The 122452-nt window shown below is 38.8% G+C and overlaps 2 protein-coding genes across 2 annotated transcripts; both read left to right on the top strand.

Annotated features, from left to right (window-relative positions):
- Nucleotides 1–16313: 16313 nt before the first annotated feature.
- Nucleotides 16314–111215, top strand: TMEFF1 (transmembrane protein with EGF like and two follistatin like domains 1). The gene is made up of 10 exons (XM_063298734.1): nt 16314–16690; nt 59882–59991; nt 61782–61911; nt 77844–77870; nt 84753–84849; nt 92813–92961; nt 98675–98740; nt 103323–103446; nt 105731–105889; nt 109799–111215. The coding sequence occupies exons 1-10, from the start codon at nt 16519–16521 to the stop codon at nt 109881–109883; spliced, it is 1119 nt and encodes a 372-aa protein (XP_063154804.1). The 5' UTR covers nt 16314–16518; the 3' UTR covers nt 109884–111215.
- Nucleotides 111216–111544: 329 nt separating this feature from the next.
- CAVIN4 (caveolae associated protein 4) lies at nt 111545–120533 on the top strand. Its single transcript, XM_063300197.1, has 2 exons — nt 111545–112177; nt 118928–120533. The coding sequence occupies exons 1-2, from the start codon at nt 111770–111772 to the stop codon at nt 119573–119575; spliced, it is 1056 nt and encodes a 351-aa protein (XP_063156267.1). The 5' UTR covers nt 111545–111769; the 3' UTR covers nt 119576–120533.
- Nucleotides 120534–122452: the final 1919 nt, after the last annotated feature.

Genomic DNA, 122452 nt, shown 5'->3' with positions numbered 1-122452 from the left:
CCCAGCTGGCTTTGTGCCTAAGGTAGAGCTGGAACTCACAGTTTCCCGGTTTCTAGCCCAATGCCCTAATCACTACACCAAACTGGCTCTCATGCATTGCCTACCCTGTTTAAATAACTGGGACGTTCTCATAAAGTCTATCAACTTAATCAAACCAGAATTGACAGAGATTTCTTTTTCCTTTTGTCTGCAAGATTCAGCACTGAACTGAACATTCCTTTCATCTTTCTACTGCTTACAAGATCTGCCTGTTCAAGTGTAATCATGATGAAGTCCACTTATCATCACAACCAGTCAGTAGCATATCATTTTATATTTGTTCCAAATAATGCCTACTGAACATTAATAAAAGACGTTGCTACCATTCTCCATTTTGCAACTGCTACTGCTACTTCTTTTATCCAGGTCAAATATGGATACTGTCCCTATGTCCACAACTTGCTCACAGGCACAGACACATATGAAAAATCACAATTTTTACAATTTTTAAAGAACCACAGTTTAGAAAGATTGATTTTTTTAAAATAGTATTTTCTTTTCTTGTATTCCTGCCACCATGACTAATTTAGCAGATAAAATAACCATGGCCTGGATTTCACATGGGGAAATTCAGAGGAGGTGACTGGTAGTGTCTTTCAAGGTTATCTGGAATGAATTTTGGCTTGGGGACACCAAGGAAGTAGTAAGGTGATCTGTGGGCTTGACCCATGTCCCAGCTGGGAAGCTTGGATGGGTATGGGAGCCTAGATCTGGGAGGCTAACAAAGCCTTCCTTAGAAAGGGGGTTATGCCCACTGCCTTGCAAAGGTCCTCCTGCATTCAGCAAATATTGACAACTATTTCTTGATATCTAAACTTCCCTTTTAAGGGGAGGTTGTGGGAGAATGATGGGGCTCCAACTACAGATCTCCTTAGAGGAAGTGCTTTAATTAGACCTCTTTCAATAAGAATTCAGACCTGGGCATAGCATAATAACTGACTCGTCACCCTAATGGATAGCTCCGTTAGGACATCAGTGGGGGGAATGCATCTCTCCCAGTCCTTTTAAACCTCTTGGTGGCCTTAGAGACCATTGATGTCATGAGTAAGGATGGTGAGCAGGGGGCTCCCATCCAGGCTGTAAAGCGCATGCGTAGTACTGAGGAATTAGGTGGCCATTCAAAGAGACACAGATCGGGCCCGCCTTAGCCTTTGGGGTTTATATGTCTGGGTTTTTCCCACGTTTCTTCAGTTTGTTAGGATTTTCTGTCATGTAGCAGTAATAAAACACTAGAGACCTATTCTTGTCTCAGCATGGTTCCTGGCTGTTAGGACAATCAATCATGGTATCTTTCTAGAAACTCTGTGAGAGTTGAAAGGTGGGAAAACTGTTTTGCAGTCGTCCGCTCTTTCCTGAGTGGGCAGTACTAGTCAGTAATGGAGAAGGACTTACGGGGTGCTGCAGTGTTCCTCCCTCCCTGCATGAAACCATTAGGAGACATCATCCATAGATTCAGGGTTCAGTACATCAGTATATAGGTGATACTAAAAGCATATCACTGCCCCAGGCTGAGCTGTGAAGGCAGTGGAAGTCCAGACCCAGTGACTGGAGGTTGTTAGAGTCTGGATGGATAGAAGCAAACTGAATCCCTGCAAGACAGAGGTGCTGTTTGTTAAGCAACCACTTGGTACTTTGCCTGTTGCAGTGATAATTCTGGGTGGGAAGGCAGTTCCTCTGAAGGAGAAAGCTTATGACTTGGGGATCCTCCTATATGCATGGCTACTGCTAGATAGGAAGGTAGAAGCTCTGGCTCGGGAGACTTTTGTCCAGTTTTGGGTGGTATGCCAGTTATGGCTCTGGAGCCTGATGCTCTGGCAATGGTTACCTCTGTCCTCAGCACCTTGCATTGCATTGACTGCTGCAGGGTCATTATAGGGGACTGCCTCTGAAAAATTATCTAGACGTTGCAGTTGGTAGGTTCTGGGAGCCAACTTAACTAGCAGGTGAGAGCCACCAATATCATATAACACCAGTGCTGTGGGCACTGCATTGTCTGCCAATTGGCTTCTGAATTTAAAATGCTGGCTTTAACTTATAAATTTATGGTTCTGCCATCTAGGCTTCTGGGTAACCAGGCACTGTCTGGTTCAGTGTGTTCAACCAATAGGGGGCATGTTGAGAGTCTTCCCCCTGAGAGCACGTTTCTTTTTGAGTTATGTCCCTCTTCTATGGAACACCTTACCTCCAGAGATCCAGACAACGCTCTCCCTAATTGTCTTCTAGGGGAGGGCCATTCAAGACAGAGATCTTTTGATGTTTGAAGAATGTGGGAATAACTCAGACACCAGTGCTTGTGTAGTTTGGGGGGGAGGGATGTTTTATGTTTTTATGGATTTTGTATGACTATAAACCATCAGGACTCTATATGAGGGCAATCTCTAAGTACTGAGATTTTCTGGGAGCAGAACTCTGGAGAAGCTGGGGAAAAGGCTGGGTAAGGAATGGAGGCTTCCTTCTTTATCTGTAGATATTGTATTTAGGATACAATTATTATATTATTCCCAGACAGTAATGTTTAAAAAGATTGAGCAAACTCATTTATTATCCAGAAGACACGGTCTTCTACATACCAAAAACTCCATAAATCTATTATTTGTGATTTTTGGTATGGTCCATTGGAATAAACTCATTATTAACTTAATGGGAAAGTGCATGATTTGCACAAAAAATGATTACTTTCTGCATTTGTATGAAGAAAACAGATAATGACAAAATATAATGAGATATCATTCGTAATCCTTAATTTATCATTAATCATAATTTAGTTGATGCTTAACCTCTACAATATGCAAGCTGCAGTTATTGGATGGCAGATCTATCTATCTATCTATCTATCTATCTATCTATCTATCTATCTATCCATCCCTCCATCCATCCATCCATCCATCCATCCATCCATCCTCCTAGTCAAATATAGTTTTATTTATTAGATCTGCAGTTGTTTCTGTAGATGTAATTACTATGCAGTTGTTTCAGCATAGTGAAGCCATTAATAGTAATTGTTGAGGCCAAGGACTTAGCAATTACTGCTTGTTCTGGGGTTCAAGTGGAGTCAGCAGAAATGATAATTATCTGAGATTGGGCTAACATTGGATCCAGGGCAGGGTACCCAATTCTCTTTTGCCACAGTGCAAATGTGGGTGGGGAAAAGCTAATTTATCAGTTTAAACATGGGACCTCCATTCATTAATTACTATTCCTATACTCCTTATTTATGTAAGGCAGTTTTAGACATTACTATCCTTGAGCAACAGAAGGAGTACCTGGAAAGCTGCTGATTGATCCCAGCCCTCAGCCCCAGAGTTCTCAAGGTCCACCTCAGAACTGTAATTATAGAATGGGTGGGACATCCAAACGTGGAACCAAACCAGAATATACAGTTCCTACTTGGCAGCTGCTTCTCTGATTTCTCCTTGGGTGGAGAAAGCCAGGACAAGCCAGATCTGAATGATGGTGTACCTGATGACACTTTAGAAAGGAGTAGACAGCAAGAGCAGCTGTCCAATTTAAGTTCCGCAACTGATGCTTTGCCATGGCAGATACAGCTCCTCAGCTCAGCTTCCTGTGTCTAAAATCGGACAGCTCCCTTCCTCTTCAGGAAATCTTCCTCTCGGACCTATTGGACAGCTCCTCAGCCTAAGTAGGAAGAGAACTGAAGTCACACAGAAAAATGGAGAGACAGTTCACTCAACCAAGACTTAGAACTGACCTCATAATGACTGATAACTCCCTGTCATATTTTATTCCTGTCAGGTGATAAAACCGGCACTGTGGTTAATGCCTGCAACTCATAAATAACGAAGATGATTAGAGGTTATGGAGGAATTCATTGTGTTTTTTAAGTCAGTAAGCAGCCTCGTGTGGCGCAGAGTGGTAGGTGGCAGTACTGCAGCCGAAACTCTCCCCACGACCCGGGTTCGATCCCAGCAGAAGCTGGATTCTCTCTCAGGTAGCTGGCTCAGGTCGACTCAGCCTTCCATCCTCCCAAGGTCGGTAAAATGAGTACCCAGCTTGCTGGGGAAGGTGACGACTGGGGGAGGCAATGGCAAACCACCCCGCTATAGTCTGCCAAGAAAATGTCATGAAAGTGGCGTCCCCCCAAAGGGTCAGACATGACTCAGTGCTTGCCCAGGGGACCTTTCATGTCATCATCACAAAAGTCAGTAAACTTTTGTAATAGGAAGTTGATGTGATTAATATTAGATATTTACATGACTTCTAAATAGCGAGTGCCCTACCCTGATAAACCGAAAGATGGTCACTTTAAATAACATTAAATTAATTTCCTGTATTCTTAAAATGAGGTTATTGCAATGAAAAAAATTGCTTTCTTTATTTTGGATGCCTGAAATCATGTTTAATAAAAGTCAATTATAGTCAACTTGCTGCTGGAGATACAATTCATGAGTTAGAACATTAACTCATAAGGCTTGGTCCCATCCTACTGTCACATTCTCAAGGGAATTATTAATATAACTTGCATCAACTCAAGTATATTCTTCTTAGCTATATCGCTAGCATTCGGAATTTAACAAGACATTGAGAATTTTGGATTTTTCAGGCACGGGGGCTGGTTCAAACAATTATTACATGACTCTAGAAGGAGAAATCTATACCTTATTTACAGCAATGGATTCTTGATGTGTTGCTTGTCAACATTTGAATTACTTCAGTTAGTTAATTTTGACAAATGGGGACTTTTGGTCAATTTGTGGGGGGAGTAGTTTTGTTTATAACATTGTTTTCCACCCACCTTTCAATTTATTATTATTAACTTTGAAGTATACACTATTTTGTTAATGCAAAGTAATGTATTTATAATTTTCTTTTATTAATTGGTGCAGCATTTTTTAAAAAATGATGGCTGCTACAAGCTGATGGTTTTCTAAGTGCACAATTGCATCTTTAGATGATTATGTTCTCAGTACATGCAGGAATGTAGGAAGAATGTGTTATTAAGTTCTTATCAACCATTTCTATGAAGATAGCCCAAAATGCATTTATGGGAGTTACAGGATTTGAACAAAATAGGAAAGACAATATTGTAAGATTTAGGGTCAGGAAAATTTTTCATGAGACTATAAAATCAGAAGGAATCTGGTGATTTTTTGCTACCATAGACTAATATTCTCTCCTCCTACAATGAGACCATAAAGAATCCCATCCCATAATGCTACAAAATATTATATACTGAGTTCTGAATTAAATATATATTTCAAAGCATTTATGTAACATACAAATAGCATTTATCAGTACTGAGATAGATAGATAGATAGATAGATAGATAGATAGATAGATAGATAGATAGGAGTTACAGAAAAATCAGAATATATCTTTTTCTGTAACTCCTCTTCTATATAATTTGTACTTTAATAGTCATCCTATTGAAGAATGGCATTAACATAATTTCCCTTTTCTTTGGATTATCTTGGCATGGAAATTTGAATAATATCAAATTCTGATTCTTTCTCCCAATCAGCTTTGTCCTATTCTCCATTCTTGGTTGTAAAACATTAGCTTCAGTTACATGCACATCATAATTTTCTTTGTTCTTACAGGCCACAATCCCATTTACAGTTACTGTTACTTAAAAAATAAATAAATAAACAGGTGCATTTGCCAGAAATATTAAAGGATACATTTCTCAGATTTTAAAACTTGCCTTTTAAAATGCTAGGATATCCTGAAGTCTTACTGGGCTAACTTGTTAGAGGTAGGATGCCAATATGATGAAAACAAGTTGTTGGTATGGTTAGGTAGGAAGGAATAAAGTTTAATGGTAGAACCAAAGAACCAAAATAAATGAGGAGGCTGTACTGAATATGGTTTCCATTTGGATAGTGTTTTTTTAATGATTGGATAGGGGTTTTTTTAATGAGAAAATTTTAAAATTTGCTCTACCTAATGTGTAGAAATTAAACATCAGGTGTGAAATTAAACATAGGCAACTTAATAATATTTTAAATGCAGATCAACCAACTACATGTTACTAAGGTGTCAAATGTATACAACTTGTCATCTTTAAAGCAAGACACTGGATTCTACAGTTTCTCAAGTCTTTATAAAATGATGGCTAACATTGATGGTAACACTGTGGTGATAAATTTAAGAATATAATTTGCATGTTTCTAACATATCAGCAAATAATAGGTTGGTTGATTGTATAAGCAAATGCTTTTGCAGCCTCCACAATGGTTGTGGGGTCATCAATGCCCATATTACTCAAGGTATTCATGAAGTTTGTAATTTATGGCTGTTCATTATTGTAATTTATAATTGTCTATTACTTTCTTTTTACTATGATTTCTAATATCTGTAAACCTCATAGGGTTCCTCTACATTGTTGTGGGCTAAATCAAATAGATAGATAAATACCAACCCCTGCAGGAGCTTAGATGTGCATATAACTGAAAAGTTTTAAAGAATTAAATAAAATTAATGGAAAATAAGTTTAACAAAACAGATTAGCTAAGCCAAATAAAACCTCCATGTATATATGCAGTGGCATCATGGTAGCTGGATTCTGAGGAAAGGAAAAAAAGAGAATGGCTGTTCTTACTTCTGGCCATGCTTTTGACTTGAAAACCAAAGTCATTTGGCTGCTTATGCTGGAAACAGATTGCTGTACAGCATTAGATTCAACCTAGGTGCTGATCCAGCAAGTCATTTCTTGAGATCTTATGTTCCTGATGCTTTTTGTAAACGCTTTACTGACAGTCCTGGAGAAAAGTACTTGTAACAGTTGAACTGTTAGCATCAGAATCTTACTATACGCATTCAGGATAATTACAATCCATATAGATCAGCTGTAGCATAGGCTTTAGAGTGCATAAGGGAATAGTTTAAAGCCATGTTAACTATGCCTGTGCAATTACTGAACTGGGCTAAAAAGAGCATAAGTGGAATGGAACCTACACTACCCCCCTTCAGCGTGAAAATGAGGGGTGTGGATTGCATTTCCAAACACTTAAAGTGCTAAAAGTGGAGATATCTCTAGCAATTGATATATAATGTTTCTAAAAATATTCAACCATGGTAACAGATATTTGGGGCTTTAATTTTTACTCTTTTCCATTGTCTAACTTGAAGATTTTATGTAGCTGGTGGATGGCTGCCAGAGTATGCATTTACAGGCATGAATTCTTCAGAAACCGCTACAAGAGGAAATGGCATGCTACTGGTACCCTAGTAAGAGGTTTGACACTGTTTCAAAGACTTTATTTAGATACTATATCCAGTTGGCTCAAAATAAGAATGATCGTCAAGGCAGGTACTAATTGCTTTCAAACCCACAGTTTTCAAACTTGGTCGTCCAACTTTTCCACAGCTTAGTAGAAAAGGAGATTCTCCTCGTCTTGGCAAATAGGTGCTCCCTCCAGCCCAAAAAAACAGTCATCTTTGCTTTCCATCCAAAGTATATTAAAAATATCCCCATCTATTTTCATTTCCATTGATTTTTATCTCTCATTTTGCTTGGTGTGCCAAAATAGTAGAATATGTCTATATATCCATTGTATACAAATATTGTAAGAAGAATTATATTAGAACTAATGATTGATTTAGTGTTGCATTCTATTGCCATGTTGGGCAACCCAAAAGCAGAACCTGACTGTAATGGTTTGTTCCTGTCCATGTTCTCAAGAACTTGATATTGAGAGGTTACATTTCTCCATATTGGAGTTAATATATAGCCATCTCAGTATCCTCCATGTCTAACTCCATTTTTAAACCTTCTCAGTTAGCAGCCATTATTACACTTTGTAATGCAGATTCCATAGGAATTCTGCACTATGGAAATAAATTTTGGTCAGAGTCTCTGTTTAGTTTCATTGCATGACTCCAGATTACAGAGAGAAAGGAAAATATCAACACCATGCATTATTTTATACAGCTCCACTATCTGGTTCTTCCTATTTTTTTAAAAAGCTAAATATGTATATACAATAGATTTGTATAAAAGTATTATGATATGACATTTTTATTTTTGATACCTTTTCTAATAATCATCACCATAGAATTTATAAAATTTGCCTTTTTTTCAATAGCTGCACCAGCATTCCCTGAGCAACCCATCATTAATGGGAGGACAATATAGTGAGTGATCTTCTTGCTTATTCATGGTCAGCTCAGATGTCATCAAAATACATGTGAGTTTAGGATTTTTTATTCCAGTGACCTCACTAAACAGTTGCTTGCTTTGAACTGCATTTTCCTCCCTACTGTCTACTCCCAAGTTTGGAGATTTCTTTGGGAGCTGCTTCTTTTTTTTTTTGGTAGCATTTCAATGTGTCATTAATTTGGTGTCATCAGAAAACTTGAGCATCTCAGTTTTTACAGTTTTTATTCTTCTAATGCAGCCTTTCTCAACCTTTTGACCTTGGAGGAACCCTTGAAATAGGCCTCAGGGAACCCCTGCACATTCTGGCTCAAATATAGGCCAGAAGTTACAAAATTATTATATTCGTTTCATGGGTAGGCCTGTAAATATACATTAACAGTATTCTTAAACTACAAATGAAACGAAATGAAATAAAAATGAAACTTACCTCTTTAATGTGAAGTTGCCTGAATTTGAAATAATTTTTTTAAATAAATTGTGATCTCCCAGGGAACCCCTAGTGACCTCTCGTGGAACCCTAGGGTTCCACAGAGCCCTGGTTGAGAAACCCTGCTCTAATGTGAGAATAGCCTGTTTTTCCTATTTGTTCCTTTTTGTACTTAAACCAGAAGAGGATATTTCTTTTTATCCCATGACTCCTAAATTTGTTTAAAAGATTGTGGTTACAAACTTTGTTGAATGCCTTTTAAAAAACTGATTTTGCTAAATCATACAGGTTATCCCTATCCCCACCCTTAAAGAACTCCAGTGGCTTAATGAGCCAGGGCTTAAATATGCCATTTTTATCGGTATCTCTTTTTTCTCTTTAAAAAACTTAGAATGACTTGCATAGTACTGTCAGTGGTTTCCCATTTCAAATACAGTCAGGAACACACCCATTTCAGCTCATAGTGCAGTTATGGATTGAATACAGGAGTTAGATAAAAATGGGATAACATCTCCAGAGCACTAACTTCAAACTATTTTCATGCCACATTCTATTTGTAGCTATCTAGGGAATTCCAAATGTCTAATATGTCTTGTCTGTTTCCAGTTCCTTATGGGAATCTCATATAACATCAGTAATAAGGAAGAGAAAGAAGACTTGCCAGAAACGTAGAATATATTTCTTTTGTATGCTAATGTGCAGGCTAGCTGTTATTGTAATTACATTACTGCATCTCTCCCTGGATTCCCAAGAACATGATGGAGTTGGTGCCAGCTTTTATAGTCTGCAAAGCCAGCTAGCCAGTCAGCCTGGCCATGCTGCAAAATCCGTTTGCATTTGATATGTACTCAAAATGGGGAACCCTGGGCAAATGAACATCTTGTCTGTTTGGGTAATAGGGGAGTGGAGAAAGAGAAAAAGAGTAAGGGGAATCAAATCTCTAGAGGAGGAAAGAAAGAAAGAGTGTGTGATTTAAAATAAGAGATGTTCAAAGAAAAGGAAGGAGAGAAAAGAGAAAGGAGTGGGAGCCAGGAGGGTCAGTGGGGATGCAAAATTAAAAGACAGCTCATGCTGGGGAGTGCTTGAGAAAAAGGGGGTGGGTTGACAAGGTTTTTTAAAAGCACTGACTTAAAACATATTACCAGAATGCATTTCTGCATGGAAGGTGGAATTATAATCTTCCTGAGTTAATACAATGGTAAATGAAGTTCTCAGGGTAATAGAGGTTGTATGGGTCCTGAGGTAGAACATCACTACTAAAGAAGCTCCTTTAAATAAGACAGTGGACGCTAACAGTGAGAAATTGTGTGGCTGACAATTCCAAAGGCTTTTTTATTAAGTCCAAAACCTAGCTGAACTGGACTCGAGTTGCTCAATTGGTAGAAGAGATTTAGTGAAGAATGCAAGATATATGAAGTAGTTGGTGTAGTGGTTAAGGCACAGGGCTAGAAACCACTAGTCCTGCCTTAGGCACGAAGCCAGCTGGGTGACCTTGGGCCAGTCACTCTCTCTCAGCCCTAGGAAGGAGGCAATGGCAAACCACTTCTGAAAAACCTGCCAAGAAAACTGCTGGGACTTGTTCAGGCAGTCCCCGAGAATTGGACACAACTGAATGGTTTTTTTAAAAAATGAAGTAGTTCGTGGTTGTTTTGGAAATACATTTGCTTTGTTTCTCTCAACTCTATATTCTTTCTCTTATATTAAGGCCAATTGTAAGTATGTTTCTCTTACAGCAAAAATGCATCTCTGCTAAACAATCAGTCAAATACCAGTGCTCAAAGATCTTGCAGGTAGACCATACTTTTTTTTCCCAAGGAATTAAACATGATTTGAAAGAAGGAGTGACACAGTGGTTGGGCACCCTTATCCCAATTTTTGCCTCTGGTAAACACGTTTTGTGAACTTGACTTTTGTTTTTAAAACCTGTTTGATTGGAAGCAACCATATAAGAAAAGAAATGTGTATGTACAGTACATCATGGAAAATTAAGCCTTTTCCCCTTTTCTTCCTTTCCCAATGTATGAACAATTACTGGGTTCAGGCACTGTGAATTAAATAAACCTCAACTGGCTAGGTCTGCACAATATGCTAAACCAAAATGAAATCAACCACATTATGACTTAGTGTGTTAATTGAATCCATATAGTATTTAAAAGAAAAAGAAAAAAAAGGAGACACCCAATTATAAAGCAATCACATACATACTCAAACAAACACTTGCTTAAATAAAGAAGACATGGTTTCTATATTAGTAAGTGGGATTGGCTTAGGATATTTCTAGGACCAGTCCAAAATGTAGCTGCCCAAAGATGGAAGTCATCTTTAGAGTCCTCTTTTATTACCTCCACCGAATAAACATAGGTGGTTGGCTACAAGAAAAAGAGCCTTCCCAGCTGTGTAGCCTCACTTATGGAAGGTCCTTTTCAAAGAGATTCAGTTGACACCCAATATCTTATAGGACCATTTGAAAACATTCCATTCCGTTTCTCACAAGAATTTTAGAGGTTAACAAGTTAGCTTTGAAATGTTATGCATCTATACTAGGCATTTCTGTACTAGCCTCTTGTACTTCTGAGTAGGTGATGAATGTAGGCATTATATCACTACCACAGTAGCTGGCTGGTGCTACGAAGCACTACTGAGGAAATGGTCTAAGTTCAGGTGGTTGCTTTTAAATACTGTATATCTATATTCTGTATTCTTCTGTGGCCTTGTTTTTGAGCTACACAACATGGCACATACTTTCTCCACTTTCAGTTTTTCAAGCATCTAATAAAAAGCGAGGAGGAACAAAGCAGGGTAGTACTGAATCCCTTAAACACCACTACAAAATCACTCCTTCTATTTAACATCTTGTAATCCTCCTTTTTTCCCTGTTAGTTAAAGGGTCTGATACGGGGCATTTTCTCTAAGACTTAGAACAATTGGCTTGGAGCCAGCCCTAGTTGATTAATCATATATTTCTGGTAAGTTTTGGAGGATATTTCCATTTCTGAGAACATGCAGCTGAAGTGTCTCAAGGAACTGCTGCTCTCTGAGAAGTCTCGGCACATGTTTTCTGTGTGCTTTTGGAAATAAAGGTAGATACCAGCAATTGTCTTCTGCTCTAACATGTCTACTTAGATTTTAGATTAAGAAACAAACATAAATTGTTGCTTTTTGATAAAGTTGCACACAGCATGCGATAGACTTTGGGGGAAAGTCAATGATCTAATCTATATAGGAGCCTGCTAGTAATTACAAATCACAGAAACGTATAAACACAATCAAAGAAAATAGAGTCTGAGAATAGCAACAAACATGGCTAGTGAGCAAGTAAAAAAGATTAAAGCACATGTAACAACTAAGATGATGGCGGTGGTGGTAGTGGTGGTGGTGGTGGTGGAGGAGGAGGTGGAGGAGTTAATTCTATGGGACTTCTAAATCACAGATGCCAAATATTTTGGGGCGCTGGACATACTTGGAATATTGAGATCATGTTTGGGCACTCATGCAAATGAGGAGGCTTTCCCATTCACAAAATATCTGTCATGGGATACAAGCTAATTATAAAGCACCAAATTGCTATCTGAACCCCCTTCAGCCTTCTCCTCCTGCAAGATACTTTTATCAGCCTTAGCCAGTATTGCTAATGGTGTGGAAGGATGGGAACTGCACCTTAACATCCCCACACCTCTGTTTTATCACATAGTCTGGATCCAAGAATGAGAACAAAGGGGAGCTAGTCTTGGGATAGAAAATGTATCCAGGACTAGGGTGCAGAACAATACTTTGTTCACTAGTCCTGGTGACAAGAGAAGGACATAGTTGCATTGATTGGTTGCTGTTATGAGAGAGGTGATCATGATCAGTCAAATAGGTTACCATCTTCAAAATCATGATAATCTTTCTCAGCAACCAATCACTGTAATTGTGTTCTCTTTGTTGCATAACTGGTGAGGAAAGCCTTCACTAATGCATTTGCTGCTATTTTGGAATATCTCCCTTCATTCTTTTCAACAGTTAAAAGTTGGGAAATATATTTTATTCTTTCTAAGTTGCCTTATTTGTGCTCTCATTAAAGTATATCCGTTTTCTTCCTATCATATTTATAAATTCTAATTCTAATTCTTTAGAGCTTCATTCTATCCCATGTTGATTATTACATTCTGTTAATCCATCTTCCTGTCTCCTCAAACCTATCATCTGTATTATTATTTCTATTGGCTTCAAACATTTTTTGTATGAAATTTAAAGTTTTTGTTTTTATCTTTTTACTGGCTGGCCAAGGCTGTAGGTGGAAAATACAGTATTCCAGGCAGACCACAAGATGCTACAAATGAATGTTTTTTTACTAGATCTCAGAAGAGAGACTGCAAAACTTCCAAATCATATTACAGGTCATAAGAATAGTCTAAAGACAACATTATATCTTAATACCCAGTCTAAATAATGAATAAATAGTGAGAGTGCACACAGTTCTGTAACTTGTAATGTATGGGAAAAAAAGAAAGAAAATTAGAGGGAGCCCCAAATCAAGCATAGCATGATACTCCTGGCAAGGCATTTTACCTATTTCTATAGAGACAGAAGACTTCTTGAAGCAAAACGATCCTCTGCTTCAATGTTCCTGGATTGCCCCAGGTTCTTGGAGATCCCAAGCTTTTCACAGAGGCTTTTGGGAAGAATGAAGCCTATGTTCCTCACCCAGTCCCTTTCCCCTGCTTCTCTACAGTTATGACCCTTGTCTATTTTTTCTGTATCCGGCAGAGAGAGAGAGACAGGGGACGACTGCCTTCGTGTACTTGACAGGGAACATCCCTTTCATGAAAATGTATGTTCTGTGTCTAGTAAGCAGCCTGCAGTTTTGTGAATGCCTGGCAAGTAGGCACAGTCACAACAGTCTTCAGGCTGTTTTTGTTTTATTCTGCTGAACCTCAGCTTCCTTAGCTAAATCCTTCCAATTCTTGAAATTGAAGGGAATTGTGTTGCAGCTTTATAGTTTCCATTTACGTACATGCTGAACTAGATACATGGTGGATGCTATTGCTATTGGTTTTGATATCACATCTCACGCCAGATCTTGGATGCTATTCAGGATTAAGTCCATGACTACCTCTCATCTGTTGGTCCCACAATCATTTTAATATTTGGGTTACCTGATACTACGAGGTTCTCATGGCTAATCATGAAAATACTTTTTAGGATGGATTAAGGCTATTATTTTTCTAATGAACATTCTGAAGAATGTTGTATCACTACTTAATTGCATCAGCTTTAATACATTTGCCTTTTGGTTAGTTGTAGTTATTATCACTTACCTTTTATGAAATATTTAACAGTCTAATTCAGTAAGACTATATATTTTAAAATAACAAAATATCCATAAAAAGTTATTTTTCAGATAAGGAAGTTTTAGCATTTAACTTGGGAACTAAAATCACTAATAGAAAAAACATATTGCAAATAAAATAAACTCTATCCTCCCACAGGCTGCAATCCTGTTTTATTATAGTTGCTAGGCATTTTTAAACAATAAACACTGTTAAAATTATAATTCAGATCAACAGTGATTCTACTGAAAAACACAAATACAACCTGACTGAAAACAGTTCAGACCACAGGATCTAAAAACAAATAGCCAATGCAAATGTCAGTCGTTTGAGGTAGGCCAGGTCAGGAAACAGACACCACAAGAAATACCAGTAGATCTAGGGATATTTGGAGGAGGACGTCGATTGATTGATATCATGGTTAGCTCACTTTTCATTAAAAGTCATCACAAAGGAGTCTACATTTGCTTGAGTTGAAGTCTAATATGACTTCCAGGAAGCTAAAAATAAGAGTTGGAGGCATATCTGCTACTGTACTGCTTCCATGTTAACTGTTCATTTAACAATTATCTAATAAAAAGATTATTCCTCTCCAAGTGAAGAACAAAGGTTATTTGGTCATCAGTCTGCACACTCTTTTCATCCTTACAGCTTGGTTATTGGAAAGCAGCAGGCTCTTCATTTGCTTCAAGAAACTTAAAGCTGAGACCTTTACAAAAAAGGAACTGCCATATTTATCTTCCATAACATTCTTTTCTACATGACAAATGGAAGACACTCAGTCACTTATGGTCTACTGATTGGGATAATGGGAAAAGAGAGGTTGCATGTTTTATCACTTGGCTGCATCAAAACAGATTGGTATCTATTTTGTGTCTTCCCTAATAACCACTCACCATTGTGGTGAAGAGAATAGAATTGAACTTGGGTCAGGGAAGGCCTTAGATCAAATCTCAGCTCAACCACAAATGATACACAGCAGCCTGCCATACAGTTACTGCAGAGGTCTGTGCCTGCTGCATCTGAACAGAGTGCTTCCATATTCTATCAACCTCAGTCTTATTCTACTGTAGAGGAGAATCAATTTTACAGGCCACAAAACAGCACAAAGTTAAACAGGCTTAAACCTTCAGTAACTCTTACCAAGTCTGTAGTTCTGTGTTGAATTGCGACCAGCACCCTAAGCGTATGGATTTGGTTGTAGCACTAATGACGATTCTGCAAGTAATTGTCCTTTTTCTTGCTACTAGTTCCAAATAAAAACATCACACAGTGAATGTAGTGAGAGCTGCTGGCAAAGCAGGACCTAAACAATACCTTGTTTGATTGTAATAATAAATTTGATTTGATTTGATATCTTGTTTACAAAAAGCCATGTGCTCTTACCGGTCTTTCCCACTTGGACCTAACCATCACACAAACATGCCACAGCAACATCTTTTTTCTGCCATGTCACCTCATCCATGGCTTGAGGGAGACAGCTTTAAATCATTCTAAGTTGTATCTGCATGATGCTAGAGTTTTCTCCTTTATTCCAACACTGTCCATGGGCAGCCACAATCTGTTACGCTTCTACACCCATTGCCTTGAGTGACTGGCAGTGATTGAGAACAGAAGCAAAAGAGGCAGGAAAGGAATCAGCAATGGGAACAGCACATTTCTTGTCATTATTGTGTTCTGGCAACCCAAGGCCTGGTGGATAGCACTACCTCAGCAGTGAGGAAAGCCCCCCCCCCCCAATGTGAGGTACTGCCTAATCCTGAACGTGCTTTTTGGGAAAGCAACCCAACTATAGAACTCACTGGGGTTTACAGTTTGCCATCACACAATTCAGTTCTATGCCTGCTTGATCAATTCACGGGGCTTTCCTAGTTCCAAGGAGTTAACAGAAGCTTACTCCTGAGACAAAACTGTGACTAGTCAATGCGTTTTTTATTTCCTCCTAAGTTCCCTCCTCTGGAAGTGTTAAAACGGTCCAAATCTTGCTCTCTCTTGCGGTTTAGGGGAGGGAGAAGATTTCGAGGGAGCAGAGAAGCCCCCCTTCAGGTAGGCTTCACGTGCGGGAAAGAGCGGCCCCGAATGTTTGTCCTCGGTCCTCTTTCTTTGCGAAACAATCCCAGGACCGGCGCGCGGCTGAACGAGGTGCCCAGGCGCTGCTGAATGTGCCGCCACCGCCGCCGCGCACGGACAAGTGGTGGCAGTCGGGAAAGAGGGGGCGTGGCGACCCGGAGTCGGACCCCCCTTCTGTCCCGGTCCCGGGGGAGGAGGCTGGCGGCATCGGCATCACGTGGACCCCACTCCCATCTTCTCCCCCTCCTATTGACTCCATCTCCCCCTCCCTTCCCTTTGTTGTAGCCCGAGCGGCGGCGGCGGCGGCGGCAGCAGCAGCAGCAGCAGCATCGACGACAACAGCAGGAGCAGGAGCAGCGCACAAAGGGGCGCTGGGAGGCAAGGCGCTCCCTGCCGGAGTCCCGGAAAAAAGAACGCCAGAAGCGAATTCGGAAAAGAGCGAGGTGGCCCGGGATGCGGAGCGCTGGCTGGAAGCAAGGCCGGTGCGCTCCTCCCGGCGGCGCCCATTGAGACCCAGAAGGGCCTGCAGCCCCCTTTTGCAAGTCCTCGCCATGGCGGCCACCGCCCGGCCCCGGACCTCGCCCGGCTGCAACAGCGCTGTGTTCCTGGTGCTGGGGGTGGCTCTCTGCGCCCTTGTTCCCGTCCGGACGTCCAACCCTCTCTCCCCCGCCGCGCCCGCCACTGATTGCGCCGGCAAAGGGAAGGCGGGCAGCAACTGCTCAGGTAAGCTGCAGGACCAGCGGGCTGGGCGCTGGGCGGGGAGTGGAGGGTTGGACGGCCCACACGCGCTCCTGCTGCCCACGCCGAGCATCCTTCCTCGTTGCCGGCCCCGTCTTTCGCGCCCTTATCCGCTGGGTTTTTTTCCGCCACAGACGCCCATCTCAGCACACCACATGGGCTCATTCCTCCCTCGTTCTCGTCCATCCGCCCCTTCCCTTCCATACTTAATAGCTCCGTCACTAGCCAGCCCCATCTTTGTCTTGCTGTCAGTCACACTTTTGAAAACCATCACGCCACGTTCCTGTCTTCCTTCTCTCCTCCCTCCCGCGAATTCCCCGCGCCACGTTCCAGTTCCGAAGGGCAAGATCCGCTGCAATTCGGAGGCACTTTTCCCCACATGAGTATACACAGGATTTCAAGCGCTGGGGGACGATTCCTGACTCTCTTGCCATGAACACAACCTCCGCACCGGCTCTGCCTCCTTCCCGCTGGTTTCATTTTATAGATCCGGTTCTGTGTCTCTCCACACAATCCTAAAGAAGAGGAGCAGATTGCAGCGTAGTACCAACTCTCCAGGAATCAGCTTGCCCAAGGCCACCATCAGCTTGTGCAAATGAACATGGATGGATGCAGTCAAGAGCTTAATTTTAGCCAGTCTGCATTTGGACCTAAGGTTCAGCCCTGAGCTATAGCATATGATTTTCACAGTAACAGAGCGCCTTCAGATGCAATTCTATACTTACTTACCTAAGAACAAGCTGTTTACTCAATAAGCCGTTCTTTCTGAGTAGATATGCATAGATTGCCGTTAATCTTTGAAATGTTTTTCACTACTTCATAGCCCAATACTATGTGTGTATATCCCAAAGTAAGCAAAATTGAGCTTACTTTCAAGTATGTGTGTACAGTCCTTTCCACTAGCAACACCTTCTTAAATTTGCTTACTCAGAAGTCCCACTGAGTTTAGTGGCACTCAAACCTTCTCCACAAGCCTGGGTTCAAGAAGATTTTCTTCTTTTTTAGTTCAAATGTGTTCACTTTTTCTTATAGAAACTGAACACTGGGTCCAAAGCAGCCTATAATATCACACATTTTCCATCACCATCCATCTCTTTCCTGTACAAAGACAGCCTCTCAACACACACTCCATCTTCTTTCCCTCTGTTCCTTTTACATGCAAACATTTCAGAGCCCCGTGTTCCCTTGTGTATGACTTGAGGCCATGAAAATGGGGAGGTAAATCAGGGAATGTGAACATTGACCTTGTGTGGGCAGTGAAGTGTCAACAGTTCATGCACCTGGAACCACTGGCCAGGTGATGTGAGTTCATTTCCTGCTGCTGGAACAAAGACAGTGCAGCTCTGATTTCAAAATGTGTTTTTCTTTTAGTTGTGGCACAAGAAGTGAAAATAATTTCTCATCAAAAGGCAGCAAAAGAAAAAAGCAAACAGGAGGTGGCATCTCTTTTGTTTCTCTCTGCTGAATGTATTATCAGGCCCATCACCACAGCTGTTGCATGCATACCCACCACCTTTAGTTCCCCACTCTTTTCTCACCTTTGTTTCTTAAAAAAATTGCCTGTGAAACTGCAAATGCAGAAATGTTATTTCTGTAACCTGTTTAGGTAATTGGCCTGTTTCTTGTCAGGTTTGCTGCATTAATAAATGTAATAGAAACCCTAAGATCAGCCTCTATTATCAAGAAAGGCATTTTGTGAAATGTTTTGTGATCAGAGTAAATGATACTTTATTCTATTTTTCAATACTTTGCAGAAATAAATGGTGTTCTTTTAGTTCACATTTATTTTTAAAAAGTTATTTTTCCAGATTAGTAGGAACGTAAATGGAAAGATCTGGGAAATTAAGCTTACAACTGGGATTGAGTTTCTAAAAATAATATTTTTCTTAAGCATATTTCTAGTTAGTTGTTACTTTTGACTAGGTATTTTACCTTCCTTGAAGCATTCAAACTGTCATTTTTGTGCACACACACCCCCATTTGAAAAGCATGGATGATTGCTCTGAAAGGATTGCCAGTAGAAATTACATGCAACTGCTAGTGCCAGATTCATGAGAGATTCAGAAGTGGTACATGGTGTCCTCCAATCTCATTGTCTTCTCTGAGAGATGAAGACAGCTGCCACTTTTTAAACAGCTTTGAGCACTTCATATAATGCTCCCTTTTGGTAGTGTAAGTTACCAACAGCACAATTCCCTGCCTATTCAGAAATAAGTTCCAATGCAGCTTTTTTAAAAAGTAAGTTTGTATAGGATTGCAATCTAAGATTGCAGCCCTTTTGATACTTGCTAAAGAGTAAATTATGTGGGAAGTAGCAGGACTAATCTTAAAGTAAACATATACTGTATAGGATTGGGACGAGTTGACTATTGATGGAGTTGGCAATTAAGGCCCTAAACAATCTGTTATTTGTAACAATGGTCTGTCTCTTAGAATATTGAAACATAATGAGGAAGGCCAGTGAAAGGAAGGAACAGAATGTTGAACTCTTCCTTTCCTGCAGATTTCCTCCAAAGTTCTATGCACACTCGCACTTTTCTGAATCTGGCTTTTTTTCCAGACTTAAATTACAGTCAGAAGAAATTAGTGAGTAGGGAGGGAGCAATTGGAATGGTTACAAGCCTGGTAGCATTCAGCATACTTCTAGGGTTCTAGTAAGTGGCTTACTTCCATGTAGTCAGGCATAGGGTTATAACTGGAAGTACTATTATACTGGATTTTTAACTCTAAAAATATTTATGCTGTACTATGCCTTTGTGGTCTTTGTTTTAGATGACTCTGACAATAGTGGTTAGTAATTTCTCACAGAAGCAAACCTTCAAAAGTCATTCCACAATGTAAATTTTACCTTTGTTTGTTCTCTTGATCCTTGCTTGTTGAGTTTCTCATACTATGATTATAGACATGTTGATGGTGTATTTGAGCAAAATGTTGCTCTTGCATGCTTGACTTGGATTTCTTTTGCATCCACATAATGACTGATCGTGTTTTGTACAAAGAAAGATTAGTAGGTTAATTTGCTATTACCAAGTGCCAGTTCATCTAACAGGCATATAGATCCTGCATGCTGCATGGGAAAGTCAATGAGATTCATTTTTAAAAGCTGGCAAACAGATTTTCAGAGCTAAGTACAAACTGATGTTTCTCTATAATAAATATAGCAGTATTGTTTTAAAGGGAAGTGAAATCTCATGCATTCAGCTTAAAGAATGAGAAAACAAATTGAACAAGGATAACATAAAAGACAAGACTGCAAAGTTTTTGGTTTATTTGTACAGTTGGAGAACATATTCTGCAAATTATAATACTTAGTATGGAAATATCTCCCACGGGTCTCCTTTATGCTCAGAGCTGCTTAATTTGGATGCAACACAGACTTTCAAATCTAATTAATTTATCTGGTGTATACTAGGATGCTGTGGCTGATACTCTTCTCAAAGTTTAGGTCCTGTCTTTTTCACTATGCAGTTTCTGTGTCCAGTGATGACAAATTACCTTTTAGGGCAGGGTTCCTCAACCTTGGCAACTCTAAGCTGTGCAGACTTCAACTCCCAAAATTCCCCAACCAGCTTTACTGGGAGTTGAAGTCCGCACGGTTTAGAGTTGCCAAGGTTGAGGAACCCTGTTTTAGGGAGCCATGTGTCCCATTTTCTTTATGTTTTGCTTATGCAGATATCTGATAACAAGTCATACGGACGCCATATGACTGCACCTAGAATTCTTTCTCTTTTCTTTCCAGTCATCCGAATAATCCATTATTCCTTATACAGTATACACTCTCCCCTTCCTTGTGACTTGGTCTCTCATTGTATTGGTAGTATCTAAATGACAGAATTACAAGACAGCACCAGGATTATATTTGCATAATCCATGCTAACCTTCTTCTTCCATGAGAATCTCTTGTCCTGGCATGAGCAATTCTAGTGGATTCCTCACTGTATCATGTCGTTCTATTATTCAGACATCTTCATAGGGTGATAAGGCATAATAGTAACACATTAATTAAGATATTAATGAAAAAACCCTTTCAAATGTTAAGTTTGATAGTTTCAAACTGTTTTCCTAGGTAGTTTGGTTGAATTAGGCTTAGATGATAAAATATCTTATGGAAGTTAAGAAGCAAAATTCCCCATCTTCCTCAGTCCCCAGCCATCTTCTGCCTCACAACCAACATTGCTGGAGGGAGCAAGAAGGAGATGGGTTATTTTCCTTCTGTGAATCTTGTTAACCTACTTTAGGATTGAAGCTAATAATTTCAGATTGTTGCTTAGTCACACATCAGGAGTGTCTCTGCCTTGCCTAAAATTTGAGCTGTTAGTAAATCTAATTTCAAAGTTAACTCCATCCATTGGTGCAGATAGTTTTGTTTTGGCTATTCCTGTAGCAGTTATATAGTTTTCTTCTGTATCATTTATACAGATTTCTTCTCCCACTGAAGATAAAAGTCATGTAGAGTTGACAGGTTTTCATTAGTGTTTATTCTCTGTGAAATGCAGAATGTGGGTTTTCCCCATTACTCATGTTAAAAACTTAGGGATAGGACACTAAACAAAAGTAAGTGGCAGCCTGATGGGGACAGAGTTCCCAGTACAATGCTCCTTGCATTTTTCTTTGTCAGAACAAACCCTTTTGTTTTCTGAAAGCAAGAGGATAACATATTTAAGTGATTGGTCAGTAGGTATGATGCAGTTTCAAAGACAGTGGAGAGCAGTGGTACACTGAAATTATATTAATTTAAAGAAATGCTTCCCTTCTGCTGATAAAACTGCTAGCAGCAGCAAGAGAAGGTAATTTCCCTTGCCAGTTGCAGGCTTTGAGGAAACATGGTTTCCTCAAAGGCTGAACTTCTGAACTGCAGTTATAGGACTATTGAGAGATGGAGCAGACCCTATAGCTCCTTCTCCTATAGGGCCTGGCTGGGGCCAGGCTATACTTCCTTTGGATGCTATAGTGTTCTTAAGAGGGAGGAGGTATGAATTGGGGGAGGGGGCAGTGTGACCTTCTCTTTGATTTGGAACAGTCCTGCTTTTCAAAAAGAAGTTTTTAAAAGAAGTAGGATGACAGTGATGATGTAGCTTCATGACACTTCGTATCTCTCAGTCAGGCAGCTCCTTTTCAAGCAATGCTAGAATTGAAGTGAGGGTATTTGGTGATTGCGTAGAGCACCCAGTGAGAGCAACCATCAATGCTGCATGCAGGAGGAGGAAAGTCAGCTATGAGATCTCAGAAAATTAGAAATCCCAGATCTGGTTCAGGCATAACATCAAGTGTTTTGTTTGTTTTTTATTAAACCTGGTGGGTGACCTCATCCTTTAAAGCTTATCCAAATGAGTTACAGGCAATCCTGTATATGTACATTTAGCATTGTTGTTTTCATTGGGTATTGTTGTCCAGAAGTGATTACCAAGTTGCAGTCTCAGTTGTTTTTTCCAGGGTTCAGAGGGAAGGTGATTCAGTGGGCTGTATAATTTCTTAATCCTCCCTATGCCTAATAGAAACAATAAATAAAAGTAGTCATGATCATCTTAAAATGTATGTACTTTTTGCTGATTGCTAAATTTAGTTCAGATTGTCAAGTAGTGGGTTTACTTGGGAAAATTAAAAAAAAATTAGTATATTATAGCAACAACATTATTGTTGTTGTTGCTGTTGGTGGTGGCATGTTTGAACAAAAGAACGTAAGGAAGGCTTGCTGGATCAGATCAAAATCAGTAAGAGCAGTGCTTTGGGGAAGGAGAGGATGGGAGGGCAAAATCCCCTTCCTGCTTATGTACCCCAAAAGCTAATACTGAGAAATGTACTGCCAGTATACTGTATATAACTATCATATCTAGCAATGACTGATACCCAACCTTCTATCTATTTGCCTAATCACTTTTAAAGTTGTCCAAGTTGTTAGCCTCCACTGTATCTTGCCATAGCCAATGTCATAGCTTGACTATATTTGGTAAAAGGAAGTATTTCATTTTATCTGCCATCTTTGGAGACAGATTAGGGACCATTAAGCCCAGAATGGTCTACTCTTCTGGTACTATCCTGGTAATCACATAAATGGGCATACTTTCCAACATGCAAAATCTGTACCTACCAGCTATGGCCTTTCTACATATTTTCTTAAAATCCTTTTGCTCTCTGTCTTTTATTTTTTCCTGGGTCTTCTGGTAGTTTCCCATTCAAAGGGCTGATCATTTCCACCTCTGCTTATCTATAACCTTGCTGCAACATCAAATATTTCTAAACTATTCATTAATCTGTATTCTTTACCCCATATGGGCCGCCCATTGTGCGAATAGTTCTCTGCCTGATCTGATGAGCAATTTTAAGGAACTTGCCTACATGTAGAACAACAAAGTACATTCTTTGCTTGTAAAACATTTGTCTTGCAGTTGATAAATATTCCAGTATGAAATAATCATAAAATCTATTTCAACTCTTCGAATACTTTTCCCTCCAAGTGCAATGAAGAGGAACAACAACAAAAAACCATTCTATAACAATGTATCAATAATGGCATATGGGAAATAAAAGTAATGAAGTAGGTCATAGAATAATTAAATGTTACAGAAGATGAGAAATAAGGGAATCATGAGCTTTTCTGACAGATGATGCCAATAATTGAAAAATACCTTCAATCATTTCGATGGACAAGTAGCCACAAGTAACCACTGTAGAATGTGCTACTTGGCTGCCTCCAGCCTTTTCAAGGTCTTAGCCGTCTTAGTATTTATAGAAGTTCAGATGAAATTGCAATTGGTTTTTTATTTTCACTTTGGATTTAAAGGGATGAATGAGATGTTCAGCTCCAGACAGATGTTGTAGAATCATGGACTCTTTCACATAGTTCTTCCTGTAAGTAACAAGAGAAGGAGACCTTTTTTAGAGGGACCATTTGTAGAAGGATGAATGAGGATGCTTAATTGTTCCCTGATGACTGCTTTTTTCAACAGTGCCTTCCTCCAGTACTTTGCCTAGAGATGCAGTAAATACTTGCTTGGGGAACCCAAGTAAGGGGTGAAAAGTGAAGGGGAAGGGGAAAGTAAGGGAAAGGGGGATATGCCCTGCTTTTTCTGCCACCTGTCTTGTCAATTGTCCCATTCCTTGACATTTGGACAATTTTAGCAGCCTGTGGAATTTCCAGGCCCTTGAAAATAGAAACATTAGCTACCTACAGTTTATTCTAAGAAGGAATAACAGAAATAGCATGAAAAATTCTCTAAATTGGAAAGCTGATTTGAAATAATACTAAAGTCAGTTTCAAGTAAAATCTTTTTCACTGATATTAGTAAATTGGCGTATGGTTAGCACTACCTCCTGCATTTCTTTAGATAAGATAATAGCTCCTCAGTGATATTCAGTACAGGTATTCAATATGTACTGAAAGTGTTTTGCATTGCACAATCTGAAATGGTAGACAGCAATTGATGACACTCTTGGAATCTATAGAACTTCTACCTGATTCTGGAGAGTAAAAACATTTGCAGCTGTGACTTGGACTGAATGGAAATCCCACAAGGAATTCTTCAGTAGTTAAAGTTAGAAAGATTATGTTTGATCTTTTTCAGTGAAGACATTTATAATTATAGCTGCTGAAATATCCAAATTCATATCCCAAACATCCATATCCAAATCCAAACCCAAATCTGTAGTAGTAAACTAGGGTTTACTAGAATTTGTAAGTCAGGGTTGGAAAGATCTTGCTGCTGTGTTGATAAGTATGGCATGAAAATACCTTGTGCTGTGTCTAACTCAGCTGAGTCCAAATGACTTTAATCAGTTCTTCACTGCAGTACAATATAATACATAAAATGGATGTTTCTACATAGCAAAGTCTTATTAACTATAGATTTATGGTACACCTTAGTAAATAAACAATAGACCCTGTGTTCAAATGGTATCTTGGAAACTTGACAATATAATATTAGTTGGATACAAAGAGGGTTATTATATATTTTAACTCTACGTTTAGGTAGGAATACAGTTTAATAGCCTATATTTGGGGATCTAGTTTGTTGCTCTAGCCCATTGTTATCTGCTGCTACTTCTAAGTGAACATGGAATACCCCTTGGATTGTTTTAAAACTGCAGGAGTTTTCAACTGTTCAACTGCTAACAGTTGTTCAACTGCTAACAGCTCTTTTTCAACAAATATGGAACAAGACTCTGTGGTCTAGAGATCAAAGAAGACGGGTATACATGTAACTATATTAAAAGGGGAGAAGCAAGTGAATGCTCAATTGCAGCAGTACCTTGCTTAAGATCTCAGAAAAAAGAATAAAGCCATACAGCATGCGAAAAGAGGAATGTCAGGTGAATAGTCAGTTTTCAGAAAAGTTAGAGGGACATAACATCAGATAGCTGACACAAGATGGAGAATGGGAAATAGCAAGGGAATACAAAACGGAGGTTTGCCTTTGCTTTGTTGATTACAGCAGAGTTTTTAACTCGGTAGATAGTGCCAGAATTCAGAACATATTAAGGCTAATGGATATATTAGAATGCTTGATTATTCTTTGGAAAAATCTTTACAGTGAATGAAAAGCTACTATTGTAAAGCTGAATTTGGAGAAACAGTAGTTCAAAATAAGGAAGGGGACAAGACACTGATGTATATTTTTCTTACATTCATTTAACTTATAAAATTAATACCTTTCAAGACTGGCAAGATTGGAAGAGATGACAGCTGAAGTAAACACTAATTATATGAGATATGCAGACAACACTGGTTTGTAGTGTGAAAGTAAAGAAGACTTAGAAGTTATTATTACAGTGATGAAGAAGAAGAAGAAGAAGAAGAAAGTAAAACTAGAAAATGAAAACATGGGCTAATGATAAATATTAGGGAGACAATGATAATTTGCATACTTATTGAAGTTACAGTTGATTGTGAAAGAGTGAGGGTGTTACATCATTTTGTTTTCTTGGGAACAAGAATAGATAAGATGTATTGTTCTGGAGAAATAAAGAAGAGGGAGGAAGCAATGACAAACAAGACCATGAAGGATTACAGGCTAAAAGAGTGGTTATGTACAGCTGTGAACTGACAATGTGAGAAAGGTAGATGCTTTCCAGTTACGGTTTTGAAGATGGTTACTAAGAGTACCATGGACTGCAAGAAGAATCAATGAATCAGGCCTAGCCCACATAAAAGTCTGACTGTGACCTTGAGATGATGATCACTAAGCAGAAACTCACATAATTTGGACAAGTGATGTTAATAAATGATGAACTAGAAAAAATGACTAAGCTTGGCAAGGTTAAAGTAAGTAGAAGGGAAAGATAATAGATAAGATGGATGGATGAGATGAAAAAAATTACAAAAATGTTCTTGGAAGAGCTATTATTAAAGAAAGTCAGAATGGTAAGCACTTGTCATAATGTCACCAAGAGTTGAATCTGACTTAATGACATTTAACTAACCTAGAGAGCTGAGTAGATGGAGGATTTGTTTCCAAAAGAAGAGATTTAAATACATGTTAACACTATTGTTAAAACCATGGGGAGGGGTGTTAAATTCCTAGTTTTGGCTTGCTAGTCCTATTATTTACAATTTAGTGAATATCCAACTTTTATTCAACTTTTATCTCAATTCAGATTGACGTAAATCATGCAGCTCAAAGGAGGGAGTTAGATTAAGAGGGACAGAGAAAAGGAGATACATGACAGAGAATTTTCCAAGGCTGAGGAGAAGTTTGAACTTGGTATTTCCATATATTCTAACCATGTGCACCAACCTGAGTAGTGTTTGCATAATTGTTGTCTTTATGTAGTTCAGTTTGGATTCAAACATTATTTATTTTATAAATAGGAAGTGACATTATGAGACCAAGACAAGCAGTGAGTCTGTGCAAATGTCAGAGTGCACATATAGCCAACATGATGCTATGTTTACTATATTTCTTAGTCAATTCCTATGTATCACTGACTATCAAATAAGTAATAGACAGAAACCATATGTGGTATTATGTATCTAAGAAGATAAAAGGAATATATTAATACTTTAATATTTTACTACCTTTTAAAAATTTTTGAGTATTTTCTAAAATGACTGGCATATATTTGGTTACCAAGAAGCATTCCTTCTTTACAATTTAACTGTTAAACATTTTAAGATTTTTTAAATATGAGAAGTGGTATATAAATGTCTTAAAATTAATTTTGTCAAATGATCTATTGGAGGTTATTTCTATAAATGTTAATAAAGATGTATATAGATTTTTGTACATAAAATAATATACAGTATTCCATTAAAGCTGAATGTCATACACCTTGCATTTTTGTCATGTGAATTTAACATGCTTCATTTAATAATAAGCTTTTAATCTTAAATTCGTTTAAATACCTAGTCAAATGCTGGCATTATGAAGTGGTTTGTGTATATGTATAAGAAAGAGAGATAAAGCATTATTCCCAGGGAGTGGGCAGTGCGTTGGCAGTCTGCAGACAGGCACAGTCCCACAAATTGCTTCCTGTAGATGCTTGGCCATCTGCTTGCATGCGTATTAGATGGATTTAGCCCCTATTTTAACACTATATCCAATTATCCACTATGTCTCTGTAGCAGCACCTGCCCTCTGGAACGAGGTTCCCCCCAAGATCTGGATGGCCCCATTCTGCTGTTATTGTCATGAGTACTGATGGCGAGCAGGAGGGGGCCTCTATCCAGGGGGGAAAACGCATGCGTAGTACTGAGGAATTAAGCAGCCATTCAAAGAGACACAGATCAGACTGCCTTAACTTTTGGGGTTTATCTGTCTGGGTTTTCCCACGCTTCTTCAGTTTGTTAGGATTCTGTTTTATGTAGCAGTAATAAACACTAGAGACCTACTCCTCGTCTCAGCGTGATTTCTGATTGTTAGGACAGTTATTCAGAAGAGCCATGAAGACCTGGCTGTTCACCCAGGCCTTTGGCAAGGGAGAGTGGGACCCCTCACTTCATCGCACTTGCAATCTTTTATCTTTATCTTTTATTGATTTTATTGTAATTTCTTTGTTGATTGAGAGTCGGGTGGCATACAAGTTTAATAAACTATTATTTATTGCTTCATTTTTGCTATATGAATGAATGACATCATTTGTTTAATGGATGAGAGTTCATGGGAATTCAAGCTGGACACATTGGGTAGGTTCCAGCCTTACTCATATTTAGAATAGACCAATGATTATGTTTCCTTGATTCTGATGGGTCTCTACTACTACATCTTGTTCTACCTCACTTCACTTTTTTGCCTTCTTAAACCTCAGCAGTGTACTTCATAAGGAAATATATTACCAAAGATTCCAGTTGGATAGTCATCTTTCATTTTTCTTTCAGTAGAGAAACAAAAAGCATTATTATACCTTAACTTTTTTTTCTAGCATAGCTTGACTGCAGTTTTTTTTTAAAATCAGATGTGTAAAGTGTTGTTCTGAATTAGGCAGTTAACCTATACAAGTATAGAAAGAACAGGCCAGGATATGCAAAATGTTCAGTTTCTGTGCAACCTGAAAAAAACATTCAGCGTAGGAAGATAATGCTTTATTCAAAAGAGCATAAATTATACAGTCTTACAAACTGAAATGTAAGAGAAAACCATGGTCCTGAGCAGAACTTAAGTGTATAGAATAAGAGCTTTTGATATTTTGTGATTATTGTGGAGTCCTATTGAAGACATATTTTTTCTCTGAAATAAGCAACAGAATATTTTGGGCAACTGAAATATTCTTAGGAGAGATTCTGAATGTTGCCATTCTAGCATTCTACAACACATTAATACCATTTGTCAACAAAGTCTTTGGAATAATTATATAGGCTTCAGTATAATACAAACTCAAATTCATAACAACTTCAAATTTAACAAAATTAGCACTGAAATAAAAAATACTAGCATAAAATCAATACAAACTAAGATAAAATTAGGTTTAAAATCAAGCCTTTTAGGGGAAAATATTTTAAAAATGAACAAAGCATGTAAAAGCTTATAGAAATAGAGAGGCATGAGGCAAGCCCTCCCCACTCCCAAGCATCCCTTTTGGGACACATCTTCCACCATTGGGTGCCCCAGTCTTTAATCCTAGAACAGTAGAAAGGCACTGGCAACTGAGCTGTTAAATGAGCCCCTGAGAATTGGTCTCACTGGGTTGATTCTTTGCTTTTGTTTGGTAGACCAAGTCGCAGGCTTTGGTCTTTTGCTATATGCTCCTTCTTTGCTGATGAGCTGATTTGGGGCCTTTCTTTATGGATAGGTAGGCATACCAGAGAAGTCCCATGTGAGAGAAATCGCAAAGTTTAGGATGGTCTTTTAGACTGATTGTTCTCTGAGGACTTTTATTGTCAGGGAATAATCAGTCCCAAATAAATGGACAAAACAGTTTTACACAACTTGGAGAGGCCATGCTCAGCTGGCTGCTGTGGGAGTTTCAGTGGCAACACATCTGGAGACCAATGGGAGGTTAGGAAAGGTTGGGCTACTTCCTTAAAATGCTTTTGGCTGTGCACCGTGTAGGCACAAGGAAGATAAAAATTGAAATAACCCTTGGCATATAAAGGGTAGTAATAGGTCAACATAAACAGGTATAATAAAAACCCAGTTAAAAGCATACAGAAAAGCACCTCAATATGTAGAGAAAAACCATCCATTAAATTCAAACAGCGTACAGATCAAATGTCTGCTTGGATCAGATGGTACTTCACTGAAGGCAGAAGTATTTTAGAGAGGGACTAGCATCACCTCTCTTGTTAGAGAATTCCTAAGTCCAGAGCCAGCCGTTGAAAAGGTCCTCTCTCACATTCCTACAAGTTTCTCTAATGATGCTGGAACTGAGAGAAGAACTCAATGGGAGATTTGATATTTTCAGCTTAGTTTCAAACAGTTTGTTTGTTTGTTTATTTAATACTTCTTTAAAAAATGTTTGTGATATAGCATCTAGCACATGAATAATGTACACTGATTAAATAATGACCAGTGTTTTGCATCATGCCAAAAAAAAATAAGATGATGAGCCAGTGAAGGTGTTATAATAAAGAAATCACATATTTCCTATAACTGTCCCCAGTCAGTGGTATGGCTACACATTCAGCACTAGCTAAAATTTCTGAATTCTTTGTAATGGAGTCCTGGACTGAGTGCATTGCAGTAGTGTGAACAGAATGCAACTAAACCATCTACCATTGTGGCCAGATCTGACCTTAACAGGAACCGATATAGGTGTGCTCTCCTGGCCACTGTTGAAAAAAGGACAAAAGTTCAAGGCTGAATCTAGGAGGACACACAAACTACAGACTTGAGTCTCATTCAGCATAGGTTGAAGGAACCCTTTTCTTGATCTGCCTTCAGATGACCAGAAGCGCTTTGTCTTGTGTCTCGATTAAACTCTAGATTGTATCCTCATTCAGTCGATGCTGACTTCAGATGCCAATTTTGCGGAGGTTAATGGAATGGAAATATAAAATTGGGTGATGACCTCCTAATTCAGAGTTATGGGCAACCTCCACTAATGTTTCAGATATATGTTAATTGCATAGGGGGCAGACATTATAGTTCGGTAGCATGGGTGTCTAGGGGGAGGTCAACAGAATTGAAATGGCAGGTGCAACCAGGGCAATCAAAGCGCCACCCCTTTTGACTTGATGCAATGAATGCAACACATGCAACACATGCTAAAAGGAGGCAGTGCTTCAGTCACTCTGTCATACATGTTGCTGATTCCCTGGGGATGCCACTGTTCAGCAGCTGCAGCACTAAATAGGACTTTCTGAGCACAATGGCAATAAACTATTGCCTTCAAATCCAATTCTAGCCAGGTAATTTCAAAGCATAATATGGTAATGGAAAGTCAACAAGGGTTCCCGCAAAACTAATAGGAACACATTTCCTTTAATCTGATTCTAGCATAGATTATTCATCAAGGTGGCCAGGGCAGACTCTGGCTCTTAATGAGACCCAAGATAAGGGGAAAGAAATATTGATATCCCCTCAACTTAAATGGAGCTGCACTCCAGTATCTTGTCCAAGTACAGAATATTGGAGAGGTGTTACAATAAGGAAATCACACATTCCCTATAACTGTCCCCAGTCACTGGTAAGGTTATAGCATTTGGCACTAGCTGAAATTTCTGAATATTGGAGAAGAGCAGGAAAATATTCAGAGTGCCACAGTTGAAGGATTTTTTTTAAAGTTCTCACTGCATCTTTTAGGTACAAAAGAATTACATCTTATTATAAAGAGGTATTTAGTGTCCCTACAAACTGTGTCACTTTCCTCACCTTGGCCTGGCCAGCATAGACTTGCTCCCACATCTCCATGACTCTTGTCTAATCTTTGGAGAGTCCCAGTTGTCCATAACCAAGCAACTCCAAGCTGACCTTTTTAAAGCATAAACAGGAGTTGGCTTTACGGGTACAGTGCAAACAAAAACTCTTAAATGTGCAAACAGAAAGAATTTACTGTGCCTAATTAAGTGCTAGAGATGTTGCTGTACAGTAACATCATCTATCTCTTTGTTCTGGATTCCTGTCAGCATTTCTGGGAAGATTGGAAGTCAGCATTTACTGAAGGAAAGAATGTAAAAAGAGAGGCCCAAATGACTTTGAAGACAACTAAGAACCAGTTCATGAAAGCCAGTTTGGTGTAGTGGTTAAGGCACCAGGCTAGAAACCAGGAGACACAGAGTTCTAGTCCTGCCTTAGGCACAAAGCCAGCTGGGTGACCTTGGGCCAGGCACTCTCTCTCAGCCCTAGGAAGGAGGCAATGGCAAACCACTTCTGAAAAACCATGCCCAGAAAACTGCAGGGACTCCTCCAGGCAGTCTCTGAGAATTGGACATGATTGAATGGATTTAAAAAAAAAACTAGTTCACACATACAGTTTGTATTTTGTGGCTAATGGGATGCATTGAAAAAACAATCTGAGACATGAAGTGGCAACATCTTGTATCCAAAATCATTCCCACATGCAGAATACTATTCAGTAGCTGTGGTCATCATGGGACAAGCATGGATTTATGAATTAATTCTAACTTTGATAATGGAATCATCCTATGAAAATATGAAAGAGGATCTTTTATATGAATTGCTCAATTAGGTGATGGTACCTGGCTGGCACTGGTGAGTCTTGAAAAGGTAAACAGGGCTGGATCTACTTAGTACTTAAATGGGAAATCACCAGAAATACCAGGACTATGACCTAGACTGGGAATTTTAAAACTATGTAGATGTCTCCATGACGTCAAGCAGGATGAATATATAAATAAAAATAATATTGCACATATTTGGGAGTTAGCCTGGCTACAAAATCTGCAAAATCTGATGCCTGCTAGAGTAAAAATTACTGGATTGGGGTACATGCACCGCAGTTCATCTTTAATTCTCCAAGAATAACAGGTAGAATAGGCCACATAACCTGTGGCCCAAGGGCCACATGCGGCTCCACCTGCTGCCAAACAGCACATTGGCAGGCCAAGCATTCCTTTGCAGCCCACAATGATTTTTAATTTATCAATGTGGCCCATTCCCCTAAGTTGTGCAGGCCTGAGCTAGAACGACTTTAGTTGTTAGCTTAAAATTATTTGAACAGTTGAGCTTTATGCAAGAAAAATAAAAGCAGTATTCTTATTGATGAATATTCAGTTTGACATAATAAAATGTTATAAAAAATTGCTTGGGTGGAGAATTAATTACCCATTGCTTTCACCAGATACAGTAAAATCCATTCATCATGCCTACTGGTTTTATGTGTGGAACTCACAGATAAATATATAGGAATGTATATCAGCAATTGATAAAACTTAAATTACAATTAATATGTATTTCAAAATAAAAGAAAGTGAGGGATGATACAAGACACTAAACTAAATGAATCAGGTTATGGGTGGCTATTGTTTATAAACCATGGCTTATGGCTTAGTGCTATGTGTGAAATCAGACATAATGGGCCTGTCCCAAGTAACTGAGGGCCTGATGCATACTGGGTGTTGCACATTAGATCTGGTTTTCATCGCAAGAGCAGTTCTGACATGATCTGTTTTTGGAGGATATTGCCATCTGATTGCCCTCTGGCTCACTAGTGCCACCCACCCTTGAGATGGGGCCTATTTAATCAGCTCATCCGAGGTGACTGATGGACCCTGTTAGATTACAGATGGAGCTTGGGGTTTCCCTGAGGATCTGGTGGGCAGTTTGGCTGAGGATTTGGTTCAGCCTGGAATAGCAGGTGACCATGGCTTTGTACTGGATTGCTCCTATATGGCCTCTCTCTGTGTGCCAGTCTTGGCTTTCTGAGGAGTTCTTGGAGATGAAGCACCAGAAGGGACACCTAGAACACCATTGGAGGAAGAAAAAGAGTGACCCAAACCAAACAAGACAAAGAGCACATATTTGGGCATATATCCTGGTGATAAGGGTGGTGAAACACCAGTATTTCTCTGCCCTTATTGTGTCTACTGATAGCTATCTTGCAGCTTAGGGTGACTCATTCCCTGCTGGAGAGAGATGTGCCCCAGAAGCATCTATAGGGCTGCTATGAGGAGTATTCATGCTATCTGGCAGATAAAGTGGCTCAGATTCATTTGCAGTGAGACTCTGTGGATAGGACCAAATGGGTTACCTGTGGCTCAGTCTAGTGGTGTTATCTAGACTGAGTTTGACTATGTGCCACCTAATGAAGTAGGCAAGATTCTTGGAACTGTAAGTTCAGACACCTGTTAGATCTAGGACCCTACTGTGTTAAGGCAGCATGAGAGGTGACCTTTGGGTGGATCAGGTATTGGCCTCTTTGAATGAGGGGTTGGTCCCCCAGCCTTGAAAGAGGGCGGTGGTGTGCCCTCTTCTCAAAAAGCCATCAATGGACCTCTCCATTCTGGACAACTATTGTCCAGTTTCCAACCTAGGTTTGGTGAGGAAAGTTGTCAACAAAGTGGTTGTATAGCAGTTGCACAGGGACTTGCAAGATTATTCAGGCCAGGGTACAGTATGGAGATAGCATGGTTGCTCATGTTGCTGACCATTGGTGGAGCTGGGGTGGTGGTGGTGCATCCATCCTTGTGCTTCTTGATCTCTCAGTAGCTTTTGATATTATTACCCACAGAATCCTTCTGGACTGGCTGTTGGGTTTGGGAGTGGGGGCACTGTGCTGCAGTGGTTTACCTCCTCCTTCAATGGTCAGTCCCAGTTGGTGTTGACAGGAAGGGAGAGGTCATGCCTGTGTCCCCTCATTTGCAGGCTGCCCTAGGGCTCATCACTTTCACCCCTTCTGTTTAACATCTGCATTAAATAGCTGGGTGGGGTCATCTGTCAGTTTTTACATTGTATATCTCAACCAGGGCAGCACAGGAAAAGTTGTCACTGTACTCATCCAGTGTCTACTGTTCAAGTCTGGATAGGGAGGAATAGACTTTAGCTCAATCCTGACAAGACTGAGTGGCTGTGGCTGTCTGGGTTCCCTGTTTCTGGGACTTTTCACCTCTGATCTTGGGTCGGGTTTCATTTCCTCATTCAAGAGTACTGCACAACTTGGGGGTCCTCAAAGAGCCGTGACAGCTGTGGGCCTTTGCACAGGTTCACCGTGTGTACCAGATGTGCCCTTCTCTTGACCAGGAGACCTTGTTGACAGTCATTCATGCTCTAGTCATCTCACAGTTGGACTGCTGAAATACACCCTACATGAGGCTGCCTTTGAAGATCATGTGGTAAATATAGCTGGCCAAAATGCAGGCAGTAACAGTACTCCTCATTATGTTTATGTACAATAACAGCTTTGCAACCTGCATTGGCTACCTTCTGGATGTTATTCAAGGTGCTGGTCATCACCTATAAAGCCCTTCATGGCATGGAGCCAGGTTATTTGACAGACTGGCTGTTTCCATTTATTTCTGTCTGTCTGGTATGTTTAGGCTGAAGAGATGCACCCTGGGACCCTTCAAATAAATGTTATCTCATGATACCGAGGTGTGCCTTCTTTGTCAGGTCTCTTGCAAAATCCTTCTGGAGGTATGGCTCCCAATCTTCAAGTGTTCCAGAAGTCTCTTAAGACCTGAGTCTGTTCACAGGCTTGGGGTTAGGCAGTTTGTGGAGCCCCTGTTGAATGGTTTGGATGTTGTTTATGTAGTTTTGTCCAGGCAGTCATATTACTTTAAATTAGGTATTTTTAAATACAGTACTGTATTGTAAGCCATTCAGAATCTTTTGGAGTTAGGCGGTCTCAAAATTCAATGAAGAAATATTAACATTTCCAAGAGAAAATTGTTAATCCCAAGCCCAGATGATAATGTAAAGTCAAGTCTTTAAGGTGAGCTCAGCTTCTGGTGATTTCATGTCCATGTCCATGTAGATTTCTTGGCAACAGTTCAGAAACAGTTTGCTCCTGACTTTTTCTGGGATGTTTTTTTTTTATTTCCTAGTCTAGCCTATAGCTCTGGGATTTTCTGCTAGTCTTTCATGCAGAGGGTAAGCAGGTCTGACCCTTTTTAGCTTCTTGAGATGAGCCAAAGTTAGATAGAAGCTGCCATCCGGTTGGGTGAAGTTAATGTAGGGAGAAGCTAAAATACATACCTACCTACCTAACCTACCTTCCCTGTTGATCAAAATTGTTATCCCGCAGTTCAATTGAATTTTTAGGCACTTCATATATATAGCAACTGCTTAGCACCTAATGATTCAAGTTGTTTGATTTCTGTCTGTAAGCATTCATTGTACATTTACAAATCAGCAAATGTTTTTGTACCTATTATTTCATGTATCCATGCAGGTACAACTCACTGATCACTTTGGACTACAAGGAATCTGTGGTGTTTCTCAGAACAGAGGCTTTCATCCTGTAGTAGATCGATGGAGGCTGATAACTTACTTCCTTCCTTCCTTCCTTCCTTCCTTCCTTCCTTCCTTCCTTCCTTCCTTCCTTCCTTCCTTCCTTCCTTCCTTCCTTCCTTCCCCAAAAATAATCACATTAATTTATCCTCTGAGAAAACAGATCTCTGGAATGAATGAATGAATGAATGAATATTTCTCAACCTGCACTGGACTAGCATTGCAGATTGTGGTTCATAATCTTCAGTGGAGGCCTCCATGCTGTAGTTGAGTAATTGACTGAAGCTGATAATAATTATAGATAGATAATTATATCTATTTATCTATTTATCTATCTATCTTGACGAAAAATAGTCACATTAGCTTATCCTGCATTATCATTCTTCTAATGCCAGGGCGTTGGGGGAATACTCCAGATAGATTGGGTCCTCTAGCCCTCTCTTTAAGAAAAGCAGGACAGTCTTTTTCCATGTAGACTTTTTCCATATTGAAAGAGTCAGGGAACCCCACGAAAGAAAATTCCATTCAAGCTGCTGTCAAGGCTTTGAAGGAACATTTCCCAAAGAACTAGCTCTGCTTCTCCTTGAGTGTCTTGAGAGACAATTCTGGGGAAACGCTGCTTCCAATGGCTGGGATTGGTAGCCTGGATCTCTATCTCTAAATTAATCTCTGTCTCTTGAAATTTTCCTCTTGAGCTATAACCCCATTTCCACATGTAAAGAAAGTCCAAGAAAAAGATAACCCAATTAAGGTAATAATACCATAGGTACTAAAAGTTCAATCTAGTCATATTTACTTCAAACTCAATAACTTAAGTTCTCTTGGTTTCTATGGGTTACCTGAAGCAGGACTAGATTTCATTCCAATGTCTGGTGTGTCATGAAATAAGCCAAAAGAAAGGCTTTAGGAAGCAGCTGCTTGTTATGGTTTTTAATCACTAATTTGTTGATCAGAATAAATTCTGAGTCATCCAGATAAAATATTCTAGTTTAACTAATACCATCTGCATCTATTAGAAATAATACATATTACTGACTGTTGTGATGTCAGCCTGTATTCACAAGAATATCCAGTGGCTTCTTATACAAGGAGTACATGGAATGCACATTCTTTCATCTCAAACAGAATCCTGGGGAGAGGCATGACTTCCCTCCCATAGAGCAAAGGGGGAGGCCCCAGCCCTTCCCTCTCCTGGGTAGGAAAAAGCTTTATTCTTTTAAAAACAGAGGCAGAAGTCTGGAGAAACAGAGAAAGAAGTTGCTGTGCCTGAGATTGAGGAAGGAGTTAAGTATAACATCTCCCCAACAGTTCTGATATCTGATAGTTGGAATTACCCTCAGTTACTAGACAGGGCAGGTCCAGGGAAAAGAAGCAGAAAGGACTTTGCTTTGGGATTCAGATCATCTCTAAGAAATAGGTCAATGGGTTAGGCAGATGTTGTGTTAGGTTTTAGGCTGTTGTTTCTGTATATCCTTAAGTCCAGTATTATTTATAACTCTGAACAAGCTCAGTGATCGTATAAACCTGAGTCTTTTATACATATATTAGATTGTACATGAAGATATTCCTCTTTTCCAAATATTTTGAGTTTTTCTTTTTCCCTGAGAAATTCTTTCTGCTCTGTTAAAATTGCTGCCTAGGGGAGTTGTAACATATCAGTGCCATCTTATGGTTTTTTTGTACTTGAAGCTTAACCAACTTGCCAGCTGCTGCTTACTGTACATTGGGCAGCTCTATATCCTGGATCTTGCAGCACTGCAAAATTACAATTTTATGATTTTAAAGTTCAGAATGATTTTATATACTTCTCTTTTCATTTTTAAAATAAAATCTTATTTTATCTCTTGTGAAATTGTTTTATTTTCCAAGACTGGGGTGTGTGTAGAGGGAGCGGAAGAAGGGCTGATGATGCTAGTCACATATTTCAGTGTTGTGCACCCAGGAAATGGCACTATAGCAAGCGCAGCAGTTATTTCATTATTACTTTTTTATTCACCAAAAAGTCAGCAAAGTGTGGGGGTTCTGTCTTTCTCATGCACTGGAGGTTTGCAGGAGCAGATGCCCAGTAAGGAACCCCCTTGGAAGATAGGTGGTGGCAACAGAAACTACCAAGCTGCTACATTAGGGCAGAATGTAGGAAAAGGATGCAAAGACTCAGAGGATCTGTAGGAAGGGAGGTTTGAGACATCTACCGATGGGCTCAGGCCTCCTAACTACATAGTCTTTATTTAGATACTATAGAGGAATAACTCTTTTAATTACACATCCCTCCCATGTATGCAGAAGTGATAATTTAGTACTCATGAGCATTTGGAATACTGTAGAATGTATATTGTGAGTTCCAATTACCATTTTAATATTCTCTTTAAAGACTGATCGCTATTGTTCAAAGCTGCTATTCTCTTTATTTCTCTATTCACCCTGATCTGAAATGATTATGTGTTAGAGAAATGGGAGGGAATCAGGTTAACTACTCGTGGTAAAAAGCTTTTTCCTGTTTCAGTCAGAACATCCCTTGTTCTAGAATATGTAACAGAGATAGTTGGCAACATTTTAATTTTATACTAATTCTGCTGAGAGAAATGGGTGTCAAGAATGATTAATAAGCAGTTCTTTTAATAGCTAGCAAGAGAGAGCAAGAGAGTTTTTACAAGGCTTGAACAAAATTGGCTCTTCCCTTTGACTTCCATTCATATTCTGACATTTTTACTCATTTGAATGTAAATCTGTTGATTTGTCTATTTATGTGGTACTGTACATTGAAAGGGTACTTAAAGTTTGAAGATGACCCTGCCAGTAGTTGACTTTGGACCTTGTTTATTCAACCCAGAAATCTGGACTCGGGGATCAGGTGACATCGGAGAGCCTTCCTTGGGTCTTTGCCTGCTGTAAATTTCCCAGATCTCTGACTGCTCTCTGCTTGGGCAACTTATTGAAGGAGACAAGATTAACCAAGCATTTTCTATTCTTCTTAATTCCAAAGTATGCAATAATAATATGTAACATTTGATTAATATGTCTGAGCATTTCCACATGTTATCACCTTTGCAATAAGCCAGTAAGATGAGACAGTTGTCTTAGCTACTACATAGAGGTTGTGAAAGAAGTGTCAGTGACCCCCTAAAGAGTTTATGTCAAATGTAAGATTGGATGCCTACCTCAGTGTTTGTACTTTTCCATCTCTTAGGTGAAACATCTGCATAATGAGAGTCCATAGAGTACCACAAATTCATTGTCAGAGAAAGCAGTACTCATAGCCTCCCTGGCGCAGGAAAAGGCACATTAAGCTGTAGAAGCAGCTTTATACATGCCAGCTTGCCCACCTGCAGGTTTATCTTCTTCTGTCTGAGTTGATTGCTTCGGCTTTTCCACTGTCGGTTGTGTCAGTGATCAATTTCACTATAGGGTTCCCCCCTCCATTCCAGGATGTAAAGTCAGTGCCAGTCAATGAGAATATGCCACTTAGCTAATGCTCTTGAAGGGTTACACGTGGGAGACAGTTGAGCAAGTAATAATGGCAATGCATCAGACCAGAAGAGAGAGCAAGACTGACGAACAGGAAGAAAGTGAGACAGATAATAAGAAAAGGCAGGGAGCTGCTACATGCAGTAAGGGGGTGGGGGGGTGCAGAGAGTAGGGAAGGAAAAGCTGCCTCTGGAAAGCTACTTGTTTTCTTAAGTTTTAAGGTTTTTTTAATGGCTTTAATTAAGAAAGTTCAAAAGAACATACAGTTCCTTGCCTTGCAACGTAAGCTCCTTCAGGGAAGAGGAAGTATTCCCTTTCGATTAATGCTGGAACTGGGAAACCGCTCAATGAAACTGGTTGAGCAGCAGATTCAGTGCCAGCAAGAGAAATTAGTTCTCCGGATAAAGCACAAGTTACCCCTGGTTTTCACAATCAGAGACTGTGGTGATGGCCGGTAGTTGTGACCTTCAGATGTACAGTGTACTACACCCCCAGTACTGATTTTAGATAGGTAAAAAAAAGAAAGATCTTTAAGTGTTTAAGGTAAGAAACTAGAGTTGGGAAATTTTGGTTTACCCTTTCCCTTCCAGCAGTTTCCTCCTTGCACATTACTGATGAAAAACTAAAGAAATTGTTTTTCTTTTGAAATAGACACCATCTCTGTTTAACCTGACGTTTTCACGCCCCCACCCCGTTTCTTTGCTATAAATCCCTGCCTCCTGAAGTTGCATTTAAAAAAAAGTTCCATGGGTGCTGAGCTATTCATGCTTATGCATCTTGTGTTGTTAGCATTTTCTTAGGGCTTCTTTCAGAAATCGTTCTGGATGCTGGCTAGTGGCTAAGCTAGTTCAATTATCTGCCTACCTTAAGGTCAGCGTGCATTTGAGCAGTGCGTGATAGGAAAACACAGCAATATAGGGGGATGGTTGGCTTTTGATCCTTTTGAAGTTCCAAAGGCATCTAATTGACTACTGTTAGGAACAAAATGTTTGACTAGATGGATTTCTGTTTTGATCTCTTAGCTTCCCTTCAGTTAGCCAGACTGATGAACTGCCAGCAGTTCTCTGGGTTGCTGCAAAAAGCCCCAGATTACTTTGAAGATCTATTGTACCAAAGTAATTATTTTCAAATAAGATGAGAAAAATTAAGTTTTTCCTGCCTTAGAGATGGTGATTTTATGTAGATCCTCATTCAAAATAGGCACATTTTAATTAGCGAATTTGTTTTTTTTTTCCAGAAGATTCAGCATGTGTTATGATAAACAGTGAGGATTGATCAAACTAAGGCATAGCAATTGATTGATTGAAATACTTTCCAGGATCCTGCTGGTCACTGCAAGAAAGGAATTCGCAAAAAGAAGAGTCTAATTTCTTCTTTTTAGAACAGCCCTCCAAATTACTATCCTACTGTTGAACTCAAAACTATGTGCCCTGCCTGCCCTTTGCATAAAACAGTAAAATCCCAAACCCAAATAAAACAATTCTTATTTTATGAAACAAAATCCACACACAGTTACCTAAATTACAACATTATATGACTAAGACCACACAGATAATGCTTATGCTTAAGTTTATGGACAACAATAAACTTATGGGCAACAATATCACAGAAACCAGATTTAGTGGAAAACAAAACAAGGCCATGGATGAATTTCTTGCTTCAAATAAGACTTCCCAGGAGCCCATGCCTCACAGATTGCACAATATCTTTCATGCCCTGCATAATGTTGCCTGAGTATAAAATTGTAATTTCATGCTCAGTCCTGTGCTCTCCATTTATTTATAATTCATGACCTTGTTACATTATTTTTCGTATTTGTTGCTGTCTCTCACTCCTAGCTTTCTAGGTGACCTGTTCACTCTAATTTTCAGTAAAATCAACATAGTCTACTTCTGTAGCTGGTCTGGCCTAAGTTCCACTTTAAGACTAGTCTAGATAAACTGGGATGCAGGACAATGTGATTTATAATCCAAACATATACTAGAATGTATCCTTTAGCAAAACCTTTCTCTATAACTTCAGCTATAGTTGCTAAAGTCTGCTTTAGCATGGCTTGAGAAGCCTGGCTTCCTATAGTCCCAGTGTTTTTCAAACTTGGCAACTTTAAGTTGTGTGGACTTCAACTCCCAGAATTCCCCAACCAGCATGCTGGCTGGGGAATTCTGGGAGTTGAAGTCCACACATCTTAAAGTTGCCAAGTTTGAAAAACACTGATCTAACTCATGTGATTATTTATATATAAAACGAGCTTTCCTTGTGTTTATTCCTGTCTTCAGAGTTCTGCAGAATTGCTGTCATGGCAGAAGCACCACCCTGTGTGAAGTTGCTTCCTCTCTCCAGTGCTGTGTTCCTCCCACTCCTTCCCTGATTCTCTGGAATGTGCTCAGTATGGCGACTTCTCTGGCTTTGCAATGGATGCCCCAGCCAGCCTGTTGAGATTGCAAGCATGCATCATTTAAAAATGTACATTATTTTCTTACCATAGAGGCAAATTAGCTAAATTATTAGCTGCCTTTGGGATAGTGAGCCAGTGCAGAACTGGCTCCCTAATGCTCCAGTGCCTTCATGGGTCAGGTACCAACAGGTAGTATCTAATTGGGTTAGCTTGCTTTTTAGGCTGGTGCATAGTGGAATGGTAGGTGCAGCATTTTCTGAAAGTGGAAATGGAAGTTGCAGCACACCATGCAGATAACAACACATATAGTGTGCTGTTTCTGGGAGTTGTTAGCTGCCCACTTTGACCATGGATCATCCCAAGTGGTGCTTCGTTGGAAACCGTACAAGAGAAGCCTGTTCTGTTTAAATACTCCTGCAATAGTTGCCATCTGCCCCAGGCACTAACTGAAAAAGACATCTTGAAATATAGTATCTGTGCTTTCCTTGCTAGTGTAACAGGTGCTGGTTATATGTGTGTTTTCTTGAGAGCCTCCAGTGGCTGTAAAAATTAGTGGCTAAGGCAGTGCAGATGGATGAAATAGTCCAAACTCCCATCAATTGCTAGAGGACAGCAGTGCATCGCGATTGCCCCAGGCTTTGACGTCAGATGAGCAGAGTTCCCAATTTGATGAGTTATTGGAGATTTCAGTTCCGATTGCCATTTTATTCTTTTATTGTTTAAGTAAGTCTGAAGGAGATATGTTGTTTCATATTGCTTGTTCATAGTTTTTCTTTCTTTTTGCCTTTTGTATGCTTCCCAGAGTCACATCTGAGTTGGCCAGCCATATTAATGCTTAAATTAAATGTATGTATTATAATAAATATGATGATAATAAATCCCATTATTCCATAAAGGTGGAGTGTTGCAGACTGGTTTGGAGACTGCAGTAGAAGTCAGGGTAGTTTTTGAATTCTTTGGTTAGTGGTTTGCATCTTTCCTCTTAAACACTGCTTTGCTCCAAGAAATCCTAAGAATTTTCCTATAAAATGTGATTGAACATGATTATTTCCCTTTCTGTATTAGAGGAAAAGGAAATAGCAGCACCAAAGAAGCACTTCAGTACATAGACTTTTTAATATTTCTGTTGAAAATATACAGCTTTGAACAATAAAACTGGGAACTGAATTAAGATATTGGATGTATTCGCTTATGTAAACAGAATTGACACAATAGGAGCTCAGAAGAATTATTATTGTTGGTATTTTAAACGTATTTCACTATTTCCTTTAAAACTGAGATTTTCCATGTATTAGTACCAAAATTGCTTTTTACAAGAAAATTGAATTCTTTGAATGAAACCTGAAATGGGCAATTGGATTTTAGCCTAAGGAAAGCTAGATATTAAAGATAATATACCTTTCTTTACATCCTTGCATTAATGTGATGTTAGGATGTTGAGTTCATTGAAAGCTCAAGGATTTTTTATGTGCTCTACTGGGTACTTTCTAAGAGACATTTTGATTCCTATAACAGAAAATGAAATCCTAGTTTAAGGTTGTAATGTGCATACAGGTAGTCCTGTTGACTTGCCTGTGGGAAGCGAGCAGTGAAGGTCACAATTGGTGATCATGTGACCACGAGATGCTGCAACGTTGTAATTGCGACCCAAGTTGCCAAGCGCCCAAGTTGCAATCACAGGACTGTGGGGACGCTGCAATGGCTGCAACTATGAAGGCCCTTATTCAGCATTGTTGTAACTTGGAACCCTTGCTGAACAAGTAGATGTTAAGTAAGGACTACCTGTACATCAGACATATATTACACACATATGTGAGAGTCATGTTCCAGCATTCTGATATATTTGGTTCGTGCAACCAAAAAGGAGAACTCAAGATAGGGCTGAAGAACTTATACAGTCCCTGACCTAAGAGGGTTTTGGAATGAACCTTTTACATGGCATAGGGCCTGGTTACTTGAGAGACTGCCTGCCTCCCATAACATCTGCCTGGCCAGTTTGATCCTTCGGAACTGGCATGCAGGGTTGGCATGCTTTGATTGAAGAATGTCATCTTTCGGGACCCCGGAAGCATGCCTTCTCCATAGCAGTTTATGCCCTCTGGAATGAGGTTCCCCCCCGAGAGCAGGATGGCCCCATTCTGCTGTCGTTTACAAGAGCTGTGAAGACCTGGCTCTTCACCTTTGGCGAGGGAGAGTGAGACCCTTCATTGTGCTTGCCATTTTTCTTCTTCCTTCCTTCCTTCCTTCCTTCCTTCCTTCCTTCCTTCCTTCCTTCCTTCCCTCCCTTCTTTCCTATTTATTTATTTATTTATTTATTTATTTATTTATTTATTTATTTATTTTATTGTGATTTCTTTGTCTGATCGTTGTGAGCTGCCCAGAGTCATTGAGAGCTGGGTGGCATACAAGTGTCCTAAATAATAATAATAATAATAATTCTTGTTTATTTGATTTACAGTCAAATAAATCAAATTTACAGTCCAAGATCAAAAAGAAGGTATGCTGTGTACACAATCTCCCTTATTTTGAATTGCTGCCAAAGAGACCACACAAGGTCGATGAAGCATCTTCCTGGGAGTCTTGATAGCGGATAGGTGGGTTGTCATCCAGATAATCCTACCTCAGGGTTTGGTCTCAAGATTTTCCCTGCACAGCTAACTTGGCCGGCGTCTGATTAGCATTTATTCATAACTGGGGAGGCAATCTTATTTTTATTGGTTCATTTCTGATTTACCCTTTGTTCGTGCTTCAGAGCTAGTATACATTAGCCTCTCAGGCTGGATTTAAGTGGCATCATTTCAGGCAGGAACAGAAAGGAAATCTGTTCAAATATAAATGTCTTTGCTTTATTAATTCCACTGGGTGTTCTGGTAAGAAATCATACAAACGGTGGAGGAGCTAACTGGAAGCTGACAGGAAAAAATTATTAGAAGCATGAGAAGATACTAGGTCTTTGGGAAAGAAAAGTGTTACGTGGGATTTTGTTGTTGTTAGGGTACACAGGGAAGTGTGTTCCTAAGTATCCCAGAAATAGCATGGGTAGAATGGATTCTGCTAGCAAGCTAGGGCCTTGGCTCATCTATGGCCAGGGCTTGAAGAATCTTTGTAACTTAGGATAAAGTTACCTGTTCATGTAACAAAAAATAAGCTTTCAGATACAGCAAAAGTTGAATTCTAAGAACCAATTTAATTTGAGCCTTTATTTACTGTATATAAAATAGAAAAAAAAAATTGTTATCTTTTGGGGGTAGCTTTCTTATTCTTTCTATAGTATGCGGTGTAGCTTCTGATGCTGTTCTATGATGTAGGAAGGGAGAAAAATATTTTTTGCTTTTTTTTTTAATGGCAGTCATGAAGGTTTACTGGAGCTGCTTATGTTAAAACTGGTAAAGATATGCCCCAAGACTAATCTTGGGGTAATGAAGAAAATCTAAATTTATAAGGGGAAAGTCCAATAACTAGGATGTTTATCTTAGAAGATCTCTATTCTTCCTTTGGTGAAAATAGCAGCAGTGCTAAATAGTTATTTCATCCTGAAGTGAAAGAATAAGAAAGGGGTAGAGAAATTCATCTTGTTGAGAATTACTAACTTCAGGTTTCTATCTGGAATTTTTCTCATTATGCAAAGGTGAATGTGTGCAACCTCTTTTCTTATAGGCTTTTAGAACATTATTGTAGCAAGGGCTTATCCACTTTGAGAATGGGTATGTGCGGTGGTGATGAGTGGAGAAAATATTAGAAACCAATAGTCTGTCTGTCAAACCTGATAGGAATTTATTATAATTTCCTGCCTTCTTATAACCCCCAAATCTCCTGCTAAAATAGAGCAGCTGATTATGCTTCATGATTATCCTGACCAAATCCATGCTCAGTGGGAACTAACATTGTGTGGAATCTGTCCAGGTACCTCCACGCATTCACCATAATATTGGGAAGGTGCATGCAGGGCTGCAACTGGGGTGGGGGGCAAGTGGGGCATGTGCCACAGGTGCCGCGCTGTGGGTGCACCAAAATGAGCATTGGGGGGCACCAAAATGGGCACAGAATCCATGTTTGCCCTGGGTGACACAGAGTAGTTGCGGGCCTGGGTGCATGTCATGTTAGAGTTCAGTGCAATGGCTCACGTTAACACTAGGCATAGAATTGCCATAAACTGACTTTATCCAGTTTGTTGGGCATGTTCCCAGGGCACTAGACAGTGATACTTATTAAAACTGGGGAGCATCAAGCAGTGATCTTACCACCTGCTGTGGATTTAGCTAGAGGTATGCTTCATTCTTGCTCCACATGATCAGAGCCATAGTTGTACAGTATACTAATGAAGAGATAAGGAAAGGTACCCCCCTCCCCCCAGCTTCTCATTCTGCCATACTGATTTGTGGCCAGATAGTGGGCTGCTCCCCCCCCCCCCCAACTCATGTTGAATGCACCAAATGGTCTAGTAAGGGGACTGGTCACAGTATTCCTCTGATGCAGGGACAGGGCATTCTTCATTCCTATGGGGATCAAAGGAAGTACTTTGGTACAGCTAATTTCAGTAAGACTTAAGGATGCTCAACTTTCTCTAGATTTTATCTGCAATTTTTTTCCTACTATCCTACTGCTTTGGTGGCTGATTCATTTCTATAAAGAAGATTAGGATTAATAAGAGCACATGAACGCCATTTCTCCGAAACAGGGGACAAAAGTGATATGACATCATGTTCCAAGGTTTGCTTTAACAAGGATGATATTATTGGCCCATAGCCAAAATGCTTTCCTAGGATAAAAGTCTTCTTGACTTCAGAGGGAGTCATGAACATGTATTTAAGAATACAAATTGAGACGGTGAAGGCTGACATTTATGCCTTCTATTTTCAGAGAAACATCAGACCAAATCAAGCCAAATTATTCCCTCTTTTCAAGAGTGATGGTAATCAAATTGCCTTCCCAGTCTAAATTGGCAAATAAAGCAAAACTCAAAAAGGCACTATTTTTATGAACCTGCCAGGAGAAATAAGGCTTTTGTTCCATAAGAATAGATGATCAGAACTGGGATTTCCATGCAAGCTATTGTCTGTCAGAAGCAATGAAAAGCTAATTGGTACCGTTTTCATGAACTTTGCACATTGGTCTTCATGTACTTTACTCATACGTATGGTACAGAAGTGTGTTGCAATGCACATCAGAGCAACTCTCCCCTCATTTTCATATAATCCTTGGTGCTGATACTAACTAGCATAGAAATGGAACTGTAACTGATGGAAAATGTCAGTTTATGACTACTGTGAAAAAAATTTCAGGTCAGGTACCTTCAGAAACTCCTGCCAACCTAGCAGTTCGAAAACATGCAAATGTGAGTAGATTAATAGGTACCGCTTCAGCGGACAGGTAATGGCGTTCCGCTTAGTCATGCCGGCCACGTGACCACGGAAGTGTCTACGGACCAATGCCGGCTCTTCGGTTTTGAAACGGAGATGAGCACCGCCCCCTAGAGTCGGACACGACTGGACTTAATGTCAGGGGAAAATAATATTGCCAATATTGTTTTACCATTGTATAAATCAAGGCTGTTATTACACTTGCAATGCTGTGTACAGTTTGGTGCATCTTAAAAATGACAATAAATACATAAATAAATAAATAAAGTAGAGGTATAACGGAGCAACCAAAACAAGCGTCCTCAGAAAACCTTTTTATTTAATTTGTATAAAAGTTAACAGCGTGAGGGTATGATCAGGATGAATAAACCTATGCATGGTGGGTAAATGTTTTTCTTCTTTCTTTATAATGGTAAATCCTGGGAAGTTGATTGTCCTGAGTTTTCCACCAAAGGAAGTACTTGTTTAACATGGGATTTTTTTGTGGCAGCAAATTCCATGAGAAGCACTGATGATCTCCATCTTAGGTGGCTTTAAAAGGATTGGACAGTTTTGGATTTGTAGCTCTTGAGCATCTTTCTGAAACGATCTTTTTCCTGGTGGTTTATTTGTACTGGTGAAAAGAATGTATTATCATAATTGTCATCTGCATAAAACAGAACTGTTCAAATTAACAATGGAACAGTGACTATCTTTGTAGCTTGATAGTACAAGAGCTCAACATTTTCTCACTGCTTCCAGTCTATGCTACTTTTTCCTAAGAGGCGGTATACATTTTAATCTGATGAGAAAGCTCTGCATGTGCAAAATTGAGTCTCTGGTCCCACTGCAGATGGAATAGTGTACCTATTATCAGGATTGGATTGTCTGGTGGCAAACAGATGTGCACACATTAGGCCTAAGTTACTCACAGATGTACTGTATAAAACCAAAGACACACTTGGTTTGCAAATGTACTCAGCTAAAGCAGGAGTCAAGCCTAAGAAGCACAGGCTTGAAGAGAAATAAGTTTTGTGATTCACTGAAGAACACAAAGTTATAATTTAAGAGTCTGAAAACTGTTGTGCAAAATATTATGTAAATGACACTTTTATTTTCTACAAAAGTCTTTGGAGGTTTCCTTCTTTTAAATAGCCTACTCATAACGCAACAGTTCTTTCAAGGGTTATTGTCATCATGTATACAATGCTGATTTCAGTCGTTCTGCATCATGATTAGATAATCTGACTTAGACAATTCCATGATTTGCAAACTCCAAATAATGTGTTAAAAAAAAAACCATAAAGGGCACTTCCCACCCCAAAAGAATGCCATAATAGCTTAATATCAGGAAATGTTGAATAGGTAAGAGCTAATAAAATGAACAATGGGTTGGGGACAAGGAATTGTAAAGCTTAATGTGTGTGATACTAATGTTAATTGTCTCCAGCTCCAGTTTAAATTCTACAGTGGAAAGTTGAAAACAAAACATCCTGGGAGAAGACAATGCAAACCACTCTGTAACATGCCAAGAAAACTTCATGAATGCAACCAACAGGAATAGAGCTCAACTTTACCCCTTTATCCAATCACTAGTTGAATAATGAGGCATTTCTCGCTGTGCTCTAGGGGTGTGTGCACTCCTAACATTGGATTTAAAGAACTCCCTTATGGCACTGCTGTCCTACCTTAACCATGTTTAAAAGTATATTGGCACTCTTATTGTAACTGTAAGTTGAAGTTAACTGGGTAGGGTTGCCATCTACTCACTGTTTCTAACTGCAATTTGAAGCTGATTTACAATCTGTGCTACCTGTGGAAACCTAGATAATTTTGGTCATAGTTAAAGAGGACATGGAGAATTTGTTCTACACAGATGGTATCCCACAGTGATTAAAATAGCATTGCCACTGCATTTAATCCAGCTTCCAATTGCTACTATGCAGCTGAATAAAATAATAAGGTTTTTAACTAGCATATATGCTAATTTCTAGATCCTCCCAATACAAGTAAGTTAATATGTGACATGATTCCAGCAAGTGTGGGTTGTACTTTCTTAAGCACACAAAGAGGATTGTTTTCATGTAGAGTGTATGAATCAGACTTTTAGAGCGGTTAATACTCTTGAAAGCTTTGCATTAGGGAGCCAACCTTGCCAGTTTTGCATGTTTTATGCAATACTTTTCACTACAGAAAGTAGGAGTACTGTTTTGTTATTGTGATGTAAAACTTAGTCATGATTTCCACAGACCAGCATTATTATTTTTAATGTAATATCATTTTCTAAAGATGGGATGGATGGATGGATGGATTGATGGATGGATGAATCGATGGTCTTCATACTGTACCTGCTTTTTCTGTGGTTGACCTGCTTTTCTACTGATTGGAACATTTCTGAGAACATACTTTGTAGATTTTTGCTAAAGAATGATCAAACTTTTCATGCCTTTATTATGGCCATAAGGCCAGTAGTGATCAAGCTTCTCCTCTGATGTGGAAATTGGCTTCATGTGTGAATAAGATGCTGAATTATTCCTCTGACATCTTGTGAATAACTAGCTTTTTCATGATTATCAATTTTTAGTTTAAAAAAGGAAAGATAAACAGATGGTTTATCTGTTCGTGAATACAAACTTGAGATATTTTCTGTCTGGTTATTGCACTGAAGAAAATTAATGTGAACCATAATAGGGGGGAGAAAACATGGAATGAACAAAAGGCAAGCTAATCTGAGATGTTTTGGCTTGCGATGGTTTTAAAATCCAAAGACAGATAATTGGAAAAGAGTTGAAATGGTAGAATCAAGATGAAGTAATACATAAATATATTTCATATAGATTGTTAAAATCAGAAAATAAAGGCACCAAGTCTACTTTATACAATACACAATACAGTTATAATTTATATTCTGTGTCAATAACAACACTGCTTTGAGAATAATAAGTATGTTAATATGAATATGGGCGTACTGGAAATATCCTGCTGAACCAAGATAACTAGGAAGCAGGTCCCATTGATTTAGATTTGCCTCTGCTGGTTTATCATTTGTCTTCACTGATTAATCAATTAAAGGTTTAGTTCATTAATCCACTGATTCAAGTGTACAGGCCTAGGTTAAAACTAAGGGTTCCTGCTGGATTTCATCCAGTGGTGGTGTTTCATTTAAGAAATTTGCTGATTGCATGGTCCCTGCCAACCCTTTTCTGTTCTTTGTGGCCTTCACTGACTGCCACAAAGTACTTTAGTTGCACTACAGGGGAATGAAAATGCAACAATACTTTACTGACTACAGTAAAGTAGTCAGTAAACAAATTTTATTTGTTTGTTTGTTTAGATTGTTATATAGTTTGGTAGTTTCCCATCCAGGCAGTCCCATCCAGATTTGAACCAGCTTAGCTTCAACAAGATGGCAGCCCCCTGTTCCTTTAGATCATAATCCTTGAACAGACGTCTTTCCAAAAAAGTCTAATGAACAAAGAGACGGTTTTTCTTTGCTTGGCCATAGAATGCCCGTGTGATGGAACTGGAGATCCTACTTACAGTTGTAGTGGTCTGTTCAGCACTTTGCTACCTTTCACTGCAGTGTGGCCTGCAGTGAAGTGATTATTAATATATTTGTACTCTGAACAGTAATATAACCTACTGTACCTTGCTGTACATGAAAACAAACATAATCATGTTAAAGTGTTTCTTAGGTTTCTTTCCTTAATTTACATAGTCTGGCCAAAGAATAACAGGTAGATGATACCAGTCAGTTTCTGACAAGGGTTGGAAAAAGCCAAGATCTATTGCACATCATGTACTCCATCACACCTTGCTGTGTTTTGCACCTTTGTTTCCATACCTGTATTAATACTTTAAATTACGAAAAAAGCATTAAAATGCTTAGCTCTACTTGTAGGCATATCTTCTCATAGACAAGGTAAGTTGTGTTTGCAAGACACGCTAAAACAAAAACTCTGATTTATGACTTTGCATGGAGAGCAATTTTAGCCCCCTTCACTGTGTGTTGAGCATTATCTAAAGACTTAGGCTTTTCAGGCCCAATCCTGGAGCTGCATCCATTTTGGATTTGCAGAAACTGGGAATTATAGCCAAGGGTCAAGCTGTACTACAGAGTAAGCTGTTTGTCATGGCCAACTGAGTGGATTGAATCTCTGAACAATAGAATGTCAATATTGGAAGGTGCCAGCCTAGCTAATGGGCTTCACAGATACTTATGGTACAGGGACATAAAAGAGGATAAAAGCTTAAAAGGACACATTATAAGACGAAGTTTGATAAAAGTATGGAACTCCATGAGGAAAATGATAAGCCAAACAATTTCACCATTAGCATCTCCCCTAAATGCTTTTCATAATTGAAACAATTACAATAAGAAAAGTATAATTATATATGCAAACGTGGTCCACCCAGACCCCATGAATAAAGTCACAGCAAGAATACTCATTGAAGGCCAGAATATACCATGGCTGATGTATTTACGGATTGCTGGAAGAATAAAATCTGACCTCAGAAATGAGGGAGGGACATTAAGAAAAATGACAGAATTTGAAATGCTTATACAGAATGCAGACCACTATTAGGCGTTACACACACGCACACAAACACACACACTCCTACTTAGATATGTGGGTGATCTGGCTGCGACATCTGTTACCCCATTGATCGTCAGGGTTGATTCGGCTGATCCGGCTGGCTAGGTGGGTGTCCCCTTCCTCCCTCACTGCTCCATGTGCATCCCTCCCAGAGCCACACGCTTGGTGGAAGAGGATGACTATCCCAGATGGGAGGTGTGTACTGATCTTCAGTCAAGGGTACGCAATAACTGCACTCCCCTGCTAGAACCTCCAAACAAGGTATGACACAGAGACAGAACAAATAAACACATGTATAATAAATTGGATGCGAAACTTCAAAGAAATCCTCTCAATAACACAATGTGGAACAAATCTATAAAATTCACTTCAAGCTACAGTATGGTTTGGGAGAGAACTGGTATAAAATGTTTTACAGATGGTATACAGCCTCATCAATAATTGCCAAAATAGACAAATCATACAGCAATAAATGTAGGAAATGCCACGAAACAGAAGGAACATTGTACTGTATGTTGTAGACATGCAAAAAGCCCCAAAAGTATTGAAAAAATATACACAGCACTATCCAGAGAATTTTGGGGATCAATTTTGAAATGAAACCACAATTTATTTCATTAGGTATAATTATAATATTTAGATACATATTCACAGTTGCAAGGATAAACTTTGCACAGTCCTGGAGAAAAGATATAATACCAATGATATCTGATTGGGAACTTAAGGTTGGAGAATAGATAGCAGTGGTGAAATTAACATTATATCAATATCAATCACAGAACTTTAAATTTAAGCAAGAATGGCTCCCATATATATTACATATTACGCAGCAAGGTAAATACAAACATTTACGTCAAGTCAGTTGAAGTACAATGGAGGAGTAAGTCAGAAATTAAATATTTACCTATATTATTTTTAGTTTTTTTCTTTTTAAAAAAGCATTTACAAACAATATAGTGAAGATTTTGGCATTAAACTCAAAAGTGTATATTTCTTTTTGATATCATAAAAATAGCTTAATATACTCTGCTTGGAAGTTTTACTAATGTCACATTGAATACTAATGTCACATTGAGCACAACCTCAGTAATTATCTCTTTATTCATAGACAATATCTTTTTTGAGAGTATAGCTTTGTTTTAAATAAAATGAAAGGATTGTAACAAGACTAAATAATAATAAAATATGCACAGTAGAGTACTGTTGATGTACTTCTTAACAGAGGGAAATGAATATATACATATATCTGTATTTGTGTATCTGTATACACTGTATCATTGTTAAATAAAGTTTTTAAAAACAAACAAACAAGGGTCATCATATATTTAAATTCTACTTTCCTAAACCCCAAAAGTCAGCTGTGTCAGACTGCACAACATGGTAAGTCTAAGACTTTCGTTAAAGAATTCTCAATGAAACAGGGGAAGTTGGAGGTATATATGCACCTGTTAACAGCCCATTGGTGTGTTGTGTGAACACAGCTGCTAAAGGAAAAAGGAAAATAGCCTGACAATAAGAAAATCAAGGCATTCTGTTTTTATCAAGTGACAGAACATTCAATGCCCAGTTAGAACAGCAACTCAGGTGACAGTTATAAGAAGGGATAAGGTGATGGCAATTGATCCTAGCTGAGCCAAAGTGGTTTGCATTTTTTGGGGAAGGCCCTGCCTCTTTCTCTCTTGCTGATACCAGATGACAATTATGAGGTATTGTTATTTCATAATTTTTGCTGTTGCTGCTAAGCGAACTGACAGGAGGGCAGACAATCCCAGCCAGGTGGATGGAACGTGCCATGCTGGCTTCACTCTCCTCTGCTGCTCTCAAAAGAAAAAGAGATTTTTTTTGCACTGCACCAAACTGCAGTAGCCAGTAGCTTGGAAGAGTTGCTGTAAAAGTTCAACCAGCTTGATGAAGATCAAAGTTTTCTTTCCCATGCATTCAAACAGAGGTCAGGTAGCCATTTCCCTACTAGGCACAGCCTAGAGTAGGTTTCTGCCCAAGAGCGATTCAGCCATGAAACTACTGCCCCACTGCATATGTGAAACCGCTGAGGCGCAGCACTTTATGAATCTCAGAGGAAGATTTTGCCAAGCCTGCTTTATATCATTTCAAAGGGATTGTGGAGTTGCTTTTGAAGATTAGTCGCTTACATTTTTCCTCCCCACCTTTTCCCTGTATCGGGAGATTTTCTGTGGGGAAAGGTAGATCACAGCGATGTATTTCTACATTTACCTACTAGGCACATCACTATGTTGGAGAGCTTTCTTCATTCCCTTCCCTCTTCTGCCACCTTCTACAACTCCTTTCTCCCTGGAACTCATTGGTAACAGTGCAAAGACATCTTTCTGTGGCAGCAACCTCCCCCCCCCCACTTCAATCTATTCACAGTGAAATGTAGCAATGAGGTATACAACTCTTGCTGATAAAAGTTCCTACTGTTAAAGCATCATAATGGGAATCTAGCCTGATCCAGTATGAGAGACTGAGAGATGCACACACATTTCCAGATATCTGTATGTATGTATGTGTGGGGTGAGTGTGTGTGTTTTCAATCTGCAATGGACTAGCATTGTAGATTATGGTCTGTAACCTTCAGTGGAGGCCTTCATGCCATTGTTGATTGATTGAGGCTGATAATTATAATTTCATACCTACCTACCTACCTAGACCAAAAATAGTTGTGTTATCTTACCCAGAATTATTATTCTTCTAGTGCAGAGGATTGGGGGAATGCTTTGGAGAGGTTGGGTCCTCTGCTCCTCTCTGCAAGGAAAGCAGGACAGTCTTTTTCCATGTAGACTTTTTCCATATAGAAAGAGTCAGAAAATCCCATGGGAAAAAAGCCATTCAAGCTGCTGTCAGGGCTTTAAGGAGCACTTCCCAAAGAACTAGCTCTGCTTCTCTTTGATAGTTCTGGGAAAATGCTACTTCCAGTGGCTGGGTTGATAAGCTGGTTCTCTGTCTCTAAGATAACTCTTGAAACTTTCCTCTTGAGCTGTAACCCCATTTCCACAATGATACTGTACATGGCAAACTGTCTTTGAAGTTGGTGTGATTTCAGAAGCAGGTGTTGACGTTACATGAGAGGGATTTCTGTTGGTCAAAGGAATATTTAAAAATTCAAGTCTCTTGCATGACCCTAAGCTGTTCTACAGATGATAGCCTAGACTCTTCAACATTATTTATGATGTGTTACTGAATAATAAAAAATACAGAGCTAGTATTACCCATTGTATGAGGCACACATATGTTTAATTCTTCCCTCACCCAACATTTTCTTCTGAAACTCCTCCCTAGCAATTTTCTCTTACCTGGATTTACAGAGAAGTGATCATCATATTGGAAGAGAAGGGAGAAAATAAAGTGCCTCCTTCTGCCTTTTGGTTCTCTCCTGCAAATCTCCCTCTCCAACCACAAAATTAGAGATTTTTCCACTGAAATTATTCTTTTTTCCCCTTCAATGTTTTCTTTGAAAAACAATCCTTACCGCTAACAGTCATTATCTGTACTACTAGCAGTCACACATACATGACAATTGATTATTGGATGCAATAATAAAAAGAGCAATAGATGCCTGAAGTAAGATATTCTTTATCTTCTTGGCCTTTATCAATTTGTCTTTTAGTTCTCAGTTAGCAAGAATTAGTTTCATGGGCCAGATATATAGGAAACCAGACTGGATTATCTGACAAGGTGATTCAGGCAATGGAAATCCTGTGTTGATGTGCAGCGAAAAATAAGAATGGGTGGCTTTGGTAGCAAAAGTGATGATATATAAGGGGGTGGACTGATGAGGTACTGTATTGGCATACCCATTTATTCCTTCTCTGAGAAATGCTATAATTTGGGAATTATATTGAACATTCTTAAATCTAAGTTAAGAAACTATTGAAAACTTTATGTTCATTATTAGCTTAAGTACTTTTGTTGTTGTGGTTTCATCCAAAGAATTCTGAGGGGTATAGTTTTTGAGATGTCATTTTCACCTGAGAGAATAATAATTCCAAGTTTAGAAGGGAATGAGGAAAATCTGAATTAGTTTATGTCTGTTGGGCGGATACTATATGTCCTAAGACATAGGTGGGAACTGGCAGCTTGTGAGTCAAATACAGCCAGCAGAATATTTCAGCTCAGCTTGCTGTCAGGGCTCAGGAGTAAATCATAGATCTCCTGACAGATAACAGCTTAGCTCAGTTCCACTGATGAAAATTCTCAGACACAGCTTGTCTAGGTTGCAATCTTTATTTCAGATACTGCTAATGCAAAGATATAAAATACTGTTTTTCTCCTGAAGGGTTTAAAGTTAAAGCTGCTTCTTCCTGCTCTTCTGAATTAATGGATACTTCACACCTCATTTGGTGGCCCTGAAGCCAAGCAGTTACATATTTACATCAGGGCTGTCTCTGTCCTGGGAACTGCTAGCTCCTACCTTGCCTGTCTTAACCCTATACCTATTGACTCCTCTCCCAGGTCCCACTCATCTGCTTAAGCCTGGGCACACAACGCTGGTCTGATCCAACTTGAGAATGCCTTATTTCTTGTGGAGAATTGGGAATTTAGCTTGAATTAATTATATCTTAACATTTATTTATATACAAATAAAATATTGCGTATATATTAGTTTTTGGTATTATTTGCTATCAGGTGAATGTTGTCTCTTAGGGGACCACACAGATAGACCTTCTCCAGGATGCTCTGTCTACAACCTAGCCCTTCAGGTCTTCCAACGATGCAACCATTGTTGCTGTAGTCAAGTCCATCCACCTTGCTGCTTGTCATCTTCTTCTCTTTCCTTTCACCTTTCCCAGCATTATGGACTTCTCAAGGGAGCTGTGTCTTTACATAATATGTCCAGAATATGGTAATTTGAGCCTGGTATTGGCTCAAGAGTTGACATTGTAACAAGAATTCCCTACTAAAGGTGCCCTTCAAAGATCAGAATATGCAGGCAATAGTTTTCCCTATGACACTGTATGGAAATGAACTTTGGACTTTGAAAAAACAGAATAGAATGAGTATTGACACTTCTGAAGGCTGGTGTTGGAGAAGACTCCTAAGAATACCATGGATAGGCAGGAAAACAAATAGATCATAGAACAAATCAATCCAGATTTCTCCAACCAGATTTGTTGCTGGTGATTAAATATCTATAGAATTTCTGCCTTGAGTAGAAACTTTTAAGGATGTGTAATGCTGCTTTTTTAACTCTCACAATCCTTCCACAGTGAAGTACAGGGTCAGCTTGTTAGAATAACAATTATAGCCTTGACACTTGTAGTATATGAGAGCTGCTACCTTGCATTTAAAAGACTATGTTTATAATATTTTATAAACCATGAAGGATGCCTGAGTTTTCTTCCTTCCTTTTCAGTTGTAATGTCAGATCCTCCGATCAAAGGTTTCACAGAAACCCTTATCGGAGCATCTCCCATCATTTCCTTCTCCCAGGTTGCCAGATGGGGAGGGGGGTGAAGTTGGAGGGTAAAGTGGCTTATTATGGCTATGGAGCACATCAAGGATGCGAGGTTGAGATATGCCAGGAATACCATCTGGATGGGAGGGGGAGTGACATGTTTCATGGGAAAGGGGACTAACTAAGGGGATGTAGTTTTAAGTTAGGTTTGAGCGGGAAATCTTTATTCGCAGCTTGCCTTCTATACCGTTCATTACGCTTCATTAAAACAGTTAAAGGAATCCCAGCCTCTTGACTGTGATTGTGTGAATGCTCGAATGATCAGGTGCTGACATGTAATGCAGTTCTCTCTATTGGGGTCTCCTATTAATGTATATTCATGCTCAAATTGTCTTTGATCAACATATAAGACCTATGTAACTTTGGGGTGCTTGTTCTTGGCTTGTCTGGATGCAAGAGATCAGTGACTCATTGTAACCTGCCAGCTTTTTAAAAAATGTACAATCATTTTTGTTTATTTCCAGTTGTTGGCTCTTATTGGGTGAGTTTTCCACCACATATCTCCTTCCACATTTTCAAGTGTGTTGTCTGTGAATATGCAAAAGGGCATCCTCACAGATGCTTAGACTCCCATTATAAGCAGTTATTCAGTTCTGGCTTTAAGTGAGGCAATAACTATGCAGTCTTATCTTTGTTGGTTGAGGTGAGCTATACATTAATGGAGGATTGAGAGGAGCAGGTGATTGGAACAGATGAAAATAGGAGGTGAAAGGAAAGTGGAGTATGATGGATAGTGGGTATAACTAGAGAGCACATTAGAGAGCAAAATCAGAGGACAACTAGGGAAGGAAAAATCAGAAGGCTAGATAGAAAAGGCAGGAGATGAATTTCAGGATGTGTAGCTGGATGAAATAGTACACAAGAAAGAAAAAAGATGAAATTGTGAGATGCTGATGTGTATAAACGGGAAAATGTATAAATCTACAAGAATGGCAGGATGTGTGTAGATCAAAAGATCATCTATCACACTGGTCCCAACCTAACCTTAACTCACAAGGTCAATTTGGTTTTCCATTGGGGCCAGGATATGATCATCCCTTCCTTCTGCCCCAGCTGCAATCCAACTAGAGGAGATACTGTATAAACTAGACATTAGAAGGGCTATCATGATCTACCTGAGAAGAACAGGGGAGTTGACAGTCTCCTAGTAGCTTTTTGAAAATCCCACCTTGGCCACAAAACCTCACTGGCCATGATCTCTAGGTGGATTGAAGCTTATTTCAAACTAGCCTAGAAGACTCAGGATAAGCCTGTTCCACAGCCACGTCACTAGAAGTACAGCCACTCTGGCTGTCTCCAACAATAATGCTTCAATGGGAGGTATCTATATGCTGCCACTTGGTTCTCTGTGTCTTCCTTTAGGATTAGGAAGACCCAGAGGACCATAGGGAACACAATCAGAATCTTGCAATTATACTTCAAGAACAAGTAGAAGATAGTGCTCTGAGCAGTCTGGTGAAGTGGGTGGCATACGGATGGTGTAAAATACATACACGTATAAGTACATTTTCAGTTGCATTCATCCTCACAATTGAGTGACTTAAAATATAATTCTATGAGCTGCTAACTTTAACGATACCAAAATAAATGCATATACATTGCAAATAAAAGCCTTTGCAATTTTAAAGACCACAGTTTTGAACTGTCTCCCTTCAGGGAACATTTTCAATATCCATTGCAGGATGTTTGAAGATGCACACAGTGATCTAGATATCGCTGAGGTATTAAACCCATGTATGGATACTACCGTTCAGATATGTGAGAAAAGGTTTGTATCACAGAATGCTCTTTTATCCCACATTTTTAAGAATCCCACAGAAAAATAGATGCCAGTTCTTGACTAACGTTTGTCCAAATGTCTGGTTTTTCCACACACAAGGCATTGTCTTGTATGGAACAACATTCATCATGTGTGCCTCCAGCTCAGCGTGAAATACATTTGAGTTCCCATAGGGTATCTGCCAAGTATGTTATCAGTGGAACTCTCTATTGCAATTGAATTGGGGGCAGGGGGAAGCTGGGCAGTGACAAACAGACTAGCCTTCAACAAGGCTCCTTCACTGGTACTGATCTTTCTTTGAGGAAACCCTTGAGGAATTGCAGAGTTTCCTGGTTCATGGTTTAAACGGGGAAAGGGAAGTATGTTGGCAACTGCTAGTCATCTTTAAATGTCTTATTATACATATTTTGTGCATAAATCACAGTTCTTAACAGACAATGTCAAGCTGATGTAAGCTGATGCAAGAAACATCTCTGGTTCTCATTTACTGCAGTACTTAGCAGCTTGTTGACTTTCACTGAAAGTTTCCGCCCAACCCCTCCTTGAAATGGAAAGACTGTTACAGTATCTTGCTTGTAGAGGCATGGAAATATATGGCAGCCAATATTGGTAGCTTTTTCTCTTCCTGCAGCCCTGCTATTTGAACAGGGCCGCAACTGGGAGGGGAGGGCAAGCGGGGCATGTGCCCCGGGCGCCGCGCTGGGGGGGCACCAAAATGAGCACTGGGGGTGGTGGTGCCAAAATGGGCGCGGAATCCATGTTTGCCCCGGTCTATATTTGATCAGCCATCTAGTTCATCTTGTTACTTCACACTCTGGTATTCCATGAACAGTACCAACTGAGACATCTTTCTGAGGACTGGCAGTATGGGGAGGGGCAGAGTACACATGACCAGAGATTATGTTCTACAGGGAAAACAAGCAAGGCGGCTAGGATTTTGAGCAAGAAAATGGGAAGAGATAGTTAATAACTTTCCTAGCACCTTTTACCTTTTTTTCCTGCCCAGAATTAAATCTTCTCTAAACTGCCAACTCCACCCCAAGGTTCAGTTTCACAAGGTAGCTTCACCTCTGGTATTCCTGACAAAAGGCAAGTTATGATCTACTGATTATGAACAGCAAAATGGAAAGCAGGGAAATAGTTTAGCACCACAGCTACTCAATATGCTCCATTGATCAAAGTTGCAACTTTCTGGATGCTTTTTATTAAAGCTTTTTTAAAAAAAACTTTCAGGGCTTCCTTATGCATATTTCTGTTATGGGAATTTCTCCTTAATCAGTATAGCAAAATTAGTTCTTATTTCTTAAAACACACAACACACCATATTTTTAATCTTTTATTTTTCAGAGTTAAATGTTAAGGAATTGGATGTGAAAGTATGTGATGAATCATCATGTAAATATGGGGGTGTTTGCAAGGAAGAAGGAGAGAGTTGGAAATGTATATGCCAATTACAGGTAAGGATTTTTCATATTTATGGTTGGACATAAGCTGAACTATTGAGATAATGTATAAATATGTCACTCTGAGAATATGGTTCATGGAAGCACATACTCGTGTATAGTATATTCTTTAGAACTGAATTGTGGCCCATTTGTTTTTTGACAAAGGGACAAGGAAGAATTTCAAGCGATATGGTCAAAGTTTTTGGAGTTACTTTCTTTTGCAACTGAATTTGCCAGATCTTTTTTCCTTTTCTTTATTATTATGATTATTAACTTTAAAGTTATCATTTAATATGGAATGTATAAGTACTTTTATTGTGTTGATTAATTCTGCACAATAAAAATTAAAAATAGTGTATTCTTTGGAAACCTAATATAAAAATAAAGTGAAGAAAGACAATATTCTTTCTTATTGTGATGACAGTAATTGTGATCTGTTGTGGGAACATTGCTGCCTTGTATTTTGAATCCTGGATCAGCTGTAAGTATTGACTTACATTTTGATTTCTAGATTGATCCTTTACCCTTTCTTTTTCTTTAGACTAGTACATACAGTATACATTGATTTATTTACATATCCATCCTTTACGCTGCAGATAGCTCCTGATCCTAACTCTTTAAAATGGGTCAAATATGCCATGGACACAAGGTGTATTAACCATGTCAGAGACAATCATATGATAGCATCTTTGCAAAACTACTTTTTTTTTTTTCAAAATTCACTGAACATTTGCTGAAGTGTAATTTTCAGAAACCTTTTTTTCCTCACTGAAGTTCTCTTTAAATGCTGTATATCACAGAGGCAAAAAAGCACACAGTTATAATGGTGGAGTATCTGTAAACACATACCTTCTAGTGAGGAACACCTGTGACCTAATTTATTGTCTGATGAATGAACCATTTAGGAATGCTTCCTGTGTAAGCCTGTGGGTGTATGTTTGTGTATTATTTTAAACAGGTTTTTAAAAATATTCTAATGAATTCCATGGATTGTTTGTATTCAAATCAGTACTTTCTGACCACCCCTGCAACTTGTGTGCAATTTCCAGATACTGTGTTTGATAAGAATGCCATTTCCCCCCCCCCCCAAGTCATTCTGTGAAATGGGAGGAACCTTTTACATTCCCATATTAGAATAGAAGCTGCTGAAACTAAGGAATAGGCTGAGGACCTACTGCTGAAAAGCTTGGATGTCTTTTAAAATTAGCTGTTGCTTGAGAGAAGCTGCTTGTCTGGTGAATTTAAGTCTTTTGGTAATGCTTATGCAGAGGTTTTTTGTTCTGTCCTGTTCAGTTACCTCTTTCCTTGGCCTCAGTTTTGTTTTCTGCCTACGCAGCCCTTCCCAGTGTCAGCACACCTCTGATTTTTTTAAAACAACCCATTTGATTTTATTACTTTTTGCTGTTTCTGCTAGAAGGAGGGAGAGGAATGAAAGTGTGTGTGTTTGTAAATTTCTGTGTGGAATGATTTGAGTGGTGAGAAAGAATGCTTGGTATATGTCAATCAATTAATTTTGCAAATGTGGTATCTTATTTTACAGGCTATTAATTTTTATTAGTAATTAATTCTAATCATCTCTTTCCTTCACCCCTCTCTGCCCCTGGCCCTGCCTCTTTTTTGGAGTGTCTTAAATTCAGTGTTGTCTTCTTTTCAGGTTAACATTATAAGTCTTGTGAACTTCTGTTGCAGAATGACTGTAGGTTGTATATATACAGGGGTTTGCATAAATCAATCTTACCTTCCTTCCTTCCTTCCTTCCTTCCTTCGTTCCTTCCCCCATCTCTCTCTCTCTCTCCCTCCAGTGTCATACAAATTATATTCCTGTTTGTGGTTCAAATGGAGACACCTATCAAAATGAATGCTTTCTCAGAAGAGCTGCTTGCAAGCATCAAAAAGATATAACAGTGGTTGCCAGAGGTTCATGTTACTCAGGTGAGTGGCAACTAGCAGAACCATTTTTAAAAATTTCATTAATTTATTTTTTCAATGAAGGTTCCAGGACCAGAAGTAAGGGCCCATTTGTTTAGGGCAGCCTTCTGCAACCTTAAATAAATCCAGATGGCCACTGCTGAGAATTGTAGGAGTTGAAATCCCTATATCTGAAGACACTCAGATTGGGAAAGCTGCTTGAGGACATCTCTTGGAAAAGTCATACATTTAAATGATGAAGATGATGATGATGATTTGTTTAACTTATTATGGCCACCCACTTCAGAAGAATATCCAAAAAAAAAAATAATCCTTCCAGAACCCCAGGAGAATAGGCGCTATATACTTATCTCTGGGGGGATGCTGTTCCAGACAGCAGTGACAGAGAAGGCATGCTTCCTCAATTCTAAAACATGACAACATTTAACTGAGGGGACCTGGAACATACCCACTCTGCTTGAAGGTACCAAGTGGGCAGAAAAGACTGGAGGTAGGCAGTCCTTCAGAAAGCCAGGCCCTATGCTATGAAGGGCTTTATAGGTAACAATCAGCACCTTGAATTGCACCAGGAAGCCAAATGGCAGCCAATGTACCTCATGAAGCAGTGGTGACACATGGGCATAATGAGAACTGCCCATTACTGCTTGTGCCACTGATGTAATGGGCAGTAGGAATAACTTTGAGAAGCAGGACAAAGTGCTGCAACCAAGGCAATGGTCAGATAAATGAAATCTGAGTCCAGGACAGAAATGTAATTTGAGAAAATGTCTCAGACATGACCCTCCCTAGTTTTGATGAAGATAAAGGGAGAGAGAGGGGAAAACACATTCAGTCTTGCAATATTATGTTATTGTAACCGTATAAAAATAGTATTAGTGTTAGTAACTCTGGCTTCTTAGTCTGGTTTACCTTGAAGGGCTGATAGCTGCATTCTGAACCAGCTGTAGCTTCCAGATGGTGTTCAAGGGAGGCCACATGTAGAGCATATTGCAGTAGTCCAGTTGTGAGGTGAGTGGGGTGTGAGTGACCATCTGTACGACCTCCTGGTTGAGGAAGGGGCTTCCTGGCTATCTTGGCCACAGCTACCACATGCTCATTAAACAGCAGTTATGAGTCTATGAGGACCCCAAGCTTGCACAACAGTCTGGAATGAGGAAGTGCAATCCCATCCAAGAGCAACAGTTCCCAACCCAGGGAACAGCCACAGCCATTCAGTCTTGTCAGGATTGAGACGAAATCTATTCCTCCACATCCAGCCCCAAACAGCCTCCAGGCACTGGGTTAGTACATTGACAGCTTTACCTGCATAGTCTGCAGTAGAGATGTAAAGCTATCATCCATCTCATCATTACCCCAAAGTGACAGATGATCTCATCCAATGGTTTCATGTAGATGTTAAACGGGAAGAAGGAAAGTGTTGAACCCTGAGGGACCCCACAAGTGAGGAGCCACAGTCATAATATCTCCCCTCCCTCAACACTTACTAGGAATGACCACTGAGGAAGGAGGTGAATCACAGTGCCTCCCACTCCCAACTCATGCAGCTGGTCCAGAAGGATACTGTGGTCAATGGTATTGAAGCTGCTGAGAGAACAATGCACCATCCTGGCTGTGGCAAAGGTCATCAACAAGCATGACCAACATTGACTCCATATTATACCCCAGTCTGAAACCTGACTGAAATGGGGCCAAATAATCTGTTTCCTCCAAGATACCCTGTAGCTACCATCCAACTACCTTCTCCACAATTTTCCCCACCAAGATTCTGTTAATGGAATCTCACAATAGATTAGAATTAGTACATCTGGTTGTGCTTCCTGTCCGGACTACCTCGTTAGGCTGACATCACTCTGTCTGAAAGTACATTTCTCCCCCTTCACCTTTACAGCCCAAGAAACTAGGGAGGGTGTAGTGGCAATGCAGAAGACCATTGTATTTTGAGGAGTTTAAGTGACATCTTTAGTTACTCCTTCATATTAAGAAGTTTAGAGTTCATACAGAGCTATGTTTAACCTGCTTGTTTTATACTCTTGCTTGAAAAAGGGGGAGAAAAGAAAACCCCAAGTTTGTTTATATTAGCACTAGTTTATCTGTATAACTTCCCAGATTCTTGGATTATGTCATAAACAGGTGTCCCAAACCCTGGGAACTATCTAATCAAGGTCAGATCCTGCAGTCTCGGTACCATGGAAACAGGGTCACAAGGTTTTAGTGCCAGACTTTGATAAAAACCTTAGGATTGCCTCATGAGTTTGTAGCTTGGCCACAGACCCTGGTACTGGGTGCTGAGGGCAGAAATGGCTTGGGAAGTTTCTGCACAGACTTAGGGCTGAGTACTCTGGAAATTCAGCTGCCCTGGGCTATATTTGCTGCTGTTATTGAGGGGCTTCTAACAGCTGATGGGAGATTTGGCATCATCTTGCCTGGTATGTTATGCTTTTCATGTTACGTTTTCTTGTGTTTCTGTTTAATGTGCCTAAATTGTGTTTCTGTTTAAATCTGTTTGCTTGAGTTAATAATAAAACTTAAAATCTCTTTACTCACTGGTGTACTCATTGTCTCTGGATCTAAAAGAATCAATTGTCTGGGTACCTGATCACTGCCTGGACATTTTGCAAAATAGAGGGTCCCTTCTGAGACATTTGCCATGCCCACATTCTTTTTGTGGGCTCATCTGTCTCTTGTCCAACTGTTTCCCTAGCTGTGGCTCTTCCCCCTGTCTCCCAAGGCCATTCCCACATACCATTATAATAGTTGTCCAGAATAGAGGGGTCCAATGAGACCGTCTTGAGAAGGGGGCATATCACTGCTTCCTTCAAGGCCAGAGGAACCACCCCTCCCTTAAAGAGGATGACACCACTGCATGGAGTCATCTGTTGGTCATCTCCTGGGCCACCTTGATAGATCAGGAGTGGCCAGGATCTAATAAACCAGTTGGCCAAACTGACAGATTGGAGGACCTAATCCACTTCCTTGGGAATTACAGAATTGAACTCAGTCCAGGTATTTTGGTTTATTCTTGCTTTCTCTAACTGTAATAGGCTTTGTCCTCTTATTTAGACATTAAAATCCAACCAATGGGACCTAGGCCTAGGGTCAGTAACCATAGGTATCCATTCCTAATCCCAATAACAATAATGTGAGAAACCATACATTGTGACATCACAATTTAAGTTCTGCCCTTTTGTACTTGCATCACATGCAAGGATATAAGGAGCGGAGCATGTGTCGTGATGTTGTAGTGCACATTTCTTTAGTTGCCTGCCTTGTGCCTCTCTCCTTCAGATGCCTATGTCAGTACCTGAAACTTTTGGATTTGGCTATACTGTTCCAATGGTTGAGGCAATGAAACCTGCTTCAGCGTGGCTGAAATGATTTTGGAAGGAGATATGTGCTGGGTTTTTCTTAGTTTTTGAGGGTTCATCAGCTAAAGTTTTAGAGTGTTAAAGATTTTGCAGTTGAGACACCCAAAATATGTGCTCTTTAACAGATTAAATTTTTTACTATGAAATGCTTTGGAATTTCAGAGAGCAGCAGGGATTTGATTGCTCTAACATAGAAAAATAGCAAAGCTCCCGTTATTAAATTATGGCTATTTAACATTTGATACATTGCAGAAATTGCTAAACAAACACAATTTAAGTTATGGGATAAGAGGAAGCTGAACAAAACATTTAAGTTTTATGCAGAAGAGGTGCTTGGAATATTAATAGAAATGCATTAAATTTAATACAAAGTACAGCTCATTTAATTCTTATTTTTTGGCCTTATTAACCCTCTCAATATTTTATTTATTATCATGGTGCTTTTTATATGTGTGCTATCTGTAATAGTTAGATGTGGAATTTATGATTTTTGAGGGGGTGCATAAATGTTCAGGGTTTTAGATATTTATTATATGTGAAGTAGTGGGTTTTTGATGATATGGTAAACAATACTTACAGTACTATACTGTATTTATAGTAATGCAAAATATGTATATTAAAAATACCTTACTTTGTTATGAAGTTATTTATGGAGAAAAAAAAACATAAGAGATGTTAAGTGAAGTATGTTCCATTTATTGACCTGACTGGAGATTAATCTAGAGGAATTTGTACGTATAGAATACTAGTCAAATTCGTTTTTAATTATTTTAATTATATTATTGTACTTAAGTTTAGTGATCAATGATTATTGTACAAATGATGACACTTCATTAAAACACCTATTATTTGTGGAAATATTTAGCAATGTTAAATCCTTTTAAACTATTACAGTGTTAGATATATTCAGTATTTAATTTATGCATTGATGCAAGAAGATTTTAGGGTATTCTTTTTGCTATGGGTTTATAACCTTGTTGGCCTGAAGAGAGAAGTGCTGATTTAAAGTTTTAAACTTGGCTTTAATTGTATTATTTGTTGAACTATGGCCACAATCAATCTTTGGTTACAAAATAAAAGTATTTTCCCTATCTGTTTTTAATACCACTTTCATCCTCTTGTGAATTAGATTACAGTTAATCTATTATTAATTTGCTTCAGCAAAGGATTGTTACCTTGTCGTGGTGCTGGAGCTTGAGCACCTCAATGATGCCATGAGCTAAACCGTGAAGGGCCACCCAAGACGGGAAGGTCATGACAGAGAGGTCAGACTAAACGTGATCCCTGGGGAAGGTAATGGCAACCCACCCCAGTATTCTTGCCGTGAAAACTAAATGGATCAGTACAACCAGAGATATGTCGGTATACCATTGGAAGATGAGACCCCCAGGTCGGAAGATGGTCAAAATGCTACTGGGGAGGAACAGAGGATGAGTTCAACTAGCCCCAGACGTGATGACGCAGCTAGCTCAAAGCCGAAAGGACGGCTAGCGGCCGACGGTGCTGGTGGTGAACGGCGAATCCGATGTTCTAAGGATCAACACACCATTGGAACCTGGAATGTAAGATCTATGAGCCAGGGCAAATTGGATGTGGTTATTGGTGAGATGTCAAGATTAAAGACAGACATTTTGGGCGTCAGTGAACTGAAATGGACTGGAATGGGCCACTTCACATCAAATGACCACGAGATCTACTACTGTGGACAAGAGGACCACAGAAGAAATGGAGTAGCCTTCATAATTAATAGTAAAGTGGCTAAAGCAGTGCTCGGATACAATCCAAAAAACGATAGAATGATCTCAATTTGAATTCAGGGCAAGCCATCTAACATCACAGTGATCCAAATATACGCCCCAACCACAGATGCTGAAGAAGCTGAAGTAGAGCTGTTCTATGAGGATCTGTAGCACCTACTGGACAACAAACCTAAAAGAGATGTTATTTTCATCATGGGAGACTGGAATGCTAAGGTGGGCAGTCAAATGACACCTGGAATTACAGGTAAGCATGGCCTGGGAGAACAAAACGAAGCAGGACATAGGCTGATAGTATTTTGCCAAGACAACTCACTCTGCATAACAAACACTCTCTTCCAACAACCTAAGAGACGGCTTTATACATGGACTTCCCCAGATGGACAACACCAAAATCAGATTGACTACATCCTTTGCAGCCAAAGGTGGTGGACATCTATACAGTGGGTAAAAACAAGACCTGGAGCTGACTGTAGTTCCGATCACGAACTTCTTCTTGCACAATTTAGGATCAGACTAAAGAGATTAGGGAAGACCCACAGATCAGCTAGATAAGAGCTCACTAATATTCCTAAGGAATATGCAGTGGAGGTGAAGAATCGATTTAAGGGACTGGACTTAGTAGATAGGATCCCGGAAGAACTATGGACAGAAGTTCGCATCATTGCTCAGGAGGCGGCAACAAAATACATCCCAAAGAAAGAGAAAACCAAGAAGGCAAAATGGCTGTCTGCTGAGACACTAGAAGTAGCCCAAGAAAGAAGGAAAGCAAAAGGCAACAGTGATAGGGGGAGATATGGCCAATTAAATGCAAAATTCCAGAGGTTAGCCAGAAGAGATAAGGAATTATTTTTAAACAAGCAATGTGTGGAAGTGGAAGAAGACAATAGAATAGGAAGGACAAGAGACTCTTCCAGAAAATTAGAAACATTGGAGGTAAATTCCAGGCAAAAATGGGTATGATCAAAAACAAAGATGGCAAGGACATAACAGAAGATGAAGAGATCAAGAAAAGGTGGCAAGAATATACAGAAGACCTGTATAGGAAGGATAACAATATCGGGGATAGCTTTGACGGTGTGGTCAGTGAGCTAGAGCCAGACATCCTGAAGAGTGAGGTTGAGTGGGCCTTAAGAAGCATTGCTAATAACAAGGCAGCAGGAGACGACGGCATCCCAGCTGAACTGTTCAAAATCTTGCAAGATGATACTGTCAAGGTAATGCATGCTATATGCCAGCAAATTTGGAAAACACAAGAATGGCCACCTGACTGGAAAAAATCAACTTATATCCCCATACCAAAAAAGGGAAACACTAAAGAATGTTCAAACTATCGAACAGTGGCACTCATTTCACATGCCAGTAAGGTAATGCTCAAGATCCTGCAAGGTAGACTTCAGCAATTCACGGAGCAAGAATTGCCAGATGTACAAGCTGGGTTTAGAAAAGGCAGAGGAACTCAGGACCAAATTGCCAATATCCGCTGGATAATGGAAAAAGCCAGGGAGTTTCAGAAAAACATCTATTTCTGTTTTATTGACTCTTCTAAAGCCTTTGACTGTGTGGACCATAACAAATTGTGGCAAGTTCTTAGTGGTATGGGGATACCAAATCATCTTGTCTGCCTCCTGAAGAATCTGTATAATGACCAAGTAGCAACAGTAAGAACAGATCACGGAACAACGGACTGGTTTAAGATTGGGAAAGGAGTACAGGGTTGTATACTCTCACCCTACCTATTCAACTTGTACGCAGAACACATCATGCGACATGCTGGGCTTGAGGAATCCAAGGCTGGAGTTAAAATCGCTGGAAGAAACATTAACAATCTCAGATATGCAGATGATACCACTTTGATGGCTGAAAGCGAAGAGGAACTGAGGAGCCTTATGATGAAGGTGAAAGAAGAAAGTGCAAAAGCTGGCTTGCAGCTAAACCTCAAAAAAACCACGATTCTGGCAACCAGCTTGATTGATAACTGGCAAATAGAGGGAGAAAATGTAGAAGCAGTGAAAGACTTTGTATTTCTAGGTGCGAAGATTACTGCAGATGCTGACTGCAGTCAGGAAATCAGAAGACGCTTAATCCTTGAGAGAAGAGCAATGACCAATCTCGATAAAATAGTTAAGAGCAGAAACATCACACTGACAACAAAGGTCCGCATAGTTAAAGCAATGGTGTTCCCCGTAGTAACATATGGCTGCGAGAGCTGGACCATAAGGAAGGCTGAGAGAAGGAAGATAGATGCTTTGGAACTGTGGTGTTGGAGGAAAATTCTGAGAGTGCCTTGGACTGCAAGAAGATCAAACCAGTCCATCCTCCAGGAAATCAAGCCAGACTGCTCACTTGAGGGAATGATATTAAAGGCAAAACTGAAATACTTTGGCCACATAATGAGAAGACAGGACACCCTGGAGAAGATGCTGATGCTAGGGAGAGTGGAGGGCAAAAGGAAGAGGGGCCGACCAAGGGCAAGGTGGATGGATGATATTCTAGAGGTGACGGACTCGTCCCTGGGGGAGCTGGGGGTGTTGACGACCAACAGGAAGCTCTGGCGTGGGCTGGTCCATGAAGTCATGAAGAGTCAGAAGCGACTAAATGAATAACCAACAACAATTATTAATTTGAGTTCCTTCTGAGATTGAGAATAAATCAATATGCTTTCAAACATACCTATCATGATAAAAATGCATCTTAATTGATCTCAATAAAATAAACATTATAAAGAGTCTCTTATATTAAAGAATATAAGAAAACTATTGCTCCCCCCTCTTCCAGTGGATTAGGGCAGGATGAATAAGACTATTTAGTTTGGGGCAGGAAGAAGGCTGAAATCTGGTGAGTTATAATTGAAGCATAGAGGAAATGAGAGTCTGCCAGCCTTCCTACTCCCAAAACTAGTTTTAATACTGTTTTAATTCTTGGATCAGAAATACGCTAACTGGCTGGCATCCATATAATAATGGGATGAACCAAGTAGGCATGCAGTCTCTGAGACCCTCCCATGGGTATCATTAATGCATGCTATTTGAATACAAGTCTTGATTTTTCTTTTATTTTCTTTCTCTGGCAAAGTTGAGTGCTGTTTGTTAAGCTGCTTTGTTTGGTTCACTTGCAATTTGGATGATAAAATAGAATGGATTAAATTAAAATAATTTAATTGCCTAAAGAGAAAGTAAAATCATGCTCACAATTCATTGTAGCCCTTTATTGACTGTGTAGCAGTTTCAGCCAGATCTTCAGCCTGCATGGGCTGCATTGGCTGGGGGACTGAAAGGATATTTTATATCATTATTATTATTTTGTATTTCAAAACATTATCTTCCTTCCTCCCTTCCCAGATACTGTATCTTGGATTGGCACTCTTTAGAGAAGATGGAAACCATTAGGCAATCTTGCAGGAGGTCACAGGCATCAAAAATTAAAACTCTTTGTAACAACTAAAAATTGACTGAAATCTTGTAAGATCACAAGATTGAAAACACCCCTCCCTAAAGAGGCATTGGTCCTATCCACTTTTGGAGTATAGCCCAAGGAACATATCACACAAAGCTTGGTGTGTGCCCTCAAGTCAACAGAACTTTCACACCCCTGTCTTAAAACCTAGCATATTTTTGTTGGTTTGAAGTTGTGTAAAGCTGTATAAAGTCACAGATGAATGGTTTTGGCTACTGCTAGTCAAAGCTGTTATATGCTACTTCTTCCATTCCTGATGGAAAGTTGGTGTTTTTTTCTGGAAAATTAAAAACAGTAGGAGAACATAGTAGGGTAACATTGACATTAAGATTATTTCTGGTTCTACATAACATTTGAAAAAGAAAGCAGCAAGGTTTCAAAATGCAAGTGTGATTTGGACACATCCCCGGGTTTGGGGAAATGTATAGTAGGACTTCTTAGTCTCAAACCTTATTTTGAAATATTGAATAAGCTGGGGACCCTAAGAATTAACTTTACACTAAAGGACAATTAAAATAACTACTACTGATGGCAGAAAAATTGTGTCAGCAGAGGGAGCTTGTGATCCTACAGTGTGAACCTGTGATCTGCTCCAAGTTACAGTGTACTTAAGGGGCAGGATGCTAGCCATTTGTTTCTAAATTATCATACCTAGTTGCCCAAGTAATACTTTTAGCTAAAATAGGCCCTTACTTTTTTTTCTTACTAAGTAATTTACTAAGCAATTTCATTACTTACTAAATTAGTAATTCCTAAATTGCTACATCTAGTTGTACAAATTATGTCTTAGCATGTTCTCACATTCTGAGTTCCAGTAGGCCCTTGCTACAGGATGCTGACTAATTTAGCCATAAAAAGTAAACCCTTACTATTTCTTTCAATGCTGTGCATTTTTTATTTAGCTACAGTAGCCCAAATAATTGTTCCCTGGATTGATTTCTGCTAAGCATGGTTTTTATAATTGAACTGAATTTCCACTGTCAGAAAGTTATGTTCATTAGAAAGTGCAGTCTTCTGGCTTTCTTATCACAGCTCTTAAACTGAAAAAAGCACAACTATTAGTTATTTCTATTATTAAAAATAAACATTGCTTTTTTATTGGATGTCAGAATTTGTTTCTTTTACAACACATTTTACCAAAGAGAAGACTAAGACAACACTTAATTTCAAACTAGTGTCCCACATTTTGAGGTAATCAAAACTTTATTATGGGTCCTGAAGCATCCTGGATTTTGTTGCATGTGCTTAAACTTCTATGCAATGATGACAACGTTGTTGGGAGGATGAGGTGGGGGGCAGTGGCAGCAATGCAGTTTAATTGTTTTAGAGCAGTTAATTAAGAATTGCTAGGTAATTTTTCTTCTTGGACTACTCAGAGGAAGATTTTAAGCTATCCCCTTTGCTGTTGATTCCATGGCTAAGAAGTTAAGGCCAATCCTGAAGCAGGAGCTAAACCTTGTAAATGAAATGGAATATTATTTTTTTATTTCTTTATTCAGCAAATGTATATGGCCACCCATCTAACCAGTGGAATTCTAGCTGGCAAACAGAGATAAAAACAATGCAGTTATCCAAATAAATTGAAAGAAAAACCATGAAAAATCAAGCTGAGGCCCCTATAAAAATCTCATTGCCAACATATTACCTGCGTGCGCACACACACACACACACCAGAGCTCCATTATTACCCTGGCCCCAGTGCCTGGGGAAAAAGTCAGGCCTTCCAAAATGCCAGCGCAGTCGGGGCCATCCGTATTCTCAGGGGATGCAGGCACCATAACAGATAAGGCATGCTTCCTAGAGCCCACCAGGTGACACAGCTTCATCAAGGGGACCCAGAGCATGCTCACTCTGCCAGATACGGTGGGATGAGCATAAACCATTGGAGATAGACAGTCCTGTTGGCCCCATATAGGGCTTTAAAGATGACAAGTAGCACCTTGAATTATATCCAAAAGCCTACATATATTCATATTGACATACATTTTTGCCTTTCAGTGTTGTTATTAGAGTCGTGTGCTGTCAGGACTCAGTAGGTTTCATTTGTCATTTTTTATGAGAATTGTATATGTGTGCACATATACATGCCATTGCCTATGCCTTTTCCCTAGGTGCATGCTATGTTTACATCCACATTCCTTGCATAGAGCGCATAAAGTATGAAAAGAACAAGTGGATCACTCAGTCACTATACAGCCCCCAAGCATGTGTTCCCTCCATGTTCTTGAGTGTTCAGAAATGTCCATCTCTTTTCTTGCCACAGTTTATATATTAAATTTATATCCTGCCTCGCTAGCCATACAACACCCAAGGTTGCTTACAATAAAAAATGATTAAAAGTAAGAATAAAAACAATACAATTAAAATGAGGGGAAAATTAAAATCAGTACAATTATAACCAACCGAGTTAACCAGTAAATAGAAAAAAAAGATGGGGTTTCATCATTTCCCCAAACATTGGGAGAGTAGGGGAACGCATAGGACAAGCCTCACTCCCATGTACTAGATAGACAAGGTTCGCAATGGGGGAATCTTCAAAAGGGTCTCTTCTGCTGATCGAAGTAATTGGACTGGTTCCTTACTTGGGTATATACTGGTATTAACTGCTGAACTGATAGATCTGTCTCCACTGGTGCAAAATATCTCCGGCTATTAGACAAGCTATTAGACAAGCTACAAAATCTAGCTATGTATGAGAGTGTCTCACCACATCTTATATTTTAAAGCACATACTTAAATACATTATGTGTATTCTGGAAAAGGGATTCTGAGAAAATGCTTTGAAAATATCTGTTATGCTATAGATGCTCTTTGTAAAAGTCATCTCAGATCTAAAGCTGTACAGTGTGGAAATGTTTATGTACATCCCACACTGTCTTTGCATGTGAACTAGGGCTGTCCTGTGCTTTCTGCCATGGAGGAGTGAATGACTCTGCCATAATCAATCAGAATGAACTTTTGAAACACTTTGCCAAGGTTTGTATGAAAAAGCCTCCCTCTGTATCCTGCCAAGCAATAGTTTAAGGTCTATCTTCAGCAGCCCTGCTCTGGGCAATTCGGTAGAAACCTTCCTGTTGACATTGAGACTGCAGGCTAATTGCCAGCAGGCATGCAGGGGCTCGGAGAAGAAATATAAAGAGGACCAGTAGCAGATGGAAATGATGCTACTAGAAGATTGGGCCCGATTCTCACTGGGATTGTAAACTTGTGCCTGGGATGTGTAATTTCAGATGGCAGGTGGGAACACACAGAATTGAATGTTCTTCCCATACAGAGAAAATGAGCTGTTGAGGAGAAGAGTCCTTGTCAATTGTCTTTCCTGGAATCTCACTTTTGGTATACAGCTTTTAAAAAAGATTGGGTGAACATTTGATTCCATGAGCTCCTGCATGCAGCCTGAGTGCCAAAGGCGATGTGATCTTCAATGCCTCACTAGCCCTGTCAGCTTGTTTATTTGTTTAAATTATTAGCAGCTGCAGGGAGAGTAATTTTCATCTTTTCCTCTTCTGAAGAAATCCTGAATCCATGCTGCTTTTAACCTTAGGGGGGGAAAAAAGCTTTCACTGGATCTTCCCCAGCCACCCCTTGCAATGATGCTACCAGGATTGTCATGCCAACGCGAGCATTTCAATTGTTTATGTCCATGCTCCACTATAGAGTGAACCATTGTTTATTGACTATTGACTATTGTTTATTGATTGTAGTTATCAATTCAAATGGCATTTTGGAGGGAAAGGTCTAGCTATGGAAGGTTTTTATATTTGGAAAGGCTAAATTGGTTGGGCAAATTCTTTCCTTTCTCCTTTCTCTAATTTAAAACACAGAATTGACCCTTGTTTCATAGTTAATTGTCCAAATTTAGTGTTATTTAAAAATACAGGTGCAAATCATGTTTAATTAGAAGTACTTAATTTAGCTATGAAAGCGACCTGTTGGAACTGGTCCATGCCCACACAGAATTTTTAGCAGAGGAATTGTTGCATTTCAGTGGTGTTGCAGAATTTGAGGGGAAAAAACAAATGAAGAATGTCTTCATCCAAAGGGTAGAACTTAAAAACTTTTTTTAAAATAAAGAATGATTATGTTTTAAGGATGACAGAATGGCTTAGGAAAAAATTAAAACCTTTTACTGAGCATTAGAGAAGAGAGCTGAACATTAGACAATTGAGCTCAAGCTATCTAGATAATACTTCAGTATGGGTAAATGCTCTTTGGTGTAAAATATGTTTATAAACTTTGGTAGCAGTTCAACCAGACATCAGCAGGCTGTTCAAGATACAGTATGACCTCTGTGGACTGTATTCTTTCTAGTCCTCAGAATCAGGTGAACACAGGAAGCCCATCATATGCGCTTCCTTGAGACTGAACAACTTACAGCTGAAAGTGGTCAAGTAGCTACTGTAGACTTTTGTGCATCCCTTCCATTGCCCTGCCTTTTCTTGTACATGACTTTAAAACCTATTTTGTCCACCATCCTGTTTCCTACTGTAACTAAACAAATAGGCCTGATGGATCCTACAAGAAAAGCATCAGATCAATAACTCTCTTCCCCATTGTGGTTTTCTAGGAAGTGATATTGAGAGGCTTGCTGTCTCTGAGGCTGATGGGCTGGGATTAGATTCCCAGAATTCCCAGGAGCATGACTAGTACTGTATCTTCATTGTGACCAGAACGTGGGTTTATCAAGTCTTTTGAGAGCAATTAAAGTAGTGTTCTTTCCTTCACAGAGGGGTAGCCTTTTTAGTCTGTAACAGCAAAAATAATGGGTCTTTTGGCATTTGAAAGACTATCAAATCCATTATTGGATCAAATGCCTCCCTTATTTGTTTCTAGATACAAGAAATACAAGAAAGTAAGGCAGGGGAAAAGAATGTGAAGTTTTTGTTCATGATCTTTACTCACTATTTTCAAGGTGATGTGGAGATAATGTAAATCACAAACTAAGAGCTTTTAATTGTTTTCACTGATTTTCAAAAGAAAACTGGAATTGACTCACGTTGTGGCAGTCCAGTTTAATGCATAAGAATATTTTCCGTGGTACATTTGCTCTGGAGGATTTTTCTGCTTTCCACAATCTGCCATGCTTGTTCAAGGTCTCAAATCTCCTCCATTTCACTTGTATGCTTCCATTTTAGTTATTGTTTGAAGAAGAACAGGAGATGAGGAAACTCTATGCCATTTCCATTACCTTTAATGCCTGAGTAGCTTATACTAACAGACCTTCATTGAATAGCTAAGGTTAAATCACGTTATTTCAGAAACGACTTGTAATTGTGACAACAAAAGTAACTTGGGCTATGGTGTTGGGTGATTTATTGTCATTATGTGCAGTCTAATTATGTTCTTTGATATGAACTATTTTTGCTTCAGATGTAGAGCATTTGTGACACTTCATGTTTCTGACTTCGTAATAGATCAGTCTTGTATCTCTCTCTTGGTATGGTTTTGTTTTTTGCAAGTACCTGCCTCATTTTCATTTTCAGGTCATTGAATGCAGAGTAGAGCATCTCAAGAAGGTATTATTTACAGTGGCAGAAAAATTCTAAACGATGAGGGAGGAAGGATCAAGGTATATGTGAAAAGAAGAAAAAAAAATGAGAACATCTATCTGGGCAACTTCCATTAAGTCACCACTGTGGCTATAAAAGTTTTAGGAAATAAATTGCAGTCATTTTGTTGGCTAGTTAATGTTTCTCCCCCCCCTCCGTTCTGTTAGGAGAGAAAAAAAATTGTTCACCACCAACAGAGCTGTCTTGGAAGATATATGTATCTCATGTATTGGGGTATTGAACTGTGACACACAAAACAAAGCAGTTCCTTATCTGAGGACAGCACATTTATCCCGTTGGATACATACTATCTGTTAGTCTTGTCCCCATTACATCTATGGTTTGGTACCACAGTATTTTGCTGGCTTGATCATGATGGAGCTGATTTCAAAGTCGTTCTGTCCCCATCATGCTGCTCCATTTCTTTCTCCTGGGTTGAAGCTAAGCGAAAACAGCTTTTTGACGCAAATTTTCACTATGAAGATCAGTCCTCTGCTGGAATTTCTCACATACACATCTGAATGCTCATGTTTGTAAGGTGCCAAAATCTAAGCAGATGGGAATGAACAGTTAGGAGAAAGCTCTGCCAATGGCTTTGGTTGCTGGAAGGAAAGGGTTGGAGAACCCATGAAACTGGCTCATCTGGACTAAGCCAGGGGTTCTTTACTCTCCAGCATCATATGTGCAGTTGATACTGCATTTGGAAATGCAGTCTCAACTGCACGTATGAATAAGCCTCTGAATTGCAGCCTTGGCAGGCTATGAAGTGGTATGAGCTTTGGGATTAATTGTTGAGTGCCTGCTTTTGGAATAGTGCAGCTGTAAACATCTGTGGAGGAACGCGGTGGCGCTGCGGGTTAAACCGCTGAGCTGTCGATCGGAAGGTCGGCGGTTCGAAACCGCGCGGCGGGGTGAGCTCCCGTTGCTCGTCCCAGCTCCTGCACACCAAGCAGTTCGAAAACATGCAAATGTGAGTAGATTAATTGGTACCGCTTCGGCGGGAAGGTAACGGCGTTCCGTGAGTCATGCTGGCCACATGACCCGGAAGTGTCCTATGGACAACGCCGGCTCCAAGGCTTTGAAACGGAGATGAGCACCGCCCCCTAGAGTCGGACACGACTGGACTTTACGTCAAGGGAAACCTTTACCTTTACCTAAACATCTGTGGGGTTCCTATGGATCAAATTGTCAATGTGTTTATTTTTACTTTATTTTATATATCTTAGAAAAATTGTAAGACTGCCCTTCTTACATATGTTTCTGTTTCTGTCTATGAATTCTGGACAGCTAACCACAAAAACAATACTGTTTAAAAAAAACCTCTATAAATCAAGCAAAAAACAATTAAAATAATCATAATGTTATAACCTAGGCAGAATATAACAAACTCAACCACACAAATGACACCTATGATTGAGTGTTTCTCATTAGCCAGTTATATTATTGTAAAAGCCTGTGCTTTCCACCCTTCACGTGTGCATGCTTTCCTCCTAATCAAGTGCAACCAACTTACTGCTCTTCTCCTAGTAGTTGATGCCCAGACCCAGATGTGTTTCACTATCAGTTCCTCCACCATTTCTCCCATGACTTTTAAAACAAGGTAGAGAGAGAAATGAATGTCTATTGTAAATATAAAGTGCATTGCTAGTTCTGACTGAAAGTGACTTCTGGGTTTGAAAAAATTGAAGAGTTCTTTATCTATAACTATGCAGCTCTGTTTGCTGTAGAATACACTTCTAAATGTAAAAAGGAAAAAGTGGTATCCTGAATAATAGTCTGTCTCTCTCTGTCTCTATCTCTGTCTCCAGATAATGGCTCTGGATCAGGAGAAGGAGGTAAGTATTGATTCTTCTGTTCCTTTGTGTGAATGCTGAAATCTAGCTTGAAATATTTGTGCATTGTAGACAAACTGGCAACAGCACAAGTTTCTTTGCCTTTGTGCAAATTAATTTCCTAGAATCTTGTTTTTCCAAAATCCCTCACTTTTCTTGGAGAGAATGGTTAAAAGAGAGCACTTTTAAATGAGAGATTAAGTATGTGCTTAAAACATTCTGGTTAAAATTATAAGTGTCAACATATTTTATTTGGGCCTTTTGTATATCGGTCAGAGATGCACTTAAAACAGTAGAGAATATATGTAGCTCAGGGTTACTGCTGGGCTCTGAGTGTTCTCTGAGCTTAGAAAACACCAAGAACCCAATAGAGGTGCGCTTATTTTAGTGACTAAATACATATATTTATCAATAAGTAAATGCAGTGTATGGGCACATGTTAAAAAAAAATCCAGCTTCTAAACCTGCCAGTAGGGGGTGCGGGGAGTAAGACCAACTGCCAAGAGGCAGTTGTTCCACTGGGCACTTGAGAATTGGGGATGGTTGGGTAGCCTGATCTGGATTCTTTTTGTTTCCGTATATACTTTGGATGGAAGTTTTTACTAGAAATTTGATTTTTATTTATTATATTGTTGCCGCCTTGGTGCATGTTGTAGGCTTCCTAGAGTCTTGTGATGGAAGTAGTATACAAATGTGTGTAATAAATCAATATGCAGTATCAGTTAACTGGATAGTGCATTGGCTTCAAAAGTCTATAGACAGAATTTATGCTTTATTTGGATGATGAAGAAAAATATTTTTCAGATGGATCGTTCAAAGAGACCCTGCAGTTTAGAAGAAATTTGAGCTGTAGCATGTTCATTTCAAATAGTTCTCAGGTAGTAGGGCTGGAAAAGACATTTATATAAGTTAGGGAAAAACTCTGCCAGTTGTAGAAAACCTTATGCTAGATAGTAGACAGATATTCCAAGTTACTAAGCCATTCTTTCCTAACTGTGGTTCCTTTCCACCCACTCTTCCTGGAGTGATGGAGTTGAAGTCAAAGTCAACTGCACCAGATTGGGGAAGGCTGCTAGAAAGAGTTGAATGCTTAATTATACACACATTTGTATGTATCTTTTATCTATGACATTGTTACTTGGATATGTCTAATGTTCCCTTAATTATTTGAAAGCCAAACTTTTGTTTGGGCAACAATCCTGTACATTCTTCTCAGAGATTAAAACTCATTGAATTCAATGGATCTTGTGTCTCAATGAGTAAAGTAATTCAGAATGAATGAACAATTTATGAACAAAATGTTGAACAAATCTAGCTACATACAGTAAAGGATCTTAGGGCAACAGTACTATAGATGATCTAGGAGAAAGGTGAGGAAGGAGTGTTTTTCATTATATTTTTCTTGGATTCCATACAATAAAGCAAAATGTCCCCAACCTTTTGCTTTGTTTTTGTTATTTTAGTTTATAGTCAGTTTTTCTTTTATTAGAGATACTTTCAGAATTACCTAGAATGGTGACAGACCCATAAAAATAGGTAGGTGTACTCTGGACTATTTTGAACTTTCATCAATTGGTGCTTTCTAGATGTGTTGGACAACAATCCCCTCACTAGCCAAAAGCCATGCGGGCTAGGAATGATAAGGATAGCAGTCTAGCACATCTGAAAGGCTGGGAAAGGCTGAAATGAGTTTTCCAAGCAGTGTTGGATAGAACAGCTTTTTTGTGCCAGGATGTTGGCCTAAAATTCCACAGACTATTCTAGTTTCTGATAGTTTGGCTGAGCTGCGTGGAGAATTATTCTGGCTACATTGAACATAACACTAAATCATTGGGTAGTGCAAAATGTAAATGTCTGAATATGTCTGAATGAGGCTTAAGACTTTTGCACTCCTTTCTGCAATTCCTATGTAACTAAGTTAAGGACTTCAGCAGAGCTTAATTTCCTTTTATTGAAAAAAGTAAAATCCTGGGATAGAATTATATTAATACTAGTTTACAGTGAACTTTACATTCTGTTGCCTTTCTCTAACCTATAAAAATAGTCTAAATAATTCTCCCAGCCTTGCAGAAGGAGGAGGAGAGAAGGAACCCACAGGTTTGACCCTGAGTCTTGTCCTCACTAGCAGTCCTCTGTGGAACTGCTGGCGGTTGTGATGGGAAGCATTGTCTGTCTAATGATGCCTGGTCCTAACTTTCTTTATTCTTCTTTGTGTTTTGTGCTATGTGAAACAACAAGATAAGTCTGCTTAAATCATAACCCAAAGGTGAGACAAAATTAGCATCATAGGTACAGAGGTGAATTTGGGGCTGTTAGGCTGATCCAATAATACTATAAATAACAAATAAAGCAAGGTTCACTTTCACTCTAGACTTATCTGCATAACAAATTACATATGAACCAGCCTCCAGCAGCCCCACAGCTTTGTAAAAGAATATATCATCGTGGCTTCATTTGTACTGTGTTTTCCACTCATCTTGTCTATTCCCCATCTCTCAGCAGAGAGCTGAGAAACATATGCGATGGGGCCACCAAGATTATTGGAACAAATACCTAGGATGTGACCTGGCACTCCTATTCTGGGTTTCTTAAGTAGAGTAATGGCTCATTGCCAGCAGTTTAATTCCTTATTCTTTTTATGTAACACTAACTACAGTATAGTGAGTGCCTGTTTACCTAAACAAACTTTGAAATAGATACTTAAGAAACTATCCCAGATTTAATTGAGGACAGATGGTAATTGATCAGCCTAGGCTTTCAAGCTGGCAAAATGACATGCTTGCAATACAGATAGTCATGTTAATTATTATTAAAATAATTTGTTTTGTGGAGTCCTTGGTGCTCTTTGAGCTTGGTTGTTTGCTTGCAGACATTTCATTACCTGACTAGGTAACATCATCAGTGCAAGTGAATGTGGAGTTTGCTCCCTGTTTATATCAAAAATGCTAGGGAATTGCCTGGGAAGCTTGACATTCAAGACAAATCAACCATCAATAGACACATAGAGATAAACCATACAGTATTTTCACACCATTCAAAAGAGACAACAAAAAGCTAAGAAGGAAACAAAAAGACCAGAAAACATCCTCTCCAGCAGCCAATACCTAGATAAGCAGGGATTAATACCAGACAAATAATCAAGCAGAAAACAATACTCTAATTAAGGAACTACCAAGGAGGAAAATACACCCTCATCAACACTGGCAGGGCAAGCTACTGCATGTTAACAGGGAACAAACCCCACACTCACTGATGACGTTACCTAGTTGAGTAATGAAATGTCTGCAGGCAAACAACCAAGCTCAGAGAGCACCACGGACTCCACAGTTCAACCCTGAGCTACATATATCTTCTTCTATTGGATTATTTGTTTTTGATTCCCTTTTTCTAAAATCTAGTAGCTAAAGTATTGTAGTGGAAAGAGGCTGTGGCAGATTGCTTTTACTCATTAATAAATTGATAAACAGTTGACTGCCATCTGTTACACTTACTTTGCAGAACAATTCCTTGTGATTAGTAGAGGATTAGATTTGCATATTTCTCTGAATATATATGATATAGAGAAACATAGAAATATGTTTTAGATATATTTTAGACATTAGAAAAGGTACATTTTTGCAGTGATTTTCTAATTAAAAATAGAATATTATAATCCTTCCAAGTGAAATGTGGTGCAACCTGTTAGGAATTGATATAGCATAAGGCCTGAAAGTCTGGGTTAAAATTGGAAAGCTTCAGTTCAGATTTTGCAATTGCTATTCAACATAATTCACTTAGTAGTCCCCAACCAAGGTACTGCTGTTTTATTTTATTTCCTTCTATAAGGATTACTAGAATGAATGAATGACTATATATTCATTCATTCATTCTAGTAATGAATTAATATATTCAAAAGCACTGTATAATATTCGTTAATAATAATCAACACATCAATAATAATTTGTTAATAATCATCATCAACACCGAAGCATCAGATTTTTTCCAGTCATAGAATCAGAGTTGTAGAGTTGGAAGAGACCATAAGAATAATCTAATTCAACCCTCTGCAATGTGCAGAAAAACCAACTAGACCATTCATGAGATGTCTCAACCAAGAGATGGTGAACCCATAATCTCCATGGTTAGATTGTTCCACTGCTGTCCAGACATTTTAGTCAGAGAGTTTTTCCTTATATTTAAATGAAATCTAGGTTGCTGCAACTTATATATCTTATTTGTGGTCCTAGTATCTGTGGACATAGAGAACAATTCTTGACCATCTTGCCTGTAGCTGCTCTTTATGTATCTGAAGATGGCTGTCATGCCTCCCCTAAGCCTTCTTTCTTCAGACTGAACATCAAAAATTCCTTAAGCCTATCCTCATAGGGTATTACTTCAAGTACCTGTATAATTTTTGTTGTCGTTCTCTGAATCACTCTAACATGTCAATATCCTTTTGGAAACGCAATACTGAGAACTGTAAGCAGTACTCCAGGTATGATTGGCTACTCCAGTGTTGAATAAAGAGGAGTATATTGATTTCATGTATCTTTAATACAGTCCTTCTTTTAATGTAGCTTACAACTGTATTAGCTCTTCTAGAAGCTGCCCCACCCTGCTGTTTAGCTTGTTGTCAGTGGCCTCATCCAAGTCCTTCTCAGATGTTACCTTTCCAAACCACAAAATCCCCATCTTGTATGCATGTCCTACATTTTTTCTCCCTAAATATAATACCTAACATGCATTGTTATTCTCAGTCCAGTTTTCGAAGTTGTTCAGATCAACTGCATTCTCTTTCTGTCATCTGGGTGTTGGCCAGGCCTCCCATTTTGTATAATCTGCAAATTGATATGCAACCGATCAATCCCATCATCCAGGTCATTAATAAAGTTGTTGAATAATGCTGGCTTCAAGACTGATCCTTGTAGGATGCCACTGGTGACTACTTTCTAACTTGACGTAGAGCCATTAATGCTGCAATTTCTGGATGCAATTGGCCAGCCAGCTGTTGAGCCACCTTACTGTATTGTTATCCAAACCACACTTCAGCAGCTTGTTAATGAGAATGTCATGTGGAACTTTGTCAAACTCTTTGCTGAAATAAAGGTAGATTATATACACAGTATTTCCTTTGTCCACTAGAATAGTTACATTATCAGAGGAGGAGACAAGACTTGTCACATACAATTTATTTTTGACAAAGCTATGGTGGGGCTTAGCAATCACAGTATTAACTTCCAGATGATTACAAATGGCCTACTTTATTACCTGTTATAATATCTTTCCAGGGATTGTAGTTAGGTTCACTGGCTCACTGGGGTCCTCTTTTTTTCTTTGGTGAAGAGAAGAGCTACATCTGTTCTTCTCCAATCCTCTGGCACCTTTCCAGTTCTCCAGGACTCCTCAAGGACAATGGACAAGTTTCTGGAGAGCTCTTTAGTTCCTTCAGTATTCCAAGATGTATTTATTTCCTGAGGCTCTGGGGACTTGAAGGCACTCAGATTAGCTAAACTTGCCTTTACTACAGTGCTACTGCTTTGCATCCTTCCCAGCCATTCTTGTGGCATTGTTGATCTTTGACAATGCTTTGTGCCTGAAGGCTTTGTCTGGTCTTTGGAATTCTTATTCAATGGCTCCATGTTTAGTTCTGCTGTTGTAATCAATGAGATTTAAAAGCACTTAGCACTCCTGAGTTTCTAAGTTTTATTTATGAAGTTATAGGGCAAACTGAGCAGAGAGTGTTCTTTCCAGCTGCTGGCAAGAAATGAAGCTATGCTCATTTGTCAGAATGCTGGCCAATTACTGAAAAGGAAAGTCAGGACTATTGCCATTTAATTATTTCAAAATTAAATAGTGGTAATGTCCAAGACTAGTTATATTGAGTATTTTTTAATATTTTGCATTCACTTTTTATACCCCCCCTTTTTCATAAAATATTCGTTGTAGACAGATTGTCTGTAAAATTTGTATCTGCTACTTGTACTGTTTCAAGCAGTGAAACGGAAATTTATGGTAGTGTGCAGGAGCCATTCCATTTTTGAAACTAACTACAGCTTCACATGGAAGGAAGAAAGAGAAAAGAGAGAAGGGTATATGACCTTGTGCGGGTGGGGGAATAGGCTTGATCTTTTATCACTCTGAGTTAGACCAGTGCTTCTCACCTTGGCCACTTTAAGATGTCTGGACTTCATCTCCCGGAATTCCCCAACCAGCATGCAAAGTACCACTGCTTTCCCCATTAATTTTTTTACTTTATATTCATATATTATATAGTTTTATTTTAGCCATTGTTATGACACATTAATTTAAAGGATACTTGCTTGGTGTACATTTAAGTGTGTCTCCTGGTTTAATGGAAAGAAGTTGAACACATAGCTCTCCCAATGAAACCAGTGACATTTAAAATAATTTAGCTTCAGCTCAGTTATGCCATACATTATTATTATTATCATTACTAGTATAGGAACTAAATTAAAGGGTATGGGGTTTATATAATTCTAAAGAAAAGTGTCTGCTGTTATTTCAAGGTAATAACCTGACATTCACTGTACTTCTAGACATTTTAGCTATAGTGGAAAAACTTCAGTAAAACAGTTGATTTACAGCAATACATCCCTATGAACTATGTGTTTTTATGCGTTGTTCTGAACTATTTCTATTTTAGATGTTTAGATTCTGTCAGGACCATAGAACATCAGCCACATACAGCATGCAGGTTTTCTATCTCATCCAATGAATTCTGGGTATGCAGATTGTTAGAACAATGATGAGAACTAAGTGGTAGAGTGCTGGTAGGATGACTAATGCCATCTAAGTCTATAGAGAAGTATAATATGAAAAAGTATTTTTCTCTCTTTTAAAAATATTCATTAGATAATACTCTCTGTTGATGTGGCTTTGTTTTAGACTATGAAGGATCTGGAACAGACATTCATAGAAAACATTCAAAATGTGGGGTTTGCAAGTATAGAGCGGAGTGTGATGAAGATGCAGAAAATGTTGGGTAAGTAGTAATTTTCCCCAAAGGCACAAGCTGCCTTCTCCCAATAGTTAAGATGGTCAGTGATAGGGACTGGTCTTTGCTTTTCCTAACACAGTGCCATCTGCTGAAGAATTTAGCTTATTTTGAGCTCTGAAAAGTGGTCTGTTGCCAGTTTAATAGCAATAATTGTAACAATGGGGGTTTGATGTACAGTATTTCTTCATGAAGAGACTTTCTATCTACAGTACGTTACTGACATGTATTATAACATTTTGGATTCACATTATAAAAAAATTAAACCGTCATTTTTAAATAATTGAATAATGAAAACAGGAAAAAGGGCTAGACTCACAGTTACATCATATAGCATAGTATACACATACAACCATTCTATGTGTATTTAACTATTTGAAAAAAATAGAAATGCTCTCAATCTGTTGCTTTGAAGCAGAAAGCTGAAAGGGATATGTTCCTTATGTTATCTGTCCAGTGAGTTATCCATTTTCCTGGGATAAAATCACAAGTGGAACCTTTACTCCTTGATTAGCTAACCTAGGATATGGTCTAGATCTTGTTATAGCAGCATAGGACTACTCAGTGTTCTCATTCTGGAGATAAGGATGGAAATTGATCTTTGTAACAACTCCTCCTTGTAACACCTTGTGCCTCCAGAAAAGTTGCCCTGGAAATTTCAGAGAATAATTATCTGGAGCAGCATGAAGGAGGAAGAAGGAATCAGAAATGAGTGGCTATGCTCACTACTTCTATCAGTCATGAGCCTCTGCAATATCTTGGAGATCTCTGTGAATGGAATAATTTATGGAGTAGCCAATATGTATGTATGTATGTATGTATATATATATATACACACACACACATACACATACACATACATACATACATACATATACAGACACACATGGACGCACACACGTATACAAACATACACATCTGCACATCTGTGGGTGTGTAGACATGGAAAGTGGAATATAAACATAACTGCTTGCTGTGCCTGGCTCAGTGACTTTAAAAACCAAGTTGATGAAAAGCGTATAAATGCTCTGAGAATTAAAGGATCAAGAATTTTATACCAGCTGCCTGCCTATCAATGCAGAACATCAGTTTTCCATAATCTATTGAAGCACGTAGCCATTATGAGGGAGTCACCTCAAGTAGCGTTCTGGGAAATGTTATCTATACTAACTAGTGCAAACTTGCATTTTTCATTCCTAGCAGTAGTCTGTAATTAGACCGTCAGCTGTATCAACTCATTACATTCATCACAGAGCTACAAACAATTGCACTTATTATCATTTTCCCCCTTTCCTTTAACTTTTATTGGGCTTATTAAGAGAAAGAAGTGACTCTGGAGCAGGTGGTTGTCATGAGCTGCACAGCACAGTTGGAAAATTAACATTTGGATAGATTCAGATGAGTACAGTGTGTGACATTACTGCATGTAAATATGCGAGCAAATCACACTGAGAAAATATCACTAAAATATAGTTCTTCCTTGGTTTCCATTTCAGGTATAAATAAACAACAGATAATATAACTTCTGGGAGAAATGAAAGAGGTTATATAAAACACTCCCAAATACATGGAAGTCTTATAGATTGTATAAACTCTCTCGAGTTACAATATCTTAATGCGTATCTCTTAACAGCAAATCTTCTGTTTGGCATAAATCACTGTGTTGAGTGCTGCTGAGAATCTGATTACAAGGAGAGAGAGAACTAGCTTTAAAAGGTACATGAATAATTAGTCCTTGTACTGTTATTTCATTAGGAAGAAAAACAAAGGCTGCTTATTTTAGCTCCCTGTCATATCCACACAACAGTACCCATTCCATCAGACTTCACACTCATGACACCCTCAACAAGAGTTGAGCACAGAAAGTGGGACAAATTATAGCTTGGATTCACAGCCCACATACCTCTCCATTACCCAAGTGGGGAATGAAATCAAGGGACAAATATCGCCTACAATGAATGGTTGGCTGGTTGCTTCAGGTAAAGAAATCGTTTTCCTGGCTTTAATTCAGCTTTTCACTTAAATTATGAGGTCAGGTCAGGTTTGCAGTGGAAAAGCTTTTGGTGGATGGTAGTGGAGGTGCTCCTTAATCCATCCTCACCCACATTTTCTTCCCCTGATTTTTAGCCCTCTTCTTAAAATCCACACTTGGGTCTGGGACCTGGTATCAGTATATCTTTTGGGTGAAAGATTCCTCACCTTTACAAAGTATTTAGCTTCAAACTGATCATTTCTAAGAACCAAGGAAGCTGAGACTAAATATGAAGCTTCAACCTCCAAATCTCTCCCATTTTTTTTTACCCAGACTTTTCCCCCAAGGCCCATTTCTTCTCTTCCATCTACTCTCCTTTTATAGAATCAGCAAGACGTGCAAAAGACAGCTAAAAGCTCATAGATAAGTCCTTTTGATTTCCATATTATAACAAGGCAGCTGAATCTATCACAACCAGAAACTCCATTACAGTCTCAAAAACGTTTAATAGATTGTAGCATAAAGAGGATGGAAAAAGGAAAATCCAGGGATCTCTTTCCTTTCTTGCTCACCAAAAAGCTGTGCCTGCCAATGAGTTTCATGTACCAATAGGTTATGTCTGCTTATTTTGGCTGTCTCATAGTTCTTTGCCCCCAAATAGGTTAGGTTTAAGATTACTGATTGATTGTTGATAGTTATCTCTGCAAATTTATATACCCATTCCATAATCACAAGAAGGATATTGTACCAGTTGATTACATCCACGACGACAAAAACTTTTCAGATATAAGACTTTAATACTACTGGTGGGCAAAAAAATGAACAAGAGCCAAATCCAGTTATTGCTAGTCAATTTAAGGGACATTTGGACCTAATGAGAAAGAAAGGATGTATTCAGTCTTAATCATGCTTAGAGGAGACATATTGAAATCACCAAGATTTAATTCCTTTTAGTCCTGTTGTTTTGAAACATTAACTGTGACTTAAAACTGGATTCAATTTTGAGAGTTGAGAGATCATGCTAAGCCATTCTGCTTGGTTAGGCAATAAGTCTTTGGAATGAAAACCAATTGATACCCTTTAAGAAAAATATCAGATCATGTAGAGAACTTAGATGTTCAGCTTACACTGAAAGCAGTATCCAGATAGTCTTATTTGAAGCCTAGAAGTTGTATGGTATGGGGTAGTGGTTAAGGGACTAGAACTGGAGGAACCTAGGTTCAAATCTGCTATTAGCCATGGAAACTCAGTAGGTGACAAAGTGACTCTGGGCCAGTTGCTCTCTCTCAGCCCAATCTATCTTGCAGGATTATCATTGTGGAGATAAAATAAAAGGAACTTCCATGCAAGTCATTTTAAGAACCTGGGGGAAAGGTGAGATACAAATAAATAAATGCACATTCAACTAAATATGTGATGTCCATTTAAGGTCTATGAATCTAGAAATCTTCAAGCACAGTAGCATATTCTGAAAGGAGGTTTAAATGCCATTTTTAACTTTTTAAATGTTCCTGGCAGAAGTGTGGCTGCTTCCATACCTGCCCTGCTAACAAGTGGAAGAACTAGATCCTTGGCTTCTCTCCTTATATCATGTTTCCTTCAAATGTTTGAAAGCTGCAGCATATTCCTTATTTTCCTCAAGAAAAAGATGATTTCTGGGACAAGCCTCACCACCAGAATCAGAAGTGACTGCAGTACTAAGGGCAGGGTTTTAAAATGTGAATAAAATTTGAGCAGAGATACAGCCATTGTCTGCATGGATTAAAACAAGGTACTCAATAAGTACTTCCTTGCTGTCATATTTACACATGCAATTTTCCATGTGCACTGAAATTTGTCAGTGATATTTGGTTTGTTATTTTCCAAATGTAAGGAAGGTTGCTTAAATATAATTATCTTCCTGATCCCTGTAATAATGTTTATTACCTGGATTTTTATTGCTGAACTAAATGCTATTTGATAGAGATTTGCTGAAACATTACTGGAACTCATATCACTTAAGGCCTTCTAAGAATTGCTTTCCTTTTTGCATCTATATTTCAAAAGCCAGCCGTGCCAAGGATAATTTGATTCATCTTCTCAAATACGACTTTTAAAATATAATTCTTTAAGAAAATTTAAGAAATGGCATCATCTTTTCCTAGTACATAGACAACTGAACTTGCAATTTTAATTGTTATATGCTTTGTAGTTACTTTGCACATTTTAAAATGGAACATTGTGTTGCCAACCCCAAAATATTTTAGAATTAGAAGGTATAGTGTTTGATCAGATTTACAACCCTAGGATTTGGTTATTTCAAGACAGTATAGGTGTATACTTGTATACATAGAGGCACATATCTCAGTTACTTTGTCCTTGGAGTTCCCAGATGGCAGCCTCTCACGACACCTAGTAGAGTTATGTGCTATGCTAAGGATAGTTTTGGAGACCTGTGTGATACGTGGAGCTGTTATTGGGTAAATATAAAACTCCTCCTGTACTGTATTGGTTTTAGTTACGTTTGGGAAGCAAGTAAGAAACAGTCTCATGGATGGCTTGGTCAATTCTTGGTTTATTTTATTACTTCTTAAAGCCGTTTTTGCCTTCTACCTTTGTGGACTGATCTATAGAGGGCACAAATACTGTATAGGCTAGGAATGTGCATTTGCTGAATAGTCAGTAATGGTGTCCAATTAGTTAATGCCCTAAAGCTGCTTCAGTGACCTTGTTGGCAACTCATGCTAAACCAAAAACAAGCAAAGCACATTGTGGTTTGATGTTATATTTGAACCAGGCTGCAGACTTCCCAGGTAATTTTTGGCCAGCTTCTCTCTGCCTCAGCAAAATCTACCTCAGAAGGTTGTTGAGTTGGATAGTGCCTTGAACTCCTGGGATGTTAAAGCAAGTTGCACATATCACAAAGAAATCCGCATTTTGCTCAAGAAAAATATTTGTCAAGGCAGATTTCATTCTCTGAAGGTCCAAAAAGATGAGCATTGCTGCATCCTTCCTTGTTTAGTTAGGGTAACCCCCACCACCACAGGCGGGCATTTGAACAAATTATGCCATTCTGCTTAGTGACCTGTTGTTTCCAATTACCCTTCAATGACACTGACAGGGTTGAATGGCACAGCTGGAAGCTTGTGGCTGGATGTATCCATGGCAACCCTTGTGATGGAACATCACCTCTCTCATGGCAGCTTTGGTTGCTTACTGAGAAAAAGAAACCAATATTTCATCACAAGCTGATTTGTTTTTAAAATAGCCAGCTGTAGAACTTTACATTGCTGCAGGACAAAGATTTTAGTTGTTGTGGGGAAAAATGCCCCAGTCAAATGTATTGTCCCACTCCCATGCTTGCCAAGCCGTAGGTGAAGGGCTCTTTAACTTCATCACTGTTGGAAAATTATTGTGGGTAACTTCCAGTATAATTTGCACCCAGCACACTCCCAGTCAATCCCTGTATACACATACAGTACATCACTCAGTTCAGCATCACTCAGTTCAGCTTTTTTTTTTTTAATGTATAGGCAATCAATCAGCAGAGAACTTTCCAGAGCCACTGGAAACAATACTGTAGGTAATTAGCATGGACAGTCTTAAAGGAAATGGCCTTTGCTTCATCTAGCTTTAACCCTTTAACAGCAGAATAGAGATGGAAAATAGGACACCAGGTGATCCCTCCCTTATTCTGCACCATTAAAGAAACAGTTTGTGGATGGGAATAATGTATCCAACAATTCCCTCCCCCCAACAAATAGCAAATGAGAGAAAATGAATGAAAATACCAAAAACATTGGGTGTGCATATTTCCTTAAAGACTGGTTAGAAAATCTGGCAAATTTAAAATGTGTTCACCTATAACGAAAACTAAAATAATGTAGTGTTTCAATAATGTTGATAATGTTGTATGTAGCTTCAATTTAAAGCAGACAAACTGATCTATTGGTCTGCATTTGAGACTAAAAAAAGATGCCAAACTGTGAGAAAGCTGTCAAAGTTACTTCACTCTCAGGCATACCTTTATTTTTCACAATGTGTGAAAAAAGGAATCAAAAGTTTAGACATAACAAAAGCATTTAAAACTTTAATATCTGAAGATTATCACACAGTTATTAAAACTATTATATGAAGTATCTCTATATACCCAGCTATCTTGGTTTTAAATTCATATATATGCATGAACACCCATTATGGTCCAGAATAATTGTATTATAAGAAATTAATAGTTGGGTAATTGTTGAATGACATGCACACAGCTTGTAATAAAGCAAAGTTTAAGAGAGTTGAATGGCTGAGTTGAAAAAAGCTGTATTTAAATTGATTTGAAACCTCTGTGCCATTTTACCTATGATACCTCATTACATAAGCAAATTATCACTTGATAATAACAGTAATCTTATGATGAATAAGCATGAGCTGAATTGTAAGCCTTCTACTCATTCTAAACAAAAAAGTAACAGATGAGTTTATGCCTTACAATGTCTTTCTCTCTAATGATATTTTGGTACAAAGATCCCATCCTATTATTTCTTTTCTTCTATGGCTTTTTTTCTGCACTATTTAAGCTGTAAATTCATTGAGAGCAGAAATGGATTCTAGGGTATATTAGCACAGCATTCACCCAAATAAATGCATTCTAAACTGATCATTTGACTAGAAATATCCAACTGGCAGCTTACTGGCTGTACAAGCCCCCAGAGTCCAATCCAACCTCTACTATGCTGACCTAAAACGTTTTCAAGTTATATTAAAATAGGGATTTCACATTCTGATGCTGTGACTTCCCCTTCAGTTTTGCATGTCATGCATATTTTCAGCTCTGTGTGTGTGTGTAGGGGTAATCCTAATATGAGTTGTGCAAGATCGCACCACCCCCTATAGAGATTTTGCACATGAAAGTTCTCTGTAGCGAGTAAGATAAAATGTTGCTGCTGAAAAGGCAACTATCGGTTTAAATAAATACAATAGCAAATCATCCAGATTGCATAATCCTGTCTTTGAAAACTTCATAATCAAGCCTATGTGACAAGGATTTTGAAAGCAGGAAATAATATTTCATTGTTACTACTGGAGATTTTTTTTTCCACCAGTAGGACTTTAAAATACAAATAACACAATACCAACTTTGTCTTGATTTATAAGAAGAAGCAGAAGTTAATTCTAGTTTATCTCTTTCACAGTGTTTTAGAGCAAAGCCAATATCTGACATACAACTTTTAGAGAAATATTTTGCCATGGAAGTAGAGATGGCTGAAGATTTAGAGTCTAAGGCATAGCTTCAAAATTACATACATGCTGCAAAAAGGAATACAGGAATAGATTAAAGTGATTACAATATTAAATCAGTGGAGCTTAAACTGGTTTTCACTAACCTTTCGCACTGATTTCAATGCAATCAAAGTATTATTAACTTAGTATGGATTCAACTGTGTTTATCAACCACATTTCTTTCAAGAAGCTGAGTTATAAATGATTTCCTTGTGGTCTTTAATCCACACAGTGCTTAGAACCAGAATTCCTCAGCTTCAGCAGCTGAACCATATCATCTGTCTCCAGGCTGTACCTTAAATGTGGTAAACATACAGGGTGGAATAATGTCATGTTTTATTTATGAGCATTTAAAGGCCAGATTGGTTGCTGTTAGAAGCTAATGCTGGATTAAATGGAACCAAACGTATGCAAAAGAGCGGTAGGAAAGGGCTGGGGAAGTATAGGCAGATAGGTGAGTTATCACTTTAGAGGATACAACTGATAATCTCTTTCAAGAGAGATGCTTGACCATCAGAGAGAAAAGGCATTTGTCTCTTTTGCACTGCAGTATTTGAGTGACTTCATGGGCACATTTTAGATTGTTTATCTTCTCCCCTATTATAAACTGAAGTATGTATTTGTGTTAAGTAATGTGATTTCATTTCATACATGCCTTGTGAATAATACATTTATGCAAGGTCCTGAGTAGAATACTGATGATTTAATTCATGTTTATGTGAATAGGTGTGTATGCAACATAGACTGTAGCGGCTACAGTTTTAACCCTGTTTGTGCGTCTGATGGAAGTTCCTATAATAACCCATGCTTTGTTCGAGAGGCATCTTGCCTGAGACAGGAACAGATCGATATCAGACACCTTGGACATTGCTCAGGTATCTTTAACTTTATTTTTCAGTACTGATTATGTTCACTGGATGATTGACTAGAGGTAATATTGTTAATGTCAGAGATAGGGCTTTGCTTCCGGTTCTGCTTCCATAGAAGCACAGAAAATATGTAACATGTTGGATTTCATAGAAAATTAAAATGCCAGAAAGACTTTGTTTTCACTGAAAAACATGTACCCAAGTATATTTCTAGACTTTTCTTCTTGGTTGTGGTTTTCTTTTCTTTTCAATCTTAAATGAAATGTAAGAAGTTATACTTGAAGGGCTTGTGAATAAACTGCATAACTCATAAAAAAATAGATTATGTTTTCTACAAAGGAAAGAAAATAGCATATCTTTTTTTTCCAAGTAATGTTATCAAAGATTATAATTACAATAGTAAAAATTAATGCAAACTAAAAGAGAGATAAAAAAAATAGGAAGAGTAAAAGGTGCAAAGCGGAAAATATAAGAAAGACATAAAGAATAGAAAGAAGAAGGAAAAAGAATAGTAAAGAAAAAAAAAGAAATATGTAAAGAAGTGACTCCCAACCTTCTTCACAACAAGTATAACAAGTATAAAATTGTTAAGTATAAACAATTTTAGTAACTTTTTACCTCCTCTTAAATTACAACAAATGATCTCTTCTTCCCATATTTCATCTCTTAACTATAAACAAATCCATAAAGTATCTTCTTGCTGGTGTCAGCAAAAGTCCATTAAGGGTTACCAAAATAACAATGTATCTATTTTGACCTTGATCAAATAAACCAACTTAATATTCCTTCCTTTTCATTTTAACGATCTTGATCTTCAGTCCCTTCAAATAATCCCCTAAAACTTGATTTCTTTTCATTTTTCCCTTTATCCCTTCTCTCAAAATTCTTCAAAGCTTTAACAAGCCTTTTTGGAAATCCAATATAGGAAGATTATCCAGATCACTCTCTTGGTTTATTGTTTGTAGTCCCTTTTAATTATTAAAACATCAGCCAATTTGTTTTGTTGTCCAGTGTAACATCTGTTTTCATGTCATTCTTGTAGCCTGTCATTTGTATATCCACTTTCTACTAAGTCTCTGTTTTGCCAGGTAAAACTTGTTCCTCTTCCATACCATCTTTTAGATAGTCTATCCACAGTTATCACTGTTGACATTATTAATATTAATTTCTGACTCCATTTTTCAAAAGTATCCTTCAGTATTTCCAGTGTTAGAATATTTTGCACCATTCTGTAACTGTAAGTCATGTTTATGTGTTCTTCTCCTTTAATTGAAATCTTTAGGTCCCTCAAGGGTGTAATTTTAAAAACCTTATCAAGTTTTTTTAATCAAAACAAAAGCATTTTCCCACAAAAAAGATTCTTTATAATTAATTCCAAAATCTTATTTCAAATTTACCTGGACCCTTAATCCATTTGCAGCTTTCTAAAATCAAAGTTTTAATCAACGTTTTGCTGTTTATTAAAAAAAATTACGTTCTTAAGCTTGTAGTTAAAATTTTCTTTCATTAAGGATCACCTGGTGTTTTCAGACTTGTTGCTCCCAAGGTTTCTAATAGCTGAAAAGTAGTTAACAAGCAATTTCTGAAAGTTATTAGAAAAGTAAGTATGCAAACTTAGTGTCCTTTTAAAGGCAGCAACCACGGTTTGAGCAAGATGGCTATTCCCTCATCTCCCAGTGCTCAAAACCTGCTGGAGATGGTCTTGTGGTCTGCTTGTGAGGAGCAGCTGTCTGGAGCACTTATTGGTAATCTCTGGTCTTCATTCTCTGTCTCTCTTTTATTTATAAGAATTTTATTAAGTTTCAAGCAAAGATAAAAGCTACAGAAAAAAAACAAAAAAACTACAAAGAAAAAAAACTTAAAAAGTGTGGAAACACAAGAGAAAATTTTTTTAAATTACAAAAAGGTGACTTCCGACTTTTAACAGCAAGGATACACAACAGTTTTCCATAATCAATCCCTTACTCTATATTAAACCAAAATCACATTATTTCTATAAATCATTCCATTGGCACATTATGAAAATCACTAAATGCAGTTGCTCCCTCCCCTTATATTAATATACACACACACACCTCCTAATCAACTTCCCCCCCCAAAAGATAACATTTATTTAATTATTTCCTTCCTACTACTATTCTATACATTCCTGTCTATTATATCTGGTCTTCTCCTTTATCTGGAGAGGTTCAAACAGCCAGTCTACTCACCGGCTCTTTGTTCTTCGCTGAAGTCGTTCCTTTTCAGCTCATTTCTTCCTCTGGAAGTCCCAGATCTAAAGAAAATAGCATATATCTGATGAATATTTATGAAAAGTATAATTCAATTATCTTGGCCTGAAATTGTGATCAATTTAAGTGCTGTTCAGTCAATATTCAAGGCCAAAAGTTGTCAGGACTTCTCACACTTTATGTTCTCATTCACTAGCCTGTCCTTGGTTGACTTTTAATACAAGAAATGCACATTCATAGGTTGTAGCCTATGGCTTTCTCTTATGGAGATTGGCATAGGGATATCTTATTATTTGAAGCATTGCAACTGTCTCATTGGATATTGTTTGTAACATTATTCATATTGGAAGCAATATTGCCATTATGTGAGCTCTGATGTATATATTTATTTTAAATAATTTGTCAATATAAGCATCAGCACATTTGTCTTTCAATAGCTTCAAAGATGGCAAGGCTATTCCTCCCTTTTTCCCTCCCCTCTGCCATACCATTTCTTGGTGATTCATTGCTTAAAGGAGTATTCAAGGATCAAATGCTGCTGGGCACACTTCAGTGCCAACATGAGCGGGCTCTTCTTTCACAATCAACTACATTTACTATTAAAATGGTAATGAATGGAGGTTATCTGATCCATTCCTCATGGCTATCAGATGCAGCCAAAAGTTTAACCTTTATGAACAGACACAAAAACAGCATTGCAGACAGAAACTTCAGATGTTACAGATAATCTTGGATAGTTTATTCATTCAGTTGATTATATTCAAATGAAAGGCAATGATTTTCATATTTCCAGCATCAGGATATACCCTATTTTAGAAAACCCAACTCATATATTTCAGGTTACATTTATTAAATATACATATGTGATTCTGCTGAAAATAAGTAATTTACTAACAGTGTAGAAAAAACCAAGTATCTCGATATATTGTCAAGAAACATATAATTTTGATTTAACAATTTTTCAGTTAAACACAGTATTTTTCATGTTTGTTCTTCTCCCACACTCACATGTATTCATATAGATTTTGATTCTGGAGCAGTTGGAACAGTTGAAGTTTGAAGTTGAGATGCATATATTTTGATTGGTCATAACCAAAGCAAATTTCTAAGTTTGCTGGTTTCTAGGAATGAGCAAAATGTTCTGCTCACAGAATACCTAGTTTCTGATGGTCTGTGTCCAGATAAGAACAGAAGAGAAGGCACTGAGAAGATCATATGGGCAAGTACTGTCCTTGGCTTCAGGCATTTTATGTCTTATTGGCCCATGTGCTCTGATCTTCCCTATCTCCTCATAAGCCATGCTGGAGGTCCACAGTGTTGTCAGTTGGCTAAAGGAAAGTGGGGAAAAGAAGTCACTGGGAAAATGTTGGAATGGGCCAATTGGATATGCTGCCCTTGAAGCCAAGGAAATTGGCAGTCCATAGTGGTGGCTGAGCTAACATAAGGAATGAAGGAGCTAGGAAGATCAAGCTGGTGGATTGGCTGGTTGAATAATCACCACTTCCAATGGCTGTTCGATGTTAAGAATAGCATAAGTAGAGAAAGGAAGGTGCTGAGAAGTTTGATGGGCAAAGTGGTATACAGGCCCTGTGGAAGAGCAGGGAAGAGAGGCTCAAGTCCCAACACCCTTGCCCTACTTGTCCTGCAAGGTCCCTCTGTATGTTGTCTTGGTCTGGATCAACCAAAATGCTCTGGGTTTCTGTTCTGCTGAACCAAGGGCAACCTTGGTTCCAGTTGGAATAGCATTTCTGAGACGCAATATATTTGTTTCAGTTTTGTGCACACCTCCACTGATTTTCTATGAAAAGCTTCTGAATTGTAGTTTAGAATTTATCTGAAAGTGGCCAGGTTTATGTTAATGGAAGAAACCTCTCATTGCTAGAAAGATATAAAACTGTTTTAATAAGATTGGTAGGTACTTTAATAAGCTCGTTATTCAAAACACAGGGCACTGGACTTCCTCCACCACTTGCCTTCCTGTTTTTTGCACTTCCTCAGGTTCATCTTCCCTTGAGTCCCTCTCTGATTTCAGGAATAGCCTCTTCACAAAGCTCTATTCCTATTATGATTGTCCTGGAGGATTCGTAAGATACGCACTCTAACTTCCGGTTTGCAGAATTTGTTTCTGAACTCTGAAAAAGAAACTCCACAGATTTCCTCTCATTGCGGGGAGCTCAAAGTACGAAGGCAACATCAAGGAGACAGCAATACTTTGATTCCCCTACTTGATGATAGAGCTGTTCCACATCTCCACTGAATGACAAGCATCTGAGGGTTTCAGATGTGTTAATAAATTCTTCTTACATTGCACTGTGCATGAAAATTTGCTTCTGCCTTTGTACATCTTCAGTGATGGCAGTGTTTTTATGAAATATCCACGCAGGTATGCATTTCCAAAGCAAAACAAAAAAGGTTGCTCCCAGTTGCTATATCTGGGATGCTAATAATAGTAATATTATTACCATGATATTAAAATGTTAATATAATAAATATTTTAAAAATATTTTAAAAATATTTAAATTGTAGTTTTTTGTCTTTTACAGAAATGACGCAAGTAGCCATGTTTCTTTTTCTGCATGATTCATTAAGCTCCTGCTAGCCATGGGGCGAGTCAAAGGGCACTGAATTATCTGTCCTTGGGTACCTAGTCTTATCCAACCAGCTTCATCACACTTTTAAAATCATTTTTGCACCCATAAGAGGTTGAAGCTTAGTTGACTTGGTGTGCCTTTCTGTGCTGAAGGAGAGCGGTGGAGCAGGTGTGATTGCTCTTGAACAGGCCTTACAGTTGCTTCTGCAACTGACAGGTTTGAACAAACCATGTCAGGATATCAGGGCAGTTAAAAGACCATAAATAATAAAAGAGATGGAGTTCACATATCCTACAAGCAGCATTCTTCTGCTGGGTGTTAAGGTTAGCTTAAAGCTGGTTATTCTGAGGTAAAATACAGTATGATTATATTTTTTTGCCGGGGGAGGGCAGGCAGCGCATTCGAGTCAGTGTTGTCCAGGCAGTCTCCTGGAGTCAAGTCCCTGCAGTTATCTTGGCGAGATTTCGGAAGTGGTTTGCCCTTGCCTGCTTCCCAGGGCTGAGAGAGAGTGACTGGCCCAAGGTCACCCAGCTGGCTTTCTGCCTAAGGCGGGACTGGAACTCACAGTCTCCCAGTTTCTCTCCTGATGCCTTTACCACTACACCACACTGGCTCTCATGATTACACATTACACATTACATGCCTAAAGTTGCTACATGTTTCACTGTGATACTGTGCTGGGGAAAATAGGGAAATATCAAATCTGTGATTTTTTTCCTGTTTTTTCCAACTTCTGCTAAAATTAAACTTTAATAGATTGGAACAGTGAAAGCAGTCCTGGACAATATAATTGCTTTAGCCATGTGAGAGGAATATAGCCATGTCATCTTTTATTTAACTGTTTCCTTTGGTAGCTGTATGTTAATAGTTGGTACTTTTTTCTCTTCCTCCCAATAGACTCTGACGACTCTAGCTTATTAGGGAAGAAGGATGATGGAATGCATTATCGGCCAGATGTGAAAGGTAGGATGCAAATGCTCGGGTGTTTGTCTCTTCACAATGTGGTAGAGATGGCAGGATGCACTGGCAGCCTTTCCAAGCCTGAGGTCAGCCCCACTAGATAGACCAGACCAGAAAACCAACTCCACAGGAAGACCAGAACTACCCTTGATTGAGATTAGCTACAGTAACTGAATCTTGCAAGTCTGATTGGGCTGGACCCCCTCCTCCTCCTCATACTCCAGTGCATCAGGGAGGCGTTGGCCTGAGCTGCTTCTGAATAAGATCTTGTTTCCCAGGACTTAAAGAATGCTTCAGCCCCCTTTGCCTGGGTAACAATTCTTGCATATTTACGTCAAGGTCACCTCCCCTACTCTCTACCCCTGATGCACTTCAGCTGTTCTGGGATTTCTTAACTCCCACAATTGCCAGCCAGCACGACTGAGGGCAGCCAAAGGCCAGGCTAAGAAACCATGTGGGGGACCGTGTTTTTGGGAAGACTGGGATAGATAGATAGAAGGGCAGCTTTTTTATCTACCATTTTATGTACCATTAAGCATAATTAATATGCATAATGAATTAAAAGATTACTAATTATATACTATATAAATTATAGTGTAATGCATAGCATAGTAGTGCTGTACTATAGGGCAATGTAGCGCTATAGTGTAATATTATGTATTAAATTAGGGTCGGCAAACTTTTTCTATAAAGGGCCAGATCCTGGACCTCTTCTGTTATATGTGGGTGTGGCCAACAGGTCTGCAGGCTAAGAAGTGTGGCAGCCGTTGGATGTCCCCAACCCTTCAGTGAAGACGCTGCTGATCAGCCACTACCACTGCCTAGGGCACCCTGCCCTGCAGCCTACCCCTCGCCCTGGGAGCTCAGCTGAGGCTCAGGTCTGGCACTCTGTTGCCCACCCACCCATGCATTCTTACCCTGTGGGCTGTACAAAAACAGAGGGCAGGCTAGATTTCACCTGCGGGCCATAGTTTGCTGGCCCCTGAACTAAATTATACTATAGTACATATTCGTTTATATAATTATACATTATTCAGTTAATACATTAATTACTCTATTAATATGATTGTATACGGGGGTCTTTGGGCCAGTCTTTCCCATTCAGTCCAAGCTACCTCACTGGGTAGTTGTTGGGGGAAAATGAAGGAGGAAAGAGTACATATACCACTTTGACTTTGAATGAAAGGCAGGATATAAATCATGTAAGAATGGCTAATGCTAATCAAAGGCATGCCTGGCATTCTTCCGGTGGGGTTTTAATGTTTAATAATTTAGTTCAATAAACATTATGACAAAAAAGTGTTAAAATAACTTGCTGTCCCCAGTTGATTTCAAAGGAATCCATTTTTGCTCAAACACCATTTTACAAGGACCTCTGTTGGCCTTGGCAGCTCTGCAGCATGCACAGTAATGCACTTGAATAATGAAGCCATTTTTATTTATTCAAGAAAACTTAGCATAACAATAGTTCCAAATGAACTGATCTTGTATGTTTTTTGCTTTTTTCCCCTTAACAAGTCCAAGAATAGAGTTATGATGTGCCTAAGCCCTATGTGTATTTCTTATATTAATGCTAAACACAATCCTGCTATTAAAGACTGGAAAGGAAGCTTTCATATATTGTTCTGAGCAATGACTGACTCCAACAAAATAGATTTCCTCTATTCTGCACTTCAGTTTTAAAGGTGACTTTTAAAGCTGGAGAAAATGTAGAAAAGAAGCTATTTCTACAGAAAAGCAATTTCCTCCTGTCACTTTCCCTTCTCACCCTTTTATTGTCTATTGGAAAAATTGTGCTAAAAGAAAAGAGAAAAACTTGGAGGTTGTGAAATTTTTCTTGGGACATAGAGTGGATTTTTAAGAGGATTCATAATATTTTTTTCATTAATCAAATCATTATTAACTCTTTGAACATGCACCAGGAATATTAGCCTGTATTTAATCTTTTGATACATGCTTACTTTCCATAAGTATATCAAAATTGGAAAATTAATCTGAAGGATAGCATATCTGTGCTAGGTTTTACAGATCTGCTGAGGAGGCCCTTCTTAATGTATACAGAATTTTATCAGTTTTGGCATCTTAATTGTGGCTTTTTCAGGTTTGCCTGACAATTCAGTTGGTTAGTTTGCTCCACTGAATTGTTTTTAAAATGTTTATTTATATTTACATTTCATAATGTTGTGATTATATTAGTATGTTTAAGATTAAATGATCATTTTTAAATCTTTGCACTGGCCTGCTGTTTAACTGATGAAGACTTTTTAAATATCTTTTTAAAAAACAAATAGTATTCATATGAATAATTTCATAACTGCAGCAAGAGGCGATAACTTGGAGGTGTGAAGAGACTGTCATGAAGACCGACAGTCTTGCGTAAATTACTGTTTATATCATCCATGTATTTTGGAGTGAGTCTGCACATTCAAAAGCCAGGGCTCAAGCAGAGTCTGCGGCTTTCTAGATGGCTTGGGTGCAGTTCTCACGATATGCTGCTACTAGTGTAGCGTATTTGGAAGGCAGCAGGTTAGAGAAGACTAGTATGGAGAAACCAAAAGCACAGGTGAATGTGTTCTTAATTGTATAGTATGTATCTTTATCAATGAAACCAAGATGCCTTGGAGAGCAAAGACTGGCTTGTAGACAGGGGCATCTGCAAGATGTGCATGTGGTGGTAAAAAAGGTCAAGATGGCACCCATGATCACAATGCATGTAAAAAAGGGGGCAGAGCTTTGACCAATTTGTCATGACCACTATCTTGACTTTTTTGATCCTGCGTACAGAAATCATGGCTCCTCCATCTGCTCTTCCCTATTTAACATGAAAGGTGAAAGGTCCCCTGTGCAAGCACCAAGTCATATCTGACCCCTTGGGGGGAAGCCCTTTCGCGATGTTTTCTTGGCAGACTATAGAGTGGGGTGGTTTGCCATTGCCTTCCCCATTTAACATAGATCCCATTTAACATAGATCCTCCCATAGTGGAAAGAAATCATTTGGTTTTTCTGAAATTTGCAAATCCTTGCTTCCAGGCTATCTTGGTTTTTTAATATTTGCATTGTCTAAGCTGAAAGATTTACATCTTAACAATATCTTCAGTATGTTGATCTAAAACAGGCTGCCCCTTCAGGCACAGAAACAGACCAAAACTGTGGTGGTTTATTTTGTTGAACCTGACACTCTGTCTTTGAACTTGAAGCTCTATTTCAGAGTCTTTTTTTTTTATTGATTGATTGATTATGTGCTATCAAGTCAGTGTTGACTCTTAGACCACATAGATAGATTTTCTCCTGGAGGATGTGTTCTCAACCTGATCCTTCAGGTCTTCCAAACAATTCACCCATTGCCACCATAATTGAGTCCATCCACCTTGCTGCTAGTCTTCCTCTTTAAAAGCAAGTGGCATTAGGCATCCTTCCTTTCCTCTTCCTGCTAATTTAAATGTTTATCAAAACCATAAAGACCCCTTCCTCATTCCCCCTCAAGCCCTCTTGGAGCTATCTCCATGACAGATTGGTCCATATGATGGGAGAAAAACCAAACAAATTGAATCAATATAAGGTCAATTAAAATAGGATAAAAATGGTACAAAAGAGTACAATAACTTTGGAGTTCTCAAGAACTCTTTATCAAGCAAGGTGTCACCAAAAGCAGGTTATAGAGAAGAGAAAGTCTAAAAAATCAGATCAAGTGTTTCAGATATGTTAAAGTCAGATGAAGTGTGAAGGCTGGATATAGTGGACAGTGGTGCAATCAGTGACTAAAGGATGATTCTGCTCACACTCCAGTTTTAAATATAGAAAGATTGTACACTTGTCAAGTTGCTTTCATTCTGAATAAAAATTAACATTGTGGTAACCTTTTCTCTGTTTGAAACTGTCCCATGATTGAAGTGATATACTTCTCATCAAGGCAATGAAATGTATTTTCTGCATGGATAAATGGGAATATTATTTTCAAATAATAATATTTGTAAATATTTATTTACAAATCTATAGTCCTTTGAACATTAGTTTTTATAGTAATCAACCCAATTTGATCCATGTTAATGCAATTCAGCATATTTTTATTTAGATCTAGTTTTAAGCATTTAAATAATTCATCATTGGTATTTAATATGGATACCAATTGTTTTCATCATTGGATTTAACATTAGTAGATTCTAGAACTAATATTATCACCTAAAAAGTGTAAATGTTTATCCAAGACCTTGAGACCAAAGGTGTACTAAAATTCAAGCAAATATACTTTCAAAATGCCTTAATTGCATTGTATATTTCTTGCCTACTTTAGAATTATCCTGTCTTTTTCTATTTTAAGAATATTTAAATTAAATCAAAACATGTAAGATAATGTTTATGTCATTTTTTTCTAGATTAGTTGACTTAGTTGGAAACCAAAACAGTATCTTACGTTTTAAATATTATAAAATAGCAAGTGGGGTGACAATTTTATTGCAAAGATGCAGTATTGTTTGTATGGTCCTGAGATTAGATTTACAGTATTAAGTAGAGGGACAGTCTTTTTCAAATATTTATTTGTCAAACAATAAGCTACTCTTCCTTGTATTTTTGTTTCATACAAAAGATGCGAGTGATCAAAGAGAAGACATCTATATTGGAAACCATATTCCTTGCTCAGATAGTTTTAGTGGCTATTGCATCCATGGGAAATGTGAATTCATTTATTCAACACAGAAAGCTTCCTGCCGGTAAGTCAGTTAGATCAATAAAAGCACCATCTGAAAATCTACAATTCTGTTACAATATTAAGTGTGGTCCTAGTGGCATTAGCCATAGATAGTTTGATGGGAGGTTCTCCTTTCTCCTGTCCAGATAGGTTTTAGGCAAATTCAATGTTTTGTTTTTGTTAAACTATCATTTTTAATTTATATTATACTGCTATTTTCTAAATATAGATTGCTAGTCTTACCTTTGTGTTACTCCTGCTTGCTGCTATGTAAACAGAGCAGATTCTTTATAGGATTCTTTGAACAAAACTAAAGAAAGACGGTAACGGGAAGAAAAGGAAGGTTTCATTTTGTAAAAGTGCCACCTTCTCACTGTTTGTGGGGCCATTGACATATGGTCACCACAGCTGTCTCTTCCCCCTTTCCCCCAACTCAGGAACAAGGATGGGTGAACAACTTGGTGCTTGCACCAAAATTGAGTGGGCTTTCTCTTTTTGAAATCACCGAAGAACTGACTGATGGCAGTTCTCTGTCAATTACTGCTCTTTTTCCCAATGAAATCTTTTGGTGATAAGAGATCAAATAGGAAGTGGCAGAAGATCTGTTCTCCTTGAGTGAAATTATATATTACAGATGATATAGATATAGGGATGAATCCCTAGAACTCTTAGTAATTTAACAAAAGTAGACCAAAAAAGTCCTCTAGCAGCAGCACTTCCTATTAGTCTTTTGAGCCAGCCTGCTTAAACCCATCAAAAGCCAATTAGTTTTTTCCTATCTTCTTTGGATCACTCTGTGGCTTTTATCCTCTTCCTGATGGGGAGCCGAAGAGCAGCTAGCAATAGGTTGGGGTACAAGAAGAATCAACATGGATGGTGCTCATCTTGATTCGGTTTGCTGAAGTTCAAGTAGGGCTACTTGCATTAGCCTTTCCCTCCACAACCCTGGTTCACATGCTTCTCCCCATTCCAGTTAGGAGCCACAAGTGCATATGCATTTGTTTATGCCAGTGTTTCTCAACCATGGCCGCTGGCTGGGGAATTCTGGGAGTCGAAGTCCATACATTTTCCAGTGGCCAAGGTTGAGAAACACTGCTCTATGCCTTTCAAGAATTCTCTTTGCTGGGGAAACTTCAGTACCATTGCAGTTGATACTGTTAAATGGCATAAAGAGATGCTAAAAGGTGGTGCTGAAATGTTCTGGAGAGGAGAAAAATATCAGTTGAAGGCTTTGGCTCATTTCTCTAGTACATAGGCATGGATTGCACTTTTTTTTTAAGAAAAGGAAGAGGGAAATCCTTGTGGCGGTTGTATTCATATTAAAGTAAATGTCATTGCTCTTTTTATTGACCAGCATGAATTAAAGTTGTAACTATGCCTGCAAGAGTTTTAAAAGCAACTGTGATTCTGTATTTGGATTAACCTGTGCCTAAAATGTTCAAATTAAATTATCAAGGCATAAACATTTTTCAGGCTTGGAGAAGTAGAAATAGTCATGTTGATTTAACGGTAATTTCTTCCCTGGAAAACCGAGAACGGAGCAAATGCACACAGACACCCATAGACACCCATCTAGAGGACAATTGTTAGGATGAAAAAAAGACATTAAGGGAGAAGGAAATAAGTCTGCCAGGTAGTCTGGCATAAGTAGATAAATATTGTGGTCACAGGTACATCCTAAAAATCATTGTTTCTAATCTTCTGCGCTTTATCAGTCCTGAGTATGCTCTTACTTTGCCTTCTGTAGACATTTTAAATTTTATAAATCTCTGTACAATCTATACCTTTCTATAGATAGGAGGTTATCTTATGCTTTTTTTATGAGTATAAAGGCTCATGGCTTTGAATCTTTCTCACTTGTATGGTGCAATCTACAAAATAACCTGAATGTTGAAAATCCTCCTGCTTTAATCTTTTTATTTATTTATTTTATTTGAACTGAAAGCACAAATATTTTTATTAGATAGAATCTCAGAAAACCACTTACTAAAATATATGCTGACAGTTGCAACAAATGGATTTAAATGGATATTAGCAATGATATTCAATGTTCAGCGTAAAGTATAAATACCTAAGTTGCGATCAGCAGTTGGGAAAAAAGGGGAAGGGGGAAAGTGTCACAGGAAGTTCTCCAATAATGTTTTTATTTGGGCTTAATACTAGTTTCTCTTTGTTTTATTCTGTTGTCTATTGTCATTATCTAATGTAGACTTTTTTTGTTTGTATTTTACTATTCTAATAATAAAAATATATATTTTTAAAAAGACAATACTCCTACTTCTAGGAATTTTACTCTTCTTTTTTAGGTGTGAATCTGGATACACAGGACAACATTGTGAAAAAACAGACTTTAGCATACTTTATGTTGTCCCAAGTAGACAAAAGCTCACCCATGTCCTTATTGCAGCAATAATTGGAGCTGTCCAGATTGCCATTATAGTTGCAATTGTTATGTGTATAACCCGGTAAGTTCACAGGCAAAAAATAACAAGGGGTACCTTTTGGGGGTTCTTGGTTTTTATTATGTTAGGATCACTATTTGTACCTTCCCACCTATTCTCTTCATGAATTGTTGAGATAATTAGTGCTTTTGCTACTTGAAGTCTGTTCTCTCTTTCACTCTCTTTCCATGGAAGTGGGTGTATATGTGTGAACACACTTATACACATTCTGAGTCTATATATAGTAAAGGCACACATGTGTTCTATTATTATCAAGGTAAAATATTTAGGTAAGTTTTCTTGATGTAAATGTCACAAGATGCCACAGTCCTATAATCAAACTTCTACATGTAGGAAGATGTTTGAATTAGAGCTCAGAGCAAAGGGGCTTTCAAAATTATTTACCCAATTTATGGACAGAGGAAAGGGGAAAGAGAAATTCTCCAGCAATTTGTCAAAACTAGGACTAGCTGCATGGCTATTGAAAGAAGCCAAAGGGAGAAATTGGGATTTAATTGAAGCATAGAATGCAAATCAGTGGAGACATAATTATATAATGCATGAATCTCCAATAGTATGTTGGCATTAAGGTCTGAATCCATCAATATTGTAATGGAATCAACTCATTTCCTATCTATTCACTGTCCTATCTGCCTGTCCCCCTTTCAATATAGTTGATCTCAAACTCTGCTAAAATGTTTTCCAAGAAGGAATGTTGGCTTCATTCATCTCAGTTATTTCTAGGGGTGGAATAAGTACAGCAGAGAAATAGAAGGGAAATCAGGCTCTGGAATATGATATACATACCAGCCCTTCTCGTTCCTTTAATCCATGCTATGGCTTAAAATACTTCTACAGGATTGCTGCTTGCTCATCCACGCCCATGTCAAAGATAGATTCTCTGTGGCCCTATTTACACTCACAGGATTAATTCCAATTCCTCATGGTGAAGGAACAATTTGAACCTCTCCTCTCCATCTGTGTGTATCATTTACTATGTGCTTGGATCTCCATATAATATCCTGCTTTGAACAGGAAAATATTAAAATGTACAGGGCTATCAAGAATGCCTACTCACATATGAAGTTGTAGATGCCTACTCATTTGTCAGTTTACTTGCATGGCATGCAGGAGTGAAGGAGAAGGCCTCTCCTTTGTCATACAAAGTAGTGACAGTTTTATTGGATTTATAAACTTGGTTTATGTACCTTAGAGAGCCAGTTTGGTGTAGTGGTTAAAGCACCAGGACTAGGAGTTCTAGTCCTGCCTTAGGCACGAAGCCAGCTGGGTGACCTTGGGCCAGTCATTCTCTTTCAGCCCTAGAAAGGAGGCAAGGGCAAACTACCTCCAAAATCTTGCCAAGAAAACTGCAGGGACTTGTCCAGGCAGTTGTCAGGAGTCAACACTGACTCAAAGGCGCACACACACACATACACATGTACCTTAACCTATTTTATAATGCTGTCTTTATTGTTTCCTTGTATGGTTTGCATAGCTTTTCAAAACCAAGAAAAACCAATCTCATACATCAGTCAACCTGCAGGACAATAACTGTGCTCAAAATAGTTTCCTGCTTTATATCCCCAAAGCTTTATCCCACAGCATTAACAAAATATTATTCGAAGGTCAGCACTTGCTTGGCTGGATGACATATCATGGCCAACATAAGGGATAAATTACCCAGTACAGACTACCTCCAGTTGCTGAAATTAACCCAGAACCAGTGAGCATGAGAGATCCTGCACAGCTGGAATGGGCTTCATATCACTTGAGAATTCTCTTGGCTTCTCTTCTTTGATAGCTGATAACGAGTAGGCTGAGTTCTAGCAACAACTCAGAGTGGGCTAATAATAAAGAAATTAGTTTGGAAAAGCTTTTTGAAGTTGTTCAGTAAAGCAAAATAAAATTATGTTTCATTTTTCATTCTGCTGATATACTGAAGCTGAAGTGAAACAGTTTTACAAGCTCTTCAGCAATGAGGCTTTCCAGAAAATGAGTTAAAGGAACAGATTTGCTATATGCAGTAAATGCATTTATTTGCCCATAAACCCTAATAGAAGTACTAAAGTGTATAGATAGATTTGTTCAGATTATATTCTAGGCATACGAATTCAGAAGTAAATCCCGCTGAGTTATATGGAGCTTAAACTCAAGTAAATGTAAATAGGATTGCAAGCTTTGATGATGAGCTTTGGGTCTTGGCTTCTCATCCTGGCACTTGACCATCAGTACTCTGTTACTGCTTGGAACACCGTTTTAGCCAAACAAGGGTATCAAGAGAGAGGGAGAAAGAGGATATCCGGCAAAGCTAGTGAGCATTAATTATGGTTAAGTATGCTGAGCATGATTCAGAGTGGCTTTTTGATTCAGTTTTGAATTTTCTTCCTGGAATGTCTTGTTTGTTCTCATTGTGCATGCCTTTTTACAGCTCCCACAGATAATTCCAGGCATGAGGCAAGGGGAGCCTCACTAGTTTCTTGCATCATAGGATTCAGGAAACTGTGCCAGGACAAGCATGTAATACGGAAATTCCAAATATTAGGAGCTGGCCTCAGGTTCTATCACTGCATCGAGTTCTCCATTGAAATGTATTCTTTTTAGAAGTTTTATATTAAATGTATGTACCCAGAAGAAATACTAGTTGTCCCCCCTTCCAATAATTAATGCTTAAAAATATTGTTTTCATCTGTCAAAGGCATAAGGGCTATGATAGTGACATCAGTGGAGGAGGCTAATGGAGGGATGGAATTCTTAGCTATAGTATTGCATTTATTTGTTCATTCATTGATTCATTCATTCAGTACTGACATTGTACCATCCTTTCTGTTTATTCTGACACTCAAGCATTTTAACTTGGGGGTTTCCTGGGGGTGGGGAGTAAAATATCTTGGGATATCTAGAGCAGTAAATAAGGGGGAGGGGTGTCTGGGTGAGTATATGGAGGTGGTTTGCATGCCCCTTATTAAAGAGATGCCAGAGAGGAGCTGTTCTTTTTTAAAATTTATTTTTTAATAATGGAAGCTGCTGCAAAACTTTCTTCCTGCACTGCTTCATGAGGGTCCCAATATGAGGCCGTGTGCCAAGAACACATACTATGACATTTTCCTGTGCCAGCATGCACAAATGCCGTTGAGCAACATTGGCCTTTTGACCCCACAAATACAACATTTCTAAGTGATGCTGGAATTTCCAATGATACCAAAGAGTACTTCCTTGCTTCTGCTGGTGCAGGAACATTAATTGTTGCTGACCCCTTTCTCTGGAATAAAAATCAGATTGTTCCCTGTGCTTCTGATGGTAAAGCTATCCAAACGTGGCTGTTTCAGCAACCTTTTGGGCCCGAAGAATTGGGTGGTGCTGCCCTATATGGAAATATTTTTAGCTTATATAATTTTCCTGGTGCCAAACTTCTTGAACTTATTGCAGTGGCTTTTTGTTGTGGTGTTTGTTATTACAGTTATTGTATTTTTACACTTACTAATGAACAAGGTATGTAATCAACTTGTTGACTGGAGCAGCATAGAAATGTAATAAATAAATACATACATACATACAGGTAGACCTCACTTAATGACTGCCCTGTTTAGCAACGATGGTGCTGAAAAAGTAACTTTATGACTACTCCTTGCAGAGTCACTTGTTTGACATTTGTGCTCTTCCCAAATGGCTTCTGACAAGCAGAGTCAATCGAGAAGCCGGCATTAAAATCTCAAGTTGCAGTCATGTGATGTCTCGTTTAACCACCCGTGGTAACTCGATTTATGACCAAATGGGAAGTGACGCTGTCATGGTCACATGATGTTTTGCTTAGCGACAGAGTTGCTGGTCCCAATTGTGGTCACTAAGCCAGGAGTCCCTGTAATCATGAAGAAGTCCTTTTAAATAATTTGATTTACTGAATCATTTCTCTTTCCCACTTGCTTTTGATAACAGGAAATGTCCCCAAAACAACAGAGGACGGCGGCAGAAGCAAAATCTAGGCCACTTTACATCAGATACTTCATCCAGAATGGTTTAGCGTGATTTTTTATACCAACATTGACCATGTGATGTACAATTTTATTAACTTTTTTTAAAACAATGGAAATATTTATTTCAGAGGCCTTATTTTTGGACATTTTAATTATTATTGTTATTATTTTTAGTGTAGCTCTGTTTCGTTTTATTCCAGGAAGCAGCTAACAGCTATGGACTGCTCTAGTAACTTCTCATTTCATGGTTTGGGGAAGATATTAGTTTATTTCTTGTATTTGTATCACATGGTTATATTGATAGACTTGTGCTTTAATCGTGGAATGTAAGAATTTTGAAAAGAGAGACATTTCACCAATGGTTATTCAGCAAATGAAAATGGAGCCCATCATGTTTCCTAGCAAAAAAGGCATGACTTAAGGGTAAAGATGTTTACAGCATACTTTTCTTACAAGGAACTAGAAGACACTGTGTTTAAATACCATAGATATCTAAATGTTTTTAAAACTTAGTAATGGGTTTTTTTAGACACTGCCAATCGCATGAAATGTGGAGATGTGTTCTTGTGTGTAGTTGTAACATTTAGAATGGGCTGAATCCAGACTAAGTTAGCTGTACTTAGTGCTCATCGGAATCAGTGGACGAATTAAACTAAATTCCCATTGTTTTCAATGAGAGCAAATTGTACAACTAACTTAGAGTGCAATCCTATACATCTCTACTCAGAAGTAAGCCCCATTCAGTTTAATGGAAATTATTCCCAGGTAAGTATGTAAAGGACTGCATTGTTAGCCTGGATCCAATCCAAGATATATGGCCTGGGTTGCAGTGCCATCTTCTTCATAAATATTTGACACTGTATTTTTAAATTGTAAAATAATAATTATAATATACAGTTCATTATTTGAAAGGCTGCTCAGCTGAGCAGAGCGCGTTTGTCCTGGAGAGACAAGTATATTGCTTTTTTGTTAAGAATTATGTTAATAACCAACATACATGATTGGGATGTAGCTGTGTTAGCCACTGTTTAAACAACTTTCATACTTCCTACAGTTTTCTAAAGAAGATACCTGTTTTCACATCAGCAAACACAATTGTATAGTCTTTGTGATTAAAATGCAAAAAAACAAAAATAATATAAAAGATTTTGTGCTCTTGTCAAGAATACTTTCAAGAGCTAAGAATGTGTCTCCAAATAGAGTCTGCTGGTTGTATTTATTATATTAATAGGATGTTAGTAATTGTTTGGAAGATTCAGAGCTAAAATGTAACTAGGGTGTGTTCCAGCTGTTTAACATGTAGTTTTAGGCTTTCCGATTCTGCATGTAGGAATAAATAATTTGTTCAATAAAAAGGCTTTGAATATTTCAACTGGAAAGGAATGCCAATGCAATGTTTTCTCTTCTTATTTAATCTGTTCCAAGTGTGTTTATTCATTACTGGAAGGAACAACCTATGTATTTTGAAGGGAAGTGGCAAATGTCGTTTCAGTTGCCAGAGGTCTGTTAGAAAGCATTGATGCCCTCCCCACACCTACACAAGAGAAAAAATAATAATTAAAATAGAAGCAACATAAATTTTAATAGGCTGTGGGTTAGTTCTTTGGTATATTGTTCAACTGTTCCTAGATTAACTCAGATAAGTTATAGGTTATAGGAATGTGCTTTTATCAGTGCATGTTCCTTTCCCAGTGCTGCTTCCTAATTTTAGAGGGTTCATGTTGCAGAAGGCACTTGAACGATCAGGCGTGGCTATTTTGTGGGTGTAAATATTTGACAAGACTCTTGGGGTGGAGTTTCAGACCCTGCTTTTGAACATTCCCTTAAAGACAGCTGTCGAGCAACCTTCTTGCATCAGTGCCAGAATTGTCCCACTGAGGTTTGAACGGCTGTTATATTTCAACTCCTGTAGACCGATCCGAAGACGGGCAGTATGGACCATCGAGTAGCCTTGGAAATGGATAAAATCCACCCGAACCGCCAGTCAAATGTCACAGATGATGAAGAAGAACAAGACGCTGCATTTACCATTGTCAGAGTCCTGGATAAGGTAGCCACCATAGTAGACAGCGTGCAGGCTAGTCAAAAACGGATTGAACAGCGCCACAGAGAAATGGAGGATGCCATCAAGACAATTCAGATTGATATTCTAAAGCTGGCTCAGTCACATGGCAACACAGGATACACAGTTAACAAGTTGTTGGAGAAAACTCGCAAAGTTAGTGCTCGTGTCAAAGAAGTGAGAACCCGAGTAGAGAAGCAGAGTGCTAATGTGCAGAAGGTGGAGACCAAACAGGAAGAAATGCTGAGGAAAAACAAGTTTCGTGTTGTCATTTACCAGGTAAAACTTAAAAAAAACTACTGTTACCTGCTATTGCAACTTCACACTTTCTAGTTGCTTAACAATCCAAAGAATGGTTGTTTAAAAAGCGTTCTCTGTCTCAAAATGCCTTGTGGTTTTTCAGCATTGATTTTTGCTTCTGAACGTGTTGGAGTTTGAATCCACTGGTAGCAAGGCAGGCAGTCTATTATTAGTTCGGGAAGTTTCTCAGCCAGCCAGCATAAGATTAAGTGTAGATCAGCAAGACTATGTGTTGCATCTGTGAAAGGCAATCTGAGGCAGGCAGTTGGGCATCATGACAGAGTATTCCAGGCGTGACTGTCGTCCCTGTTATTTTTTCAGAGGGTTAAGTAGAGAACTCGGCCTCAGCAATTCTTTGCACAGTGTAGTGCTTCCATTAATTATGTGGGTATTTTTCTCCTGTAAGAGTTCATGTATGTTTTCTTTGCTAACTAGTCACCCTTAATATAATGCTATCTCTCCATTGCCCTTCCATGCAACAGTTTATTTCCAAGCTCCCCTTTTTCCAAGAAATATTTTTTTTGTCTAAAGAAAATAAAAACAAAAATACTGACACTTAAATGGGTATCTCAAAATAAGGTGGGCAAATAAATTAATTGACTTGCAAAATTCAAAGTGTCTACATGGGAAAGAAGTGAACAGTTCTTGTGCTAAATTAATTTGTTATTAAGAATGGTTCTCTACTAATCAAGGTATTTTTTGCATGTAACACCGATTTCATATGCTGTGTCCAAATAATTAATATTGTGCTTAGTTGCAGGGGCATTGAAATTGCAAATGCAGTAGTGTCTTTAAGAATTCCCAAAACCTGTTTCAGGTTTTCAGACTCCTTCATTCTCATTAAGGTCACCAGGTATTATGTTTTCTTAACTTTTAGCCACTGGAACATTATATTCCTTTCAAAGAATAACAGTTGTACTGGGGAAAAATCATTGCTGTTTGGGTTTAGCTCATCAAAATGCTTTGCCACATGAAATGCCTTTATTTGTGTGGGGTTTTTTTATACTTCAAGGAAGTTCACATATCACATTCACTGAATATGTGATGTGCTGCATTGGAAACAAATAGTGGGCACAATCCAGTCTAAATATTTTTCAGCTGCAGTGCTATACCAAATTTGCTGAGATGCTGAGCCCTACTGAACTCAAGTTTCTTTCTAAGCAAGAGTTATAGATACTTGTTTTAAACTCTTCCTCTGAAAACAATCGAATTTAATAGTGGTTAGTTTGGGCTGCATTGTTTCTATGGTTGCACTGAAATCATGAGAATTATTATTTCCAGATAAGTAAGTTTAGAGTCAGTTTACAAAAGATATCACACTTTGGCTCTCATGTTTGGGCATGGAAAAAAATGTTATCATCCCACATTATTATTTGCTTTTATTTTTATTGTAGTGCTCACTGTTAAAAAAATTACTTCAAGATGATCAATTAACAATAAATTCTAGTCTTAGGTATATTCATGTGTCTCACACACATAAGGGTTTTAATGCTGTAACAGTGGGACTCAGTGAATTATGTATATATATATGTATTGTTGTTTATTCGTTTAGTCGCTTCTGACTCTTCGTGATTTCATGGACCAGCCCACGCCAGAGCTTCCTGTCGGTCGTCAACACCCCCAGCTCCCCCAGGGACGAGTCCATCACCTCTAGAATATCATCCATCCACCTTGCCCTTGGTCGGCCCCTCTTCCTTTTGCCCTCCACTCTCCCCAGCATCAGCATCTTCTCCAGGGTGTCCTGTCTTCCCATTATGTGGCCAAAGTATTTCAGTTTTGCCTTTAATATCATTCCCTCAAGTGAGCAGTCTGGCTTGATTTCCTGGAGGATGGACTGGTTTGATCTTCTTGCAGTCCAAGGCACTCTCAGCATTTTCCTCAGAATATATTCCTCAGAATATGAATATATATTCATATTCATTCTCTGAATTATGCCAGTGTATCTGAAATTTAGAAATGTCAGATCCCTAGTTATATCTGTTGTGCACAGAGCAAGATCCAATATTCAGGAAGCAAAATTAATCATTACTAGATAGTGTTTGAATAGCTAAGTGGCTGAATGGTCCTTGGACCTAGCTATGGCTTAGCAGAATGCTTGCATTTTCCGTGATGCATAGTGAATGCCCCAGTTCAACAAGGAACAAAATTGGACCAAAGGACAGAACAATGGTAGAAAGGGAGTTGATTAGCACTGCTGTAGCAATACAATGAAAGCATCTTTCACTAGACCAGCCAGTTTGGTCTAGTGGCTAAGGCAACAGGCTAGAAACCAGGAGATGGTGAGTTCTAGTCCCGCCTTAGGCATGAAAGCCTGCTGGGTGACCTTAGGCCAGTCACTCTCTCTCAGCCCAGCTCACCTCACAGGGTTGTTGTTGTGGGGAAAAGAGGAGGAGGAAGGACAATTAGGTATGTTCACTGCCTTGAGTTATTTATAAAAATAATAAAGGTGGGATAGAAAATAAATAAAAAAATAAATCTTCCCCAAAAGTGATTGATCATCATTGGATACAGGGTGTTGTGGAAACCAGCAAACATCCTCACTAGTTTCCAATTAACTGACTGACTATTCTCTCCTTCTTCCAAGAGATTTAGTTGGGCAATTGGTTCATACTTCATTGGGGAGACTATCCAATGTCACATTGACTTCAATATTATTTATATTTTTGTATCATGTGCAAGAGACTTCAGACTGCAGTTTGCTTTGTTGTGATTTTGACAGGCTTGAAGGGATTTGCTTAGTAACATTGGAGGAAACAGCAGTTAGCTATTAGCTGAGCTATGGTTAATGACCTCCAAATGAATCATGATTTGAAAGCCAATATTAAGCAATGGTTTTATATTCTGCCTTATTTGGGAGACATTGCCATAATTTCCTCTTCAGAGATAATGGGAAATTGACTGTGGCTTCCAAGCATATTTTTTTTGTGGAAAGAAAGGAACAAAGTGGCTGCATACATATGAATTAAGTTCCTGTGTGATTTGCTCAGCTGAAAGCAGCCATTCTGTGAGATTTTGTGAAAGGTGGATTGATGTCCATCAAAACCATGTTGAGATTTGTATAGCCACCCATCTCATCAGAAGTTTAGTTTGTTATCTAAATTTCAAAACTGGTTAATCTTAACATCAGTTTGCTTCAAGAAAGCCAACTTCAAACTTAAAATCAGTAACACAATAGTTAAGGAACTCCATCTCCTTTTCAGGCTGCTGTATTGTTTGGGTCTGTCCTTTTTTCTTTTAATTTTGAAAAAGAGAAAAATTATCACATTACTCCATTTTATCATGTACTTTATATTTGTATCAAAAACAAATGAATTCTGGCTTACTTGTCTATCACTTAATAGTTCAAGAATCCGCATAGTTATCTTTTCCCTGGAAAAACGGAGTCTGCTGAAGTAAAACTAAGTAAATTACACTTTTTCCTCAAAATTTTGGATGGAATTTTGGAAAATAATAATCTCTCAGAACTGAATTATTTGCTGACCTTTCCTGAACTTCCATTTCCATGTTGTATGTGCTATTAGAGAAAACAATATCTTCTATAGAATACTAGGGATGTGTGATGTACAGTTAGAAGGACCAAGGTTCAGTCATTTTCAGATGCACAAATAAGTACAAATAAGAGGGTGGTGATTAATCTGCAGGAGATCCTTGCATCCAGGCTGTAGTCAATGCCTCTTAGCAGGGGCAGATACCAGCAGCCTTGAAAGAGGCCTACTTTGAATGGTATTGGATCTATCCCTAACCTCTTTTGGGGAAGGTTATTGGGACTTGTGGCGGTCAGGTTTCAGACTAGGTTATGAGGCCCAAACCACATTGGCTACCTGTGGAAGGACTTGGGTAGGAGGAGCATGACAATCCTTGTTTTACTAGATCTCTATATGACTTTTGACTGTTGACCACAGTAACTTTCTGGACTGCCTGAGACACCATACTGTGGTGTTTCTGTTCCTTGAGTGAGCAGTTGTAACCAGGGTGGGTGGGGAGAAGCCAGGTCTTAGAGCACTCCAGTAGAGGATGCCACAGTATTTTCCCCTGTCCTGTTAAAAATCTGCATGATGCCACTGAGGGAGGTAAACTGCCAGTTGGAGGTGAGGTATCAATATGCTGATGTTACTCAATTAGGTATCTCCACTGCAGGTGGAATGGAGTATGCAGCAGAAGTTCTAAACTGCTGGCTGGAAGATGGCAGGGTATGGATGGGGAGAAAGAGGATCAGATGCACCCTGAGCAAGATGGGGTGGCTCTTGGTTCTGTTAGTCCCACTAGGTAGCCCAGTCCAAGAAATCAACTCCACAGGAAGGCTAAAACTACCTTTATTGAGACTGGATGTAATAACAAATCTTGCAAGTCTGATTGTGTTGTACTTCCTCCTCCTCCTTGTAGTTCAGTGAATTAGGGCAATATCTGCCTGAACCACTTCCCAATGTTATTTGGATGTCCTGGACCTAAACTATATTATACTCCTTGTAACCTTGGCAATGGAGCTTGCATATCTCCATCAAGGTCATTTTCCTTACTCTCTACAGTCCAGAGGCCTGATGATTCTGGAATAGTACCACTTCGCCTCTCAACAGACTTGTGGTTCCAAACAGAGTTCAGACTGATAACTTGGGTTCATCATGGACTCAAACTCCTGCTAGAAGAGCAATTGGAAGCCATGGTCACAAGGGCCCTGCCCAGCTTCAGCTGGTACATCAGTGGCAGCCTTGCCAACTGGATTACTGTAATTCAGGTTACTGCCTTTCTCAAATAGAATCTGCCTGCCCAATCTGAGCAAATGCTAACTCCACTGTAGGTGTGATGGGAGTACTCATAGAAGCAAGCATTCTCTGTGGGAGCCCCCCTCCCTAAAGCAAGGAAGTCTCCAAATCTCAGAGTCTTATGCATGAGAATGCTGAGAAGTGTAAGGTTCTAAACTTAGGCAGGAAAAACCACATGCGTGGGTATAAGATAGGCAGTACCTGGCTTAGCAGCAATACTTCTGAGAAGTATCTGGGTGTCTCAGTAGAACACAGATTAAGAATGAGCCAGCAATGTGCCACAGCTGCCAAAATCAGTTGAAGTATAGTGTCAGGATCTTGGGAAGTGATAATACCATTCTATGCTACACTGGTCAGATCACACCTGGAATACTGTGTCCAATTCTGGTCACCACAATATAAAAAAGATGCTGAGGAACTGGAAAGAGTGCAGGAAAGAGAAACAAGAATGGTAAAGGGCTTGCTGATTAGAGAGATTTGATACATTTAGCCTAAAGAAGAGAAAGCTAAGGGGAGACATGATAGCAGTCTTTCAATACGCAAAGGGATGTCACTGGGAAGAGACTCTGGATTTACTTTCCATAGCACCTGAGGGTAAGACAAGAACCAGTGGGTGGAAGCTTTACAGTGAGAGATCCAAACTTGAAATAAGGAGGAATTTCCTGACTGTGAGAACCATTAATCAATGGAACAGCCTGCCTCCTGAAGTTGTAGATGCTCCATAAGTGGAAGATCTCAAGAAAAGATTGGACAGCCATTTGCCTGGGATGATATGAGGATTCCTGCACTGGGTAGGAGGCTGGACTAGAAGACCCCCAAGGTCCTTTCCAACCTATGATTCTATGCGTGTATAGATCTGGCTGTTTTGGAAGGCCTTGAGAGGCTGGTTGTTCCTAGTATGATATTTAGAAGTTGTTGCCAAGTTATGTTAATTTTTATACCTATAATGTTTACTTGTTGTTTATGCTGCACTGGTATTATAACTGTTCCTTGTGTACACTGCTTAGAATCTTTTTTGATTGAAGCAGTATATACATTTTATGAATACATTAAAAATAGATTCCTCCAGGCCTTTCAACTGTCACATTAGCAAGTCATTATTCCAAATTTGGAACTGTATAACACTCTTAGTTGGGAAAGATGGTTCTCTTCCTTTTAGATAGGGAGATCAAACAGAAAATTTGCAGGCCATACTGCTATTTTACAAGTAAATCTGCAGCCTTTTGGTGATCTGGCCACTGCTGGAATGTCACCTGTAGTCTTCCAAGCCTTGCTGCTCTATTTTTCTCCATGGGCACAATCCCCATTAGGTGCCTCTCTTGGTCTTGGTTGTGATTACTTGCCCATACTTTATCTACCTGTGTGTTTTATTCTTGATCTTGATTCTGTAGCCCAACTCTTCAGTTTTCCAGGGTAGCTGCACTAAAAACAACAAAGGCTGCAATAGACAAAATAGCAATTGATCACTTAACTTTTTTTAATTAATCAGGAATGCACTGGTGAAAGTTCATTCCCCATAGGGTGGGGTGTGTTTCTTTTTGTGATTGACACTCATTACTACAACCAGGTGTTACAAGGACTCATTAGGGTTTATTCTCGACCAGGATTTAAAACTGATTTCAAATCTTGGTTATCAAACAATAATTGACATTGTTAAAGGGGAAGGAGCAATGAGGTGTTAAGAAAAACGTGATTCTGTGGTTAATTTCTTATTAATGGGGTGGTCTGCACTAACCCCAAGAACATATGAACAATTACAATGTTGTTTGGAAAAATAAAAGATGGCATGCAGGGGACAGAGCAACAATAATGCCAGGCCCTTATGCTATTGAATCTTTATGAATGTTATGAAATATTTAGAGCATGAAATAGAATTATTGAGGGAGCAAGCATCTGGAACTTTCTAACTTCACTTTGAGCCATTTTTGAGAAGTATGGTAGAGAAATAACATTGTGCTCTTACTTGTAGGAAGACATTCAGTGTCCATCTTCTCTGACAGTTGTCAAAGACCAGACACAAGGAGGAAGCACAGAAGATGCCTTCTGCCCACCCGATGATCTTTCGTCTGATGAGGAGTATTACATAGAAGAAAGCCGAGCAGCCCGTTTTAAGAAATCAGGCATGAGGCGCATCAACAACATCAAAAAGGCATTTTCAAGAGAGAATCTTCAGAAAACAAGGCAAAATTTTGGCAAGAAGGTGGACAGGCTTCGTACTCGAATAGTAACACCCGAGAGAAGGGAACGAATAAGGCAATCAGGAGAGAGGTTGAGGCAAACTGGGATACGGTTCAAGAAAAATATTTCCAATGTAGCACCAATTAAGGAGACTTTGAAGAAGCGTAAGAAAACTAAAGAGCAACCAGGGGCTGAAGGTCAACAAGGAATCCAAGAGTCTGGCACTGATACAGCAATAGAAAGTAGGGATGCTGAACCAACCACTGAAGAAATTTCCTATAGTGAAGTGATAACCAAAGTGAAGAAGGACAAAGGGGGTGGATCAAAAAGCCTTCCTCAGGCAGATGAGAAGGTAATGATTCCTCCTGAAAAGAACCTGCTCAAGCCAGAAACAAAGGAAGATGATGCCCTTCTATTGGATCTAAAGCAGTCAGCTTAAATGGCAAATGTCTGTCTGTGTGGTGGTGTCACTATGGCAGGGAAAGAACAATTCCTCCCATGTCGAAGATGCAGATCAGTGGCTTTCACACTGTTTGAAGAAACCTTGGCTTACTGCATGTTGCAGAAAGTTTGGGGCCTATTTGGACATGCCAAATTGGTCAGTTGGATTTATGTGCCACCCCATCCAAAATAAGCAGCATGCTTTAGGACACTCTTTTCCTACCTTGTGTTGTTCAAATGTATTTTTTTCTAAAACTCCCATTACCCCCATTCTTACTATGGATTATGGTAGTGGTGCTCCATAGGGTGCCTGGTTCGAGAAAGTTGGTGTAGGACTCTTTCAGCATTTCCCAATGTTTTACAGGAAAGTCAGTAACGACAGACTTGCCATCCTCACACAATTTGCCTGATGATAATTTCTTCTGGACAATCCCTAATAAAATCCCAAGGGAAATTTGGAATCTTTATGTAAAAAAAAGGGTGTTGATTAAATTACAGAAGACAATAGATCTGTATGTATATACTGGACGTTTTCCTTCTACATGCAATGGGTGTATCTTTATCACAGGATGTTTCTCCTCTAATAATAAACAAATTCCTTTTGATGCATATGCAAATAGCCATTTCTCATAATATTTCAACATTAAAAGGCAGTGGACACCCCCCCCACACACACACATTTTAATGACCTTAATTTCCTCAACAGTGTTTCTTCTGTTTTTATTTTTTTGTACAGTGACAACTGTAAAAGGTAAATCTCATTATATGACTCATTAGAGCTCTCTGACCGTTCCATGAGGTAGGTGAGTCCTGGGCAGGAACAAATCCACCCACAGGTAACCATTAACTGGTTCTTTTCCCCCAACCCTTTTATCCAGGCAGGTCTGTTGGAGAAAGCCGATTATGGAAAACTGCAGAGAAACTGATACTTCTTTGCAAGGCAAAATACAGAGAGAACTATATTTAAGAATGTGTGAAAAGTTCAGAGGCTTCAGGGAACCCACCCTTGCTCCAGCTGAGAGGCCAGTGAGACCCTGAAAGAAATTATTAGAATTCTGATCATAAATAGAGAGTTGCATGTAAATTGGCCATTCTGTGAATGGAAGGGCTCCTTCCGTTTATGAAGAGAGTTTATGAAGATTCAGCAAGAACTTCTCTCTTGAGGGAGAACAAGGTGGAGTCATGATGTCCCAAACCATCAATGGTTTAGGTGGTTTATTCAGCTAATGTATATTCTATTCTGTTTCAGTGGCTCTGAGTAGTTTACGTAACTGTATAGTCAGACAGAACTCTGATAAGATCCTTTGAATGAAAGAACAAATAAAATGCAATAAAAATACATCTCCAAAGGGCCTGTTTGTAGATGTATTCTTTTAGCATCCTAAACTATTAATAAGAGCCAGTTTGGTGTAGTGGTTAAGGCATCAAGCTGGAAACCAGGAGACCGTGAGTTCTAGTCCCGCCTCAGGCACAAAGCCAGCTGGGTGACCTTGGGCCTGTCACGTTCTCTCAGCCCTAGGAAGGAGACAAGGGCAAACCGCTTCTGAAAATCTTGCCAAGAAAACTGCAGGGACTTGTCCAGGCAGTCTCCGAGAATTGGACATGATTGACTGGATTAAAAAAAACCAGACTGTTAGAAAGAAGAGAGCTTGTCTTAACTTTAGCACCAATTTGTTGCAATGTAAAAAAATCAAGAATTGTTGCTTTTAAGCAGAGCTGCGGCAGGATCTCCAGAAGGTGCTCCTTAATGACCTAAGAGTTAATGACCTTTAAATAAGGTACTGTTTTCTGTCAACTCTCAAAGACTTTGCTCCAGAATAACTAATTATAAATGCAGTTTTGTTCCATTTTATAATTTCAACACTGATGACTCAGTGTGGTCTGAGTATATACATTTTGTATCAATAGATGCTGAGTTCCATGACTATATAAATTATGCATTTTTTTCCCTAAAATTTGCCTATGTTCTGCAAGTTGTAGTGATGTTGAGCTTTGCCAAACACTCATGCTTTTTGAACATCAGGATTCCTACTGAGACTCACCTGCCCCAGTGTAAACACGAGATATTGCTTTTCCAGGCATTTTAAAGTTTATTTCTGCAATCATATTGAATAAAAAAATAAGCTGCTTCTGCTTCTTCTCCTGCCCTCTGCCTGAGATTGTTCAGGACACTGTTTTCCATGGCCAACGTATTTTTGGTTTTTCACTCAAAGCTCTGATATTTTTTAGATTCTAAAGTGCCCCAGCAGCATTAACTTTTGGACCCAAGAAATAGGTGTTGTAAGGAAGTAATGCTACACTTTACGTTCAGTGGTTCAACAATTTCAAAGTGGATTAGTGTTTCCAGATTGAGATGGGTGACTTAAGTGCAGTGGAAGGCAGGAGAGACAGACTGTATAAGGGAGAAAGCAGTTTCACATGTACTGTATGTTTCTACACACTGTTAAGAATGGTACCAAATAAAAAGAAATTATTACTATATCAGACCGAATGTGTTGGTAATTATTTTACAAACTGCTGATACATAGCCTTTGTGGATAGTTTAGATTTCATTAAGGATTAAAGGTGACCCAAGTTATTTTGGTCTTTGCATGATTTACTGTTACCTTTGCCTTAGAAAATAAAATATAAAATAAAAAAGGACAAAATAATTTCTTATGTACATGTTCCAAACCATAGGGGAAGATATTTTCATCCTTCATGCCAATGTTGCAGAAAATTAATTGGAGCACCATAATTTTCTAATTCAGTAAACGTGTATGGATTTTCTTCAACAATCACATGTGGGTTCTGCAGTATTTTTTTGTTGTTGTTGTCCTACTTGGAAAAATGCACTTCAGGATATTCTGTTGGAAGCTTAGGTCCATACACAAAT

This window comes from Candoia aspera, chromosome 3 (assembly GCF_035149785.1).
Source record: "Candoia aspera isolate rCanAsp1 chromosome 3, rCanAsp1.hap2, whole genome shotgun sequence".
In the NCBI taxonomy this organism is placed as follows: Eukaryota; Metazoa; Chordata; class Lepidosauria; order Squamata; family Boidae; genus Candoia; species Candoia aspera.
This window is presented reverse-complemented; position numbering and strand designations above follow the sequence as displayed.

Coding starts and splice junctions, on each gene's coding strand:
- TMEFF1 (XM_063298734.1), top strand. CDS start 16,519: ATGGCGGCCACCGCCCGGCCCCGGACCTCGCCCGGCTGCAACAGCGCT. Junction 84,850..92,812: donor GAAGATGCAGAAAATGTTGG/GTAAGTAGTAAT, acceptor TTATGTGAATAG/GTGTGTATGCAACATAGACT. Junction 103,447..105,730: donor ACACAGAAAGCTTCCTGCCG/GTAAGTCAGTTA, acceptor CTTCTTTTTTAG/GTGTGAATCTGGATACACAG.
- CAVIN4 (XM_063300197.1), top strand. CDS start 111,770: ATGGACCATCGAGTAGCCTTGGAAATGGATAAAATCCACCCGAACCGC. Junction 112,178..118,927: donor TTCGTGTTGTCATTTACCAG/GTAAAACTTAAA, acceptor TCTTACTTGTAG/GAAGACATTCAGTGTCCATC.